This window comes from Saccopteryx leptura, chromosome 1 (assembly GCF_036850995.1).
Source record: "Saccopteryx leptura isolate mSacLep1 chromosome 1, mSacLep1_pri_phased_curated, whole genome shotgun sequence".
In the NCBI taxonomy this organism is placed as follows: domain Eukaryota; kingdom Metazoa; phylum Chordata; class Mammalia; order Chiroptera; family Emballonuridae; genus Saccopteryx; species Saccopteryx leptura.
The window spans coordinates 376,377,909-376,509,373 of record NC_089503.1 but is presented as its reverse complement, the minus strand read 5'-3'; the positions used below and the strand labels follow the sequence as shown (position 1 = coordinate 376,509,373).

The 131,465-nt window shown below is 51.9% G+C and overlaps 1 protein-coding gene across 1 annotated transcript; it reads left to right on the top strand.

Annotated features, from left to right (window-relative positions):
• Positions 1–19,650: 19,650 nt before the first annotated feature.
• VEGFA (vascular endothelial growth factor A) lies at positions 19,651–71,475 on the top strand. Its single transcript, XM_066360305.1, has 14 exons — positions 19,651–19,799; positions 20,677–20,747; positions 47,750–47,908; positions 50,735–50,786; positions 55,323–55,332; positions 55,434–55,508; positions 55,944–56,717; positions 59,698–59,746; positions 62,749–62,945; positions 63,690–63,766; positions 64,137–64,166; positions 65,968–66,039; positions 67,168–67,299; positions 69,527–71,475. The coding sequence occupies exons 1-14, from the start codon at positions 19,651–19,653 to the stop codon at positions 69,546–69,548; spliced, it is 1,869 nt and encodes a 622-aa protein (XP_066216402.1). The 3' UTR covers positions 69,549–71,475.
• The last annotated feature ends 59,990 nt before the right edge of the window (positions 71,476–131,465 follow it).

Genomic DNA, 131,465 nt, shown 5'->3' with positions numbered 1-131,465 from the left:
CCACCACTTCCATCACCACCACCACTACCACTGCCTCCATCACCTCCACCTCCATCACCATCACCTCCATCACCATTGCCTCCATCACCATCACCACCACCACCTCTATCACCACTATCACTACAACCACCATCTACATCACCATCACCTCCATCACCACCATCACCACCATCACTACAACCACCACCACCATCACCACCACTTACTTCTATCACCAACACCACCACCACTGCCTCCATCACTATCACCTCCATCACCATCGCCTCCATCACCATCACCTCCATCACCATCGCCTCCATCACCATCACCTCCATCACCATCGCCTCCATCACCATCACCTCCATCACCATCGCCTCCATCACCATCACCTCCATCACCATCACCACCACCACCATCACCTCCATCACCATCGCCTCCATCACCATCACCTCCATCACCATCGCCTCCATCACCACCACCACCACCACCACCTCTATCACCACCATTACTACAACCACCACCTCTATCACTATCATCACCACCACCACCACCACCACCTCTGTCACCACCTCCTCCATCACTGTCATCTCTATCACCATCACCTCCATCACCATCACTACCACCATCACTACAACCACCACCACCATCACCACCGCTTCTATCACCACCACCACTGCCTCCATCACCACCACCTCCATCACCATCGCCTCCATCACCATCGCCTCCATCACCATCGCCTCCATCACCACGAACACTACCACCTCTATCACCACCATCACTACAACTACCATCACTATCGCCTCCATCATCACCACCACCGCCATCACTACAACTACCACCACCACCACCGCTTCCATCACCACCACCACCACCTCCATCACCTCCACCTCTATCACCATCACCTCCATCACCATCGCCTCTATCACCACCATCACTACAACCACCATCTCCATCACCATCACCACCACCTCCATCACCGTCATCTCTATCACCATCACCTCCATCACCATCACCACCACCAAAACTACTCTCACAGCCAGAACTTCCATGTCTCTGTAACTACCTCCATCACTTCCTCTCTACCTCCACCTCCCACAATCGCCATCATCATGTGAAAAACTAGAGAGGTTAGGAGAGGTTAGAGGCAGGCAAGGTGACTCAGGGGAGATTTCCTGTGACAGGACAGCTGAGCAGAATTTAGCAGGAGAGGGATAGGGTTGGGATAGGTCTGGCCGACAGATACGATCAGTAGTAGAAGATTACCCTAAATTCTCCCTTGTTAAGAGCGGAGGTGAGCCTGCCTGGCTGGAGTAAACTCTTAGCCCGACCATCTGTCTTCGAAGGCGTGGGTTCAGGCGGGTGGAGGTTGCCTGGCTCATGATAATTTCTGGGGAATGCAGATTTTGGCGGGTCCCTGGCTGCTGGCCACCTGCTTGGCCTGGCCATGGCAGTGAGGTCATGAGAGTGGCTGTACTGGGAGTAGCGGGGGAGAAGGAGGGGGCCCACCCTGGGAGTGGGGAGGAAGGCCTCTCTCTGCAGGCTGACCCTACCAAAAATGGTGAAGTCAGCATGTCTTGACACTCTGTTTCCCCGGACTCCCCTTTCCTCTGCCTGCCTGGCTCTCTCTGCCATGGGCTGACTTTCTCTTTCCCGGAGACTCTGGGCTCATCAGTTCGGCCACCTGAGGAAATACAAGGACCAGCAGGCTCTGAGAACTGACTGTTGGAGCGGGATGTCCCAGTACCCCACTCAGTTGGGCAGCCCCTCCTTCCACAGGAGGGCAAGGGTGTATGTGTGTGTGCGGTGGAAGCAGTGGCGGAGGGCAGGGCGGCGGAATATTCCAGATGCTGCGGCCACAGCTGCTCCCCTCTGCCCTTCCCTGCAAGCCCAGCCACCTCCGCTGCTTTAGAGGACCTGACTGGCTGACTCTGGGAACAGCCTCTCTTAGTCCTTCCAAACCCCTAAGCCGCCCAAGTGCCAGGCTAATCCCACTCTCTGAGATCACACTTGAGAGCTTCGGCAAGTGGGAAACGATACTGTTGTGGGATGTGTTTATCTCTGCATCAGGCGTGAGAGCAGGGCAGACAAGCTGGCGACTGGGCAGGCTGAGGGGCCACTGAGTCCCATGCAGGGGATTGGAGGGTGGGGCCGGTGAGAGCACCAGGGAGGGACCCAGGCTTTCCCATGCGCTGGGAAGAGGGTGTGGAGGAGCGGCCTCCCAGTTGCCAATACAAATTGCTCCTCAGGGAATGGCCTTTTTCTGGGTTAGGAAAGACTTTGGCAGGACACAGAGACCTTTTGATAAATACTATGATACAATAGTGACGGACACAATAGATGACACAAGAGCGAGAGCTGGTTTTTACTGAGCGCTCCCTATATGTCAGGCCCTTTCTGAGCACTTCTGAGTCGTTAGTTTGTAGGGGTCAACTCATTTAACTCACCAATACCATCAAGATTTGTCTGATGGCTGTTATCTGTATGTGGCCGGAGGTTATCTTGTCGATGAGAAGCGGGCCTGGGATCTGAGCGCAGGGCGTCAGGCTTCAGAGCTCACGCCCTTCACTTCAGGGTGGGATGGGGGAGGAAGCCGAGAGTCTGCACTCCGAGCCTGCACATTGCTTCTTCTTCCCCAGGGTCCCCGCCCGGTGTGGTAAACAGCACGCAAAGGGGAGCCAGGAGCCTTGAGGTCTTGAGCATGCTTGTGGCTGTGGGCAAGTCCTTGCTCTACGGCCTCAGTTTTCTCATATGCTCTGTGTGGGCATTGGCCTGAGCCTGCTGCTGCCTGAAGACCCTTCCAGGTCCTATCTGGAGTTGAGCTACCCCAGCTTGGAGCTATGCATGCCTGTGGGGCCTCCCTGGGATCCGCCTGGCCTTGGGAATGCCTAGGGTGGGAGAAGACAATGACCGGAAGATTCCTGTATGTCTGGACAGCTCTTATGAGGCCGGCTTTGCTTCTGCTCTGTCAAGAGGAGCAGCAGTCACAGAGCAGAGACAAGAGCCACATGTGCTCGCTCACCCACAGACCCCTGTGTAGGTGTGGGGTGGGGACTGGGATCTGGCTCTCTCCAACCCCGGATCCTCCTGGCTCCTGCCCCACAGCAGTGGTAGGGACGGGGACAGACCCTTGGCTCTCACTGCCCTCCCATCCCACTCTGTCCTCCAGTTCTCCAAACACCCAGTAGGCAGCATCTCAAATTACCCTCCTCACCCCAACGAGCCCTTTCTTCCCTTTCAAACCACATCCCGACAGCTTGTCTATTTATCCATTAGGCATTTACAGAGTACCCGCCATGTGCCAGGCACCGTGCCAGGTGCAGGAAGACAGGCTTGATCCCTGCCATAAGGAGCTCACAGCCAGGTGGAGATTCACCCTACACCAGCATCTCGTTCTCTATTCTTTATACTTTATCACTTAGGCATACTCTCATGCCATTGGAGGGTCACAAAAAGTGGAGGACAGAGGAGGAGAGAGGGATTCTCTGGGGGTCTGGAGTTCAGAGAAGGTCTGGGGGCACCAGAGCCAAGTAATGGTTATGTAAACAAGATAAAAGTTTATTTGTATCTCTCACATAAGTGAAGCCCAGGGGTAGCTTGTGCAGGGCTGGTAGGGCATTTTCAAAGCCCTTGGGGACCCAGGCTACTATCTAAAGATGTTGCTCAAATACACAGCTTCCATTTCATAGTCCAAAATGGCTGCTCCAACTCCAGCCATTATGTCCACAGCCCCCTCAATGGGAAGGAGAAAAGAGGAGAGAGAAGGGCCTGCTCCTTCCTTTGAGGACACATCTATGTAGGGAACACACACCATTTCTTTGATATACCATGTCCAGAGCTTGGTTTTACACCTAGCAGCCAAGGAGGCTGGGGAGTTTGTCTTTATTCTGGGCAGCCATGGGCCTTGCCGCAGATCAGCAGCTCTATTATTATACTAAAGGAGAAGAGGGGATGGATAGAAGTCTAAGCCACGAGGAATTAGCTGGGTGAGAGATGGGGTGATAGAGATTAGAGCGCAGAGACAAGTTCAGTGTTGGACCCATTGAACTGAAAGGGCCTATGCCGTCCATGTAGAGAAACACATGGGTATACGGGTCTGGGTTCAGGAGAAAGGTGTACGTTGGGAATTATAGGTGTTTTAGTGGCAATTGCAGCCATGATTGTGGGAGGGAATGAGAAGGCCCAGGGAGCTGTGCAGAGTGAGAAGAGAAAACACCTAGGACACAACCCTCAGAATGCTGGGAAGACGTTCACCCTTATTTTGTGGCCTCCCGGTCTCTGGTTCCCTTTGGGGGCGTCTCTTCACCATCCTGTGGGGTGATAAATCAGACCATCCGCTCTTTCGCTCCAGATGGTGGAAAGTTCCCTAGAGACCTGTTCCAGAGACCCTCCCGCTCACTTCTGCGGGCGACCAGGCGACCTAAGCCCAGGTACTGGGCGGCCTGAGCATCTTCACACTGGCGTGGAAGAGTGCTTTGAAGTTCAACCAAGTAATTTTTGTTCCATTTGCAAACGATGTACTCCAGGCTCCCAGTTGATTCCCTTAGCTAGTTCCTCAATATTTTTCCAATAAAATGAAAAATTATTTTTGGCTTATAAATGCCAGAGTTGGTTTCTGTTACTTGCAAACAAAGAGGAGTCAGCAAAGGGAACTGAGCTGGACAGGACTTCAGAGGGGCCAGAGGAAAACTAGGCGAGTGAGGTTTCACAACACTCCGCAAAAGGGTATATCTTGCAAGAAGGAGAAGCCAGTGGTGTCAATTTTGATTTCAAAAATGTCCAGTATGTCTAAATAAGCAGAGGAGAAGAAGGCAAGGAGACACAGCTGTTAGCAATGATTAACAATGGTGGGGGGCAGGCTTTCATAGATCTCTTTCAAAGGAAGGAACTCACTCACTTAAGACAAGAACAACCAAAAAGTAATTTATTGGCTAGCTAGGGTCACTGAAAAGTCGAGGGGTGGACAGGTCTTTGGCACGGCGTGTGTAATGTCATCAGGACTGGTCTCCTCCACTCTCCTGTGTGGCTGTCTTCTCAGCCACCATCTCCCCAGGGAGCAATATTGGCAGGTCCTGACAGACGCATACCCGGTTAACAACTCCAGAGTAGAAACCCTTCTCTCCCAGCGGCTCCATTAAAAGGCTGGGATTGGCTCTCCTGGCCTGGTTTGGGTCATCTGTCCTTCCCGAACCAATCACTGCGGCCAGTGCGCTTTAATGCTTGAGTGGCCAGGCCTGAATCACATGTTTACACCTGGAGATGGGAGTGGGGTATAGTATCATCTCCATCCATTTTTTTTGTTGTTGTTGTTTTGTTTTTTGTTAGTAAGAGAGAGGAACAGATAGGGATAGACAGGAAGGGAGAGAGATGAGAAGCATTAATTCTTCACTGCGGCACCTTAGTCTCATATGTGCCTTGACTGGGGCTTCAGCCGAACCACTGACCCTTTGCTTGAATCAGTGACCTTGGACTCAAGCCAGTGACCTTGGGCTTCAAGCCAGCGACCTTTGGGCTCAAGCCAGAAACCTTGGGCTTCAAGCCAGTGACCTTGGGCTTCAAGCCAGCGACCTTTGGGCTCAAGCCAGCAAACTTGGGCTTCAAGCCAGTGACCATGGGGCATGTCTATGATCCCATGCTCAAGCCGGTGACCCCGTGCTCAAGCTGGTGAATCCATGCTCAAGCCAGCTAAGCCTGTACTCAAGCCAGCAATCTTGGGGTTTCAAACCTGGGTCTTCTGTATCCCAGGCTGATGCTCTACTCACTGTGCCACTGCCTGGTCAGGTTCTGTCCACCCTTTCACTGAGGGACTGGGTACTGCCTCCCAAAATCAAACACAATCATCAGAGGAGAAAATGAGCCTTGGGTATAAGCACCAAATCTGCAGCAGCAGCTTGCCCGGGGGAAGACTACAATTGGCTAAGTCTGGCTCACAGGGCCATCACTGGGGGTGTGGGACAAGGCTCACTGAAGCCCACTTCCCCAGAGCAGGTTTGAACTGAACAAAACTATACTGGAACATGCAGGTGGTCTTGGTGGTCGGTAGAAGCAAGGATAGGAAATTGGAGAGTGGATGAACTCTGCAGCCAGAGACCTGGATTTGAATCCAAGTTTTGCCATTTACTATTTCTAACCTGAACGCTGGATTAATTTATGAATGGTGCCAATCTCTTAGAATTTTTGTGGAAACAGGGTTTAGCTGTGTTCCTAGAAGACTGTAAGGGCTCTGTGAATATTTGCTGTTGTTATAGTGAACTTGGGGGTGTTCCATGCCCTTGCTGGGGAAGCAGGCAGCCTTCAGAACTCCCTCCCTTACGTCATCAAAACCTCCCCAGTTCAGGCCCCAGAATTCAGTAATGGCTCTGTCAAGGGCCAGAAGATTCCAACAGCAAGGATGGGGAAACGAAAGGGGTACCTGGTAGTTAGGTACGGCTGGGGTGCATTCTGATAGGGCTGGGTCAGGCAATTGGGGAAGGCACCGGAAGGTTGAGGACTGGGGAGGAGAAGGAGGGTGGGGAGGCTGACCCACACGAGAAAGGTGAGCTAAGGGGAGGGGTGATTTTGGGCAGAACCAGCAGGGGTCACTGCAGATCTAAGTAACCTCAGGGAGGCTGCAGGCCACCGAGGGCCCTCTCACATTCCTACCTGTCTTGGTAACTCTCACTGCTGGGATCCAGAGCTTAGGCCAGTTCTGGGCCAAAGGGTTGGGGTCCAGCTTGTACATTTGGAGGTGGCCTCCTCAGGCAGCTGTCCCCTGTGCCCTCCCGGGCCGGGGCAGTCCCTCCTCTGATGGAGGTCCTTCATGGCTGTGTGTGTGTGTGTGTGTGTGTGTGTGTGTGTGTGTGTGGCTTTCCCCGCCACTAGACTCTGAGCTCCCTCAGTCCCTAGAAAATGTCTCTTGAGATGCTTCCCTATAAAGAGCTCTGAGACCAAGCGCAGTTTCCCAGTCTCCTTCCTCCTCTCAGCGGGTCGTGGCCCAGATTAGCATGTTGGAAGCTCCGAGAAGCCCTGCAGTCAAGAAAACCTGTCAGACTGTTGTTCAGCTCAGGTTTCCTCTGCTTATCTGGGCCCTTCCACCACCCCTGCTCTGAGGGGAGCACTGATTTCAGGCCTGTCCTGGGAGTGGGCAGGCGCCCCAGGGCAAGTTCCTGCATCGAGCCCAACCCCCTGCCTCCAACCGCTCTTGCAAAGTAACACATAACACATGTTTGCTATAGAGAAACGAGGGCGGGGAAATCAGAAAATCAGAAGAGCAAAGATTACCTCTGCCACCTCCTGCTCCTTAGGCTCACTTCACAAAACTCTGGCTACTGTCCTCCCTCTTTCTAGGGAGAAGGAGGTGACGCTGTCTCCCCCCCCCACACCACCCCTCCAGGCACCTACATATCTATGGGGGGAAGCCCCATCAAACAGGGCCCGTTCAGAGGCGGTCTCATCCAACCCTCTGCCTCCACCCTGTGCAATTCTTGCCTCCTTTTCTTTTGGACGTTCCTCAGGTAAAGGAGGATGTTGGTGGTGTTCAGAGGGTAATCAGTGGGCATCTGGATCGCCGAGGTGGAAGAAGATCTTCCTTTAAAGGTGGGGAAACAGGCTCTGAGAAGGGGCTGGGACTTGTTGGGGTTTCACAACGAGCCAATGGTAGAGCTTTTGCAGGACCCAGGCTCCTGGCCGGGCGCCCTTCCCACCTCTCCCCGGCTCTGGAGGCCAGGAGGCCGTAGCGGGGCCTGTGCTGTCCGTGCAGGGCTGTGGTTTCCTCTGTGGGACTGCCGGGCCACCCGGGCCGTGCGGGTGCCGTGCGCGCGCACACCACAGTTGTGTAACAAGCTCCGGGGTGTGTGCATGCGCTCTGTAACCTGATGCAACAGGGAAGTTGCGGTCCCGTGAGCTGGGGTGTGGGCGCTTGGCTGGGGCCCAAACCACAGGAGTATTTGGCTTGTGGCTATGGAGGCCGGGCACGGGGGGTCGCAGGGCTGTCTACGTCAGGGCTTGTCCATCCCTGGTGCCCACATCCTGGTTCCTGTGGGGCCAGCTGATGCTGGTGAGGGGGGTTGTGGGGGGTCGGATCAGAGAGGATACCTTACCCCCATCCCCATCCTGTTTGCCAGAATGCCTGTTGGATGGGGGTGGGGGCAGGCGGGGCTTCCTCCTTGTGGTTCCATCTCTTCCATCCCAGTAATAAATGCCCCCCTCGCTCCCTACCTCAACAGTCCTGTAGCCGTCACCTCAGTTCCAGGTCATTCTGCACAGCAACACGTGTCTCTTGTTCCCTTGGCCCTCCTGAGTCCCTCAGCCCTGCCTTCCCCTCACCCCACAGGCTTTCCTGATCAATCCTTGCTCCCCCATGGGGGAGAAGCAGAATGGGGGAGAATATAAAGAGCCTCCACATTACAGCCAGGACACATTCTAATGGCCTGGCCCGCTGCCGTTTCTGAACAAGTGACGGAGAGTGATCTGTGTCCTTCCTCAGCCTCCGTGTGCTCATCTGAGAGATGGGCACAAAGATACTTCCATCACAGAGTTGTTGGAAGGGACCCCAGGATCTAGGAAGGAACCCCTTAATGGGAGCTCCCCTTTCTTTTCATCTCACATGGACCCAGTGTCTGGGTCTGCATCCGCCTGCATCTCCGTCACCTGACAGGGCAGTGGGCACTTTGGAGAGCCAGGGGCCCTGGAAGGAGATGAGCAGTGAAAGCAGCCACTCTTCTGCCCGCCTTGTGCTTGGGAAGGGTCTCAGCTGCCACCTGCAAACCTTCCGTCCCTTGTCCCTTGTCCTGGAGAGACGTGAGGCACGTGTGTTCCTTCTGCCCATCTCACCTGCTCCCGTCCCTCAGAGAGGAACAACCTTGGGGGCAGCTAGTGGGCGGCAGAGCTGGGGGAAGGGAGGAAGGGCGTTGGGGTCCACTGTCTTCCCTCCTTCCCCGGCTGGGCTGCGCCTGGCCCCCGGGGGCTCCTCCCCACTGCTCCCATAGTTCTTTGCATCTATATTGCTTTATCCTGCACTAACTGTCTAGTATTCTGAGTACCTGTTTATGCACTGTATTTCCTCATGTATAAGACACCCTTTTTCAAAAAATTTGTTGGTCTAAAAACTGGGTGCGTCTTATACAGCAGTTGTAGATTTTTTTACTTGCATTTCCCGCTTTTTCGCGCTTGTTTTTGAGCTCATTGTTGAAGGCAGTGATGCGTCATCAGACACAGATGAGGACAAGCTAATGGAGGGGAGTTTTGACAGTGATGAGGAGTTGTATGAATTTTATGATGAATAAAACTTGAGTTTAATAACTTTATGTAATTTTTTTTTTTTTTCAAATTTTGGGCCCTAAAATTGAGGTGCATCTCATACATGGGAGTGTCTTACCCGTGAGGAACTACAGTATTTCTTTATAAATGAACATATATTGCTTACTGTGTGCTGGGCTTTCCAGATAGTAACTCATACCCATTTCCTCCTCACAGCAGAGGCAGGTGCACTTGTCCTATGTAAGGAAACTGAAGCTCTAAGGAGGGAAGGGAGCTCACATCCGAACACCTTGTGTTGTCTAACCTCCATCACTACCGTATCACCCTCTTCTGTTTTCTTCGGAGCCTCGATCCTAGATAGTTGTCTGTTTATGTGTTTGCTTGCCCGTTGTCTGCTTCTCTGTCTACGCGGCAAGCTCCACGAGGGCAAGGACTTTATATTTCTTTTTTGCGTTTATTGAGTTTATTGGGGTGACACTGGTTCACAAAACCACGCAGGTTTCAAGCGTAGGACTCAACATGATCTGCACACTGCAGCGTGTGCCCGTGGCCCCAAGCTAAGTGTCTTTCTGTCCTCACTTCCCCCTGCGCTTTGCCCAGCAGGACTTTGTCTTTCTTATTCACATTCCCAAAGCTGTGACTGGTGCCTGGTACACGCCAGATGCTAAGTAAATATTCGTGGAAAGAGTGAACCACTGACGGACTCAATGGAGACTCCTTGAGGGTGTGCTCTGTGCGCTTGCGCTGGTTCGTGTCTGCTGCCCCCCACTGCCTAGTACAGGGCCTGGCCCAGACACCGTGCCTGGTAAACAATATGCTGATTGAATGAATGAATCAATGAATGAACAGATGGACGAGAGTCCAGAGGACCCAGTTGCTGCTGCTCTCCCTTCCAGACCCTAGGAACTAGTGGGAGATCTTCAGTCACAGGAAATATGGGGGAAGAACTTATTCTTCCTGGAGCTTGGCTTTGTTTTCCCTGTGTGATTTTGTGTGTGGGCACAGGGAACAACCCCCGGGGAAACGACTCCTTGAATAATTGCTCCGCATGCAAAGACAAGAGGGGACATAAACAGAGAGCGTGTATGCGGCTCAGAGGAGGCCCTTAGTGAGTGATGAGTAAATGAGTGAGCGGGTAAGTGAGCAAACGTGAGGGGGCTGAGTCAATCACACGGTGAACTCCTTGAAGGCAGACCCAGGTCATAATTTTTTTTTTTTGCAACCCCACTTCCCAGCACAGGTCCAGGTCAGAATTTAGTACATGTTTGTTGAGTGAATAAATGACTGAATAAGTTAGTACCAAGGGACATGAAAATGAGTAGAAAGGGTGGGCGTTGCAAAAGGCCCCAGAGCCTTAGTGACTCTCCCCAGGGATGCAGATGCCAGGGTCTTTTCCACAGGAGTCGGGGTCTGAGAAGGAAGGGACCTATTGGATGCCAGGATCCTGGCTTCCCCCTGTCACTCTCTCCAGGTGATCTGTCTGGGATAACTGTGTAGATACTAATAATTATTATAAAAAATAATAAGACCGTATATTTACTAAGCGCTGACTATGTTCCAGGCTCTGAGGTCTTTCCCTGTAATTTAATCCTTCCTTTCAGCAACCATATGAGGTAGGTGTACTCTTTCCCCCGTTTTGTAGAAGAGAAAACTGGGGCACAGAGAGGTTATATAAATTGTTCAAGATCACGCAACCAGACAGCGACTACACGGTCACTGCTCAGGCTCTCCTGGGGAGAGCAGTGGCTGCCGCCCGCGTGCCCAGTGAAGGGTGCTCTCCCGGGGAGAGCAGTGGCTGCCGCCCGCGTGCCCAGCGGAGGGCGCTCTCCCGGGGAGAGCGGTGGCTGCCGCCCGCGTGCCCAGCGGAGGGCGCTCTCTGGGTCTTATTCTGGTTGCACCACCTCTCCAGGCCTCAGTTTCTTCACCTGTAGAGTAAGGACGTACATTGTGATGTGCTAAGAGATGGAAGTTTGAGGACTTCGAAAGCTGTAAAGGGGCTACTGAGTTCTTTTAATGGGATTTTCCTCCTCCACATGACTGACTCACCATCATCTTCACTGTGACCGTGATCATAATCATCTCTAGACCTGGCTTCCTGCCATTGACATGGCAGACTAAGTCACAGCACTGGGGACCCCGGTGGGACAGGCACATCCATTTCCCATTCCCGGAGAACTGTTGTCTCATTTGGCCTCCGTGGATCTCACATTTCCATTTTTAGTCTCTGCCCTCTAAGTCTTTACTGAGCTCCAGCCTTATCTTCTCTTCCCTCAGTTATTGCAACACCCTCTTCCCAGCCTCTGGGCTTTACCCCACCCCATTAATTAATTTGCTTAATAATGTAAATCAAAAGCTGTCACTTTTCTGCCCTCAGGCCAAGAACTGACTCTAAACTTTTTTCGCTTTCTTTATGAAGTGAGAGACCCTCAGTAACGTGCCCTTGTCCGGCCAGCCCAGTGCCCTCCAGCCATGACGTTTTTCACACTTCTTTACCTTGGCCTGCGTTGTTTCCTCGGCTCCCTCCTCCCTCCGCCAGCACATCCTTCCCAACTTTGTTTCCACAGTGAATGTCCACCCATTCAGCTACTCTTCAGAAGAAAAGAAGGCGTGTTGCTTTTCCTGGTTCTAAGAGTGATGCATGCTCACTGTAGATAATTCAAACAATATGGAACGCACCAGAAAACAAGGGAATGTCACTGCTTCCCGTAGTGCTAACAGATGGAAATAACCATGGTTAAATGAAAGTACCATGAGTTTAATCATGAATGATTTTACTTATTTATTTATTTATTTATTTATTTATTTATTTATTTATTTATTTTTTGTATTTTTCTGAAGCTGGAAACGGGGAGAGACAGTCAGACAGACTCCCGCATGCGCCCGACCGGGATCCACCCGGCACGCCCACCAGGGGCGAAGTTCTGCCCATCAGGGGGCGATGCTCTGCCCCTCGGGGGCGTCGCTCTGCCGCGACCAGAGCCACTCTAGTGCCTGGGGCAGCGGCCAAGGAGCCATCCCCAGCGCCCGGGCCATCTTTGCTCCAATGGAGTTTTGGCTGCGGGAGGGGAAGAGAGAGACAGAGAGGAAGGAGGGGGGGTGGAGAAGCAAATGGGCGCTTCTCCTATGTGCCCTGGCCGGGAATCGAACCCGGGTCCCCCGCATGCCAGGCCGACGCTCTACCGCTGAGCCAACCGGCCAGGGCCTACTTTTTTATTTTTATTTATTTTTTATTTATTGATTTGAGAGAGAGAGGCAGGGGGAGAGAGAGAGACAGACAGAAACTTAGATCTGTTTCTGTATGTGCCCTGACCAGGTAGGGATCAAACCGTCAACCTCTGCATAATGGAATGATGCTCCAACCAACTGAGCTACCTAGCCAGGGCTCATGAATGTTTTTTTAATGCATATATAAATATATATATCTTTAAATATGTACACATATATACATATTTATAAGAATAAGATCATGCATGGAATTTGATAATTTACTTTTTGCTTTAAATAAAATATTTTGGACATCTTTTCCCATGACTGAGTAGTTTTACACAAGTAATTTTTTGTTCTTCAAAACTCAATTTCAATTCAAATGTTTACTGGAAGGCTCTTGTGGTTCTCTTTCTCCTCCAGTCTCCACTGACAGTGTCTTCTGAGGACTCATTATACCCCATACTTCTTTCTTTCTTCTTCATTTTTTTTTTTAGATTTTATTTATTGATTTTACAGAGAGAGGAGGGGGAAGAGAGAGAGAAGTATCAACTCATAGTTGCTTCACTTTAGTTGTTCATTGCTTGCTTGTTGTTGTATGTTGCCTTGACCAGGCAAGCCCAGGATTTCAAACCCATGACCTCAGCGTTCCAGGTAGAGGCTCTATCCACTGCACCACCACCGGCCAGGCTGCCATATACTTCTTTCTTTGAAACCTTTCCTACTTGTAAGGTCAGTATTTTATTTAAAAAACAAATGCATAAACAATAATTATAACTAATGGACACACAATGTATGAAGATACCATTTGTGACAATAACATAAAAGGGAAGGGATGGTGATGTAAAGAAGCAGTGCTTGTATATTAAAACTAAGTTGGTATTAAAACTAGGTTGTTATAAGTTTAAGATGTTAATTGTAATCTCAAGGTAACCACTAAGAACATACAGAAAAGGGGGAGAGGGGGTATCAAAATAGTATACTACAAAAAATCAACTAAATAATAAAAAAAAGACAGTAATGAAAGAATTGGGAAATAAAATAACATAAGACATACAGAAAACAGCTAAATACAGAAACAAGTCATTCCTTATAATAATCACAGTACATGTAAACTCTTCTATTAAAAGGCAAAGATTGGATTAAAAAACATGATATGCTGTCTACAGGAGGCTCACTTTAGAAATAAGAGCACAAAGGGATTATAAGGAAAAGGATGAAAAAAGTATATTATGCTAATATTAGCCAAAACAGAGCTGGGGTGGATATGTTATTATCATTAAAAAATGTACTATAAGTCAAAAAGTATTATAAGAGACAAAGAAAAACATTATATATGAATAAATGTTTCAGTTCAGCAAGAAGATACAGTATAACAATTACAAAACTATACACACCTAAAAACAGAGCCCCAAAACCTATGAAGCAAAAATTTACCTGATTGAAGGGAGAATTCTACAATAACAGTTTGGAGACTTCAATAATGGATAGAACAATTAGAAGATCAATAAAGACACAGGGGACTTGAACAACACCATGAATCAACTTGACCTAACAGATATATATATATATATATATATATATATATATATATATATAAAACTCCATTCAATAATAGCATAATACACATTCTTCTCAAGTGCACATGGACCATTCTCTAGGATAGACCATATGTTAGCCACAAAACAAGTCGTAATAAATTTTGAAATATTGAAATCGCATAAAGTATCTTTTCTGATCACAACGCGATGAAACTAGAAATCTGTACTAGAAGGAAAACTAAAATATTCACAGATATGTGGAAATCAAACAACATACTTTTATACTTTTAAATAATCATTGAGTCAAAGGAAAATTTAAAAATACATGGTGATGAATGAAATTAAAACACAACAGACCAAAGCTATGGGATGCAGAGAAAACAGTGCTCAGAGAGAAATTCATAGCTGTAAACACATTAAAAAAAAAAGATCTCAAATTAATAGCCTAAGTGTACACCTTAAGGAACTGGAAAAAGAAGAGCAGAGGAACCCTAAAGCTAACAGAAAATGGAACTACTAAATATTAGAATAGAGATAATGAAGAGAATACAAAAGCAATACAGAAAATAAACAAAACAATTCTTTGTAAAGATCAACAAAATGGGCAAAACTTTACCTAGATCAATAAAAAAAGAGAAAGAAGACACAAATGACTAAAGTCAGAAATGAAAGCGGGATATTACTACTGACCTTACAGAAATAAAAAGGATTATAACAATGTTATGAACAGTTATATGCCACAGATTGGATAACCTAGATGAAATGCACAAATGCCTAGAAACATGCAAACTTCCAAAACCAACTTAAGGAGAAGTTGAAAATCTGAATAGATCTATACAAATTAGAAAGGGTGAATTCATAACCAAACCTCCTCCAACAAAGAAAAGTCCAGGACCAGGACCTGGTGGCTTCCCTGGTGAATTCTACTGAACATCTCAAAAAGAATTAACACTGGCCTGACCTGTGGTGGCGCAGTGGATAAAGCGTTGACTTGGAAATGCTGAGGTCGCCGGTTCAAAACCCTGGGCTTGCCTGGTCAAGGCACATATGGGAGTTGATGCTTCCAGCTCCTCCCCCCCCCCTCCTTCTCTCTCTCTGTCTCTCCCTCTCCTCTCTAAAAAAAAAAAAAAAAAATGAATAAATAAATTAAAAAATCAAAAGAATTAACACTAATTTTTCTCAGACTTTTCCAAACATTCAAGGGGAGGGGGCATTTTGAGTTCATTCTATGAGGCCAGCCTTACTCTGATGCCAAAATAAACAAACAAACAAATAAACAAACAAACAACAACAAAACACTACCAGAAAACTACAGGCCAATATCCTTCATGCATACAAATGCAAAATGTCTCAACAAAAACTGTTAGCAAATCAAACTCAGCAGAATACTGAAAAGATTATGCACCATGACCAACTGAGACTTATCCTTGGAATGAAAGGATGGTTCAATACAGGAAAAATCAGTAAATATAATACACCACATTAACAGAAGGAAGGAGAGAAAGTCACACGATCATTTCAGTTCACGTGGAAAAAGAATTTGATAAAATACAAAAATTTCATGATAAAATGCTCAATAAAGCCCTGGCCAGGTGGCATGGTTGCTTAGAGTGTTGTGATTCGCGAAGGTTGCAGGTTTGAATCCAGGTTACGGCACACACACAAGTAGATTGATGTCTCTTTCTCTCAAATCAATCAATAATAAAATTTAAAAAACCCTGCACACTGTTATTCTCCCAGGTGTATCCTCTGTTTGGCTCAAATAAATTAAAAAAATAAAATAAAACACTCAATAAACTAGGAATAGAAGGGAACTTTCTCAATATAACAAAGGACATGTGTGCTAACCCACAGCTAACATCATAGTCAATGGTGAACGACAGAAAGCTTTCCTCCTACAGTCAGAAAGAAGACAGGATGCCTACTTTTTTTTTCACTGTTGTTCAACACAGTCATGGAAGTTCTAGCTAGAGCAACTAAGCAAGGAAAAGAAATAAAAGACAGCCAGTTGGAATGAAAGAAGTGAAACGATCTCTGTTGGCAGATGATGTGTCTTACCTTACCTTACACTATATATAAAAATTACCTAAAAATGGTTTAGTGACCTAATTTTAGAGCTAAAACTATAAAACTCTTAGAAGAAAACACAGGGGAAAATCTTCAAGACCTTGGATTAAGCAATGATTCCTTTCGTATGACACCATAAACACAGGCAGCAAAAGAAAAAAAAGATTCATTGGCCTTCATCAAAATTAAAAACTGCCACTGAACTGGACACTTAAAATAATTAAAATGGTAATTTTTATATTATGTATATTTTACCAGAATAAAAAAGTTAAAAAAACAACAACAATTAAACTAGAAAAAAAATACAGTGCCCTTTAATTTCAATTCAAATGTTTACTGTGCTGGAAGGCTCCCCTGTTTCTCTCTTTGCTCCCTTAACCCCCCGCCCCCCGACTGTGCCCCTTCTCTAAGGACTCATCATACCTTGTATATCTCTATTTAAAACCTTTCCCACTTACAAGGTCTTTATTTGTTTACAAGTTGGTCACAGGTTAGTGCTGTCTCCCACATGCCACCACGAGGTCCCTGCAGACAGTGTACACAGTGGTTAGGACCTCAAGCCCGGGGGAATGAGTTCACATCTTCATTTTGCCTCTGACCACTGTGTGACCACTGGCAATTCCTCAACCACTCCTGGCCTCTATATCCTATCTATAAGATGGGGGTGATGGTAGCAGCTACCTCATAGGGCTGTGGTGAAGGGTCAATGAGGTCATGTGCTCAATAGATGCTTAATAGATGTGCTTCATAGATGTTCGCTATTACTCTGTGGGCCTGGCAAAAGGCAGAGGGTTAGACAGTCTGTAAAATGAATGTTCCATAGCAATCCCTGCTCTCCTCCCTGCCATTCCTGGTGGACAGATAGAATCGACCTTTGTGCCTATATATCTGAATGTTCTAAAATGTGTGTACGCACCCCAGGACAGGAGGAGGAGGTAGCAAGCCCCTTGCCTCTCTTGTCTGGCCCTATCCTCCTGGGCCCTGACTTAATCCACCTCCCCCAACTCCATGAGCCTGTGTCCTGGCCCAGCCCTGTCTTCCCTCCCTGCTGGGCTAGGGCAAGGGAGATTAGACAAACCTCTCCCTCCCTGTCCTTGAGGTATTGTCCCCAGTGGCAGCAGGACCCTCACTCTTCTCTTCTTGGCTTCTGCCTGTTGGTAAAAGCGGGCCCCTGGGTGTGCCCAGGTCGGGGAGGATGGGAAGGGCTTAGATTTGGGGGTTAGCATCAGTCATTGCTGCCATCCAAATCAGGGCCCTTTCATCAGCCGGAAACAGCTGCACCCGGCTGCCCCAACAAGTCCGGACGGGGGTTCCCTGCCCCTCCCCAGCCTGTCCTTCTTGCCCCCCTTCCACAACTGACAGCCACTCTCACCCTTCCCCGGATACAGGGGACAGGCTGGGGCAAGCCAGGGACACACTCAGTTTCCCTTCCCTGCTGCCCCTCCCTGGGGTGACACCCACCTCCTCCCCTTCCTTCACCCCATCTGCCCTAAGTCCCCAGGACCTGACTGGGGTAGGGACTGGAGGAGTAGTCAGGAGAGGGGTCCACCGGAGGCTAACTGCTGTCTGCCTGAGCTCTGCAGGCTAGACGCTTCAGTCGGAGCTTTGGGACAGCAAGGGGGAGGGGGATCCCAGAACACAGAGCAGGGAAGGTGCTTGCGGTCACACAGGGGCTGAGTTAATACTAGAGGCCAAAGATTTGAATGGCTGCTTTTCTTCCCCTTGTCCTGCAGCCTCAGTTTCCATATCTGTGTTTGGAGGGATTGCCCAGAGATCTCCTGACTCCCCTCCGGCTCAGAGTCTTCCCTCTTTCCCACCCCATTTCTCCCTGCTGACGTGCCCAGGACTGCTGGTGGAGCTGACCAGCGTGGGCCAGGGGACGGGGGCTCTTTCAGCAGGCCCAGCCTCTGTTTTCAACAACACCACCCTCTCTTGTCAACAAAGGGAGCAGAAGCCGTTGCATGGGGAGTGTCCAGTTTGGGCAGTGGCCAGATTGGTTTTGCTGGGTTCACAGCTCAGTGCCTTGTCCACTGAACAGTCCTGCCTAGAGAGTGACAGACACCTGATCTATTTGACTTCTGCCAGTTTCTGATTGTTCTAGGCAAGTCCATGGTGTGGGGAGACTGCATATGGACCTGGAGCCAATGACCGGGGCAGGACCCATGGGGGTCAGAAGGTGGAGGAGGGCCCCTGAGCTAAACCCAGGACTGGCATCCAGTGGTCCAGACGTGGTGTTGCCCTGCCCCAGCCCCTCTGAGGGTCAGGACCTAAGCTGGAGTGAGGAAGGGTCCCTGAGGCCAGAGAAATACTTCCTTTCCCCCTCTGACTTCTGATTACACTGAAGGAGTAAGAGGACCCATGTCTTCTCTTTTGGCCAGCACGACCAGACAGAGTCTCGGAGGTGGTGGGCAGGGGAGGCAGGCTGCTGGAGCCCGGGAGTGCGCTTGGGGACCCCCGACACTTCTCCCAGCTCCGCCCTTTCACTGTGGGCTGCGTGACTTCAGTTGAGTCACTGGGACTTGGCCTTTGCTTTTGGACAATGGGTCCCAGCCAGGCCCTCCCTGTACTGCAGGTGGGTGTGGAATTCTCCCTAAAGAGTGGGTGGGTCTCTGGGACACGGTGGACCTCCAGCATTACCCATCCCTCACCCCAAGGCCTGAGGCACCTGCTGCCAAAAAGACAATGGTCGCTCAATCCTAGTCAAACACCTCCATTTCCAGAGAACATGTAGTCCTGCCCTTGGGGAGCTTACGTTCAGAGTCAGCCAGTCTGAACAGGGCAGGGCAGACAGAGGCCCAACTTAAACCCCAGGAGGAGGAAGGGGAGGAAGAAAGAGCCCCTTAAACATAGTGGCTGGCTGATGTGTCTGCCTCGTAAAACCACAGGCCTTCCCTGACCAGCCCTGGAGGCAGCCTTTGTTCTCCCATCTCTCTCTGCCCCTCCCTCACGGCCAGGTGAGTGTCTTCTGTCTCCCAGCAGGCTGGGGGCACCACGAGGACCTCACCGCTGCCATCCGAGGGCCTAGTGTGGTGTCTACCGCAGCTGGTAGAATCCAGTCCCTGCCTGCATCCCGCTCCCTGGACGTAGCCCCTGGGCTGGGCTTGAATACTTCAGCGGGAGGCTGGGGGAATGCTTCAAGGTCACTGGCAAGCCTGTGTTTGGAGGGATGTGGGGTCCAGAAGAAGAAGGGAAAGATCCTGATGGAGGGGGACATTCTGGTAGAAATTCTGAAGAGGGCAGAAGGCAGGTTGGGCGTCTAGGAGGTCCCCTGGAGCTGCAGACCCCTTTCTTTGCACCATCCTTCTAGCTTGACACTGAAGGCTACGGGGACGTAGTGTCCTCAGATAGAGACAGTCCTTTCCAGAGAACTCCCCCACATCCCTGCTTGCTCTCAGGCTGGCAGGGGAGTTGTGGTCCCGGAACTCTCACTTTTGGAGGAAGAACCAGAAACCTGAAGACTTACAAGTTCTGAGAGAGGCCTTGGGGCCGCAGGGAACAGAGGGGGGCCCAGCGGGACAGGGAAAGTCGTGGACAGCGGGTGGGTCTGAACGGTGGCGGTGGACTCTCTCTGCACAAGAAAGGAGAGGATAAATAACACATTTTTTTAGTGTGTCTGAGATACCGCATGGGCCAGTGGGTGCCACGTCCGCCACGGCCTTCAGCAGGGACACCTGTCTCCCGGCTGCGTGGAGGGGTCCGGCCGCCCTGCCCCCAGCAGGGCTCCGGGCTGCCAGTGCAGGCACAGACAGTGGCTGTGGTGAGCGGCCGGGCAGGGTGTGTGTGGAATGGGGGAGGAAGACTGGGCAGTGGCAGAGCCAAAGAGACAAGGGAACATTTTTCTGTGGGTTCCTGTCTCGTCCCCTCCCCGGACTCACCGCCACCAGGGGTCTGAGTCACTGGGAGAAGGGGATGGGACAGATCAAATTTTTCCACTCATCCTCTGTAATATGGCTCACCTGATCGGCCCCGCCCACCCGGAGGGAAATTCCAGCCTAAATCCTGTCCGGGATTCTCACTCTGGCCAGCCAGCTCTGCACTGGGGCTTGGGGAGCTTCTGGGGCCCAGGGACACCTCTGGGACTCCCTTCTGCATAAAGAAGAGAGAGGTTTACTAAGGGAGGGCTGGCGTGGGCACAGCTGGGACAATTGTGGGGCTGGGCACAGGGGCTGCAGGAATGTGAAACCTGAAGCTGGGGCCAGGGCAATATGTGTAAAATTTTTTCTTGAGCACCCTTGTTCAATCGACACCAATATAGACGGTCCCCGGCATGTGCTTGTGTGTGTGTGTGTGTGTGTGTGTGTGAGCATGTGTGTGCGTGCAGGCATGCCCTTCTCACCCAGCCGCTCCTGGTGAAGGGGCTGAAATTACAGAGCTGTTGCCAACATAAAGCCCATATTCTTTAGCTGATGTCCAAGGCCCTTTGTGTTCAGCCCTCAAGGCACCTTCCCATGGACTGGCACTCCAGCTGCTCCTTTTGGTGCCCTGGGCTCTCGTCCAGGTCCTCAAACTCAGATGCCTACCGGGGCCAGACAGGTAACTGGGGACAAGGGAAGTGGACGGGACTGAGGGGGGATGTGTGGTTCTCAGCTTCTCAATGGTTGCTGCATTTCTGGAATTTTAGACTCCAAAGCCCATGCTCCTCCACCCCCAGCCTCATTGTTTACCTTCTGGCTCTGGAGGTGGATTGCACCTTCGTCAAGGACTCTGTGCAGGCCAGTGCGGGTGGGCCAGACAGAACACGTCTAAGGACCGGATGTGGTCCGCAGGGTGCCAGTCTGTAACCTCCCCATCCAGCCAGAGTGCACCTTTCTTATATAAGTCCCTCCCATTCCTGACTCTCTGCCTTTGCTGAGGCTGTTCCTTTGCCTGGAATTCCCTCTGCCATCTCCTGGGGTCCAAATCCCACCCATCCTTCAAAGGTCAGCTCACAGGCCACCTCCCCCTTGAAGCTGCCATCACCTTGCTTTGCACTCCCTCCATCTTTCCTCTGTCTGTACATCTTTTATGACCCAACTCACTTCCTGCCTTATGTTAAGGCTGTTTATATATAGTCCTGCTGAATCACCTGTCAGGCTCCGCTTTGTGGTCAGTGAATCTGACTGCCTGGCACAGAGCAGCTGTTCAAGAAATAATTATTGAATAAACGTCAAATGTATAAATGTAAAAATTCCACCCATCCCTTTGAGTCGCAATTGGGCTTAGAGTCTGGCTCTGTCGTTTATTATAGCTGGGTGACTTAGGGCAAGCCAGTTCATGTGAGCATCAGTTTCTTCATCGGTAAAATGGGTATATTAATAGTGTCTATATCTGGCGATAGTATGAAGAATGAATGTGTTAATGCATAAAAATCACTGAGAAGTATGCCAAACACATCCAATAAATACAAGCCATTGTCATCATTATCATCACTATTATTGTTATTATTACAAAGCTCAGATGCTGCCTCCTCCATGAAACCTTCTCCAGTCCCTCAGCGGAAATTAATCTTTCCCTCCATTGAGTTCCCACTGTACTTGGTCTGCCTTGTGTTATAATTTTTTGTATTTTTCTGAAGCTGGAAACGGGGAGAGACAGTCAGACAGACTCCCGCATGCGCCCGACTGGGATCCACCCGGCACGCCCACCAGGGGCGACGCTCTGCCCACCAGGGGGTGATGCTCTGCCCCTCTGGGGCGTCGCTCTGCTATGACCAGAGCCACTCTAGCGCCTGGGGCAGCGGCCAAGGAGCCATCCCCAGCGCCCGGGCCATCTTTGTTCCAGTGGAGCCTTGGCTGCGGGAGGGGAAGAGAGAGACAGAGAGGAAGGAGGGGGGAGGGGTGGAGAAGCAAATGGGCGCTTCTCCTATGTGCCCTGGCCGGGAATCGAACCCAGGTCCCCCACACGCCAGGCCGACGCTCTACCGCTGAGCCAACTGGCCAGGGCTGCCTTGTGTTATAATTATTTTTATTTTTTTTTGTATTTTTCTGAAGCTGGAAATGGGGAGAGACAGTCAGACAGACTCCCGCATGCGCCTGACCGTAATCCACCCGGCACGTCCACCAGGGGCGGGATGCTCTGCCCACCAGGGGGCGATGCTCTGCCCCTCTGGGGCGTCGCTCTGTTGTGACGAGAGCCACTCTAGCGCCTGGGGCAGAGGCCAAGGAGCCATCCCCAGCGCCCGGGCCATCTTTGCTCCAGTGGAGCCTCGGCTGCGGGAGGGGAAGAGAGGGGCAGAGAGGAAGGAGAGGGGGAGGGGTGGAGAAGCAGATGGGCACTTCTCCTGTGTGCCCTGGCCGGGAATCGAACCCGGGACCTCTGCACGCCAGGCCGACGCTCTACCACTGAGCCAACTGGCCAGGGCCTGCCTTGTGTTATAATTAGTAGCCCATAATTAACTCTCCCATCAGATTGTCACCTGTTGGAGGGCAGGCCCATGCCTGACTGGTCTGTTTCTCAGTCATTCATGGAGCAGTTACTGAGGATGCCAACGGGCTGCAGATATGCCAGTGAGAAGCTATGTCCCACAGCACTTGGCACTATGCCTAGGTTCTTAGGATCACCTTCTTCCTGCTATCCGGTGTCCCCTTTTGCATCACAGGAAATGGAATGGGGTGGAGAAGTTGGGGCCCAGCAGAGCCCAAGCTCAGCTGACCACTAAAGGCAGCTCTATCCACAATGTGGCCCCACTTTGCTGGATGGGCACAGTTGGACTGGCACTCCGGCAGTGAGCAGTGAGCATGGACCAGCCTAAAGGCTGGTCTGTGAAGGTGTCAGGTCACCCCACTTGCCTGAGGTCCTCTAGGTCAGTGGTCCCCAACCCCCAGGCCGCGGACCGGTACCGGTCCGTGGGCCATTTGGTACCGGTCCGCAGAGAAAGAATAAATAACTTACATTATTTCCGTTTTATTTCTATTTAAGTCTGAACGATGTTTTATTTTTAAAAAATGACCAGATTCCCTCTGTTACATCCGTCTAAGACTCACTCTTGATGCTTGTCTTGGTCACGTGATACATTTATCCATCCCACCCTAAAGGCTGGTCCGTGAAAATATTTTCTGACATTAAACCGGTCCGTGGCCCAAAAAAGGATGGGGACCACTGGTCTAGGTGAGGACTGGGATGGTCCCGGCAAGGGAGGGACCATTCTGTGCCTGAGTCAGGTGGAGATGCCCACCACTCCCGGGCCAGCCCCCAGTTTCTGCGCCCCTGCGACCCCAGAGACGTTGCGCTCCAACTCAAGGATTCAGTCCTTACACGCCAGATACAGCCTGGAGAGAGATTGTGAGCCAGATGTTTCTCTAGAGCCAGACTCCTAAGTGTGACTTCCCGCAGGTTACTTGGCCCCTCTGGGCCTCAGGGTCCTCATAACAGGAAGTACATGAGTTAATACCTGTAGAGCTCTCAGCATGATTGTGGCTCGTTGGACCCCCTGTCTGGGTATGAGCCTCCCAGGCTGTAACATAAGGAGTGGCAGGTACCAATTTCCCAGGCTCCTCCCATCTCTGTGAACCTTTGTTGCTGGGATCCAGCCCCTGGAAGTGGGCCTTGACTTCTCTATCTCTGAGGGCCAGTTTCTCTTTGAGGAATGGAGGCTCACTATCCACTGAGGACCCAGGGATCTCAGCCCCAGTTCCCCCGTGCCAGCTTTGGTCTTGGGATGTGAGTTTTCAGTCTCTGTCCTAAATCCCGACATGCTCCTCTCTCATCACCTCTGTTTGCACGTGGGGCTTAGCTCAATGTCACTTGGAGCAGCAGTTCCGTTGTAAGACGAGCAGGAGGGATGGGCTTTGTCTTTAAGGCCCCCACAGCTGTGAGTGGGGACTCTGAGCATGTGTGGCCCCGGCAGACCCAGCTGAGAGTCCCGGTGGGCCATGGACGAGAGGGGCGGCCATTGTTTTGGCCTGCCACCTGCACCCCGGCAGGATTAATCAGTGGGTCTCCCAAGGCGGGGAGGGGAGAGGGGAGAATAGAGAGGATGGTGGTGGTGCTGAGAGAGGGGGCTTGGGAAATGCAGCCCAGGATCCTGGGCTTCCCCCCCATCCCCCCAGAAGGGATAAAAGCTCCCTTCCCTAAGCGTCTGTCCCTGGTGCTCATTAAAAACCCTAATCCTCCAGCCCCTGCTGCACATTCAGAGGCCTCCACCCCCAGGTCTGGTGGGGAGGGACAAGGGGGTTCTCTGACCCTTCCCCCACCAAAGGGGCTGGCCTGGGCAGCTGACCAAGTGGTCAGTGGGCATCTGGGGGCTACAAGGACCCCAAGATGAAGCTTCTGGGAAGTGAAAGTGGGAGAAGACAGGCCTCTGAGGGGAGAAGTCCTGGAAAAGAGGGAAAAGAGGAGGAGGTGGTGGCGATATTCTGACCAAGTGGGAGAGTCCCTGGCAAGAGACACTTCTCCCTTCCCCTTGCCCCTTGCCACCCTGGAGATCCCCCGCTGAGGGGTGCCTGGAGGGCAGGCACGGGCACCCAGCTCGGCACCCCCGCCTGATCACAGCGGGGAGGACTCAGGGGCCAGGCTCGGGCCCTCCGGCCTCAGTGTCCTCAGCTCTCCAGTGGGGTAGATCACTGCCTCCCTGGCTCTTGCCTCCCCTCCTGGGGCCAGCATGGGGGGAAGGGGCAGAGGGAAGGGTGGGGGGGTTTTGGGGGTGCACACTTTGGCAGGTAAGCCACAGCTAGTGCGGCAGGAGGCTGGCGCCAGCGCTAGCGCTAGCGATGGAGTCCTGGCCCCGATGGCCTGGTGCCCGCTGTGTTGTTTCCCTGGCGCAGGGCTTCCTGGTGAAGTGTGGAGCAACCCCGCTCCTTCCCCTTTCACCTCCATTCCTCCAGGGCTGCTTGCAGCTGCCTCCCAGGGCTCGTCTTTCTCTGCTGCCTAAAGGGGCTCGTTGGAGGCCCCAGGTTTTCCGTGCCCACCCATCCCACCTATCCCGTATGTCTACCTGGCTCCCTAGCCGAAGGTGCTGGGCTGGGGGCTGCTGGGAGCTCCGGGGACAGAAGCCAGCCGGTCTGTCAGACAGCTCCCAGGCTGGGGGCTGTGACACAACCTCCAGCCTCCAACCCTCCAAAAACAGGCTTGGAAACAGAAACAGGTGCTGTATAACATCCACTGTTGATTGAAAGGGGCAGGTGGTCAGTTACACAGACCATGGACACCATCAACTGTATTTCATCAAAAGCAAGGCCCACAATTCAATTACGTACCACTGAGAAGAAAGAACACGGCTAATTACACTATGACACAGTGCCTTCTTGTTAGTTAGTGGTTACAAGGTGCATTCTGATTTCAGAGATGTTCAAATGTGAAAAATGTGTGTCAGGGAACCAAAATAAAGTTAAAAACATTTCTCTTGGACATATTTTTTTTTTTTTTCCTGCATCTAATAGCATTTACTTAGAAGGGGTGTTCTGTGGTTGACAAGATTGGACATGTCACGTAATCAGCGTGGTGACTGGCACATTGTAAACAATCACTAAGTGTTAGTGATTATTGCTGTTGCCATTATGTGTACATAAATTTAATATGCGTGTGAAAGTGCTTTCTGCATTGCTGTGGAGGCTACGGTCTCTGAGAACACGAGTGGGTAAAGGCAGAGGAGCCAGGAGGGCTGAGGGGGCAGCCCGGAGGGGCCTTTTTCCATGGGTAAAATCCGCAGTGGGCCTCTGGTCCCCAGAGAGACCTCAGGGACTGAACCCAAAGACCGCATTTAGCAGTCTCTCTCAGAAGCACTGCCCCTCGCTCATAATCCCTACCGATCGATCAGTCAATATTTAATTGACTCACTCATTAAGATATTCACCCAGCACCTGTGCCCTGAGAGTTGCTGTGCTTGGTCCCCTCCTCCAGCATCCCCCACGCGGCTCCCCTGCCTGTTAGGAGCATCCTGGCTCCAGCTACTTGAACTGGCACATCAAAGGTGGATTGGCCCTGACCCCTCTTCAGGGACTTTTTCCCATGGATCAACTGGAGGGGTATTGGCTCCTCCACCTTTCTTACCATCCCCTACCCCCTCCAGGGCAGGGGAAGGGGCTTTCATGCCCCAGGTGCTCCTAGGCCTTGTGGAGGCTGTTCTCTCTGCAGCTCTGTACAAAGCCGCACTCCCTCCCCCTCGCTACAAAGAGGCTGCGAGCCCCTTCTCCAGGAAGCCTTCTCTGAGCATGCCTGCCCCCACTCCGCTCCTGTGCCCTGTAGTCAGTGCACTCAAGACATAGTCTGTGCCCTGAAAATCGTACCCTGCTGTGGGTCTGGGCTTCTTTCTTGTCTCGGTGTCCCAGCTCAGGTGGCCAGGCACCAGCTGGGTAGGAATAAGCCCACCTGGAATGGGTATTTCTAGGGCACTGCCAACCCTGACTATTAATTCTGAATTTTTACCTCCTAAATTCAGGTGGTATGCTCATGGAGTACCAGGCACTGTGACAAGCCCTGGGGTGGCCCTACCCTCAGAGCCCCTTCCCAGCTGCTGGGCTACAGCATTCTCCCTGCCTCATCACATTCCTCATGCCTCAAATCCTTGAACCCCATTCCCTCCTCTGGTGGGGATGGGTCCTGTGCCCCCATCAGATTGGGGCGTTCCCCTCGAAGCAGAGAGGCTGTGTGGAAGCTCTTTGGGAGACCCTTATCTCCCCTCAGCCACAGGACACTGGCTAAACCCTGTCCCCACGCAGGCCCTCGGTTGTTTATTGTTCAAGCGCAGACCTCAGGGGCCCAGGCCTTTCCCACACCCAAGGACTGAGCTGTCCCGTCCCCAGCTTTCCAAGAACAGGCTCCATCGAGTGCACACAGTTGTGAAATGATCCTGATGGGCTCTCCAAGAGATGAGGCCATTTGTGGACTGAGTGGGCTGCCGCTGACTGCCAAGTGTCAGGCTGGGGACCTACGCGAGCCAGGCGGCGGGGCTCAGGCCGCAGCCTCAGGAAGGCCCATCTGCTCCCTCACGCAGCCTCTAGGAGCAGCGAGCACAGGGGAGTGGGGAGCCAAGTGCTTTCAGGCCGCCCTCCCCTGTTCCTTCCTACTAGGGCTTGTCCAGAAGAGAGGACGCAGGGAGGAAAAGAGACCTTTCCAAGCTGGGGTACAAGACTGCTATGTAATCTGTGGGCCCAGTGCGCAATGGGAACGCAGGTCCCTTCTCTAAGAGCAGAGCTGAAGCTCAGCGTGGGGGCCCGTCGACACCCTGCTGGAGGCACCGTAGGAGTCCTGTGGCCAAACTCCACATTGCACTGAGGAGGGGTCTGTGACCTGAGGGGGCGGGATCTTGGCTGCTGCCGGCCCTGGAACAGAGCCTGGGACTCCTGCTTCCTGTCCAGAGATCATTCACTGCTCTAGGAAGGCCTTCTTTCTGTCCTGGGCCTTCTCACCCACTTTGTCCTGCTTGCATGCTTCTGGGCCTCCAGAAAGGTTCTCTGTTCCCCAAGCTCTCCTCTTCCAGGAAGCCTTCCTTCCCTGTTGAGACCAGTTTAACCACCTTATTAGTCTTGTGCTTCTTACCCCTTCCAGGCTCACTCACAGAGCTCTGCCCTTGAACTGCTGAGTCTTTGTTTACATGTTAGTATATGTCAGTGACAGGAAACAGCTTCCTTCCCTTGTCTGCTAGTCGTTGGGGGTCTCCCTCATCAGGGACAGGAAAAGCCCTTCAGACTGGGGGCTCCCTGGGTTTGGAAATCTTTCCTGGGGCCCCCCTCTAGGCTTGCCTCTGCACACTGGGGGCTCTCCTGGTGATGTTGCACCAGAGGCGTGATTATGTCCCTGTGTGGCACCCGGGTGGCTGTGTCTGTTGAGGGGTGTCTGCTTCTGGCTCCCCACCATTTTTCTTCTCCTTTCCTGACTAGTGGCAGCAGGCTCTGCGAGTGAAGCTGGTTGTGGGAGATGGAACCAGGGGCCAGGGAGGGGCATGAGGGCAGGCAGGAGGCAGGGTAGCCCCCCTCCCAGCAGGGCCCTCAAGGAGAGGGGGCAGTATGGCACGCCTTCCTGTATGGCCTCCCCTCAGGGTGTGAGGGAGGGAGGGTGGAGGGCTGGTCTTGGGCTGGGGTCAGGGTGGGGAGAGCAGCCACTCAGCTGAGGCTGGTCACTCACAGGCAGGGTTTGTGGCATTTGGGCCGGCAGGGGAGAAGGGAGGGAATGTGAGGAATATCCTGATTCAGCAGTCACCCCCCCCCCCCAGCTTGAGAGGCGTTGGGGGAGGACTGATTGCTGAGAACATGCAGATGGTGGAGGCCTGTCCACCCGGCCCTCCCCCCGCTCCACTCCGAGTCCCCCTGCGCTGTGTTGGGGAGGCGGCTGGGGATAGATAGGCGTCAGAATCGCTGGAGCTCCCCTCCGGTCAAAGATCCTGGGGAGGCCAGGAAGGAAGCGAGGGAGGGGGGCAGGGTGGGGGGTGCTTTTGACATTGTCGTAGCTAAGAGCATCGGTGACATGCGCAGGAACGTCCCAAACACGAAGAGGACTACTCCTTGTGGGGACAAGCTGGGGGACAGTAGAAGGAGAGAGCCTGGCTAGAGGATAATGTGGGGAGGGGGCGGGGCAGGAGGGAGGAGCAGGGAGGGTGTGAAGTGAACGGTAGCCTGAACCCCCAGCCCCGCCGAATGGGAGGCAGATGGAAGCCGGCTTTAGCGGGATCTAGAGCTCCTTCCCACAGCTTGACTGTAAGCTTCCATGGCATAGGGACCGTCGCATCACATCTCCTCATTACCTGACATCCCCTCCGCGTGCGCGGGGCTGGGCTCAGAGTAGGCGTCCTGCCTAAGCTTGATTTTGAATATGCGTCAATTATTTTTGAAGCGGCCTTGCAATATCAGTTACCCCGCATTACACTCACACCCAGTAACCCCGGCTATTTACATTTCTCCTTGTACCCCCCACCTGGGAGGTACACTTCCCAACGACTAGTGTTCACTTCCGCAAGGCTGGCATGCAAACCGCCGCTGCCGCCGCTGCCAGCGGCCCCTGGTGCGAGGGTGAGAGGGCGCTGCCCGCCCAGGGCAGGCAGAAGCGGTGTTCACCTGGCGAGGAGAGCGGGTGGCACCCTCACAAGGCAGGTTTCCCTCCTCCCTCTCGTGTTTACATTGCTGCCAGGCAGATACCGGCTCCGTGTAGCTCCAGGTTTGCAAGGATTCTGACTTAGGACATTAAAAATGGATTTAGGTTAAGATTTGCCAGCAGGCGATGCTAACTTGATTTGGGGACCACTTGTGTGTGGCAGCTGTTGGTTGCGTTGTCCAGATACCCAACCAGTTTAAGCTGGAAAATCTTTTTCTAACACCAAGAAACGTCAAAACGTCACAGAGCTCCAAAGGACAGACATTGTATGGTAGGTGTCCGTCATTTGAGAGAATCTTGGAAGGCAACAGCCGCGGTGAATTTAGAAATACAGCTGGCCTGCTGGATCCGTGGGTTTCCCATCTTCGACTCTCCCACTGCAGATGGAAAATATTAAAAAAAAAAGTTACGTTGGTGCTGGCATGTACTGCTTATTAGGTCTGTGACGACTGTGTCTGTACTGAACACATACAGACTTTTATATCCTTGTCATTATTCCCTAAACAATACAGTGTAACAACTGTTTACATAGCATTTTACATTGTATTAGGTATTATAAGTAATCTAGAGATGGTTTAAAATACAGGGGAGGATGTGTTGGGGCCATTTGCAAACACTACACCATTTTCTATAAGGGACTTGAGCATCCATGGATTTGCGTGTATGTTGGGGGGTCCTGGAACCAGTCCCTCCACAGATACTGAGGGATGGCTGTAATTTAAAATGAAATCATGCATCATTAATCTCCATAGTATCTAAACAAGTGCGAAGGAACAACAGCAAACGTATTCAGGAAAATATTCACTGGACTGAACAAAGATGTTCATGGCAGTATTATTTAAACGGAAAGAGCTGGGTTCCCTGGGGAAAAAGCTTCTGTAATCAGGTGGGTGATGTCACCATGTAATAGAACTGTATAGAACTGTAGGGGGAGGTGCATGCGGGAAATGGAAAGGGAGGACTTAGAACAGCGTGTTGCTTGTGAAAATTCGGTGGTCCTGTGTGTGTGTGTGTGTGGGGGGCTGCGCTGATGGTCTCAAATGGGTAGGTTCTGGGAAGCCCGTTCTGAGAGCAATTAAGTTAGTGTCAGGCCTTGAATTCTGGGTGGGGGTGGGGAGAGGTGAGCAAGGGCCAGACCACAGACTCCTGGGGGTGAGGCTAAGCCAAGGCTCCTTATTCTTAGGGAGGAGACTGCCTGGCTGGGTGCAGCGTGACGGTCCACTGGAAAATCCTTCCTTGCGCTAATCAAGATCCTTCTTGCTGGGGGGTTGACCCGTCCTTCTTTGTCCCTCCTCATTTTATATTTTATATGGTCGCACACTGTGCAGGGCAGCGCTACACTGAAGTGTAGATCTTCACTCTGCAGTTCCAGGGACCCTGTTTCCCAGACTTCGCATCTCGGCCTGAGGTCTGACGAATTCCAGAAGAGCTGTGGGGATTATGAAGCAGGATATATAAAATAATTAGAGCTGTCCAGAAAACCAGAGCAGGAGCAGAGGAGCTGGGGCGCACTCCCACCGCCCCTCCCCACTGTGGGCTCCTGCCTACCCCTTGAAGGGGCTGAGAGCGGTCAGCTCAGGCACTCTGTGCATTCACAGCATCCTCCGCTGGGTGCTTGTCCAAGAGCAACGTGCTGAGGGAGCACTTGTGAGCCATGGGGGCAGGGGTGGGGGCAGGGGTCAGGATGCTTTTTAATTTCTCATTAGCGATGACAGCTGTAGAACTCAAGCAATTAAGGAGGAAGACTCCCCCAGGATGCCAGAGGGCCGGTCCCCCCACCCAGCTGTGTAATCTTCCTCCCTTCCTCTTATTCCATTACCACTCCCCTCCACCCCATGCACACACGTGTGCTTGTGCATGCGTGCGTGCATACACACGTGCGCGCGCACACACACACACACACACACACACACACACACACACACAGAGGCTTCCCTTCTCGGGATCCAGGAAGTTGTGGGCTACAATTACGGGAGGAAAGGGTTGCAAAAGGGTCCCCTCCTCTGAGTTTCAGCAGGGGGAACAGGAAAGACACACTAGGGACATGCTGCCGAATCTAGAAGCGACTGTCTTTGACTTCCTCCCCTGGAGGTGGGCTGGACTGATGGAAGGAGGGTCTACTCTCTTTGGAGTTGGTATTAAGGATGAGGACATAAAAATGACTGAGGCCATAGGGGCTTCCCTGTGCTTCTAGACTAAGTGACCCCCCCAACCCAGCCTGACCTTTAGGGGTGCAGGAGAAGGGTTTCAGATGGGGAGGGCAGGGAGGAGCCTTTCTGTGATTCTGTTCAGATCTCTACCTCTGACATCTAACAGACTTCCTCTCCATCACCTATCTCCCTGGGCATTCCTTCCAGCAGCCCACTCTGAATGTTGCCCATTTTGTGGATTCTTGTTCTGTCCCTGGCTGGGGAGGGAGGGTACACGTACGTGTTCAATGCCATTCTTTTATTAGCATCAGTCCTGCTGCATGGACCCCACCACCACCATCACCGTTTTAGGATGCAGGAGCAAAGCTTTCTATCCCTGTTAACATATCTCCCTCCACCCAACAATTGACACTTGAAATCCCACCACAGTAACTTTTGCTTCTTTAAGGCTGTCTGTTTATTACATTGCAAATACCCCGGGGAAGGGAACCCCTTTATCATGAACAAAAGGTCCGACAGCTGATGTGATAAAGCAGTCATTGGAGTGGGGTCTTGCTGGCCAGGCTTCCCGGGACGGGGAGCGGCTGGGGGCAGCAGGTTTACAGAGAAGAGCAGATACGTGCCACAGCTCTCCGCTGCTTCTGAGTAAGACTTTAGGGTGTGGAAGAGGGGCAACCCAGGCTAGTCCTCTCTGGCCTGAAAGAAAAGGAGGCCTCCAAATTCTCATGGTCACGGCTTTATCATTAATAGCCTCATACAGCCTGGCCTGTGGTGGCGCAGTGGGTAAAGCATTGACCTGGAACGCTGAGGTCGCTGGTTTGAAATCCTGGGCTTGCCTGGTCAAGACACATACAGGAAGCAACTACTATGAGTTGATGCTTCCTGCTCCTCTCCCACCCCTTTCTCTCTCTCTCTGTAAAATCAATAGTTTTTTTTTTTTTTTTTTTTAACATAGCCTTATACAGACACGGAACCAGGGAACATCAATGATGCTATAAAGATGCTCAACACACAGCCCTTGCTCTCAAGATGGTTCGGGGCACCCAGCTCACTCAAGTGACCAATGAGGAGCTCATGGAGGTTTGAGAGGAAGGGTTTACAGTGCCAGGTGTTATCGGGAGGAGCAAGGAGAATTTGAGGCAGGGCAGAGGGGATGGTGAAGCTCTTTGAGAGCTAAAGAGGCCTCAGTTAGGCCGATAGTGGTGGAAACACAAAGGCGGGAACTTATGAGGAGGCATTCTGGAAAATGCATCTCTAGGACTCTGGCTATGGGGAGGATGGGAGAGGGAGGAACGGAGTGTGAGTCTAAGGTTCAGAGCCTGGGCGCACGGGCAAGGTGCTGTTACCGGCAGTGGAAGGGAAGGCCCGAGGAGCTGTGTTCAGATGGAAGGTGAGTCGTATCAGCAGGTTACATTTGGAATGGAGCCATTCCTCCCAGCAAAGGGCAAGACTGAAGGCAAGCCAAGCATATACAGCATGCAGCTTTTCCTGAAAGAACTGATACAAACATCAGCAGCCCTTCCAAGTGGTCAGCACAAGAGGCTAGACAATTTTCTCCAATAGCTTTGCTTGTGATCAAAAAACATTTTGCCCCTTTGTGGAATAGTCCTTGTGTAAGGACATGTGAACGGTTGGCTTTATGCCTTCTAGGAGTTTATTATCTAAATGGGGTGACATTAAAGTAAAAATTCATAAAAAGTGGTTATATGAATTTATGACTTCCCAATATACTGAGTATACTGTTCACAAAAATCAGGAGATATTTTATAGCTTTATATTCATTTTGAAATAGCCCCTAATTTTTGTGAGCAGCGTATATTAGTCATCCATTGCTGTATAGTAAATGACCACACACTTAGCACCTTGAAACAACATTTCTTTATTAGCCTGCAGTTCTGTGGGTCAGAAGCTTAGTATGACGTGGTTGAGTTCTCTCTCTCTCTCAGAGTATCAAAGGGCTGAAGTCAAGGTGTTGGTTGGACCGAGTTTTTATCTGGAGGCTCTGAAGGAAAAATCCACTTCCAAGCTCATTCTTATTGTTGGCAGGATTGAGCCCGTTGTGTCTGTAGCGCTGAGACTCTGTTCCCTGGCTGGCTGTCAGCCGGGGCTGCTGGCAGCGCCCGAAGGCTGCCTGTATTCCTTGCCACATGGTCCCCTCCATGTTGAATATCAACTCCTTCTTTAAATCTCTAACTTCCTCTTCTTTGACCAGCCAAAAAAAACTTTTCTTTTTTTTTTTCTTTCAATATTTTCTTTTGTTGTGGTAAAATACACACAACGTAAAACTTACCATCTCAACCATTTTTATTTGTTTTGTTTTTAATTTATTCATTTTTAGAGAGGAGAGTGAAAGGTAGGGGGAGGAGCAGGAAGCATCAACTCCTATATGTGCCTTGACCAGGCAAGCCCAGGGTTTCGAACCAGTGACCTCAGTGTTCCAGGTCAACACTTTATCCACTGCGCCACCATAGGTCAGGCTCAACCATTTTTAAGTGTACAGTTCAGCTGTGTTGAATCCATTCAACACATCGTGCAACCATCCGTCGCCAGAACTCTCTTCATCCTGTGAAACTGAGACTCAGTGCCCATTAAACACCAACTCCCATTCTCTCCTCCTCCCAGCCCCTAGCGACCACCATGACACTTGGTGTCTATAATTTCAACTACTCTAATACAAGTCAAAAGTGGAATCATGCGGTATTCGTCTTTGTACTGTATTATTGCACATAGCACAATGTCCTTAAGGTTAATAATCCACGTTGTGGGATTTCCTCCCATTTTAAGGCTGTATGATATCCATTCATTTGTCAGTGGACCCCTGGGTTGCTTCCACATTTTAGTTACTGTGAACAATGCTGCTACAAATAGAGGTGTACCCGCATTTCCTCAAGACCCTGCTTTTAATTCTTTCAGGTCAATGTCCAGAAGTGAAATTGCTGGATCATATGATAATTCTATTTTTAAGTTTTTGAGGAAACTACATACTGTTTTTCAAAGTGGTTGTACAATTTTATGGTCCTCCCAACAGCACATAAAAGTTCCAGTTTATCTATATATCCTTGTCAACACTTGTTATTTTCTGTTGTTTTTTTTTTAATTTTCTTTTTAGTGAGAGACAAAGAGAGAGACAGAGAGACAGGAAGGGAGACCAATGAGAAGCATCAACTCGTAGTTGTGTCACTTTGACTACTTTTCATATATACCTTGATGGGGTTAGGAGTGGGCTCAAGCCAAGCCAGTGACCCCTTGCTCAAGCCAGCAATCTTGGGCTCAAGCCAGCAACCTTGGGCTCAAGTCAGCGACCTTTGGGTTCAAGCCAGTGACACCATGCTCAAGCTGAATGAGTCTGCACTCAAGCTGGTGACCTCAGGGTTTCAAACCTGGTACCTCAACATCCAGGTTGATGCTCTATCCACTGAGCCACCACCAGTCAGGCTTCTCCTCCTCCTCCTCCTCCTCCTCCTCCTCCTCCTCCTCCTCCTTCTTCTTATAGCAGCCATCCTAACTGATGTGAAGTGGTAGCTCATCAGAGTTTTGATTTGCATTTCCCTAATGATTAGTGATATTGAATACCTTTTTATGTGCTTATTGGCCATTTATATATCTTCTTTAGAGAAATGTCCCTTCTAGTCTTTGCCCATTTTTGAATTAGGTTGTTTGTTCTTTGTTGTTGAGAAACTTTTTGTTGTTGTTCTACTTTTAAAGGGCTTGCATGATGAGTCAAGCTCATTGGGATAATCTCTCATTTGCAGAGTCAACTATAGATAACATAACGTAATCGCAGTGAAGTCTATCACAGTTACAGTCCTGGAATGACCACACTCACATCTTATCCAAGGGGAATACATTCTCAGACCCCCAGAGGATGCCTGAGACTGCAGATAGTACTGAATCCTATAAATTATGTGACTGTGGTCTCTTCCTCACTCTGTGATTACGGAGGCAGCTACTAAATGACTAACAGGAGGGTAGTGTATACAGTGTAGATATTGTGGACAAAGGGATGATTCACATCCCGGGCAGGATGGAGCTGGACGGCACAAGATTTCATCACGCTACTCAGAATGGCATGCAATTTAAAACCTATGAATTGTTTATTTCTAGAATTTTCCATCAAATATCTTTGGACCACAGTCGAGTGTGGGTAACTGAAACCACAGAAAGCAAAACCACGGATAAGGGGGGACTACTGTATACAGAGCATGTGCACAGAGGGGAATCCTGGGAGGCCATCTTAGAATTCTCCTTACCAGCCTCAATTAAATGTGAAGTTTCTATAGCAACTTCTCAGACTTTACATGTCCTGACCCCTAGCTACCTCTGTCCCCAGGCATTGAGACATCCCGACCTTTCCTCAAAAAGACAAGCATGTTCCAACTTCAGGGACATTGCACTTACTTCTCTCTCAGCCTGGAACACTCTTTCCCAGACATGCCCATGGCCTTCCTTCTTATTTCTTCCAGGTCTCTGTTTAGATACGGCCCTTTGCTGACCACATCTGAACTAGACATAGTCCCACCCAGCCTGCTCTGTCTCTAGCTCCTCACCTTGCTTTGTTTTCCTGCCTAGTATTTATTATCCCCTGACATATTATATATGTATATGTCTATTTATTTATTGCCTGCGTTCTCCAAATAGAAGTGAGGATATTAACTTTGTTCGTTCACTCTTCTATTTCCAGTGCCTCGAAGAGTGCCTAACACTTCTCAGTGAATACCTGGAATGAATTTACCACATATGTTTTCATGCCTACGGAGAGCTTTTGAAATGGAAAGGTTATTCTAGAGCACAAAGTAAATAAAAAATAGTTCCTGTATTTTTTTGTTTTGTACTCTAAATGTTCAATGAATTAAAAAACATGTAACTAGAGCAAATGAAACACAAAGTAAGCAGAAGAAAGGAACTAATAAATATCAGAGAAAATTAATAAAATAGAAAACAGAAAAACCTTAGATATCAATAAAACCAAAAGCTGTTATTTTCAAGAAGATCAATTAAATTGATAAACCTCTAGCCAGACTGAGCAGAAAAAAAAGAGAGAAGACACAAATCACCAGTATCAGGAAGAAAAGTGGTGATTTTACTGTAGACTATACAAATATTAAATGGATAATAAAAAAACATTATGAACAATTTGACTGCACTAATTTCTACAACTTAGAAGAAATAAACAAATTTCTTGAAAGACACAAACTATAGAAGTTTACTCAAGAAGAAATAGGTAGCTGTAACTGGATGGTTCAGGTGGTTAGAGCATTGTCCCAAAGCACAGGAGTTGCAGGTTTGATCCCCGATCAGGGCACATGCAGAGGCAGAGGCAATGGTGGGATTCAGCTGGTTTGCACCGGTTTGGCAGAACTGATACCTAACTTTTTGTTGAGTTTGGCTAACCGGTTGTTAAAATGGCACTTGTAATCAGGGTTCTCTTTAAGGTGGGCACCTGGGCAGCCGCCCAATGTACAAATCACAAATTTACATTTCTTACTCTTTTTTTTTTTTTTGTATTTTTCTGAAGCTGGAAACGGGGAGAGACAGTCAGACAGACTCCCGCATGCGCCCGACCGGGATCCACCCGGCACGCCCTCCAGGGGCGACGCTCTGCCCACCATGGGGTGTCGCTCTGCCACATCCAGAGCCACTCTAACGCCTGGGGCAGAGGCCAAGGAGCCATCCCCAGCGCCCGGGCCATCTTTTGCTCCAATGGAGCCTTGGCTGCGGGAGGGGAAGAGAGAGACAGAGAGGAAGGAAGGGGGGGTGGAGAAGCAAATGGGTGCTTCTCCTATGTGCCCTGGCCGGGAATCGAACCCGGGTCCCCCACACGCCAGGCCGACGCTCTACCGCTGAGCCAACCAGCCAGGGCCTTCTTACTCTTTTTTAATGTTCATCTGAGCAACAGTGTATTCTGAGTGCCCATAGTCATGTTCATTCCGTCCATAGGTGAAAAACATTGCAAGTGAGGGCGCCAATCAAGAAACAATATCAAAATATCTTAAATGACAGTTTTATTGTTTTTTGTCAAGTATTATGGAATATTTTTTGTTAATATTTAAAAACTCTTCCTTATAACATAATCTAGTTTTGTGTATCTCTTTTATTGTTCTTATTTAAGTAGTAAATGGATGAAACAATAAACTACCTTTCGGTATATATTTTTTTATACTTAAAATGGTCATTTGGGCAGAGAACCGTTCATTAAATTATTAGAATTCCACCACTGGGCAGATTGATGTTCCTGTCTCTTTCTCTCTGTTCCTCTCTCACTAAAATCAATAAATAAAATAAAATAAAATACTTAAAAAAAGAAGAAATATGTAACCTGAATAGACCTATATCTATTTTTAATAAGTAGGATTTGTAGTTAAAAGACTTTCTACAAAGAAAACTCCAGTCCCAAAAACTTTACCGATAAGACATGCCAAATACTTATGGAAGAAATAATACCAATTCCACACAAACTTTTCTAGAAAATTATAGGGTAGGAAATATTTTCCAACTCATTCTATGAGACCAAAATCAGACCAAGATATTACGAGAAAATTATAGACCAATATCCCTCAGGAGCACTGATGCAGAAATTCTAAACAAAGTTTTCATAAGTTGAATCTAACTCTATTTCATCTTCATTTCTATCTATATGATAATACAGTGTGTCCGTAAAGTCATGGTACATTTTTGACTGGTCACAGGAAAGCAACAAAAGATGACAGAAATGTGAAATCTGCACCAAATAAAAGGAAAACTCTCCTAGTCTCATACCTATTCAGTGCAGTTCGATGTGGGCTCATGCACAGATTTTTTAGGGCTCCTTAAGTAGCTATCCCGTATAGCCTCTACAGACTCGTCACTGACTGATGGCCTACCAGAACGGGGTTTCTTTCAACTGCTATCCCACTGAGTAATGTTATTCCTATGTGGTGGTGCTTCGTTATAAACGCGCCAATATTCATGTTGCACTTTGGTCACGGATTTGAATTTAGCGAGCCACAGAACACACTGAACTTTCCTCTGTATTGTCCACATCTCGACTGGCATGGCCGTGGGTTGCTCCTCTGTATACACGGTGTTATAGCATCATCTGTGCATGCGCACATGCTGCCACATCATCCTACAGAAACTGGGAGGGTTTTCCTTTTATTTGGTGCAGATTTCACATTTCTATTGTCTTTTGTTGCTTTCCTGTGACCGGTCAAAAGTGCACCATGGCTTTATGGACACACTGTACATCATGATCAAGTGGCTTTTAGCTTAGGAATATAAAGTTAGTAACATTAAAAAATCACTCAACAGCCTGACCTGTGGTGGCGCAGTGGATAAAGCCTTGACCTGGAACGCTGAGGTCGCCAGTTCGAAACCCAGGGCTTGCTTGGTCAAGGCACATATGGGAGTTGATGCTTCCTGCTCCTCCCTACCTTCTTTCTCTCTCTCTCTCTCTTCTCTGAAATGAATAAATAAAATAAAAATAATTAAAAAAATCACTCAACACAATTCATCATATTATCAAATTAAAAGAAAAAGCAATTATGTTGATAGATGAACATAAAAAGCATTTGTCAAAAAAGGATATTGACAAAATCCAATATTCATTCCAGATCAGAGAATCTCAGCAAACCAGGAATAGAAAGAAACTTTCACAGTCTGATAATGAGCCTCTCCGTAAAACTTATGATGGTGAAAGATTGAACGTTTTTCTTTTAAAATTAAGAATAAGACAAGGATGGGGCCTAGCCAGTTACCGAGTCAGTGAGAATGTTGTCCTGAAACCAACGAGGTTGCGGGGTTGATCCCGGTCAGGGCACACATGGGAACCAGCCAACGAGTGCACGACTGAGTGGAACAACAAACGAATGCTTTCCTTCCCCCTCCCTTCTCTCTCCCTTCCTCTCTCTGTCTCTCTAAAAATTAATCAATCAATCAATAAAAAATGAAGCACAGGCCAGATAGCTTGGTTGGTTGGAGAGTCGTCCGGAGTGTGGAGGTTACCAACGTAGTCCCCATCGGGGCACATATGGGAATAGCTCAATGATTCCCCCATTTCTACTGACACATGTTTGATTTCCATGACTTCTCTTGTTCTCTTTATAGAAAATACTATCCTATTTATGTTTCATTTTTCAATATTTTTCCTTGTCATTCTCTGGATATAATAACAATGTGGTGTTATTTTTAAGCTCTCTTCTTGCTACACTGTCTCGGCTTCCTCCAAGGCACTTCTTGTTTTGGTCTCTGTCTTTTGTGTTAGAAGGTTTCTTCATATGTCTCATAAGTCTTGTTTTTTTTTTTTTTTTTTTTAAGTATGGAGATCTGAAAAGCTGGTTGGACGCTCTGAGTGTGTGTGAGCCTGTGCGGTTTGTCATCTGTGGGCTTCCCACTCGGGTGAACTGGCCGGGCTAGCTCGTGTGAAGCCTCTGATGTAGTAGTGTCGTTGGGCCTCTTCTTCCTTGCAGGTTGGTCAGATTCCACAGAGATGCATCCTCCGGTTTCTAGCTCGGAGGACAAAAGCCAGTATTCTGGGATTTCAGCAGGTAAGAGGACGCAGGTCTCAGCATCCTCCATGTGAACCTTTTCAGTAAGATACTTCTGCCTTTAGTGTCCTGGGGTTCCCCTGTCAGAGACCCCTTCTTACCCCTCACCAGGGAATAAGCCTCTACCCTTTATGCCTGGCTGTGTGGGGAAGGGGAAGCGCTGAGGATTTGATTGCTTTTGAAAACCACTTTCTACCAGTGTTCTTTATTTACTCAATCCCCCTCCCCCTCGCTTCCAGAGGTAATGGTGCCACGGATTGGACTACGGAGCCTGTGGGGGATTCTGGGTGTAGGTTGGGTGGTTATGGCTTTCCCCACCTTCTGCTCCATGTTCTTTACTGCTCCACCTGCTTTCTAGCTTCCAGTGGGGTGTTGTTGTTACCTCCGCTCCCATCCTTCCCGCCCTTGTGGGTGTATACTTTAAGAAATCAAAATGAGAGAAAAACTTAGAAAGCCTTTAACTTTGCTTTAATGGAGTTTCAGGACAAAGCAAAAGCGCATGCAGGTGTTCAGGCTGCCATTTTTCCCCGGAAATGGTTTAATCCATTATTAGAGGCTTTTATTACTACCAATTCCATGAGTCATGTAAGCTCTGCTCAGGAGCTGACCTGCACATTCCACGAGGAAAGAATTGTGTCCATCAGCTTTAGTATGGTATTTCTCTCCCAGCACAGGCCCGGGTATATCAGTAAGTATTCACTAAATTTATGAGTCGACAAATGAGCTGCCTTTAGGGCTTTTATTATTTAAAAAAAATTCCTCAATATATACAGATGACCAACAGACATATGGAAAGATGCTCAATGTCACTAATTATTAGAGAAATGCAAATGAAAGCCACCATGACTTACCGCTTCACACCTGTCAGAATGGCTATCGTCAATAAATCAACAAGCACAAGTGTTGGTGAGGATGCGGAGAAAGGGAGCCCTTGTGCACTGTTGGTGGGATTGCAAGTTGGTGCAGCCACTGTGGGAAACAGTATGGAGATTCTTCAAAAAAATTAAAACTAGAACTATCTTATGACCCAGCAATTCCATGTCTGGGTATTTATTCAAAGAAATCCAAAACACGAATTTGAAAAGATAAATGCATCCTTATTTTCATTGCAGCATTATTTACAATAGCCAAGATAGAGATACAACTTAAGTTTTCATCGATAGATGACTGGATAAAAAAGATGTGGAATATACACACAATAGGATGAACTCTTGCCATGTGTGACAACATGGATGGACCTTCCTAGGTCCATCTTAGCGTAATTAGTTTGACAGAGGAAGACAAATACTATACGATTTCACCTATATGTGGAATCTTAAAAAACAAATCAAACAAACAGAACAGAAACAAACTCATAGACACGGAGAATAAACTGATGTTTGTCAGATGGGAGGAGAGTTGGGGGACTGGGTGAAAAAGGTGAAGGGATGAAGAAGTACAAATTGGCAGTTATAAAATAGTCACAGGGATGTAAAGTACAGCATAGGAAATAAAATAATACTGTAATAACTATGTATGGTGCCAGGTGGGTACTAGACTTGGTAAGTTACATAAATGTCTAACCACTATTCTGTACACCTGAAACTTATATAATGTTGAATGGCAACTATAATAAAAAAATTTTTTTAAAGAAAAATAAAATTTCCTCAATGATGTCAAGACTTCATCCTTGGGAACTGAATAGTATGTGGAAAGAACCAAACGTTATTTAATGCCAAGACACGTGACCTAGAAGCGTGAGTGAATTGAGCAGGTAATGACAACACCTTTTTTTTTTTTTGATCCCAAACAAGGTGTGGCATCAAGTTATGAGATTGATTTCCTTGTTTATTGCACAGTGAAGTCGGAGGTCAATTCACAAAAAGAAGTCCAAAAGTGTTTAGAGCAAACTTTGTTTGCCTAGGTGTGTAGGGCCCACTTTTTGGATGTATGAGGTTTCGCAGGTAATTTGGAAGCAAACGGAATATGGTTTGGGTTACAGGACATTTTGTCTTTCATATAAGAAAAGAGAAAGTTGAACTGGATGAGCTCCCACTACTCTTTCTGCCACGAAGTTCGATCGATTCTAAGTCTTTGTGGGGCATGAGGTGTGACTGCAGGGGTGACAGAGTGCAGAAGGCGACTCTAGGGAACACGCACCCTAGTGGGCAGGAGGGGAGGGGTGCTGTGAATGGCAGCTTGCTTCCCTGCAGCCAGAGTGGGGTTAGGCATCTGGGCACCTCTACCTGGCTTGAAATGACAACACCAACAACCCCAAACATTTATTATGGACTCACTCCATGCCAGCACCATGCTTTACACACACAGCCTCCTTGCCATAGCCCTGTAGAGTCACTAGTGTTATTATCCCCATTTTCTGGGTAAGGAAACTGAGTCACAGGGAGATGAATGTAGTGTAGACATTCAAAGTCAGTTCAACCCCAGAATGACAAAAGAAAGATGGCAAAGGAGGCCAGGGGGGAGACCATTCCCCATGGCCAAATTTTATTATAACAGCTGACGACTGATGGCAGTGTGTGTGAAAATCAGTTGGCAAAGGCTTTTCCGGTGGTTCCTCCATGTACGATTGCTGATTGACCAAAGTTGTCCATTTCATTATCAAAACGTTGCTAAAATTGTTGATCAACAGAAGGAGAGAATATAGGTTTCTCTTATAGGCAGTTAAAATAGAGCTGGAATCGACTGGAACATTCTGGTGATTGAGCGATCAAGGTAAACAATTTTTCTGACTCACTATGAGATGTGTATTTTTCCGACCTCTGCTACCGATTATGCGAAAGCCCTCGTGAGGCAAGACCACCCACTTCTTTCTGCAGTGACTGCGGTGCTCTTGCTGCACCCTGAACACGCTGCGATGGGACCTGACCTCCAGTGGGTTCTGATTGGAAACCCCAAAAGCATTTAACTAGAGTTTTGGTATCACCTTGCATTACTGTTGTTTCTTTTGTTGAGTGCAAAAAGGAAATTCTGGGTTTTGGTTCATTCTTTTACTCAACCCAGAATGTAGGCTTTGGAGCCAGCCAGCCAGTTTAAATCCCAGCTCTGTTTTTCATTTGCTGTATAACCTTGGGCAAGTTAAAGTGTCCAAGCTGTAGTTTTACAGTTACAATCTACGTCACAGGGTTGTTGTGGGGATTGATGTGATAACGGAAGGCACATTGTAGGAATGCCATCAAAGGCAGTATCTACCATTTTACCCTCATTATTCACAAAGAGGCTACAAGTGGATATGTATACCGAGAGGCTTGCATTATTACTTTTTAGATTGGGGTGGAGGGTGATACAGGTCACTGAAAAATACAGTCCCTACTATGTCAGTGTGCTTAGATCTCTCTCTCTCTCTCTCTCTCTCTCTCTCTCTCTCTCTCTGCATCCACAAAGTTAAATGCATGGAAGAGTAGAAGTACAGACAAATGCTGTAGGGGTTTGCGGGGAGACCACTGAGGAGGTATGGTCCAGGAAGTCTTGTTTTAGGGTTGGCATCCTCATGGCTGTGGGGGCGTAGACCAGGATAAAGCACTGTGTGTGTTTGGGGCTGCCCTAAGACCTGTCTGGCAGAAGGAGGATGCCTGTGTGGGGAGGCAGTGGGCAGGAAGGCTTCAGAGTAAGCTGGGGCCACACACAACAATAATATTATTAATAGTGGGAATACCAACCACTGCTTATTCAGAGTTTATTATGTGCAGGCCAGGTACTTACACTATATTCTTTCCTTATATTACGTAATGTCATCCTCATGGCAACCCTGTGAGGCAGGCGTTATCGTCACAAATTTGCAAGGACATGGAGGCTCAGAGACGTTGGGGAACTTACCCAAGGACACAGAACAAGAAACTGGCAGACCCACAATTTGGATGCACAAATATATGCACAGATACTGACACAGACAGACACACACAGGGGCCCAAGCTCAGGTGACAGACAGTTACGTCCCTCCTTTTCCTTTGTTCCCCTCCCCTCTAGCTGAGTGAGGGGTTACTTCTCTCTCCTTTGAAGGGTCCAGGGTGAAAAAGTGACCCCGCTGCTCATCTACCGCACCTGTGCCTCAAATATTCCTGTGGCTCGAGTCCCGGGACAGGCAGCGAGAAGGCAGGGCTGGGACAAGGACCAGGGGAGTGAGGTGACAGACTGCAGCATTTAAGGAGGCACTCACTCTCAGGGCCAACCCTGCACTTGAGACTAAACATCTCCTTAAATTTTGTGCCCTGGCCACTGCATTTGCCTCATACTAGTTTAGTTGTGACCCTGCATGGGGGGTGGGGTGGGGGTGCAGCTTTGCTGTGTGGACCAAGAAACTTCTTATTCCAAAGTCTGGCAGAAATTCCCAGGGTTAGGCCACCGGTCTTCGTTCTGTCCCCAATTGAACTGGGTGGGTAGGGTTTGGTCTCAGATACTCTTTCCATTATTTAAATGCTCCCTTCTTGTCCCTGCAAACTCCAAGCAGCCCCTCTCCAGGTCTGGCCCACACTCCTCTGTGCCTAGGTGGCTGACCTTGGCTGCTCAGCCTGGTGCCCCTCCTCCCGCAGTAGGGGGTGGGGGCAGCTGGTTGGTCCCAGGGGCCTATGCGGAGAGCCCCAGGGGTTGGGAAGTCCAACACTGCTCTCCCTCGCCCTCTAGAGGCTTGGTGTGGCACTGGGTGAGGCACCCAGGAGGGGTCCTGATTGAGGAGGGGGCTGGGGGCTTCCAAGCATGTCTGGAAGGTATCTAGAGTCAGACAACTGCTTCATCTGAAACCTGCTGATGGAAAGTGCCCAGCAAGGTGGTGCTGTTGGCTCAGACAGAAAGGGGTTCAAGGCCCCCCAGCTCCGTCTGGGTGGGTGAGGGAGGTTCTCCCTCCTGTGGGACAGAGCGGGGGCTCCCTAGCCTGCACCCTGCCAGCCCAACTGGACAGCCCCCTTCACTTCTCACCTTCCCCTCGGGCCGTTCCAAGGAGGCTGGAGGCTGCCCCTGCCAGCGCTGCGTGGGAGGGGTAACTGTGATTCTGTCTTTGGACAGCCACGCGTCTCCAGAGTGGGCCCCAGGTGGCTTTGCGAGGACAGAGCCCGAGAAGATGGTGTGAGAAATCTTTGGCTCGTGGTTGGGTAGGATGGACAGAGAAGGGGGTGGAGGAGGATGTGGAGAGAGTCTGGGAGGGTTGACAGAGTGACAGAGGTGTAGAGTCACTTAATAACCCTTTCCAGGCTGGAATATGGGGCGCTGGGAGTGGGCCCACCCAACTCCCTTGTAATACATAACTCATTTGCATAGCAGCTTATCTGCTCACCTGGCCTCCGTCGGGGTACTCTGACCTCACCTCGCGTTGTTCATGATTTATTTGGCTGTGGCATTTAGGGGGCTTGGGCCAACTCTGTTGCTCATTCTTCTTCTGCCTCGGTCCTCACTGCAGCAAAGCGAAGGTGGCTAAGGGAAAGGGACTTCCTAGCCGGGCGGGTTTTCAGCCTCAGCTCCCTGAGGAGGCCGGAGATTCCTGGGTTTTGGACAATGGTGGTGGTGGTGGTGGTGGTGGGGACTATGGAATGAGTTATAGAATTGTCCTACCTGTCCAAGTGCCAGGCCAGGAGCAAAGCAAAGGCAGACCGTCTCCTAGAGCCTTGCGAGCTGTCCCCAGGTGAGGGTAAGGGGCAGTCAGAGGGAAAGCAGGACTGTTGAGTGTCTTGGGGGAAGGACAGCCTTGTCCTCCTCACAGCCTGCCCTCCGGGCACCCCCAGCCTCCCCCTCCCCAGTGCCTGCTGGGCGTCCTTTCTGCTTCTCAAGCAGTAGCTCTGGGCTCTCCTGCCCCAGCCGACGTCACAGTGCAGGCAGAGGTTCTGCCCCAGAGAGGTCCTGTTGTGCCTGGAGTGTGCCTCGGGGTTTCCAGGGAAGGGATCCCAGGGCCGGGGTGCCCTCTTACCCCACCAGGGAACGGGCTTTCCCTCCATCTCCCAGAAACACTTGCTCTGCCACTTGACAGCCTTCTCATTCCATTCCCCGGCTGCCCTGCTCTCGGCCCCACCACACCCCTGACAAATTCCTTACCCCACTTCAGCTCCCAGATCAGAGGCACAGGCACCCCACCCACCTCCGCTTCCAAACACGAGGCGGAGGGGGGGGGTCCAGGAGCTGACACCCTTTCTCGCCCTCTCCTCCTTGCTCTCTTCCTCCTCTCCCCTTCTCTCCCACTCCTTGACATTTCATCTAGGCCAGGAGCAGGACTAGAAGTCTCTAGGTAAACATCCGGCTGCTCTCATCCCGTGAATTCCCCAGAGATGGTGAGTTTGGTAGGCTTCTGCTTATCTAACTTAAATCCTTCTTGCTACAACCCCAGCTGTTCTGGCTGATGACAACAAGCCAATGCAGCTGTTTATCAGACAATGGATGGAAGAGTATGCTGCCCCCCCCCACACCTGCACCCCAGTAATCTTTATAGCATCTCTGAGTGCTGGTCCCGAGGGGCCCCCTGGCCCTCCCTCTCTCTCCTTTAGTCAGCCAGGCCACGGGCCGAGTGTCCACAGCTCCCACCCTTACCGCTTCCTCCCCTCCCCTCCAGCCGTGGACTGGGGGCCCTAACCAGCTTCAGAAACCAGTCCACCCTTCACTCAATGGAGAAGACACTGAGGGCCGAGATGGGCAGTGCCCTATTCCACGTCACACAGCAAGGCAGTGACGGTTCCTGGCTTTCGAACTTAGGTTCCTGACTTCCAGCCCTGGCCCCCCATGTGGACCCCCGAGGAGCTGCTCAGGAAGCAGCAGCGCTTAATGCCAGGGCTTAGGGACACTCCCTGTGCGAGAGGCTCGCGGGTGACCGCTCGGGCAGTCTAGGCAGAAGGGCGCTCTGGGGACGTCCAGCGCCCCCTCAGCCCCGATCCTCGGCTTGCTTGGAACATCTGGATTTCTGGGAACACAGCTCTCTTCTCTGTGGGGCCTCCTCATTCATGGGTGTGTGTGGGTGGTGGTGGTTGTGCGTGTGCATGTGCGTGTGGTTTATTAGCTCCTGTGACCTTCATCCCAGAGACCCGAGGAGTGATGGAGAGGAAATTGGCGGATGGAAGGGGGAGGGGGCCCGGCCATGCAGCGGGCAGGCCAGCCCCTCCCCCCCTGCCCCGGGGCCATGGTGAGTCCGGTGCAGGCAGACTCACTGGGCCTGCCTCTGTCCTCTTTAAAGCCTCCGCTCGGGCAGGGTTTGGGGGCGGGGGTGGGTGCCCCTCGCTGCACTCATTGCTCTCTCCAGCACTGCCACCCCAGCTCCCCTAGCACCCATCTCCTCAGAAGTCGCCCTTCTGCAGGCTCTTCCCTAGTCTCTGGAAGGCCAGTGGGAACTGGGGAGATGTGAAGACCATCTCTTCCCCTAGCTTGTCCCCCGCTGCCCAGCCTAGCCCCCACTAGTGAGTGGGACGTGGGGAGCAGTCGCCTCCCAGGGAGCCCCGGTTTCTGACAGGCACGGAGAAGCGCCCAGCCAACAGGACAGGACAGGACAGGAGTTCGTCTGGGACAGTGGGGGCTGGCGGAGAGGAGGGGGAGAGAAGCAGGAGAGGCTGCGTAGAAATACTGAGGGAAAAGAGAGAAGGAGTGACAGCAAAGTGCTTTCTTTCACTGCTCATAACCATCTGTGATCGGGGCACTCGGGGTTGGAACCCCAGCCCAGGGCTGGGTTGGCCATGTCCACCGTTGTTTTAGCAGTGGCTGGAACCTTTGAGTTCCTTGCTATGGTGGGTGTGGGCTACACTCACGTATGGGGAATGGGGGGGGGGGGTGTCCTGACCTGGTCTTCCCAGGAGCGAGAAGATATGGAGGCAGGTAGACCAGGGCCTCGGACAGGCCTCATTCTCAGCTGGGAACCGCACATTCCAGCCGAGAGTGGAGAGTGGACTGGGCAGATGCTCAGCTGGTACAGCCCAGCACGGCCACCTAATTGGTAAACAGCTGCTGTTCCAGCCCCTGAGTCCTCTGTATGCCTCTCTGACCACCCCTGTCCCTTCCTGGGTCCCTGGGACCTCCCCAGCTCGATGTGAACTGTGCCAGGGCCGTAACAGTGTTAAACACTATTTTAGCCGCCACCCTCCGTTGGGCTTAGGTGTCTCAGAGCTGGGCTTAGGTGTCTCAGAGCTGGGCTTAGGTGTCTCAGAGCTGGGGCTACCCAGGGCCCGGTATTGGGACTTGGGGAAGCTGGCAGCGGGCACAGCTCGGAGTGTGCCCTACCTTTCCCGATGCTTCCAGCTGGTTCTGGGAGGAGGTGGGTCTGAGTGGGCTGGCCTGTGGGGAGATGTAGCCAGGACCATCTTTCCAGGGGACCCTAGAAGGACATGGTTCACACTAGCCCCCCCCCCCCACGTGGGAAGGAGGAGCAAACAATGGAGCCCTAGGCCCAGCAGCTGACCTGCTCCAGCCACACACGGGCCACAGTGCTAGGTCCCTTCCTGGGCACAGCCTGGCTCCCCCAACTAGCTAGTCAACCCTTGGGGGCAGAAGGCCTATGTATCCCCAAAGTGCCTGATTCAGTCCTGGACCCCGAGGAAGTGATTAAGTGGCCCTTGGAGGGGTGGAAAGGGCACCAAGCTATGAATCAAGAAGTGTGAGTGTAGGGGTCGCCCCAGTGTAGCCGTATGAATGGCTCAGGACCGCTCTGGGCCTCATGGTGCTCATCCGCCCAGCGAAGGGATTCACAAACTTCTTCTTTAAGCAGCAGAGCCTTTTCTTCAGATGAAATTCCCATGAACCTCCACAATCAGTGAGGCAGATAAAACTGGGTGTGCTTTGCCAGCCTACTCCCACCCCTCCCCAATCTGCCCCACCTCTGAGGACCCCCAAGACCCCCAAGATCATGGTCTGATGTTCTCCTCACACGGTTGCCTGTCACTGATTAGCTCGAAGACATTAGGCCAGGCTGCTCCTGGGAGCTGAGGGAGGTCTTCCCCACTCCCCATGGCCCACTGTGCCCTTCTGGGTCTGGGAAGGCAGGCAGGAAGGTGGGGGTGACCCCTCCCTTCCAGGGTGCCAATCATTAACTGGTGTTTATCTTTGTGAACTGTCCTGGAGGGCCCGGGGCATGGGCCAGGCTTCCGGGCAAGGCCCAAGGGGTCACCAGAAAAGGAGGGAAAGGACCCTTCCTGCTAAGAAGTGGAGGGGGGGGGGCATGTTGGGTCCCTGCTTCTTTCTTCCCCCAGGATTTTCCTGAAGAAACCTACAATGCAGCCAACTCAGTGACAACCTGGTGACACAGTTGCTCCAAAGAAAAGCTAAAGCGGGAACCAGGCCAACCCCCCAACCCCCAGTCAACTTTGGCACGCATTGTGTGATTTTTTTTTTTAAATAGGAGTATTGGATAAAACCCATTTCCTTATTTCTTTCTGTTTGACTTTTGCCAAATGATAGTGGGTTTGCATTCCCTGAAAGTTTGCTTTCACAGGGAGGTAAGGACAGAAGAAAGGAAAGGGAACTAACATGATGTGACATCTGCTCTCGGGAAGCCAGGAGAGTGGCTTGGATTCACCGTCTCTAGTGCTCAGTATCCAAAGGGGACTGGTTCCAGGACATGCACACGCATACACACACTCACACACTCACACACTCACACACACACACACACACACACACACACACACACACACACACCCCGGATACCAAAATCCTCCATGTTAAACCCCTGCAGGTATGGAGGGCAGACTGTATCTCTCTCTGTACAACCTTAGGAGGTGGGCACCACGACCCCCATTTTAGAGATGTGATTGAGGCTCAGACAGATGAAGTGACTTGTGCCAAGTCACAGCGGATGGACCTGGTGAACCAAGATTGAGCCCAGTCCATCTGGCTTTTCCCACTGCGTGCTATGCCGGCGGCGGCTGGGGCAGGAGCCGGTGGGGGCTTCTCACAGCGGGGGTTCACCAAGCCAGTGTTTTTTCACAAAAAGACAGAGGTTCTGGCCTCTCAGGTAAGAGAGGAAGCGGTTCCTCACCTGCTGGAATTCGGAGGGTTCCGGAACCACATCTGCCTGCACCACTAGGTCCTGTGCTTCAGATTTCAGCACCGGCGCCGGACTTCTCCGAGTCAAGCGTTGTCCTCTCTAGGTGCCTTCAAGAACACACAGTCCCTGAAAGATGCCCCTGACCTCAGCTGGAGCGTTTGACGGAGCTGTTACAGAGGCTTACAGTTCAGGGGACGTCACCTCACCCTCTCACCTAAGAAGAGCCTGAGGTTCAAAAGCGGGTACTGACTTGGCCAAGGTCACACACACCACACGCAGCAGACCTGACCTCCCCTTCCCAGGCTGTCTTCGGGTCTCCACACACCTGCAGCAGGCAGACCGGAAAGCTCTGGGCCCTGCTGGGGATAAGGGGAGAGAGCAAAGCTTGAGGAAAGTTCTTTCTGCTTTGTGCCCTGTCCCAGCCGAGTGGCCCTGTTCTTGTCACAGGCCAGTGTCCTCCTCCTCTCACTCCTCAGGCAAACAGCAGTAGTGCTAGGCCTACCTGTAGTGTCTGCTTGTTTGTTTAAAGTCTCTGGCAGATAAGCCCTGGCCGGTTGGCTCAGTGATAGAGCGTCGGCCTGGTGTGCAGCAGTCCCGGGTTCGATTTCCAGCCAGGGCACACAGAAGAAGCGACCATCTGCTTCTCCACCCCTCCCCCTTTCCTTCCTCTCTGTCTCTTTCTTCCCCTCCCGCAGCCAAGGCTCCACTGGAGCAAAGTTGGCCCTGACGCTGAGGATGGCTCTATGGCCTCTGCCTCAGGTGCTAGAATGGCTCTGGTTGCAACAGAGCAACGCCCCAGATGGGCAGAGCATCGCCCCCTGGTGGGCATGCCGGGTGGATCCCGGTCGGGCGCATGTGGGAGTCTGTCTGACTGCCTCCCCATTTCCAACTTCAGAAAAAAAACAACAACCCATTAACATTAATAAAAATGTATATATATAAAAAAAGTTCTTTAAAGTCTCTGGCAGAGATATGCTGTCCCAAAGGGCGGGGAAACCAGTGTGGAGCTCACCCCCTGAGGGAGTGTCATTATCCCTATGGGCTTTGGCTGGGGATGTTCTGAAAAAGCCCCAATCCCCAATCCCCTTCCCTGCCTAGCCTCCAAGTCTCTGCCACCAGAGGAGCGGCTGGAGAACTGCGTGGGCCATCGGTACCCTCCAGACTGCCTGCCCCTCTCCTGCCTGTTCTCAATCCCTACTCCACTTAGCTGATGACTCAAGTGCCACCTCCTCCAGGAAGCCTTTCCCTACTCCCAGCAATTACATGCCCCCTTTAGAGAGTTTCTGTTTTCAGTTTATTTTTTGGTTCACCTCCACATAGGAAGCCCTTTCCACACTATTGAGGTCCCAGCCCAAAACAGGGCTCATGGACTGAGTTTAATACTTGCCCATGTAATACATGCCTCTTACCATCTCCCGCAGAAAGCTCCTCCGGACGCCCACTGCAGCCAGTTTGACTGCTCTGCCTCAGAGCCTTCCTCCCACTCTGTGCCTCTCTTCCATCTTTACCTTCTGGGATAACTCTGTGCACAGCTGTCTGCGTGCAGCAACTCTCCCAGGCAGGTACTTTCGCTCCTGTGTTACAGACCAGAGGAACTGTAGATCAGAAAGGTTGAGTAACTTGCTTGAGGTCACACAGTTAAAAAGTGGTAGAGCCAGGAGTACCACTTTGGTCCATTTGGATCCAATGCCCCTGCGCTTTCCACTGCCCTACTTAGGTGTCCCTGGATCTTCTATAATGTCAGCACAGTGCCTTGGTGCCTGGTAGGCTTGGAAAAGATTCAAAAGTTGGAATGAAGCTCAGCTCCCAGGCTGGGGCCAGGTTGGGAGGGAGAGTGTATCTTCAGGACCTTAGCTGCCACCTTGTACCGTCACCTTCTTCCCTGCTGAGAGATCCCTCCAAGACTGGGCAGGGGTGTGGACAGGAGCAGCCATGCAGGATGGGGGTCTGACTTTGAGGGTTAGCAAAGACAGGGCTATCAGGAAGTGGACACGCTCAGGGCTGTCAGAGAGAAGCCATCCAGGGAGACAGCCTGGTGTTAGGGAATTAAACTGAGGCCCAGGAAGGAGAGGCACACATGTGTCTGCTGGGGCAGGAGGTGGTGTGGGTAGGTGTCTTCCCCCAGACAGTGACCCTGGCCCCTTTCCTGTTTGTTCCCCATCCCGCTTCCTTCTTTTTTCCTGATTGGATTCTCGAGTTAACCTTTCTGGCTTCCTTTGCTCCCATCTTGTTACCAATTGGCATCCCTACCTGAGTCAAACCTCGAGATCCAGAGCCAGATGCAGGTATGAAGCTGGCACTGGAAAAGAGCTCCTTCTTCCTGGCTTTCACTCTGCTGCAAAGACCAAGTGAGAGAGAGAAAGACTGACCCACAACCAGAGAGAATTGAGAGGAACCAACCCAATTCTCTCTCCTTCAATTTAACTTGTTTTGTTTGTTTGTTTTTTAGGTAAAGAGAGAAAGAGAGAGAGAGAAAGGGATAGACAGAAAGGGAGAGAGATAAGCATCAACTCATAGTTGTGGCACTTTAGTTGTTCATTGCTTTTTCATATGTACCTTGACCGGGGGATCCAGCAGAGCCAGTGACCCCCTTGCTCAAGCCAGCGATCTCAAACCTAGGTGCTCAGCATCCCAGGCTGATGCTCTATCCACTGCACCACTGCCTGGTCAGGCCAATTCAACTCATTTGTATTTCTGCCCTTGCTGGGGATCAGATCTGTGTCCTAGGGGTCGGGAATTGAATGAGGGAGGCCTCTCTCCCATCACAGAGAAACCACTTGGAGAAATGTTTAGACAACAACAAAGGGGCCCTGTCCCTTTATCCACTGGCTTGGAGTTAACTGCCCATGCCCACACAGGCAGAGCTTCCCTGAATCAGAGGTGACAGGACCTCAGGACAAAGTACAGCTATTGTGCCTTGGGCCCGATCACTGCTTCCTTTGTTTGGGGCCACATCTGGCTCCCGGCCACTTTTCATGCTCTTCTCCACCACGCCCTTGCCCCTGTCTCCCTCTCCCCCTCACCTGGAACACCTCTGCCTCCCCCCTGTCTCCTTCTGAACTGCACAGAGCCTCATGCTGGGGCCTCCCCAGCTCTGTATGTGTTTGAGGTTGTCCCTCGAGGGGACCCAGCATGACCCCTGTTTGGGCAGCTCTCTTCTCCGTGCCCCATCCCACACCATGTTGTTGGATGGTCCTGGGTCCCTTTGTGCCCTTGGGTTCTCTGACGGGACAGTCTTCCCTGACATTCCCTGGCCTGAAGCCACTTACAGAGAGAGTATAGGTAGAATTAAATTTGTGGATTAAGTCAGGAAGAGAAGGTGCTATAGAGACAAGGTGTGGTCTTACGATCGCTGATTTGTATTCTTTGTTCCAGTTTTTGAAGACCCCGGTACACTGAACTTTCAGTGACAACGTGGTCATTGGCTGGGTCCATGATTTGAGTATTAATGTGAAAACTGGTGATACTGCATTGGGGGATGGCCCAACCAGAGCCAACCCCCCTCCTCTGAGTCACTACCAGGTTGTGTGTCTGAAATAGATGGTGGATTTCCCCCCACCCTGCACCGCCCAGTTGGTCAAGAGCGTGCAAAATCCCTCAGGCCAGTTTGCAATTCCGCTCCTCTCTTTCCTCTGCTTCCCTGGGCAGAGCTCACAGAGGAACCCTCAAACAGGTCATTGGAGCACCCATCCCTGAATGCCACCAAGAGGGAAGCGGAAGGGTTGGCTAGGTTGGCCACACCTCCTTGGAGCTCCTTCATTCTCTTCCTGACTTCAAGGTCCTGTATTAAGCCCTCCCCTTCAGGCCTCTCCAGGGGCTGAGGAAGGCTGAGATGAGAAGGATTATGGAAATGATGCTATTGGGAGGCTCTGTCCTGGGTGCTGCCCACCTCAGGGTAGGGATGCGGGACGGAGGCTCGGCCAAGGTTCCTCTTCCTCGTTCTCCAAAGGCGCGAGAGGTGGACCAGTTTGGGCGAGGAGAAAGTTTATCAGCTTACCTTTCATACCCATGCAGCAGCTTGAAGCATGGAGCCTAGGTGAGGAGGCCTGCCTGGGAGGGGGCCCTGAGCCAGCTAATAAATGTTTACTAAAAAGTAAACTATAAAAAGACCTTGTCCTTGCTGCTGGGAAGCCTGCCAGGTGGTGGAGACAGGACGGGAGGCATGAATGATGGAAAGGGCAGGGTAGGGTGGGGGAGCCAGCCCCTCTGCTCACAGGGCCTCAGGACACCATCCTGTGGAATTGGGGTACTAAAGGGGGAACAGCACTCCAAACAAACCACAGGATCATGTGCGGAGGTGGGGGGGGGGGGCTGGCTCATTTTCGTCAACTTGAGGGAAGTTGTTCATTCCCAGTCTCTTTCAGCCCAGCTTCCATCCTCAGCTCAAGCCTTGACAGAGGCTACGTCAGCTCTTGGCCAGGTCTGGCCAGACCTAGATAAATAACGAGACTGGTTGGTTCCTCTCTTCCCACAGGTAAAAGAGCCCCCTTTGTTCCCTAGGGGAGCCTGGGAGCTGTTGGGTTAAAGACCAATCAGGAATTTTTCCAGGCTGGTTCCTATATGCAAGGTTGGGATGGGGAGGGGGTTCTTGGGGAGCACTTAGGGAAGACATGGGGAGTTGGGATAGAGTGGAGCTTTGAAGGAAGGGAGCAGAGGATAGGGGAAGAGAGAGGAGAGAGGCCACCAACTGGGAGAAGTAGGCAAGGGATCCTGGGAGTCTGGGGGTGCCAAGGACAAGTCCCCAGTTCTGTTCAGAAGAGGAGCTCTGAGCCTGAGTTGGGTCTGATGGAAGCCTTGGCCCCCAGCCTGGTGGGAGCTCTGGGCAGCTGGCCCACAGACGTTCCTTAGTGCTGGTAAGTAGGTTTGAATCATCACTCAGGCCCTGGCCTCCGTCCGCCCCACCAGCCCCCTGGCCTTAGTTCCCTGGCAACATCTGGGTGGGGGGAGCAGAAACAAGGGCCTCTGTCTGCCCAGCTGCCTCTCCCTTTGGGCTCTGCCAGACTCCAGAGTGCATACGTGGTTTCCAACAGGTCCTGTTCCTTCTGAGCTACTGACTAACCCCAGAATTACACGCTTTCCGTTCTCAACCCCACAAACTTAGTGCCAAATACTTCTCCCCAGGGAAGCCTCCCTGGACACTTCCCAAAGGACCCCAGTCACCCCAGCCTGCTGGCTGCAGCTCATTGATGAGGGCTTCAGATGGGCACATTGTCCAGATGGATACACCGGGTCCCCTGTACCTGTTACTGGGCTCTCTGCACATGGGACCGTTCCAGTACAAAAAATGCCAGTCTCTGGGAGGTCAGAAATTAGGGGTATCAGGGATAATCCCCTTTCACCTTCATCCTGAAGCCCATTCCCTCTTGAGCCAGGGCTGGGGTTTGCAGACGTTAGTCACTAGGGGGCGCTCGGCCACCACAGGGAAGCTGTCTGAACTTGGTAGAGTGCGTGAGTGAGGACGCGTGATAGTGTTAGTGTGTGTGCGTGTGGGGAGGAGGAGCTGAGAGTGTTGAAGGCGGAGGGGAGGACAGGGGTCACCCCAGGATTCCATATCTGTGTTTTCCTATCCTCACTCGTTCCTGTCCGATCCACCCATCCTCAAGCCCCCACCAATATTCCCAGCAAAGGTGGAGAATAGCTTTCTAGTCCTGTTCGCACATAACCTCACTTTCCTGTTCCCTCCCAGCAAATACCGCGTGAGAGGCTCAGGGCAAAGGGGGGCGGGTGAGTAATTTTCAGGCAGAGAACCTTGATCGGGGTCGTGATTTCCCTAACCTGGGGTGTATGGGGTGCTTAGACTTCACTAGGGTTCCCCAGGCGAAGGCAGAGCCGAGGGGCCGAGCCCAACTCGGAGCGGCTGGAGTTCGAAGGGGTATGTCTCCGCCTCGGGGGCGTGCCAGAGGCGGGGTCGGGCCGCGGGGGCGGAGCCAGGCTTCTTTTTTAGGCGGCTGGTAGCTGTGAGAAGCGCAGAGGCTTGGGGCAGCCAGGCTGTGGGGAGGCCGCAGCGCGGGGGGCGAGTGGAGCCGGCGGCAGCGGCGCTCGGTCTGAAGACGCGGCGGCGAGACAGACGAACCAGCGGAGTCACCAGCCAGGGGTCTCCGCTCTGGAATTTGATATTCATTTATCCAGGGTTTACCCTCTTCCTTTTTTTCTTAAACATTTTAAAGAACCGTATTCTTTCCCGTTTTTAATTTATTTTTGCTTCCTATTCCCCGCTTAAATCGGGCCGATCGTTTGGGGAGATTGCTCTTTTACTCCCCCAAATCACTCTGGATTTTGGAAATCAGCAGAAAGAAGAAAGAGGTAGCAAGAGCTCCGAAGAGAAGTCGAGGAAGAGAGACCGGGTCAGAGAGCGCGCGCGGGCGAGCGTGCAACGAGAGGGACAGGGGGTAAAGTGAGTGACCTGCTTTTGGGGGTGACCGCCAGAGTGCAGCGTGAGCCCTCCCTCTCGGGATCCCGCATCAGAACAGCAGCGCTGACCGACAGACAGACAGACACCGCCCCCCGCCCCAGCGCCCACCTCCTGCGCGGCCGGCGGCCGACGGTGGACGCGGCTGCGAGCCGCGGGCAGGAGCCGGAGCCCGCGCTCGGAGGCGGGGTGGAGGGGGTCGGGGTTCGCGGCGTTGCACTGAAACTTTTCGTCCAACTTCTGGGCTGTTCTCGCTCCGGAGGAGCCGTGGTCCGCGCCGGGAGAGCCGAGCCGAGCGGAACCGGGAGAAGTGCTAGCTCGGGCCGGGAGGAGCCTCAGTCCGAGGAAGGGGAGGAGGAAGAAGAGAAGGAAGAAGAGAGGGGGCCGCGGTGGCGACTGGGCGCTCGGAAGCCGGGCTCATGGACGGGTGAGGCGTCTGTGTGCGCAGACAGTGTTCCAGCCGCGCGCGCGCCCCAGGCCCTGGCCCGGGCCTCGGCTGGGGAAGGAAGAGGAGCCCGCCTAGGCGACGTAGAGAGCGGGCCGCCCCGCAGTCCAAGCCGGAGAGGGAGCGCGAGCCGCGCCGGCCCCGGCCGGGCCTCCGAAACCATGAACTTTCTGCTCTCTTGGGTGCATTGGAGCCTTGCCTTGCTGCTCTACCTCCACCATGCCAAGGTAAGCGTCCGTACCCGCCTGGCGCGGCGGGCAGCTGCGAGCGCCTCTCCCGGCTGGCGACGTGCGTGCGAGCGCGCGCGTGGGGGTTCCGTGCCCCACGCGGGTCCTTGGGCACCGGGCGCGCGGCTTCCCCCTCTATCGTCGTACGTGTAGGGGGAGGGGGCGCGCGCTAGGTGGGAGGGCACCAGGATAGAGTCTCACCGCCCACGCGGGCCCTGCCCACCCACCAGTCACCGCACGTACGATCTGGGCCGACCAGCGGAGGGCGGGAGCCGCTGGAGGAGGCCGAGGGGGCTGGGCTTGCGCTGCTGCCGGCTGCTGAAGTTTGCTCCCGGCCGCTGGTCCCCGATGAACTGGAAGTCCGGGCAGCGGGGGCGGGAGCCGGAGCCCAGCGGGGGGGGGGGGGGGCTTGTGCTCGGACCTTGGACCGAAGGAGGTCTGAGAGCGTGGAGGGGGCAGGGCGCAGGCGCGGGAGGGGGCTTGCTGTCACTGCCGCACGATATCTTCGGCCCTCTCCCCGAGTTTAGGAAAAGTTTTGGGGTGGATTGCTGCGGAGACCCCCCCCCCCCCCCACGGCTCCGCCGGGCCACCTGTGCGGCGCCACCCCCACCCGTCCCCGCTCGCGTCCCGCTCGGTGCCCGCCCTCCCCCGCCCGGCAGGGCGCGCGCGGCGCGGAGCCGATTACATCAGCCCGGGCCTGGCCGGCCGCGTGTTCCCGGAGCTGCCGCGGCCGGAGCGGGGAGTCCCGGGCGGCTAGCAGCGCCCCTCCCCCCGCCGGCCCTCGGCGGGAAGGTGACCTCTCGAGGTAGCCCCAGCGGGAGGACCTGGAGAGCCACCCTGTCCCTTCTGGCCGTCCCCAGCCCCTAACCTCTCCTGTGCTAGGAGGAATTTCCTGACGCCCCTTCCCCGTTTCCTCCCTAGCATGGAGAGAAGCCCCTGCCCACCCCTTTATTTTTTATTCTCCTTTGCTGAGAAGACCCATCTAACCTCTCTTCAGCCCTGGAATCCAGGGGAAGGATGATCTCTGTCAGAGGTCAGGGTGCCAGGGCCCACCCTGGTGCTTTGTCGAGACTACCTAAGGTCCGGACTTGGTGACAGTCAGCTTCCCTCCCTTCCCCCACACTTCGAGTGAGCTGCGCTTTAGCTTTTATGAGGGTGGGTCAAGGGAGGGTTTAAAGAGTGTGGACACCCTGCTTTACACTGTTTGGGAAAATGGTTTGAAATTTGCTGTGACATAGGCAGTGTGGGACCAGCTCTCCCTGAACCTTTGGAAGTAGCTCCTGCCAGCCTTGCAAACACACTTTGTCCTAGTGAAATGAGACGTTGGAGCAGGAGCAGGTGGTTTTTTGGAACTTTGAACTTGCCCACCCAACTTGATTCTCAAAGCCACCTAAGAGGTCATTTTTCCATCCCCTTCTTAGACCTTCCCTCAGCCTGAGTCCCTTTGGAGGAAGACAGAGGGAAGGAAATGGGCTGGGGTCCCCCAGACCCTGGCACAAAGGCCTTGGCTCCAGGCCTCCAAGTAGGGGGAAGGGGGAGGAGTGGCGGACTGGCCACAGTGTGACCTTCAGAGGCCCCCAGAGAAGGGCACCTGGCCCCTCCCCGCACAGAACCGCTCCTCCCTGAGCCTCGGAGTGGGTGTGAAGGTTCTGTCCCCTTTCCTAGTTGGGGCCCAGGAGGAGTGGAGGGCATAGGGAGAATGTGGGCAGAGGGAAGCCAGGGTGTTCTCCCGGGAACGGGGAGACTGGGAGGGGGGGGCCCTGAGGGAGCTGTAGTTGGAGTCTATGCAGCTGGGAGTCTGGAAACTGTTATCTGACCTTGGCCCTGGGGGCAAGGCTGGGGGGAACTGGGGTGCACTGGAGGTGTGTGAGAAGGAGAGAGAACCAGACAGACTGTGAGACTCCCTCTCAGAGGGGCTGCAGTTCTGTTCAGGACCTGCTCTGAAAAGGGGCTGATGGGGTGGGTAGTTGGTGAGAATTGGAGACCCTCTGGAAGGACTGGGAGAAACGACTGCCCAGTGCTGTCATGTCCACATGGCTGGGCTTGTTGACCTTCATAGCTTCTGGGGAGGGGAAGAATGATCTGTTGGGGGTGGTGCAGGATGGGGGAGGCCTCAGGCCCAGGTAGTGCAGAGGGCCCCCTAGGGGCTGGACAGTGCTAAGGCACAAAAGGCTTCCCTGGTTGCATTTGAGGAAGGTGCCCAGGTGAGAGGAACTTGGGGACCCCCTCTGTCTGGGAGGGAGGAGGAACCAGGGAGCAAGGTAGGAGTGCTAAACCGGAGGTGTTGGAGATATATTCGGGCCCTGGTGAGATTTGTGCATGGGGAGAAATGGGGCTCCCCTCCGCCAGGGCTTTCTCCCAGGTTTGACCCTCCAGGCCACCTGTGGGTTTGCTGAATATTCCTGAAGACAGGAGTCTGGATGGGGGAGGGTGGTTGGTGCCCTTCGGTCCTCTGCACCCCCTCCCTTCCCAGCACCAGCTCACCCTGGTATTTGTCATGTCAGCAGGAGAAGGTCACCATGTTGTTTTTCTTGCCCCCAGTCCTTCCTTCCTGTCTCAGTCCCAATTTGTCCTATTTGACCTTACTACTTACCTGTGGCTTTGGACCAGGGAGTCAGGGGGGCTGAGAGGATTCGCTTCCCTTAGCTCAACAATGGGCCGGTGAGAACGCGAGAGCGAACTGTGGGGAAGGGGTGGGGAGCTGGACATTCTGGTGTTTTCCTACTGCAGTTTGAGCCTCCCACCCTCCAGTGTGTGGTCAGTCTTTCTCTTCTTTGGCTTCACAATTGGAGCAGCCCAGGGGCGATGGGTGGGCTCTGTGCTGTGGGGAGCCCCTGGTGGTGCCCAGTTCTACTCAGGAGCCTTGGAGAAGCCAGAGGCTGTGGGCTGGGAGGGCCAGGAGGGGGAAGCAGGGGCAGGGTGGCTGGGCCTGTGTCCCCCTGCCCTGTGATCATGTCTCACTCTTTTGTTTTGTTCTCAGTGGTCCCAGGCTGCGCCCATGGCGGAAGGAGAACAGAAAACTCACCAAGGTGAGTCTTTCTCTTGGATGGAGTCCCCTGACTCCTCAGGGGTTGGGTGGGAAGTCCTGGTTCCTTCTTTTGTGGTTTGTGATGGGGGGGAGGGGGGTGTCGTGAAAGGAGAAGATTAACCCTTCATTCTGAAGGACTCTCCCTTTCCTCTTCAGGCCTCTGCTAGGGGTAGGACTTGTGGCCTTTTTCTTCTGCTCTTTCCAGTCAAGTTTTCTTTGGAGAGGGAGCTTTGAACACAGACCAGGACGACAGACAATGTTCAAGGATCCCAGATGTCTGTCTGTCTTCCCCTGCCCTCCAGGGAGGATGAATATTCCCCTGTCACTTCTAACCCAGCCTGTCCCACCTGTGGGGCCTGTGTGGAGGCGGCTGTCACCCTAGCCGTCCAGAGAACTGGCTGTGTATGAGCTGGAGGTACAGAGGGCCCATCCTCATGGGACCCCTACCTGTCTGTATTCCCTCGGGGTGAAGAGAGAAAGCGCTAAGCCTCCCCTGCCCTCGGGGTGAAGCAGGATCGGGTGCTGTGAACTTCCCTCCTGGTCCAGCAGGGGGCTGGCTGTAGCTCTAGCGCCCAGCCCCACCCTGCCCAAGCCCAGCCAGCCAGCCTTTTGTTCCAGGAGGTTTGGCGTAGGGAGCCTCCCATTCCTCTAGGGATGTTCAGGTTGTCCCCACCACTGAAGGGAGCTTCTGATCCAGCCTGAGGGAGGCGGGCCCGATGCTGCTCCCCCAGTTTCCCACCTCTGGGGAGGGAGGTCCCTGGGGTCCTCCTCTAGTCGAGTTCCCCTGACTTGAATCAGGTAGGTGCAGGGTAGGGGCCAAGGGCTATGTTTGCACTCCCGGGCTCTGGTGATGCCCAGCCGGTTCTGCCTCCTTCCTGGCCCAGGAACCCTTTCCTTGGCCCAGGGCCTGGCTTCCTGGCCGCCCCAAGGCCTGTGCCACTGACAGGCTACCTGCTCCCAGCGGTCCCTGTGGCCTGGGAGAGGCAAGACAAATGGTCTTTGTCTGTTGGGGAAAAGGTGTCTTCGAGAAATAAGGAAAAGCACGGAAGCCTGATGTTGGCGTGTACGTACGTGTGTCCACACCCTGTGCAAAAACAGGACAGCTTTCTTTGGAGACAATGGCTCGGGTGCTAAGGGTGCTGGTGAAGCTGCCCCCTTTCTGACCCATAGGCCTTAGGGATCGCAGGAAGCTTTTCCAAGGAATTCTCAGCCAGGGTCTTTTTACCCTCAGCTGTCAGCTGCCATGGCCCAGGCCAGACTCTTCTGCTAGCTTGTCCTGCATGGGACCTGTGGCCCTGAAACCCGGGCCTCTTTCCTGTCCCCAACCATGAGAAAGTGTCAGGTCAAGACTTCTCGATTAGTCATCTTCTTCAGCTCCTTTGTCTTGTTTAGACTCTTTATGACCGCGCTTTACCCTAACCGTTTTGAGATGGAGAATTCTGTGCCCATTGCCTGGATTGGGGAAGTGGACATCGGGCAAGGCCTGGGTCTGGCTTGCAGGCCCTTACTGTTGTCCTTTCTGTCTTCACACCTGTGGCCTCCCCCTACCCACTCCCCTCGCCACTTGCCAAGTTCTCCTCCACCCACCTATGGTGTGGGCAGCTCCCAGGCCCCTCCTCCTCTGCCCCTCTGGGGGGGAGGCTCCAAATTTTCTGTAACCTACCTGGGCTGAGAAAAGGGGGCTGGACCCCACATTTCACCCTCTGTTTTGGTTTCTCTAAAGATCAGCCCAGCCCACTTACTTAGAGGCGCAGAGAGGGAGGGGCTGGCTGAAGTCACACCAAGCCCTGCTGCAGCCCTGCCTCCTGCTGCCTGGGTGCTGCTCTTCCCTCCTGGGTCTGTGTCGGGGAAACTTACTTCAGGGGCCGATCGCTGTGTGTGTGTGTGTGGGGGGGTGGGGGGGTGGGGCACGGTAGGGAGTGGCAGGCTGGGCCACAATTTGGAGTAGTCATTCCAGAGTCCTGAGTTTATTTATTCTCAAGGGCCCGCCCCTGTGGCCCAGAATTACCCCTTCATGCTTCGATGCACTCCAGGCCCCGCCGCCAGCCTGGGAAGCTGTCTCTGCCCTGGTCTCCCTCCAGATCGGCTTCTAGAAGTGCTTCGAGGCTGCAGGAGCAGCACCGCTTTTTTCCATGATGCAAGCAGTTTGCCCTCTTGGGCGGGGTTATCGGCGGCTGGCAGAGCCTGCACAGTGTGCCCGCCCACTGCCACCTGCTAATTCCGGGCAGCCTCAGCCCTGTGCTGGTGCCCACGGCCTCTCAACCTGCGTCCGGGGAGGGGTCTGACAGTGGCAAGGTGCTCCTGGCAACTCCTCCTTGGTTTTCACGTGGCGTGGGCTAGGGAAGGCTTTGATGACTGAGCTGATATTAACTCTCCCAGTAATTAGCGGTGTGTCCTTGGGGCAAGTTACCCAGCCTCTCTGAGCCTCCAGTTCCACATTTGTTCAAATGGAGGTTCTAGTAGAGGATTGTTTGAGAGGACAAGTGTGGTCTACTGCCCACAGTGCCCAGCATGTTAGTAAGTGCTCATTGCGTGATGGTTGGTAGGTCCGTAGGGTGGGTATAGCAGCGGCTGTGGGTAGGTTGTATGGACATGGAGAGGTTAGCTAAGCTGATTATTTCTTTTGCTCACAGGATGCTCAGAGCACCCCCAGCGGGTGTACTCCTGCTCAGACTGCCCTCTGGCATCAGGGTTGACCCAGGAATTGGCTGTCGTAGTGAGGCAGGGGGATCAGATATGGCAGGCCATCTCTCTGGGATCCTGACAGCATCCTGTGATCTTTGGCATAAGAACAGGCCTTCGTCAGTGTTGATTTAGAAAGCTTAGGGAAGGACTTCAACCACAACTGGAGGGACTGAAATTAGACTTATGGAAGGACTGGCCTGATAGGGGGGTCCCTCTCACAGAAACCCCACGGAGTGGCCTTCCAAAGCTCGCTGGAGATAGGGGTTGGCCATCTTTTGTGTGACCTGCTGGGCTCACGTGTCACCCCCTCCTGCGCAGTGGTGAAGTTCATGGACGTCTACCAGCGCAGCTACTGCCGTCCCATCGAGACCCTGGTGGACATCTTCCAGGAGTACCCCGATGAGATCGAGTACATCTTCAAGCCATCGTGTGTGCCCCTGATGCGGTGCGGGGGCTGCTGCACTGACGAGAGCCTGGAGTGTGTCCCCACCGAGGAGTTCAACATCACCATGCAGGTGGGTCCTGGGCGGAGTGGGCGCAGGGGCGTTGGAGAGGGCAGCCAGGCTCGCCCTGTCCGGCCCCTGCCGCTGAGTCGGTCAGAGGAGGTGTGTGTGTGTGTGTGGGGGGGGGCGGGTATTGCCTCTTTGGGGAAAAAGATGTCTGTATTTCCTAGTCCAGGTCCCCAGCAAGCCCCAGCCACCTTTCTTGCTCCCTGACCTTTGTCCCCTGGGTTCAGGAGGTGGGTGACACCTGTGACAGTAGCCTGTCACACCCTCCCTCCCTCTTGGGTGCTGTTTGGGAATCCGGATGAACATGGTTTGGGGAGAGTGTCAAAGCCAGTTGTCTGGTGCTGCCTGCTGACAGTCCCTGTCAGCCTGGATAGGGTGCGAGGGAGGCGCTCTGAGACCCCGGGGCGAGGGGCCCTTGCGTTGCTACCAGGGGTCAGGGTGAAGCCTAGGGTGATGAGAGGAGGGAGGGATGGGGAGTGGTGAGAACTTCGGACCTGAATTCCCAGCCTGGCCAACCCTTGCAGCCATGTCTACCCTCAAGAGGAGCAGGGGCTCCTTGAGGTCAGCAGGGTTGGGGGAGATGGGGTGAGCCTGAGGCTCTTCCTGGTAGAGCCACCGGGCCCCCTACCTCCGCCACCCATCCCTGCTCTGTAGAGCCTCTTGGTGCTGAGTGGCAGGAGCCACAGGGGTATTCCCATCTGGGTATGGCTGGCTGGGTCACTAACCTCTGTGATATGCTTCCTTCTCTAGATTATGCGGATCAGAATTCACAAAGTCCAGCACATAGGAGAGATGAGCTTTCTACAGCACAGTAAATGTGAATGCAGGTGAGGATGGAGTCGCGGCTCGTCTGTCCGGCAGATGGCCGCCTGCCCTCTGTCGGGGTTAAGCACTTTCCACTTGGTAGCTTGTTTCCATCTTCCAACTGTGTAACCTCTGGGCATTTCCATTTGCCTTTAGAGTGCCTTGGTTTCCACATCTGTAAAATGGGCACCATACTAGTATATCCCTTCTAGCATTGTTATAAGAACTAAGTGAGTTGCATGTAAAGAGATTAAAACCGTGTCAATGTATCATAAATATCATGTTCAGTCTTGTTTTTTGGTATCAGTATTGTTGTGACCACCATCATCACTTACCATCACCGTCTGAACGCCCTCTCTGCTTTGTTCTTTTCTCTTTCTCTGCCCTCTGCAGACCAAAGAAAGACAGAGCGAGGCAAGAAAAGTAAGTAGCCATGACTGTCGTTCTCCTTCTCCTCGCCTGGTTTCCTTGGTTTGGGGCTCTTGGCTTCTTCTGTCAGATGGGGTCTGATGGCTTCACCGGGCCTGGGAGTTGGTCTCATGAGAACACACGGGGGTGGCAGTGGGGGGTGGGGGGCAAACTCGAGGGTTATCGCTCGAGACTTAGTGACAAAGCCCAGCCTGGAGCCTGGCGCTCCCGTTGGGAGAGGTGCTGTGCTTCCGCGCGTCTTGGCCCTCCCTGGCCGGGACTCGTGCTTTCGGTGTGTTGAGGGGCAGTGTGGACGCTGGCTCCCGGCTGGCTCTAGAGGGGGAGTGGGTGGCGGCGAGGCCGGCTCCTGGGCGCCAGAGGACGCGGCCTGTGTGGTGGCTGCTGCATTGGCTTGGGGCCGGCTGGGCGCTCTCTGGGTGCACGCCCTCCTACAGGAGCGAAGCAGGCCGGAGACAACCAGCCCTTTTGGCCAGGGAGAGAGAGGCGACTAAATGTGGGTCATTTTCTGAGGGCGAGAGCAAGGTCAGGGGGCAGTGAGCCTCCAGGCAGGCCGAGCCGCTGGCCTGGAGGTGAGTCTGCAGGAGGAGAGAGCGAGCAAGCGAGCGGGGCCACCTGTGCTCTTCCCTCCCCCCGCCCCACCCTCCCACCCAACTGCCCATGTTTTCCGAGAGCATGGAGGCCCTTAGGCCTCAACCCTTTGCCCCTCTTCCCTGAGTCCCCAACTTCCAGGATTGCTGTGGCTCCGAGGGAGAGAGAGGAAGAAGGAGAATACACCTGTGTGTGTGAGAGAGAAAGAGACCTTCCTCCTTCTAGCACTTTCTCCCAACAGGAGGGGACGGATCCCCCTCTCTGTGGTCCCTTTCCCCTTTCTTCCCCTGTGGCATATACTCTAGGGGCCTCTCCTGGGTCTGGCAAGTGAGGAAGATGCTGTTTCCCTCGATGGGGACAAGCTTCCGCCTGCCCCTCCTGCCCAATCCCCAAATGCCTGCTTTGCCCACGGGGAGAGTGGCGGCTCGCCCCGAGCTCGAGCTCGGACGGGAGCCTGGTGAGATGGCGTAGCAGGCTTTGACAGGCTGGGGAGCGCTTCCCTGCCCAGTGACGCACAGGCCTCTGCTCCCCAGCCCCCACCCCACCCCCCTGCCAGCCGGCCTGGGGCTCTGAGGACACCTAGCCCCAGCCCTCCGCCCAGGTGAGGCCTTGGTTCTGTGCTGGCCGCGGGTGGAGCTGCTCCCCCACATCACAGAGGCAGGGCCCCCGGAGGGACCCTTTTACTGTTGCACTTGGAAATGAAGACAGAAAGTGCCTGAGCACAGCCAGCATCGCTCCCCCAATCAAATCAAGTCTCTGACCACCTCCCCAAATTCCGGCCGGCGTTTCATAGCCCCCCTGACCTTCAGGGTCAGACTTGTACAGGCTTGCTGGGCCAAGAGCCTGTCTCTGGTGCTTTGCCCCCCTGCCTGGGACTAGGAGCCACCATGAGCATGGAGTTTTATTGGGGCCTGGGCCCTTCACCCAGCCTCTGTTTTCTACCCAAAACCTTGCATGGGGCTGGGCTTGCCACCCCAGGGTGGCCGAAGGGACAGGAGGAGCCACCCAGTGCCTGCCGTCCTGACCTGACCCGCCCCGCCCCACCCCGACCTGACCTGACCCGAGTGTGCGTGCAAGCTCTTTCCTGGAGCCTGCCTGCCTCCCGTCCCCTGAGCGGCCCCTGCGTGTCCTGTCCCCTGCCTCCTCACTGCTTCTTTTCTTCTCCTCTGCCCTTCCTCCTCTCTGGCTCTGTTTTTTTATTTTCCAGAAAATCAGTTCGAGGAAAGGGAAAGGGGCAAAAAAGAAAGCGCAAGAAATCCCGGTATAAATCCTGGAACTTGTACGTGGTGCCGCTGCTGTCTCCTTCTCTGGAGCCTCCCCAGGGGCCCCGATCTAACTCCTGCTCATAAGGACCCCTTAACCCTCCTCTCCCGCTCCCTCCCTCCCTGGCTCTTACCCTCCCTCCCCTCTGCCCCAGTCTCTTTCTCACTCTCATTCCACTAATTGGCACCAATGGGTAGATTTGGTGGTGGCATTGCTGGTCCAAGGTTGGGGGGTGGGGTGGGTGGGCAGAGTGGGCCTGGAGGAATCAGGGAGGGGGCTCTGGCTTGGCTGGGCACTGCCTTTCTCTCACCCACTGGGCACTGCTAGCGGGCCCATGTTGGCATGGGTGCTGGGCACTGGTGCCTGCTCGCCCAACTGGTTTCCACTGCTCTAGGCTTCTGTGTTCGTCTGGAAGCGGAGGGTGGTGAGGAGGGCAGACGTGGTGTGAGGAATGGGCTGTAATGACATGAGGTAGCTGCTTGTTGGCTGAAGGAGAGGTTGGGTGGGGTCGAGCACCACCTGGCACCCCCTCTCATGGACTTGGAGCTTCTGAGGGGGACCCCCCTCATTCCAGCCCAGCACATGGTACCCAGAGAAGCCTCCCTGTAGGACAGCTGCTTCCTCTGGATTGGAGACTGTGGTCAGCCTTGCTTTGGGCCCGTTGACTGCCAGTGGCCCGGCCTGTGGACACTGGTTCTGGGCTCAGCCTGTTGTCACACCTTATTTTAGCCCACCTTTGCTGGCGGGGCCTGGGCACGAGCCCTCACGTAGGAGAAGGTGGCCCCGATTGCTGTCCCCAGGTGTGCTGTTGTGAGGGCAGCAGCCGCTGGGGCCCTGGGGCCTGAGACTCGCACTGGTCCCTGTGGGACGACACTGCCCTTCCCGCAGCCCTCTCCTTGCACTCTCTGCCCCTCTGTGTCCGCCTCCTCCTGTGGGCAGGCTTCCTAGCCAGTGCTGCCTCTTGCCACCGCGCTCTCTGTCTTCCACTGTAGCTCTCGGACCCTTCCAGGGCCTGGAAGGGTGTGGGGCCCATGAGCCGGGTGGGGGCCCTGCTGCACACATGTCAGGGGGTGTTGCATGTGTTTTTTTTCTCTCTCTCTGCTGACGCTCTAGCTTAGATGTCTTTCCTTTTGCCTTTTTGCAGTCCCTGTGGGCCTTGCTCAGAGCGGAGAAAGCATTTGTTTGTACAAGATCCGCAGACGTGTAAATGTTCCTGCAAAAACACAGACTCGCGTTGCAAGGCGAGGCAGCTTGAGTTAAACGAACGTACTTGCAGGTTGGTTCCCAGAGCGAGTCAGAGAGGTGCTTCACACAAAGATGGAGAGAGAGAGAGAAAGAGAGAGAGAGAGAGAGAGAGCGCGCGAGAGAGCGGGTACCCGAGAGGGGCCGGCTGCTTGCTTGGCTTCTAGCTGCCTGCCTGGTGACTACTACTACCTTCTTGCCTCGCGAAGCCCCTGCGGTGGTGGCAGGCGCTGGCCCGGCCCGGCAGGGCCCCTGCTGAGGTTCCCCTGGTTGCCTGAGTGGGTAGACTGGTGTGGCTTATGTGATGGTGTGGACGCAAGCTGAGTGTTGTGTCCCGTGGTCCTGCTCGTGGTGGCTGCTGGTGGTGGCTGCTGGTCCTGACGTTGTGATGACCACTTTTGCTATTGAGGCCCCTTCCTGGTGCGGAGGACGCCGCTGTCTGTAAACCGCAAACACTGTCTTGGGGGCCACCCCCTTTCCAGTCTGCACCTCTAGGCTTCCCTAGGCTCCCCACCCCTCCCGTGTCTCTCCACAGGGGGCAGGCCCGAGTCCCTCCTCACACAGGGCTCTGCAGGGCATGGCCGAGTGTTGGGTTAGGGTGGGTAGGAGATTTAACACCTGGGGACAAAGGATTTTTTTAGTACTCCAGTCATCACAGTATGAACCCTTAACAGCCCATGCATCCCACGTGCCCCCAGGATGGGTAGAGGGAGGGAAGATGCCTCCTTTCCTAACAGACTAGGAACTGGCTCCTCACACCTGGGCCTGGGTTTGACTCATCTGTGTGGGTCCCCCAACAAGGCATCTCTACCTCTGTTCCTTGTCCACCGTGGGGACCAAGGAGGTGTCATGTGTGTGAGTGAACACATGCGCACGTTCAGGGGGTGAGGTCAGGAGCACAGGGCCTTGACAGGTGGCTGGCACTCTTGATGCCTCACCTGGCGTTTATATCAGTCCGGCCTGAGCTCAGGCAGGGAGCCCTCTGGGCCAGTGGAAGCCTCACCCAGGGAGGGGGGCTTTTAGGGGGATTCCCCAGGCAGCGCCAGGTACCCCCTGGCTCATCCAGATGCTTCATTAACAGAGTCTGTGGAGTGTGGCTACCTCGTCCTCGACCCCCCCCCCCATTCCTGTGGCCTGTGGATGTTCAGGGGACACTGGGGACCAAGTCTTGGGGGTGTTGCCGTGGGTGCTCTGTCTGTCTGGGCAGTGTTTGTGATGGGGCTCAGCCTAACTCCAGGAATGGACAAGGGGTCTCCACACCCCCTGGGGGCCTTCAGGGCAGCATAGGGACTGCAGAGAGCGTGGGATGGGGATGTTTGAAGTTACCCCAGCTTCCAGAGACCTTCCCAGCCCTTGGCCTGGCTGTACAGGGCAATTCAGTACCCCACCTAGAGGCTTAGGATCCTCATTCTCAGATCTCAGAAGGGCAGGGCCTGCTCCGACCCCTCCTCACACTGGGAGAGGGGGGGGGGTCGTAAAAGACAAACAGCCCGGGGCAGGGGCAAGACGGAGAGAGTTCCTGGAGTCCCCTTTGCTTCAGTGTGAGTAGTCCAGCCACCCATCGTCTCTCCCCCACCCTAAGTTAAACAGCATACTAGAAAGAAGGGGCCACCGGTCCCCCGGGCCTGCCGTTGCCTGTGAGCTCCCGAAAGATGAGGCCTGTAGCCGAGGCCAGGAGGGAGAGCGTGGCAAAGGGAGCTGTGTCCCCCACATTCCTGAGGTCCCAGACCTTGCCGGCTCTCCCTCCCTTGGGAGCCAGGGTTTCTCGGGGCCAGCATCTCCCCTCGGCTGGCTGTCCCCTGCTGGGCCTCTGCACGGCCCTTTCCCTCGCTCACACCGCTCTCTCCTTTTTCTCCCCCCAAACCAGCCCCATGAGTCTGAGCTCAAACACCTCCTTCTGTGGGGACCCTTTCTTGATTAATATGGTCCAACTCTGGTCATCCATTAAGCTCTTAAATGTCAAGTAGGAACTGTTCTTTAGTATATGTGTTTTTGTTGCTTGTGATGAGATGTTTCCGTGTCACTGTTTTGTCTCAACTAGACTGTAAGCTTCAGAGGGCAAAGAGGGAGCCCTGGGCACAGCTGCTGCTCACAGGGGCCCCCTCCGCCGGGGGCTGGCCCTCGCCCTCGCCCTGGGGCTCCCCGAGGCAGGACCATGTCTTCACTGTCTTCTCCGTGGCCAGGAAGGGAGGCTGCCCGCCTCACCGCCAGCTCCCGTCACCTGGCCCTAACCCCCGGCCTCTGTTTTCCGTTCTCCGCAGATGTGACAAGCCGAGGCGGTGAGCCGGGCTGGAGGAAGGAACCTCCCTCAGGGTTTCGGGAACCAGACCTCTCACCAGGAAAGATGGATACAGAATGACTGAGACAGAAACCATGCCGCTGCCACCACACCACCGTCACCATCGACAGAACAATCCTTAATCCAGAAACCTGAAATGAAGGAAGAGGAGACTGCGCAGAGCACTTTGGGTCCGGAGGGCGAGACTCCGGCGGAAGCATTCCCGGGCGGGTGACCAAGCACGGTCCCTCTTGGAATTGGATCGCCATTTTATTTTTCTTGCTGCTAAATCACCGAGCCCGGTAGAGAGTTTTATTTCTGGGATTCCTGTAGACACACCCACCCACATACATATGTTTATATATATATATATATATTATATATATAAAAATAAATATATATATTTTATATATATAAAATATATATATTCTTTTTTTTTTTTAAATTAACATTGCTAATGTTATTGGTGTCTTCACTGGATGTATTTGACTGCTGTGGACTTGAGCGGGGAGGAGAAGGTCCCCACCCAGATCCCGACAAGGAAGAAGACGGGAAGAGAGTCTCGGGCGCGGCCTTCTTTGTCCTTCTTCTTCGGGAGGCCAGGGCCCCCTCCCCTGCCTGGGAACATGCAAGGCCAGGGCATGGGGGCACATCTGGCCTGCTTCTGGGAACACTGACAAACCCAGCCCTGGTTCCGAGCCTCTGCCCCAAATCAGACGGACAGAAAGACAGACGACAGGTGTGGGGAGGACGACGCTGGCTCTGACCAGGATTTGGGGAGCCTCAGGACCCTGCTGTGCTTTTGGGGATCCCCTCCATGTGCTGCACGTGCCTGTTGCCCCCAGGGGCACTGCCTGGAAGATTCGGGAGCCTGGGCAGCCTTCACCTACTCTCACCTGCCTCTGAGATGATGCCCAGCAGGCCACCGACAGAGGTCTTGGCACAGAGAAGAGAGAGACGTTCATTGGTGGAAGAAGAGCAGCCCAGTGACAGCGTGTCGTCTGCGGGAAGGGCCTCTGGCCCCCGGCCGTGTCCCTGCTCCCCTTCCCGGGCGCAGCCCGGGGCCTGAGGTCCTCAGACCATTGAAACCACTAGTTCTGTCCCCCAGGAGACCTGGCTCTGTGTGTGAGTGGTTAGCCCTCCTCCGCCCCCCCACCCGACCCTTCCTGCGGCACAGAGAGACAGGGCAGGATCCACGTGCCCACCCTAGAGGCAGAGAAAAGAGAAAAGTGTTTTATATACGGTACTTATTTAATATCTCTTTTTAATTAGAAATTAAAACAGTTAATTTAATTAAAGAGTAGGGTTTTTTCAGTATTCTTGGTTAATATTTAATTTGAACTATTTATGAGATGTATCCCTCTCTCGCTCTCTCTCGCTCTCTCTTATTTGTATTGGTCTTTGTGTATAAGATTCATGTTTCCAATCTCTCTTCCCGGATCGGTGACAGTCACTAGCTTGTCCTGAACCGATATTTAATTTTGCTAACACTCGGCTCTGCCCTACCCTTTCCCCTGGCTCCCCACCACACATTCCTTTGAAATAAGGTTTCAATATACATCTACATACTATATATATATTTGGCAACTTGTGTTTGTATATATATATATATGTTTATGTATATATGTGATTCTGATAAAATAGACATTGCTATTCTGTTTTTTTATATGTAAAAACAAAACAAGAAAAAATAGAGAATTCTACATACTAAATCTCTCTCCTTTTTTAATTTTAATATTTGTTATCATTTATTTATTGGTGCTACTGTTTATCCATAATAATTGTGGGGGAAAAGATATTAACATCACATCTTTGTCCCTAGTGCAGTTTTTCGAGATATTCCGTAGTACATATTTATTTTTAAACAGCAACAAAGAAATACAGATATATCTTAAAAAAAAAAAAAAAGCATTTTGTATTAAAGAATTTAATTCTGACCTCAAAGCTCCTCCTGGTTTCTCCTTCTCCATTGAATCTTTGTTCCAGACTTCCTCCTGCCCCCTCTCCCTCCTCCCTTGGGGCACATGGCATTTATCTTAGGCCTGGGGAAGGGGTCCCAGGTGTGTGTGTAAAATACGGGGCCGCCTACCTCATTATGCTGGGGGCCAGAGTCCTTCGGTTCTGTCTGGACTGGTCCTGGGGAACCTGTCCAACCTCTGCCATGATATGGCCAGGGCTGGGGGGCTCTGGGAACGGGGTGGGGAGGGGAAGACAGTCTTGGGACAGGAGCCAAGGGCCCTGCTCTACATAATGCTACCTTTAGGAGTCACGTGGCCCTGGCCCTGTCCTTTGGTCAAGAAAGGAACTGGCCATGTGTCTGAGCTTGCTCCCCACGGGAAAGGGGCGGTCTGTGTTTGGCCGTGGGGCCTGGCTGACTGCCCTCGGCTGGTGTCGGGAAGGGGGTGCACACCGCCGGCCTGGACCCCAGCATATACTTTAGTTTTACTTAGTGAGTTGCCCCCGAGTGGTCTCCTCTCCTTCAGTCCTGGGGAAGGAAGCTGCCTGGGTCTTTGGCATTATCAGTGATGCTTCCAAGCGCACTTCCTCCAGCCTCTTTTTTCCTACAAATGGTATTTTTGGGCCAGCCACCACGCTGGGGCAAAGGGATGCTGTTAGGACAAAGACAATTCCAACCCTCGCAGATCTGGCAAGGAGACACCCGTGAACAGAAAAATACATAATATGTGTGTGTGTAGGGGGGCGTCTGACCTGGCTTGGGGTGTCCTAGGGGTGGCAGGGACTGGGGATCTTCCTATGATGTTCTCTCGAGGTTGCCCCTTAAAGAACAGGTAGAAGGAGACAGAACAGGGAGGGGAGGGTGGAAGGGCTGAAGTGAGCATCCCAGGTGGGAGAGGATGTGAGCTACGGCTTGGCCGGGGCCCTCGGGCAGCAAGTGGGTGAGGGGTGGAGGCTGGAGAGACAGCGGGGTTAGCTTTTGGGGCGCCTGCATTACTGGCGCCTCACCAGAGCTCACAACCTGAGCAGCATCTGAGCTTTTACACAGGGAGCGTCCCAGCAGCATGGCCGGCAGGGAGACAAATGAGAGGCGGTTGCCGTCCTCCAGGGGAGATGCCCAGGGCGGTGATGGTGGTGGTGGTGGGGACTTCCCCGACTGTTGGGGGGGGGGAGCATGGTCTGCCTCTTCTGGCTACCCTGTGAGGAAGTCGAGGCAAGGTCCTTGCCCTCGTCGGAGCTTTTGGTCAAGTAAGCACTTGTTTTCCAGGCGGTTTTCACCTGCAGGTTCTTCCACTGATTAACCCTGGATCCCCCGTGAGTGCGTGGGGGTGGGGAAGGGGCATCCAGAGTAGACATTTTCCCTGAGTCTCTCAGCAGGCCTCCCGGATTGCCCTCTCACCTCCCTTTAACCTGTTATAACGTGAGCCCAGTCATGTCACCTTTTGGCTCCAAATGTTGCGGAGACTATTTTATACTCAGAGAAAAAGCCAAAGTCTGTATGATGGCCTTAGAAGGCCCCGCACCGTCCAGGCTGTCTCTGCCTCCCTACTCATGACTTCTGACCCCCCTGGTCACTGGGCTCCAGCCACGCTGCCTTCTCTGTGCCTCAAACAGCAGGCAAGCTGCCGCCTCGGGGCACTGGCCATTTCCTCTTCCTGGGTCACTCTTCCCTCAGACGGGACAGACCTTCAGGTGTCGTCCCCTTGACTTGAGGCGAGGCCATCGACAGGCTTCCTCACTCTGTACCGGAACCCGCCTGCTTACCACCCCTTATGTTCCCAAAGCACAGACCACCTTCTGACGATCTAGAACAGAGCGGTCCAGTAGAACTACCACATGAACCCCAAATGTAACTGTTTCCTAGGAACCAGATTTCAAAAGGTGAAAAGAAATAGAATGGATTGGAATAATGTATTTTACTTAACCACCACATACCTGAAACATCACTCCAAAATCTCATCAATTTGAAAATCAACGAGAGGTTTAACACTTTCAAATTAAACCTTGGAATCCACTGTGCATTTTATTCTTTTTTTATTTTTTGCATTTTATTTTTATCACACATCTCCCTTGGGAGCAGCCATGGTTCCAATACTCAAGATACACAGGTGGCCAGGGGCCACCATCTTGGATAGTGTAGCTCTAAAATTTACTTCCCCTTCGGTCTGTATCCCCCACCAGCCCCACTAGGTGCAGCCAACATGAAGGCAGAAGTTTTAGTCTGTTTTGTTCATTGTTTTGTCTCCAGCTCCTAGAACAGCACCTGGAACATAGTACCTGTTCAATAAACATTTGTAAAACTGAGACCCAGTAACTGAAGGTTTTGCCCAAGGACTGAGGATGTAGATGAGGGTGGTTGATGAGGACTGAGGATGTAGATGAGGACTGTGGATATAGATGAGGATGTAGATGAGGACTGTGGATGTAGATGAGGACTGTGGATGCAGATGAGGATGTAGATGAGGACTGTGGATATAGATGAGGACTGAGGATGTAGATGAGGGTGGTTGATGAGGACTGAGGATGTAGATGAGGACTGTGGATGTAGATGAGGACTGAGGATGTAGATGAGGACTGAGGATGTAGATGAGGACTGTGATGTAGATGAGGACTGAGGATGTAGATGAGGACTGTGGATGTAGATGAGGATGTAAATGAGGACTGTGGATGTAGATGAGGACTGTGGATGCAGATGAGGATGTAGATGAGGACTGTGGATGTAGATGAGGACTGAGGATGTAGATGAGGGTGGTTGATGAGGACTGAGGATGTAGATGAGGACTGTGATGTAGATGAGGACTGAGGATGTAGATGAGGACTGTGGATATAGATGAGGATGTAGATGAGGACTGTGGATGTAGATGAAGATGTAGATGAGGACTGTGGATATAGATGAGGATGTAGATGAGGACTGAGGATGTAGATGAGGACTGTGGATATAGATGAGGATGTAGATGAGGACTGAGGATGTAGATGAGGATGTAGATGAGGACTGTGATGTAGATGAGGACTGTGGATATAGATGAGGATGTAGATGAGGACTGTGGATGTAGATGAAGATGTAGATGAAAACTGTGGATATAGATGAGGATGTAGATGAGGACTGAGGATGTAGATGAGGATGTAGATGAGGACTGTGGATGTAGATGAGGACTGAGGATGTAGATGAGGACTGTGGATGTAGATGAGGATGTAAATGAGGACTGAGGATGTAGATGAGGACTGTGGATGCAGATGAGGATGTAGATGAGGACTGAGGATGTAGATGAGGTCTGAGGATGTAGATGAGGACTGTGATGTAGATGAGGACTGTGGATGTAGATGAAGATGTAGATGAAAACTGTGGATATAGATGAGGATGTAGATGAGGACTGAGGATGTAGATGAGGACTGTGGATGTAGATGAGGACTGTTGGATGTAGATGAGGATGTAGATGAGGACTGTGATGTAGATGAGGACTGTGATGTAGATGAGGACTGTGATGTAGATGAGAACTGAGGATGTAGATGAGGACTGTGGATGTAGATGAGGACTGTGGATATAGATGAGGATGTAGATGAGGACTGAGGATGTAGATGAGGATGTAGATGAGGACTGTGATGTAGATGAGGACTGTGATGTAGATGAGGACTGTGATGTAGATGAGAACTGAGGATGTAGATGAGGACTGTGGATGTAGATGGGGGACTGTGGATATAGATGAGGATGTAGATGAGGACTGTGGATGTAGATGAGGACTGAGGATGTAGATGGGGACTGTGGATATAGATGAGGATGTAGATGAGGACTGTGGATGTAGATGAGGACTGTGGATGTAGATGGGGACTGTGGATATAGATGAGGATGTAGATGAGGACTGAGGATGTAGATGAGGACTGTGGATGTAGATGAGGATGTAGATGAGGACTGTGGATGTAGTGAGGACTGTGGATATAGATGAGGATGTAGATGAGGACTGAGGATGTAGATGAGGACTGTGGATGTAGATGAGGACTGTGATGTAGATGAGGATGTAGATGAGGACTGTGGGTGTAGATGAGAATGATTGATGAGGACCGAGGATGTAGATGAAGACTATGGATGCTGGTGAGGGTGGTTGTTGGGGGGGGATATGACTGAAGGGACTCGAGGGATTTCAGAAAGGCAGGGATTTGAGCGGGGCAGGGGAAGTAGACGGGGCCTCAGCAGTGGTGGTGTGTGTTAGGTACACAGAAACGCCTCTTCATCAGCCCAGGCACTGTCTCCTCCTCTTAGCAACCCTGGAGATGGAGCTCATTATTTCGCTTGGCAGAGGAGAAGCAGGAGGCTCAGAGAGGGTAAATAACTTGCCCAAAAGTTTACGTACAGCCGGTAAATGGCCAAGCCAGAATTTAAACCAGCTTTGCTGACTCCAATTCTAGTGCTCTTTCCACCACACCACCGTTGCCCCAGGCTAGGGCAGAGCATCAACAAATAAAAATGAATCGTCTAGACTCAATACAAACAGGCAGAAGAAAAGGGGAACAGGGGAGGATGTGGTGGTGGCCTAGCCCAGGGCTGAAATCCAGACTTCCCCACGTGTGGTGAGGCAAGGCAAGGGAGGCAAGAGCTGTCTCCAGGGGCCAGGATCGTCAGTGGAAAATCCGAAACCCAAGTTCGAAAGAGATTGCAACATGTGGCCTAGGAAGAGAGAAATCGTCTTTAAATAGATTACGGAGAAAAGAAGGATAAAATGATCATGTCGCTTCCCCCCATTGTACATGACCTGCTCAGACACCTCCCTGCAGCATGCCCCAAGGACCACTCAGGCCCCGAGAAGACCCCGTCAAGCCCCCATGCCTCTGTTCCCTGTGAGATTCACATCCTCCCTCCTGGTCTGGCCACCATTCTCCCTGGAGAGTCACAGTGCTCCTTTTCAGCTCTGGCCACTCTGACGCCCTTTCCCTTTTTCCTAAGGAGTGACCTGCCCTGGTCATGGCCCCCGAAGGCCTTTGGGGTACTTGCTTCTCCACAGAACCTGCCAGTCTTCTCTCCTCCCTCCCATGGAGAGTTTGGGTGGATCCACGGAGACCGTGGAGATTCTGGATCTGTCTCGGGTGTTAGGACCATGGTGGTGGCCTGGGTGCCAATACAGCTGCCGACAGTTCTTCCCACCGCTGTGCCTGCACGCTGCTCCTCCCTTCAAATAGGGTCTACTTTTCCTCCTTTGAGCCTGGGCTGGCCTGGGACTTGCTTTGGCTAAGAGGACGTGGAAGTAGAGATTCTGGGGTTTTCAGGACTAGGTCTTAAAGGACATTGCGGTTTCTGTTTTTCCCCTTTTGGAAGGCAGCCGCCATGCCATAAGGAAGTCCAACTACCCTGGTGGTGAGAGAGGCCAGGTAGAGAGAAAGAGAGCTCTAATAGAGACAGCTACCAGCCTACGCTGAGGCTCCAGACACGTGAATAAGGTCCTTTTGGATTCTCCAGACCCAGGTGAGCCATTCTAGCCAACAACACGTAAAGCAGAGAGAAGCCATCTCCTACCCATGAGTAGAGAGAGAGTTGTGAGCAAATATATGGGCTATCGTTGTTTCAAGCTATGAAGTTTTGGGCTGGTCATAACTGAGCCATCCAACTGAAAAGTCAATTTTTTGGTGTTAGGACCTTTGTCCCATCCCGTTTATGTTTTACTGGTGTGCATGATGGTCTCAGGGAGTCAAGGGAGTTTTAAGGATATCAGGATATAGTTATAAAAAACCCAGAGACCAGGGGCCTGCCCTGGTGGGAAGAGTCAGGGCAAGGATGAAGGCAGGACAAAATATTGTCCAAATTGCTAGACTGAGGAGAGTAACAATTTTGTTGAAGCCTCGCCGAGAGAACGTGAATCTTACCTTTAGCACGAGGGAGAGAGATGGAAGGATGAGAAGAACTAGCAGAGAAGAACAAGGGATTTGGAGGAAAATGCTACGGACTCTTTTTCTTTGTTTTAATTTAGAAATTAAATTTAATGGGTGACAGTGATCAGTAAGGGCACATAGGTTTCAGGTGAACATCTCCATAGCATTTGAACTGTTGAATGCGTCATGTGCTCATCACCCAGAGTCAAATCATTTACTATCACCGTGTATTCGCCCCTCTTTACTGCCCCCCGCCCTCCCTCCGTCGGACTCAATCTCATCCCTTCCCTTCCTTCCTTCCTCCCACCCTCTGGTATGGAATGTCAGACGCAGGTACTAGGTATGCCCTGGTATAAAGTGACCACCTCAGTTCCGAGGGGGGGGTTTCAGCCTGCGTCAGTCTGGAGACCGGGGGTGACCGAGCCAGCCCCGCTGAGGCCCACCAGTATGGAATGTCGGACGCAGGTACTAGGTATGCCCTGGTATAAAGTGACCTCAGTTCCGAGGGGGGGTTTCAGCCTGCGTCAGTCTGGAGACCAGGGGTGACCGAGCCAGCCCCGCTGAGGCCCACCAGTATGGAATGTCGGACGCAGGTACTAGGTATGCCCTGGTATAAAGTGACCTCAGTTCCGAGGGGGGGTTTCAGCCTCCTCACGTCAGTCTGGAGACCAGGGGTGACCGAGCCAGCCCCGCTGAGGCCCACTGGTATGGAATGTCGGACGCAGGTACTAGGTATGCCCTGGTATAAAGTGACCACCTCAGTTCCGAGGGGGGGTTTCAGCCTGCGTCAGTCTGGAGACCGGGGGTGACCGAGCCAGCCCCGCTGAGACCCACCAGGCTGGCTTCAGAGCTGTTGGGAGGGAGACAGTTAGGCTGCATACGCAGGACGCTGTCGATAGGGAAACGGGACGGGGAAGGGCAGGGATGGAATCAGTAAATATTTATATTTATAATCTGCCCGGGAAGGGAAAATGCAGGGCGAAGACAGGGCCTGGCTGAGCATGGGCAGAGCAGGGGGCAGAAGTGACTCAGAAAGGGGAAGAGTGATTCAAAGGAAAGGGCCGTCAGGCATTGGTGCCCAGGAGAGGAATGCTGGCGCTGGGCTTCCTCGGAGGAGAGGTCTCCGCAGGCTGGGATTTGAAACATGTCTGACCAGGCTGCATTTGTCTTTGGGTTGGATAGGTGGGGGGCTAGTCTGTTCATGAAGGAAGCGTAAGTGCTGACCTCTGGGGGCTCCCAGTCTGAGGAGGCTGACAGGGCTGTTGCCCTCATAGGGTTTCTAGTCTGAGGGGGGAGGCAGGCCGCCGCTGCCATCAGACATTTCCTTGCTCACTCAGAGGGAAACCATTCATCTGGCTGTGGTAGATGTTTGGAATCACTGCATACTGGTCCTGATGAGCCCTTTTGGGACCTGCAACCCCATCCTCTCTCTTCTCTCAGCACACATGCTAGTCCCCAGGGGGCTTCTCTTTCCATTGTTAGGGACCCGGCATGGCTCACCAGTCTGCACCCGGATGTCTCCCCACACATGCCCTGATGGACCCTGAGTCTGGCCCCAAGTAGGGCAGATGCCAACACATGCCCCCCACTGGGGTCCCCCTGTGTCCTCCACTGCAGAGGGATCTCAGAACCCCATCTGTCACTTCCTCAGGCTCCCTGCCGGAAGACCGTGTGTCTGTTCTTCACCCTTTCTGCAGCTGGGCCAGCCATCCTGGGCCCGGATGTGCCCCAGGAGATGGGGAGACAGCCCGCAGGCCCCGGCCTATAGAGGCCTCTCCTCAAGCGTCCTGCCTGGTGCCAACTGGGGGTGTCCTAAGCCTCACCAAGACTGTGACAGGTCTAGGTTGGAATCCTGGGTCTGCCACCAGCCAGATGACGTCTCTGGGCTTCAACGTCCTCATCTTTGAAACAGGGACACTCGTTACCTGCACTGTCAGCTTGAGGGGATGAAGGGATGACACGTGGAGGTCCCTAGCGCAGTGGCAGGTGCAGGGTGAGCTCAGAAATACTCATTACAGTGATGCTGTTATTTCTAGTCCCCAGGACAAGCATTTCTCTTCTCTGAGCTCCCACTTGAGTCTAATTTGGCTAGGTTTTATCCTCCTCCCTTTTTCACTTTTAAAATTAAAATATTGTGACTGGGTTTTACACCCATCTCTGCAGGTCTTACTTTCCCACTGAAAAGTGAGGCAAGCCAGGACAGGACAGCTTCCGCCCTGGAGCCGGGAGTGGGGAGGAAGGGTTGGAAGGGAGGACGGTGCGGAGAGCGCCCCTTCTGGTCAGGGATGACACCCTGTGGCTCTGGGTTCACGGTGAGTATTTGTGGAATTAATGAACAAACGAACAGGACCCAAACACAAGGCCAGTCTTCTGTGCCTGCCCCCTCAAAACACCCTGGGAGTCTCTGTGAGAGAGAGGAGGTCTGGCGTCCATCCTTATACACACAGTGGGGCTCCAGGCAGAAAACTTTGGGGCCCGGGGCAGGGCCGCCTGGGCCAGCTGTTCTCAGGTTATTCCAGCTCACATTTGAAGGGCCTACAATGAAACCCCCCAAGACTAAGCTGCTGCCATTCAGGGCTTTATGGAGAAAGGTTAGTGGTGCAGGGATGGGGTTGTGGGGGCGGGGGGAGGACCTCCGGGGCTGAGGTATGGGAGAGGAAAGCTTTCCTGGGGAGCTGCAGTCCCCTGGGGAGGCAGCAGGAATATGGCTTCTGCAGAAATCTTCAGGGAGGGTGTTTGCACATCTGTTTGCTTTTGGCTTCCAGAGGAATTACTACCTCCAGCCCAGGTCTCTCTGCTTCACCCGCCAGTATCCTCCCAGCAATTCCTCCCTTGCTCCTCTCCAGCCAGCCAGAGACGAGACACAGGCTGGGCCTGGATTTAGGACCTGCTGGGTCCCTGGGGCTGGGAACTGTGGGAGGAGACAGACACCCTAGAGGCATCCTCTCACCCGGAGCAGGACACCAGGTCACAGGCTTTCTTCTGCATGAGCACATCCACACAGGGTCGCACACACACAAGTGTGACAGGGGTCACCACTCCCAGTCACGGGGCGGCCGCCTGGTTGGGTAAGGGTTCCTGGGGCACGGGCTGGAGGCCCAGCTGAGGGAGCTGGCTTCTCGAGAAGAGCCCCCGTGGGACCGGGGGGTGGGGGACTGACCTGGCTGTCGTCCCATGACCCCAAGCTGCCCCTCCGGGAGCTGCTGACTGTTCAGCAATAAACACCTCATGGCTATTAATATAACCGTCTCTCTGGCAGCCACAGAATTGATACTACTGGGTCACTTCTGGCCCAGTCTAGCCTGACTGCCTGGGTTCAAATCCCAGTTGTTCATTCTGAGTCCCCGATGGCCCAAGCCAAACCTAAACACAGCCCCAACCCAGACAGCTTCTAAACTGTGTCTTAGGACAAAATTACCTTTTTTTTGAGCCTCAGTTGCCATCTGTTTAACAGGTGCCATGACACTTGAGGCTCAGATAAACGTGGGTGGGTTTAGGGCGGTGACTGGCATATGGTAAGTGTCCCAGGAAGGTCAGCTATTGTCTCTGTTGTGACTGGGTACAGGTTGGTAAGAACAGGGATTTGGGATCAGAAAGAGCTGGATTCTGTCTTAGACATCAGTAGCTTCCTGGCTCCGTGACCCTGGGAAAGTTGCTTGACCTGTCTTGGTCTCTTTGTCTTGATCTCTAACATGGGCGGGGTAACACCTACCTCCCAGGTGTGAATATGGATTAAATTAGATAATGAATATAAAGCAATTGTCACTGAAGAGGGCTCCATAAATAGAGTACTTTTGGAACGGATGGGTGAATGGTGGTCATACCACTGTCAGGGTCTCCAAGGTCAGGGACCGGTTCCCTCTCAGCAGCCCGGGTGCTCCCTGGGGATAGGGGTGCAGCTTCCTTGAGACCGACCTACAGAACCCACAAAGAGTTCAGCATTTTAGGTGGTTTATTCTCTTGGTTGGTGAGGAATGTGGCAAGAAGCAGTGCAGAAACCCGCAAGGCAAGACAGAAACAGCTTTTCCTGTCCGCTTAGTAATGGAGTGCAGACAAGGCGGGGACCCAGCACGCAGCCCCCTCCTGACCCTGCCGAAGGGAACGTTTCTCTGCCCACAAAAGCTCTACAGCTCAGGGAATGCCCTCCTGGTGAGGCCAGTGGGGTCACCCACCCTTCTGCTGGCTGCAGCCCTCCCAGCACACCCCCGACACTGCCCGACTCCAGCGGTCACGCTAAGAGCCAAAACTGTGGGTGTGTACGGTGAGGGGGTGCAGGGAGGGACGAGAGTGGAAGAGACAGGAGGGTGGGGGGAGAGCTCAGCTCAGGGCAGAACGCTCCCCTGGAGCCCATGACTTCAGGGAAACTGCCCCCAGATGCTGGTGCTTTGCCAGGCCCGGCCGTTGGCATTTGCCTAACAGGAAGTTTCTCCGAAGATTGTCTTATCTTGACGGGCCTGGTGTGCCCGCCGAGAAGGCGCAGAGGAAGCCATTCACTCTCTTACCCATCACCATCCTATGCCCACTCCAGAGGTTGTTTATCCCGAGCCTGCCCTGGGCCGACCACACTTCCTGGGGGGCGGGGAGGCGGCCGCCCAAACTGGAGGTGTCTGTGGGCCTGAGGACTGCGTTCTGGAGGCTGAAGGGGTCCCAGGGACTCTCATTTCTGACCCCTCCCTGGTCAGTGCCTGGTGCTTGGCCATGGGGGTTTCTCCTGCTGTCTGTAAGTCTGTGTGGGCCTCAGGTCCCCTGGTCAGCCTAACCCTTCTGGATCTGAGGAGGGAATGTCCTGGAGGTAGGGTTGCCCGATGTGGCTACAACCCCCCCACAGAATTACCCAGGTGAATTTTCATTGCTACCTGACATTCAAATGTAACAGGGCAGCTTGTTAGTTAATTTGGCAACCCTACCCGGAGGGTAGCCCCAGGGACAGCTGGACCTCACTCTCAGATGATTCGTGCAGGGCTTTGATGCTTTCCTCTTCCTTCTTGCTTTGATGGTGAGGTTCCCAGCTGAGGGCACTGTCGCCAGGCCCCTGTCCTGGATACATCCGGGCACTGCGGCGGAAGTGTAAACAGGTTAGGTGCTTTCAGGTCTCCCCTCCTGAAACTAGGGACTCTCTGAGAGTATGGGCTTTGTGTCTCTCCGCTCAGACTGGGAGACTCTCTTTCCCTTCTCTTCACGGTTGGGACCATTCCCTGGAGGAACTGGACGCTGACCCCCAAGCCTGACCTTTTCCATAGGCTTGATATGGTTCTTAGAGCCGTGATTGCTGGGAGAGCCTGCTGGCCAGCAACATTCATCTCATCTTTTCTGACGTCAGCCAGTGATATCTCCCCTTGCCTGGATTTTGAGCGCAATTATATCAAGAAGGCCCCAGGCTTTGCGCACCTGCTCTGGAAGTTATTTGGGAAGCCACCTGAGCTCTGTCACTGTGGCTTTGGGTAGGCCCTGGTTCCCCTCTGGGCCTCAGTGTTCCCATCTGTACAATGGCACTGTATCTCGCTGGCTGACCTAGGAACAATGTTTTCCCATTGGCAAATGATGGTTGGTGTGTCAGTGGGTCACGAAGTCAGTCTCGTGGTTTGCAACTGACATTTTGCTTTTCTTAAATGTGAAAGAAGATAGGATAGAAAATATTCAGAGGCTTGCACGTAGTAAGGGGAAGTATTGTTTCACAAAACTGTTGGGGTATGTGTGTGCACGTGTCCAAGGGTCACAACATAGGATGCATTTTTTCCCGTGGGTTATGGTAAAACAAAAATGTCAGAAGGACAGTATTGCCTGACCTGTGGTGGCGCAGTGGATAAAGTGTTGACCTGGAAGTGCTGAGGTTGCCGGTTCAAAACCCTGGGCTCGCCTGATCAAGGCACATATGGGAGTTGATGCTTCCAGCTCCTCCCCCCTTCTCTCTCTTCCCTAAAACGAACGAATAAATAAATAATTGAATAAAATGAAAAAATTAAAAAAAAAAAAAAAAGAAGGACAGTATCTTAGAAGCTGTGACAGAAGAGTGCGGGGCAGCTGAAGACCCGGAAGTGGGCACCTGCCGCTTCTCCAGCTCCTGGGTGCCATCCCTGCCAGCTGCCGCCCTCTCTGGTGCCCTTCTTCGCTCTCCTAGGCCTTTTCTTCCCGCCCCGCCTCAGTAGGGCTGGGGCCCTCCCGAGAGGCCAGGTCCCTCCTAGCTGGGGGCCTCCAGGGCCAGTCTGGTTCCCGGGCCATTCCGACAGAAGGTGCCTGTATCCTCAGCCTGCCCGGCCCCTGTCTCTGCCCCACAGTCACAGTGTGTTGGGAAACCGAAGCTCTGGCCAAGTGGAGAAACACTGCTCCCTCCCTCCCTTTCCCAACTGCCCTCCACCCTGCCAGGGCTGCTGCTCAGTAACCCCTTCCTGGGGCGTGGGGAAGGCGGCCCCTGCAGGGCCGTGGGTCTGGGGGTGGGGGAGGTGATGACAGACAGAGCGTGAGGGGTTGGGGGGCCCCTGCTGTGTTACTCGTCACCACCCTGTCCTTCCTCTGGGGGAGTAGGGTCCACGTGTGGCCCACTCTCCCCTCCTGGAAGGATTTGGAGATAAAACAGAGAGAAGATGCAAAGGACCCGGTAGACTGTTACAATACCTCTTCCCTCTGTCTCCGTGGGCAACGTCATCCTGTGGCCCCACTCACATGGGGTAGGAGAGGCGGATAGGGCCATGGGCCCTGGGGCTGGGTCAGGCTCACCCCGAGAGAAGAGGATTTATTTATTTGGTTTAGAAAAAAAAAAAAAAGAGCTCTTGATCTGTGGACTCTCAGTCCAAGGGAGACATGGTCCCGTCCTTGGGGAGCCCCCGTCTGAGTGAGACAAAGCCCTGCCTTAGGAAGCTCCAATCTGAGGGGAGCCTTGTGGAAATCCACCCTCTGGCCCTTCCCCTGGGGTGATGGCCCTGCAGTGGGGGCCTGGAGGCCCTGAACCGGCTGGTTTGGGGAAGATCTGCAAAGACAGCACCACTCCTTTCTCTGCAGTGCTTGCCTGTGGCCTTAGGTGTGCTGTGATCTGGGACCTCCGAGGCTGGAGTCCTCCTCCACCTGCCCGCCATCACCCGCCTAGCTCTCCCTTCTCTGACTGACCGCTGGTCTGAAATCACTGCATTAAAGTCCTCCCTCAGATTAAAGTCTAGAAAGGATCTTGGATGCCTGACCTGTGGTGGCGTAGTGAATAAAGCATTGACCTGAAATGCTGAGGTCACCAGTTTAAAACCCCAGGCTTGCCTGACCAGGTGGTGGCGCAGTGGATAGAGCATCGGACTAAGATGCTGAGGACCCAGGTTCAAGACCCCGAGGTTGCCAGCTTGAGCGCGGGCTCATCTGGTTTGAGCAAAGCTCACCAGCTTGAACCCAAGGTCGCTGGCTCGAGCAAGGGGTTACTCAGTCTGCTGTAGCCCCATGGTCAAGGCACATATGAGAAAGCAATCAATGAACAACTAAAGTGCCACAATGAAAAACTGATGATTGATGCTTCTCATCTCTCTCTGTTCCTGTCTGTCTGTCCCTATCTATCCCTCTCGCTGACTCTCTCTCTATATCTGTAAAAAAAAAAAAAAAAAAAGAACACATATATATGTATAGAGTCTACTGGAAAGTTCTGTTCGTTTCTATTACAACAAGTTTCGACACGTAAGCACATGTTTATTTGGTGCATGTGTGCCTCTCTATTTTTATCACTTAATGTATACATACTGACGTAGCAAATTAACTAAAACAAAGTTGATTCACGTTAGTCTTATGTGTGAAGCCATAGTGTACCCATGGCTACTGATAAAGTTCATTTAAGCCACTGTATTTGACACGAATTTCAACAAGGAAGAAATGCTACAGAAGCATGTAGAAATTTATTGAAAGTGTTTGGTGAAGGTACAGTTTCTGATAGGACATTCAGAAGATGGTTCGAAATTTTTTGAAGGGCAAAAAATTCAAAAATGAAGAAGATATCAAACAAGCACTGGTTCAATTTTTCACATCAAAAAATAAAAAATTTTTCAAAAATGGGATATACAAATTGCCTTCACGCTGGCAAGAAAGCATTAATAATAATGGCAATTATATTATTTAATAAAGTTTATTGACGGTAAGAAAAATTTGTATTTTGTTTTATTCCAAAAACTGACAGAACTTTCTGGTAGACCTTATATATATATAAATATATATGATGTAAAATAAATAAATAAATAAATAAATAAATAAAACCCCAGGCTTGCCTGTTCAAGGCACATATGACAAGCAAGCAATGAACAACTAAAGCGAAGCAACTATGAGTTGATACTTCTCATTCTCCCACCCATAAAATTCTTAAGGAAGGAAGGAAAGAAAGGAAAGGAAAGGGAAGGGAAGGGAAGGGAAGGGGAGGGGAGGGGAGGGGAGGGAAGAAAGAAAGAAAGAAAGAAAGAAAGAAAGAAAGAAAGAAAGAAAGAAAGAAAGAAAGAAAGAAAGAAAGAAAGAAGAATCTTGGAGAGCTGTGAGTCCCAGATCAGAGCAGGAAACTGAGGCCTATAAAGGGGAGGAATCCTCCCTGAGGTCAGACCCTGCGGCTCTGGGCTAGATGGAGACTCTCAGGAATGTGGGGCCACCCAGCACATGTGTGAGTAGAAAGGCACTATGAGGGGTGTGTGTGTGTGTGTGTGTGTGTGTGTGTGTGTGTGTGTGAAGGGGGAGGGATCTGGAACAAGCCACTCTGGGTCCTCTGTGAGCAGATGTGTGTCCACATGAGTGTCCTCTGCAAGGGGTCTGGCTATTTCTCTGTCCCGGTACATGGGGTGCGGAGTGGGAGGGGCCTGGAGTACGGAGACCAGACAGGTCCTGTTCCATCCCCATAGGGAGTCCGCCCAGCCCAGCCAAGGGCAGAGGGCGGTGAGTCACATATGACTCAGGGGCTGGAGGCCACAGCTCCAAGTGGCACGTGATAACCAAGACTGAGCCTGTTAGTGGACAGGCAGGTGACCCAGAAGGCTGACACTGCGAGTCTCCTTTCCTAGAGGACAGGCGGGCTCCTCGTCACAGCCTTGGGGCCCGGGCCTCAGTGGCAGGGCTGACGAGGCAGCCGAACCTCCCTGTGTTTCTTTCCTCCATGCCTGTGATCGGTGGCTAGTTGAGTGGTCCTCCGTGGGCTGTCCCCTCTCCCCCAGAGGTGTGGGTTAGGGTCACTCTCACTGGGCAAGAGTTTTCCCCAGCCCTCCCTTGGAGCCAGCGTCCACCAGCACAATGGTCTGCCCCTGTCCTTAGAGCACAGTGTGTGACCACAGACACCCCTGTCTTCTTTGCCTGAGGCAGAGAGCACTAAAGCGTTGACCTGCTGCTTGACTCCAAGGCCACAGCTGCAGGATGAGAAAGCCTGAGGTGTGGACAGTGTCCCGGGCTGGAATCTTACTGTGTGCCCTCGAGCTGCCCTGTTTCCTGGGGCTTCAGTCCTACCCTCTGTCCTGCGAGGGGCTGGATAGGAAAGCTTGGGGTTCCTTTTAGCTTCTCTCCCATCGAGGCAGAGGGAAGACACCCTCTCTTTCCTCTGTGCTTGAGGTGGGGGACTGGGGACAGTCTGAGGAGAGGAAGTCCTGGTGTGGCAGGGTATGTATGCCCCAGGGTCCCTGGGCACCTGAGCAGCCAGGAGCTGACACTCGTCTGCCACTTCTCTCCTGCCAAGGGCCTGCTGCAGTGTTTCCTTCCTCTTTTTACAACTGTTTTCCAAGAACCATGGGAAGGGAGAGGCCCTCACCTCCATGGGGTTAGGTTAAAGACAGAAAGAGATGTGATAAAGGGGGGAGACGAGCAAAGAGGAGGGCCAATAAGAGGGCGGGAGAAGGGAGGGAAGGCGGGACGGAGGATGAGGGGGCAGAAAAGAGATGTGGGGGGAGGGGAGAGGGGTGCCTTTAGACAGCAGAAGGCTTTTCCCTGTAAGGAAAAGGAGGGAGGATGTAGGGGTGTCTGTTCTCTCTCCTCAGCGCCCAGCTTAGCAGTTCCTTCTAAGATAGACCTCCTTGACCTCATCACCTAAAGTAGCCACCTCCTCCCTTGTCACTTTCTGCCATTACACCCTTTAATGAGGAGAGGGTGTGTCAGATCAAGTCACTTTCCGGCTCAGACCCCTGCAATGGCTTCCTGGTTTCCTCAGACTGAAAAGCCCACGTCCCCACCTTGACTCCCAAGGTTCTACACGACTCCTTCCCAGTCTGGTTGCCTCTCTGACTCCAGGTCTCACGCCTTTAACCCACCAACCTCCTTGCCTTTTTTTTTTTTTTTTTTTTTTTTTTTTTTTAACAAATCAGGCATGGCCCGGGGCTTTTGCATGACCTTCTCCTCTGCTTAGAATATTACCCAGATATCTGCGGGGCTCACTCTCTCACCTTCAGGCTTTTGTTTAGATACCTCTTCTAAATGAGGCCTGTCTTGAACATCTTCCTTAAAATGGGAATATTCTTCTCACACTCTCGTCTCTCTTACCCTGCTCTATCCTTTGTCTAAACACCGATCACTTTCAAATGTTCTCACAGCATAAAGTGCATTTATTTCTTATGTGCGTTGTGTACTGTCTGTCTCCCTTCACTAGAAGTTAAGTTCCACAGGAGCAGGTCTCAGTCTCTTTTGTTCACTGATACATCTTAGGTCTCTGAAATAGCACCCAACACATAGTAGGTGCTCAGTTTGTTGGGTTAGTGACTAGCACCTAATCACTGTTGGAAAGATCTTTTCTCTCTCTCTCTGCCTCTACTACTTACCTACTCTCCATTCACCCATTCACCTCTCTGGTTCTAATCTGACTCCCCAGCCAGAATAACAGTTCTACGAGGGCTGGGCCTTGTCCAGCTGTTCACTGCTGCGCTCCCAGCACCTGTTTGGCTCGGAGTAAACAATTCGTAAGTGTTTGTCAGCTGGATGGAAGGGACCTGAGACAGAGACCAGGGAGAGTAGGAAGGCAAAACAGCAACAAAGAACAGGCTTGTTAAGGGGGAGAGGGATTCGTGAGGAAGAGGATGGGAGGGTGTCCACTGGTCATTCCAAGGTCCCTTATAATAGGCAAGAGATGTGCTATTCCAGGTGTGTTACATACACACATATATACCCACACATGCCCACATACATACACATACACATACACACCGTCCACATGATCACATATCAGCATACAGAGAAGAGAGGGAAGGAGGCTGGAAACTGCACTGCCAAGTTGATGGTGGCATCAGGCTCCCTCGTGGAGGGCTTCTGAGGAGGTGGTCTGGTGCTAGCCCAGCACAGGTGGAGGAACACCTGACATTCTCTGCAGAAGTCAATAGGGACTGCATGGAATGGGGGAGAAAGAAGAAGGATGCGGCAGAGGTCAGCAGAGGCCTGGGAGAGGGGCGGGACCGAGCCTGAGCCTGAGATGGGGTGCTCAAGGCCCCCAGGGCTGGGCTGGAGGTCCAGGTGGCCTCACAGGACACACAGTGAAGGAAGGGATGGGTTAGCCAGCCAGAATCCCTAGCCGAAGGAATTTGCGGGTCCCTCTCTGGTATCGGCACAGAGGAGGTGGTCAGCAGCCCCCCCGTAACCCAGGAGGCTCCCAGCCTAACGCCATTTCCCTGCGGATGCGGCACCGAGAGTGTCATTTTGTATGTGATTCTAGCTGATCCTTTTCTTTTTCCCCAATAAAAAGAAAGTCTTGACTTTAAAAAAAGAACCACGCCAAAATCCATGATCACTATTCACACAACATGGAAACGAATGAGAGAGTGAGCAAGAGTTACGGAACCGCACGCACTGGGCACAAGGCCTCCCTACCAGCCTGGTGGCCCTGCCCAGACACTCTCGCCTTTCCCCAGAGGGAGAGGCCTGGCTCTTGGCCGCACGGTGTGGAAAACCCAGAAGGAAAGCAATTTTGAAATTCTACTCGTGATTGAGACATTGCTGGCCATTTTGGCCATTTCCAGAGCGTGGCCTCTGCTCCCCGCACCTGGTGTCACAACCTTTTTTGAATTCCTTCGGAGGCTCTATCTCTTGCTGTGATATGGACACAATGCTATTATAGCACATTCACGTGAAACAGGTTTTGTAGGCCAAGAACATTGAGCTTTTTTCCTGATACACCACTTGTAACCCTTGGCTTCCCTTGCAACCTGTTACTTTCCTGTACCTGTAATCAGGTGTCCCCAAACTACGGCCCGTGGGCCGCAATGCGGTCCCCTGAGGCCATTTATCCAGTCCCCACTGCACTTCTGGAAGGGGCACCTCTTTCATTGGTGGTCAGTGAGAGGACCACTGTATTTGGCAGCCCTCCAATGGTCTGAGGGACAGTGAACTGGCCCCCTGTTAAAAAGTTTGGAGACCCCTGCTGTAAGTGGTACCGGCCTTGGTGGCTCAGGCCCGAAGCCTGGCATGCGTATTGGATCAGCATGTCGGTTCTGTCGCCTCATCCAAATCTGTCAGCAACTCCGGAGCCTGTTCAACTTCAACAATATTTCCATCCCTGGCTCCCCTCGAGCCCCTCCAGTTCTTGCCCCGGGATTCAGCAGCCGGGATGAGCTTTGACACGATGACAACCTGCGTGACACGCAGGGCCATCCTGCGCCTGCTTCCGCCCTCGCCACGCGTGACATGAAGCCTGCCCTCCTCACCTGCCCCCTGACCACCCTTTCCGCCTCACCGAGGGCCCTTCTCACCCCCTGCACAGGCTGATCTTTTCACTCCTGAACATATCAGTCTCATGTCTGCTTTAGGGACTTTGCCCTTGTTGTTTCTTCCTTCTAGAACATTCTGGCTCCACACCTTTGCATGGATGCCTCCTCTTTACCTTTTGGGGCTTAGCTCCAAAAGGCCTGCTTTGAGTACCGCCGCCCCCCACCCTATCAATTCTCAATTCTATCACTAAGCTGTTAGAGCAGGGGTCCCCAAACTATGGCCCGGGGGCCACATATGGCCCCCTGAGGCCATATATCCAGCCCCTGCCGCACTTCTGGAAGGGGCACCTCTTTCATTGGTGGTCGGTGAGAGGAGCATAGTTCCCATTGAAATACTGCTCAGTTTGTTGGTTTAAATTTACATGTTCTTTATTTTAAATATTGTATTTGTTCCTGTTTTGTTTTTTTACTTTAAAATAAGATATGTGCAGTGTGCATAGGGATTTGTTCATAGTTTTTTTTTTATAGTCCGGCCCTCCAATGGTCTGAGGGACAGTGAACTGGCCCCCTGTGTAAAAAGTTTGGGACCCCTGTGTTAGAGTATCACTCTATTTCCATCATACTATTTATCTCTAGCTAAATTAATTTCATTTGTTGACTTGTTTATTGTCTTTCTCGCTCTCTAAGATTCCAGGAGAGCAGGACTCTTGTCTGGGCAACTTACCACTATACGCCCAGGTCTAATGTTTGGGGTTCAATACATATTTGTTGAATGAATAGACGAATGAATGAATGCTCCAGCTCTACCTTTGCTGAACTACAGATTTTGCAACCTCTCTTACACAATCAAGAGCTTGGTAACCTGTTTGTACTCTCATTCCAAGGATTTCAGGCTCCCGAGGACCTAGGTCAATCAAGTAACAGCTCATCTATTCTTGGAGGCCCACCCCTGCCAGAGGGCACAGAGCAATCAGCAGAACCGGGGACTGAGCTGGTTAATGCAGCCTAGCTCCTGTGCTGATTATCTGGTGACTTCAAGCAAGTACGTATAGCTTTTGCTCATCTGGAGAGAGGAATGTTCAGATGGTTGCTAAGATTGTGTTTGACTTTCAAGGACCAGAATGAAATGAACCAGGTCAGGAGGTTTAGTGGTTTGAGAGGGAATGGGGGGGGGGGGGGCAAGGGAGAGGGTGGTGAGCAGTTTGGAGGGGGCTTTCTTTTCAGGACCTTGAAGCTTGGCTTTGGAGGATGCTTTGGGTGAGACCTGCTCCTCAGAAGTTCAGGATTTGCCCCTTGTCATTTTCTGCATCCCTGGGACTGTGATTATAAGCTGAGAAATGTGATAGTCCTTCCCTCTTTTTCTTCTCTGTCATAGAGCAAGGACTCCAACCTGGAACGAATGAACCCCCTGAAATTGCCCGCACAGACTTGGGATGTGCAGATGGATATATTTTTAGGAGAGAAAGTCTTTGCTTTCACTGCTTTCTCCAAGGGGCCGGTGCCCCCTAAAGTTTAGGAATTCGTATTTAGAGGACCATGCTGAGCTAACAAGAGGAATGATCAGAGAAGGAAAAGGAGGAGAGGGTACCCAACACCCTTATTGTTTTCATGTCTTATCTCAACCTCAGTGTCCTCATCAGTATAATTAGAAGTTTGGGAGACCTCTGGTAACATCCAGCATTTAGAATAATAATGCCTAACGTTATTTCATGCACACAATCTCATTTACTCTTTCCAAAAGCCCCGTGAAAGTGTTTCCTGTCAGTACCCCGTTACTTTAGATGACAAAGCCACGGTGGTGAGGTTTGGTGACTTGTCCAAGGTCACACAGCCTGTGAGTGGCAGAGTGGGCCCAAAACCTGGCTGCTGGCTGAGAAATTCCAGGGCTTCCCTTGTACTGCTCAGCAGGGTTGTGCACAGGGAAGTCTCTAGGTTTTCCAACTGGCCAGTCTGGGCCAAGGCAAGTGAAGAGAAGGGAGAAGGGGAAGCCGTGGTGGGAGGAAGAGATCATACCCAGGTGGAAATCCTCAGCTTCTTCTAGCAAATCCAGGAGGCTTCCTGGAGAAGGGGGCATTTGGAGAGCTGGAGAGCTGCAGTGTGGAGTGGAGGAGGGGAGGAATTCCTGGGGAGCCCAAAGCATCCTTTCTGGTGGGTTCTAGGTATTTATAGCCTCTTCAGATGACTGGAATGCAGGTGTGTGTTCCCTATCGGACTTTGGGCTCTGCTACGGGCCTCAGGCCGGGGAGACTTTTTGGAATGTGCCCCTTGCCTTCCAGGGCCACCTTTGGCCTCACCTGCTGTTTACCCTCCTCTTCCTCCCCCTCTGCCCCCCTTGACAGCCTGAGCCAGTGCCAGGAAATTGTTGGTCAAAGGTGAGGTCACCAAGAACGTGGAGAAACAACAGGTCCTCATTAACCTTGTTTACCTGACAGGTACCTGTGGCCTTATTTGGTTCCTCGGCCCCTGTTCAATACCCGAGTCTCCTGCACCCTTAGACTTTCAGATCCACTGGGCAGATTTTGGTGGGGATTTCTTCCAGACTGACCCTCCCACGAGGCTCTCCGCTCCTCCAGTTTCTGGTACATGGTCCATATATCTATTCGGTGACATCTCAGACTTTGTGGTATGTGAGTGTAGATGTTGGCTTTCCAGTGAGGCTCCGTAAGCCTCTCACGGGAGGGCTGTGTTTATTTACCACTGTATTCTCAGGGCCTGGCATTTAACAATGTCTGTTTCAATGGATGGATGGATAGATAAATGAGACTAATGTGCTGGTTCTATAGCTCAGAACTTACCTCCTCTAGGAAACCCCCTAGGACTACTTCCACCTGTTCTTAGCACGCTCCCATCCCTGGGCTTGCTCTCTCAGTCCTCTCATGAGCTATCCTCGCTGCTACACTCAGATTGTGTCAGGTAGGTATGCTCAACCACAAGTGAGCTCCGCAAAGTCAGAGACCATGCGTTCTAATTCTCCCAGGTGGCTCTCTGACACCCACCACAGTGCCCTGCACACTGCAGGCCCTTCATGGCTACTCACCAAGAAATTGGACTGTGGGATTTAGGCCAAAAAGGAGTCAGGAAGAAAGATTATTTCTCAAGGTCACCCAGCTTTTTGGTGAAAGAGCTTGGGTCTTTCCTGGCCCAAGGACTGCCCCCCCCCCAAGCCCTGCCTTTGCTGGGCTGGTGCCTGCACATCACCCTCAGACCTGGGGCCCTTCCTGTGTGCCCTGCTGGCATTTTTAAACCATCAATGTTCATTCATTTATTCAGTCAGAAGATGTTGCCCAACCCTTGAACATTCCAGGCGTCGTGCTTGCGCTGGCTCTCAGAATTGGAGGTGGTACGGTTTCTGGCCTGAAGGAGGTACAGACCATTTAGGGTGGCGGGGCATTTCCCAGAGTGTCGCACAATCAGCAGAAGCATCCCTGAGGTGAGCACCTGAGGCCCTTCAAAGATTTGTACACAGACATTCATTTGGTGTAAGCCATTTTTTTTTTTTTGTATTTTTCTGAAGTTGGAAACGGGGAGGCAGTCAGACAGACTCTGCATACGCCCGACCGGGATCCACCCAGCATGCCCACCAGGGGGCGATGCTCTGCCCATCTGGGGCGTCGCTCTGTTGCATCCAGAGCCATTCTAGCTCCTGAGGCAGAGGCCATGGAGCCATCCTCAGCGCCCGGGCCAACTTTGCTCCAGTGGAGCCTCGGCTGCGGGAGGGGAAGAGAGAGGCAGAGAGGAAGGAGAGGGGGAGGGGTGGAGAAGCAGATGGGCGCCTCTCCTGTGTGCTCTGGCTGGGAATCGAACCTGGGACTCCTGCACGCCAGGCCGACGCTCTACCACTGAGCCAACCGGCCAGGGCCTGGTGTAAGCCATTTAAGAGAGCTTTGCTCTTCTGTGTTAGCCCACGATCTGCTTGTGGCCTCCTGTGGTCCATCATCGCCACCCAGGGCCACAGAGCCACTGACGCCATCAGGCAATGAGAAGGCCCGTCACCTGCAGGCAGAGGAGGCTCAGAGAAGGGCCGGGACGCTCCCAAGGCCTCACAGTAACTCAGGGCAGAGCTGGGTCCAGAACTCGAGTCTGTCAGGACTCTGATCTCTCCCACAGACTCCCACCTCCCCTTGCCAGGCTGGTACCTTTGCTGGCCCAGCACCTTGGGCTCTGGGCTGGGTGCTGGGCACAGAGGGATGGCTCTTACCAGGGGTCCCCTTCCTGCACAGTGACAGATGGGCACTCAAAAGGTGGCCGAGGCTAAGAAACCTGTTGGAAGGAGGTGGGGGATGAACAAAGCCTTGTGATTCGGGCAGAAGGATGCCCTTCCAAGAGCGTGGGACTCCTGCAGAACTGTGTGCACTGCAGAGTTCGTCATTCACGGCCAGGGCAAGCCTATCGGAGCAGAGATTGGGGAAGGGGCCAGCAGAAGGCTGTCTCCGGGTTGGACCTGCCTGGGCAGGCTCTCACACAGCTCCCAGGCCTTGTTTTCTCCAGCAGCTTCAGGGCACAAAGTCCAGTGGGGTGATTTTGTCATCTCTTCCCAGGGCAGCCTTAAAGGGCCAGCACCTTCTCCTGGGACAAATGGTTACCTTTTGGGTGGCACATACACCCAGATGTCAGTGTGTGTGAGGATGGGCAGGAGGTGGGGGTTGAGAAGTGGCCCGGGGCAGGACTGGGCAGAGACCAGAGGAGGACAGTGGCTCCTTTGACTCTGTTCTCTCAGGGGCTGCCCTCTCTCCTGGTTGGCCTAGGGCCAGGAGGAGGGACTTGTGTCTTTAAGGGCAAACAGCCCAGGGAACTTATGAGCCCAAAAGGCAGGGTAAAGTCCAGGGTGCTGTCCCCAGCTCTGACAGAGGAGCAGTTGGGGAGACAAAAAAACATGCCAGGCTTAGGTTAGGATTCCCACAGTAGGGGTGTGTGTGTGTGTGTGTGTGTGTGTGTGTGTGTGTGTCTTCTAACCAAATGAGAGGGAGGAGCATGTCTAGGAAAAGCAAGCTCCTCAGGAGGTCTAGGCAAGCCCTGCGGCCCTGCCCCTAACCCCCTGACACACTCATGTCCCATAGACTTGGAAAGTGCCGCATGTCACCCCATCCCGACCCTGCAAACCCCAAGTCCTTCTGTTCTCCATCTCTGTCCCCGCCCCCCACCTTGGAGAACAGAGTGATAAGTAATAATGACAACAAGAGTCACTTTTTGTTGGGAATCTGGGGATAGCACATAGATTCACTTGTACTCCTTATGAGAGCCTCGGAGAAGGGGACAGATTTCACCCCCATTTTTACCAGAGTGGAAATGTAAGCCCTGAGAGCTTACGTAACCTCTCAAGATCATACACAGAGCAAGGGGCAGAGCAGAACTCAACCCCTGGTCTGTGTTGCGTCCAAGTTCTGTGCTTTCTTGCCCCTGTGGGTGATGGGCTATTTCCCCAGAAGATTGGCTCAGTCAGGCCTCCAGGAAGCTTTTGAGATTTATCCATGCAACCCTCTCCCCCCCAAGTCCACGAGAATCTAGTCTTCCTGAGCTCAGCCAGGCCAGATTCATCTGTCACTGCCTTGGGCTCGGTGGCTGCAAGTATCTGTGGCTTTTCTGCGGCTGTGGGGGCTCCCATAATACCAGGGCAGGGGCTCGGAGAGGCTTACTTAGTAGGATGGGCCTGGAGGAGGCAGAGGGAGAGACAAGATGACCCTCACAAAGGAGCCCACTGTGGAAGGGGTTGTCGCTACTTTGGGAAGGCTATATTTCAAGCTCAGTCTCCTTGCTGCTTCTGATTCTCCGAGCTCTTCATAAACACCATTTTCATTCACTCAGGGGTTCAGATACTTCCGCCAGATTCCTGACAGTGGCGTGTAACTGTTATCATCTGTCTCAAATACCAGATGCTCATGGTTTATCCTTCCCCAAGCCCTTTGCACACATGATTTCCTATGGGGTTGGCAGAGCAGGTTTTGTTAATCTTCCTAGGCAGATGAGGAAACCGAGCCCTGTCCAGAACACAGAGGCCGGCTCTGATCTCACCCACGCTCTTCCTGCTGCCACGTTCTCTGTTCGCTCTGCCCTGTCCCTGCCCCAGTGAAACATTCTCACCTCAGCCTAGCTGGCTTTGGAGTTACACTTTGCCCCAAGTTCTTCTTACTTCATTCTTCTTTATTGTGGTCAGATACACATTACACAAAATTTACTGTCTTAACCATTTTAAAGTGTGCCACTCAGTGGTATAAAGTACATTCATCTTGTTGCATAACTATTATCTATCACCATTCATTTTTTTATCCTGTCCAACTGAAACTCAGTTTCCATTAAACAACAACTCTTCATGACTCCTCCCGCCCTGCCCTTGACAATCACCATTCTACTTTCTGTCTCTGTGATTTTGATTACTCTAAATGTCTCACATAAGTGGGATCATGCAGTGCTTGTCTTTCTGTGACTGGATTATTTGACAGCGTTACGTCTTCAAGGTGCATCCACGTGGTTGCACGTTGCAGAATTTCCTTCCATTTTAGGGCTGAATGATAGCCCATTGTATGGCCACATCGCAGTTTGCTTTTATCCATTCATTTGTCAACGGACACTTGGGTTGCTTCCACATTTTAGCTATTGTGCACAATGCTACTATGAACACGGGCGTATAAATATCTCCTCAAGACCCTGCTTTCGATTCTTTTGGCTATATTCCCAAAAGTAGGCTTGCTGGATCAGATGGTAAGTACTATTGTTAATTTTTTCGAGGAACCGTCTTGCTGGTTTCAGAATAGCTGCACCATTTTATGTTCCCATCAATGGTGCACAAGGGCTCCAGGTTCTCTGAACCCTTGACAACACTTGTGATTTTCTGCTTGTTTCTTTTCTTTTTTGGATAGCACCAGTCCTAATGGTGTGAGCTAGTATTTTAGAGTAGTTTTGATCTGCATTTCCTTAATGATTAGTGATGTTGAGTTACTTTTCATGTGCTTATTGGCCATTTGTATATCTTTTTTGGAGAAATGTCTATTCAAGTCCTTTGTCCATTTTTGAATTGTTTTCATTGTTGAATTTTAGGAGTTGTTTATATATTTTGGATTTTGTTTTGTTTTGTTTTGTTTTTTAGAGAGAGAGAGAGGAAGAAAAGAGACATGAGAAGCCTCAACATGCAGTTGCTTTACTTTAGTTGTTTATAGATTACTTCTCATAGGTGTCTTAATCTGGGGGCTCAAGCTGAGCCAGTGACCCCTTGTTCAAGCTAGCCACCTTCAGCTCAAGCCAGTGACATTGGGCTGTAAGTCAGCAACCTTGAGCTCAAGCCAGTGACCTTGAGTTTCAAGCTAGTGACCTTTGGGCTCAAGCCAGTGATCTTGGGATCATGTCGATGATCCTGTGCTCAAACTGGTGAATCTGTGCTCAAGCTGGCGACCTCAGATTTTTGAGCTGGGACCCTCAGTGTCCCAGGTTGATCCTCTATTCATTGAGCCATCATGGGTCAGGCTATATATATTCTGGATATTAATCCCTTATCAGATATATAGCTTGTAAACATCTTCTCTAATTCTGTGGGTTGCCTTTTGACTCTGTTAATAGTGTTTTGTAAAAAAATTATAACTATTAAATTTTTTTTTCATTAAGTTTATTAGGGTGACATTGGTTAATAGGCTTATATAAGCTTTAGGTGTTTAATTCTATAATACATCATCTGTATATTGCATTGCGTGTTCACTACCCAAAGTTTAGTCTCCTTTCATCACCATGTATTTAACCCACTTTACCCTCTTCTACCTCCCCCACTCTGCCTTCTTCTCCTTCTGGTAATCACCATACTGTTTTCTGCGTCGATGAGGTGTTTTGTGTGTGTGTGCGTATGACTGTGTCTATGAATTTTCACTTGTTTGTCTTGTTTGTTCATTTGTTGCTTTAAGGTTTATGTGCCACATAAGTGAATCTATGGTTCTTGACTTTTTCTGTCTGACTTTTTTCACTTAGTATGATATTCTCAAGGTCCACCCATGTTGTCACAAATGACAGTATTTCAAGTATTTCATCATTTTTTATGGCCGGGTAGTATTCCATTGTAAGTATGTACCACATCTTTATCCAACCATCTATCACAGGACAGATTGTGCTTAAGGAATTTTAAATTTCAATGAATGCCCATAGTTCCTGGTGCTCTCCCTGTGGCTCTTTCACCTGGTTTCCAGAGTGTCATGTACCTATGCACCTCCTGACTTGCCTCCAAGGGTTGATGGCCTGTTGACCTGGCTGACCTCACCCACTTGCCAGAGCGCTCCCGAGGGGCCAGGCCCTGGCCTGATTGAGGTCTGTATTCCCAGCACCAGCACAGGGCCTGCCTGCAGTGGGTGCTCAGGGTGGGTTTGCTGAACGGCTGAAGATGACCTAAGTGGATAACAGATGAATCAGGCTGGAGGTGGGGTGGTGGGAGAGAAGAGGGGCTCTCAGCGCCGTGGAGAATGGGGGCAGGACAGCCTGCCGCTGCCACCAGGGTGGGGAGAGTACGATGGCAAGGAGCACAGACTCTGGAGCCAGAGTGCCCAGTTCAAATCCTCTTTTATTGGTTGTGTGGCCTTGGGCAAGTCACATAACCCTTCTGCGTCTCATTTTCTTTGCCGTCTTTGAAACAGGAGTGATGATGGCACCTCACTTAAAAGGTTGGTTATGCATACGATTCATGAAAACCCTAAGAACAGGGCTTCGTAGGAGTGAACAGTACTCACGTGCTGGCTGTTATCACTTCATTATCGTTTCGGCCCTTTGAAGACAGAAAACACGTTCCTTGCATCTTTGTGGCCTCAGCACCTTGATGCAGACCTGGCCTTTAGTCAATATTTGGTTATTGAATTAAATGGTCTTTTGTCCAGTAGGTTGTCCTTTCTCGGTCTCTCCGTAGTCTCTCCCGCTGCAGCTTCCTGCCACTTTTAGTCCTGTTCCCCATTGTCGGGCTGCACATTTGGGTCTTGGCCTCCAGCCCGCCTGCCCTGCAGCGACAGGCCTCTAGGAAGGTGCACTGCTGGCTCTTGACCCTGCATAGAGGCATCCCAGGGCTGGGCAGGCTGGGGTGGCAGGGCAGGAGGGTAGGAGCTGGGCAAGGGTGGGGCAAGGGCGGCCACTCCTCATTTTCTTTCTCCTCTGTTTCTCCTTGCCTCAGAACCGTGGAGTCTCAGGGCTGTTCTGGTGCTGCTGAAGGGCCTGGATCAGCCTGTGACTGCTCTCCGCTCAGCTCGCCGCCTGCCTGGTTCTCTCTTAGAACCAGGGGGCCAGAGAGAAGAGAAAACACTTAGGTCTTCTGAAAGGGTGCTGGCCTTGTCTTTCCAGAGGCTCTCTGACACAACTCTTGACTACCTCCTTGGCACCAAGAGCAGCCAGGAGCCAAGCCCTGGAGCGAGGGTGGAGGGACATCTCTAAGCCTTCCCAGGGCCCAGGGGCAGCACGCAAGATTCCTCTGAGGGCTGCCTCACTGCCCTCCATTCACCTGGCACTGCTGCCATGACCTGCTGTGTCCCAGGGATGCCAGGCTGACATGTACCTGGGAACTCAGCTGTGCCCTCTGCCCAGGGGTCAATCCTCCCTGGATTCCTTATGTCACGAGTTCCCCTGATGTCACCTCAGATCCTATGACTTGCCCCGCCCCACTTCAGAGGGACCTTGTCCCTGAAGACTCATGGTAGATGGGTCAGGTGCCGGTGAATGATGGGGAGGCTTTGAGTCTGGCTTGGGGCCAGGGGTGGGGGTCCCACTTTGCCCTGCATGGCTGGCTCTGGGTATAAGAGCAGTGAGTCACACCTTTGCTGTCCAGAAAGGGAGCAGGGCACTGGAACTGGGTATGTGTGGTTGTGTGTGTGGGGGGGTTGGAGCCTGAGCCCACACCCCAGATGTCCCCTTCTCCTCAGAAGCCCAGTTCTGTGTCTCCACGCCTGTGGGCTGGGCTGGTGTAGGAGTGTGTGGTTTAGGTTCAGGGATATAAGGATGGGGACAGCATGGAACGAGGGTTGAGCGTGTGCTTGCGTGTGTCCATGTGCAGTGAGTGGGATCTGGGGTGGGGACGGGACGGGCACCAAGTGTGATGCTAGGCTTGGGGGCTGAGTGGCAGTCATAGTAGAGAGTGACCACAAAATTACAAGGTACCTCTATCCCTATTTTAATTTGACGTCAGCCTCTGTTGGGGCATGTTGAAGGTGCCAAATAATTTTTTTTTTTTTTTTTTTTTTGGTATAAGTGAAAGGGAAAGCATTCTTGAGAAAACAGCATTTAAAAGAGACCTGGATGATGAGGAGGCATTAACCAGGCCACGAAGGGGTAAAGACTGTTCTAGGTGGCAGGCATAGTATGTACAAAGATCCTGAGGCAGGAAGGGCAGAGTGCATTCTGAGGAGCTGACTGGCAGCTAGTATAGCTGAAGTGCTTGTGCGTGCGTGCGTGCGTGAGTGTGTGTGTGTGTGTATGTGTGCGTGTGTAGGGCTTTCTCAGCTTTTTGAAGGCATTTGAAAAGTTGCTGAAAAATTTCAAGCAAAGGAATGACCTGATTGGATTTGTGTTTTTTTTTTAAATTTTATTTTAATGGGGTGACATTGATAAATCAGGGTACATATGTTCAGAGAAAACATCTCCAGATTATTTTGACATTTGATTATGTTGCATACCCCTCACCCAAAGTCAAATTGTCTTCCGTCACCTTCTATCTGGTTTTCAAATTTGTGTTTTTAAAAACACCCCTCTTGGTGCTGGAGGAGGCTGGGCTCTGGAGTGGGTGCGGACTGAATGCGGCAGGGCTAGGTAGGGACCTGGGGCTCTGGAGTGGGTGCGGACTGAATGCGGCAGGGCTAGGTAGGGACCTGGGGCCAGCCTGCAGAGGCGCTGTGGCCGCGGCTTGGGTTGGGGCTGTCGCTGTGGCGATGGGACTCCTAGGACAGAACCAGGAGGCTTCTCAGCAGTAGACTTGGCAGGGTTGCACTCACAGGCTGGGGTAGATGGAGTTGGGCGGTGAGGGGCAGGGGACGGCTGCAGTGCTTCTAAGATTTCTGGCTGGCTAATTAACTGGCTGGTGAATTGCGTGCTCACCGTGGACTGGGGGCTTTGCTAACCACCTCACACTCCCAGTCAATCTTCACTGTCCTCTGAGGCAGGTCAGGTGGTAATCGGCGCAGAAACAGACTCAGAGTGATAAGATCTCTGCTACAGGGTTTACACTTGGCTCGGTGAAGTCCTCCTATCGAATACCACAAAGGCGTGTAGCTGGCTGGTTAGAACAGATATCAAAAAATAATAAGGCCTATACAGTGTAAATATTTTCTTTTAACTGGGGACCGCTGGATGTGTCTAACATTTGCCAGCCTTTCGAGGTACGGCTGAGGCCTTCCCCTGCCAGGCCCTCCTGCGTCCTGAAAGGTCCTTCTTGCGTAAACCGCCCATAGCGCTCTGTCTTCTCTGGGTTCTAGTTTTGGTTTATTTAAAGTGGAGTAAGAATTCCATATCTTTTAAGAACCAACCAAGGACAGGAGCCTTCCGGGATTTTTAGACTTGTCTCCCCCAAACCTGGCTTGCCAGTACAAATCTGTCTCTTTCACATCTAACTGAAATGGCAATTTTTTTTTTCCCAGCAGTTTGCTATTACCAAATTCTTCCAAAGCATTCAACTTAGAGTTAGAAAAAGAAAGGAAGAAAGAAACAAAGAAAACCCTTTCTTTTCAGTCATATTTCATTTTTTTTCCCTGTTGTATTTAATTAAATTACGTAATTACAATAACAAGTGCAACTGGCAAACAGGTTTGGGGACAAACACAATGGCTCTTGGGACACATGTGGTTTGGCTGGTGGGAGCAGAGATGGGCGGGCACGTTGGAGAGCCCTGGGGGGCTAGCTGCAGCGTCCCATGCGGCAGGGCCCCGGTCTGCTGGCTTCGCAGAGGGAGCAAGGGTTATCCAGCGAGGCCCTCGGCCAGGTCGGTCACCGGATCAGAATGTGGGCAAGGTGGGAGACTATGCCGGGGTGATACTTTCTGTTACTTTTTATCAGAAGACAAATTCCGTGTTTGGTATTTAGTGCACATGTTTGGTGACCTCGATAATCGATACGACATGTTGTTGTCAGTGGTTTAAGTGCTCAGGTTTAAAAGGTATACTTTGTACCTTAAATAATCAGGTCTATTAATAGCGAGGCGGCCTGGGAAAGGTGGTGTGGTTGGGAGTGGCTTGGCCCAGCGCCCTCTTTGTTGCTGAGGTGTCTGTGCTCGGCTGTGCTGGGGTCCAGCCTGAAGGCCAAGTGTTTGTCTTTGGGGGAACTTCTATTCATAAAAAGAGTGAAGGTGAGACTCCTGAAACAGGAGTGCTCTGGATCCGGAGGCCGCCGGCAAGGAGCGACTGTCCGGTTGAGGCTAGCAGGGTGCGTGTCCCGTTCTCCGTGCACGAGGCAGCAGGGGCACAGGAATGGTGTCTTTTGATGCACAGTGTCCACCCGGCCCAGGGCAGGACACAGTGGGTGGGGACCTCGTCTGTGAGGACTTGCCGGGCATTTGACTAGTTCTCTTCTGGTGTTGGGGACCATGACATCTCTCTGAGGGTTGAGGGGAGTGAACAGAGGAAGAAGAATTGGTTGGCAAATTAGACTGGCAGGGTGGCGGTGATAGGGAGAAGCAGGGATAAAAGTGAGCCTTGTCCCCTTATTCACAATAGCTAGGGAAGGGAAGTTGGTTCAGTTCAGTGAACCATCGTTTTGTGAGTCATTGTGCTAGGCTCTGCAAACACCAAGAGGAATAAGACACCGTTCCTGCCCTCAAGGAGCATGTTATCTAGTTAGGGAGACAAATTCCGACAAGAACATTTTCATATAATATGCTCTGTCAGTTTGGAATGCATTTGGTCTCAAGTTGACAGACTAATAAATGGACGGTGGCTTAAGCAACAGAGATGCTTATCAGTCTCACACAGCGAGAAGCCTGGAGTCAGGGGGCTCCCGGTGGGTGAAAGGACTCAACGACGTAACTGCAAATGTAAGCTTTTTCTATCTTTCTGCTCTGCCATCCTCATCATGCTAACTTTTTGTCCACATGTTTTATATGCCTCACAGTTGCAAGTTGGCAGCTGTGATATTTCCTACAATTATACTCAAGGCAGAAAAGAAAAAGTTTAAGAAGAAAATGACATTGTATTTTTTCCTTCTGTTTTTTCAGAAGCCTCTTCAGAAAATGACTTCTCATGTCTCACTGGCCAGAACAGAGACAGAATGCTGCAAGGGAGGCGGGAAAGTGAGGGTCAGACAGCTGGGAGCAGGTTCTCACGATAGCTTAGGAGAACCTTGATTCATCCCCTGGACCTGGATACATTACCACTCGAAAAGGACGGGGTTCATGGGGCAACGAGGAAGGAGTGGGGAGAAATTGCCGTTAGGTAGAATGCCACGTGTGGGAAGAGCTAGATTAGGCCCAGGACACACACACAAAAAAACCCAGAGGAGCAGAGTTAGCACTACCTGGGGGTTCCGGGAAGGCGTCCTTACAGAGGTCCTGAGTGAGGGCGTGAGCACCCCTATGAAGAACAGTTGGAAGGTGATGCTAGGTAGAAGGAAAAGCAGGAGCAGAAGCACAGAGATGTGAAATTAGATAGTCTGTCCAGGGATGCGAGCATAATTAGATATTGCTTGCTTGCTTGATTGATTTAAAAAATTTTAGTTTTCATTTGTTGTGCTGACATGGTTTCAAGGGTCCCACTCAGTATAGCGCAATGAGCTATTTAGTTAAAGGGATGAAGTTAGCAGGCGAGCAAGAGGTGGGTGGTGCAGGTGAAGAGGTGACAAGAAAGCAGACAATGATGGGCTTTGCAAGTCGTGCTGCAGCCTGTAAGGTCTTGCAAGGCTTTCAGCGGCGGAGGGGCCCGGTGAGCTGTGCATTGTGGAGAGATCACTCAGTGCTGGTGCAGAGGACAGACGGAACGGGAGAGGCTGGGAGAAGCTCAGACTGAAGGAGGGAGGGGAAGGTTCCTTCTACCATCCAGCAGAGAGCGGCTGAGGGCCTGTCCAAAGTCAGCCAGCCAGCACTTCAGTGACAAGAGGGGCAAGGTTCCAAGGCACGACTCTCTGGGAGGGGAAGATGTCTCAAGAGGGCTGGGAAGCTCCCCAAATGTACATTAGACTATGCAATCACGCACAGGGTAGTTTGTGTCCCTGGGATGAAGAAAGAGGGGAGGTGGCCAAGGAGATGAGTGGGCGGGCTGGGAGCTCTCTGCCAGATCCCTGGTTTAAGAAGGCCTGAACAGAGAATGGAAGACAGGAGACAGGGTTTTGGCCTGCAAAGGTAGCACCTGGAAGACAGAAGTAGGCAGAAGCGTGTGAAAGACACTAGAGGCAACCCCAGCTTGTGAAGCCGGGCTCAGAGCCTGTGGACGCTGAGGAGGAAGAGGCTGTGCTGGGCTTGATGGCGTAACCCTGGTGAGGAAAGGGTGGTGCCTCTCTGCTGGAGACATGGAGACTGGCCGGCAGGCCCAGAGCGTGGGTACAGCGGGAAAGAGGAGCTGGGGGGGGGGGGAGCTGGAGGCAGGATGAACCCCTCCCTACCAGCTGCTCCTGGTGTCTGCAGGGCACGTCTCCTCATAAAACATTTCATGCACAAAGGAAGCTTGTGAACAAGACCGTTGGGTCCACTTGGTCCCCCCCGAGGAAGCTTGGAGCCTGGGCGCCTGGTAAAGGAAAAATGTGGTTCTGAGTTTCAAAAAGAGGGCAGTCTCGGCCAGGATCCATGCAGATTGTGAAAGGCATAGTTTGTGAGTGCTTAAAAGGAAGGGGGGTCACCAGGAGCCAAGATGGGCTCATCATGACCAGTATGTCAAGACAATTCAAAGCTAGAACATTGAGAAATGGAGAAGAAACACCCACGGAATGAAATTCCAAAGTACCAAAGGGCTTACAGGGAAAAGTCTCCCTGTCATTCCTGACCCCCAGCCTCTCAGTTCCCCTCCTCAAAAGCAACCAGGGTTACCATTGTTCATTCGTATAAACTATCTGTCTGTCTACCTATTCTTTTAAAAAAAAAAGGCAAATTGTACCATATTTCAGTTGCCATTTTTTAATCTAACTTTCTTCTCCTCTAACAATATGTAGTGGGAAATTTTTACACAACAGGGTACATGGAACTGCCTTATTCAAGTTTTTTTTTTTTTTTTAATTAAATTGAATGGGGTGACATTGATCAATAAGAGTACATAGGTTCCAGGTAAACGTTTCTATTAGCATTTGCACTGTTGGTTGTGTTGTGTGCCCACCACCCAAAGTCCAGCTGTTACCGCCGCCCGTTCTTCAGTGCCCTGGGGGCCCCGTGGGGCGGGCGCCCTGCCGTTTCCTCAGTCAGCCCCCCAGCCCCGTCTCCAGCCCGTCTCTCTCATCAGCATTTCCACAGTGAACAACCTTACATGTGTATTTCTTCTTGCGTGTTTGATATACATGATATGTAAGTGTTTCTATAGGCTATTCAGAGGTAGAATTGTTGAGCTAAAGAGTTCATGCATGTTTAATTTTGATAGATAGCATCAAACTCCTTAGAAGTTGTGCCAATTTTTGTTTTCATTTCAAATGTCTGTTTCCCTATATTTTGGATAACAGTGTGTTTTCTTTCTAACTTTCAGGTCTTACTGGTGCTAGATGATCAGATAGAAGAAAACCTTGGGGTTTTTGTTTTTTTTTTATTTTTCCATTGATTTGAGAGCAAGAGAGAAAGAGAAGTATCAACTCATTTCACTTAGTCGTTCCATTTAGTTGTGCACTCATTTTGTACGTGCCCTGACTGGGGGTCAAATCTGTGACCTCTGGTGAACTGGGTTGATGCTTTATCTACTACACCACCTGGCCAGGGCCAACCCTAGTTTTAATATGCATTTTTCTTAATAAGATTCCCGTCTAATAGATTTCCTGACCCTGAGGCGATTGCAGACTGGAAGATGCAGAAATTGTGTGAGATGTGAGAACTTGACCGAGTCCTTGATGAAGTCTCTCAGGTACTTCAACGGTCTAGATGGAGAAATACTGCTGGGATCCTGATGTGCTTTTTCTGGCTCAGTGGCTGGATAAATGGTCATCTACTCGTTTAATAAATGTTCACGGAGTGCCTAGTATTTGCCAGGCATTCCTCTAGGCACTAGAATACACCGATGAACAAAACAGAATAACAACACAACACCGACTTCCTTTCCGGAGCTCTGTCCTATAGGAGGAGGCAGATAATCAATGAACAAATAAGTAAATTATGGAGGATATATCGAAGGCTATAACCCAACAGTATTGTTTTAATGAATCCACACTGGTCAGGAACAAGAGAGTTTCCAGTGGGTGCCGTGGGCCAGGGCTCTGTCATTTGTCCTGTTTTGCTCATTCAACAGTATTGATTGAGCAGCTACTATGTGCCAGGAGCTGTTGTAAGAGCTAGGGACACAGCTGTGAACAAAACAGACAAAAACCCCTAACCTCCAAGATTGTGCATTCTAGTGATAGGAGGCGGACCATAACAAAATAAGTAAGAAAAGTAGTATTTGATATGTTAGAAAGAAAAAATGTGCTATTGAGAAAACTTAAGCAGGAAAGGATGAGAGTTGTGATTCCACGTGGGTGGTCAGGGAATGGCTCACTGAGAAGGTGGCATTTGAGCAGAGACCTGAAGGAAGGAGGGAGGGAGGAGCTTGAGGCCAACTGGAAGGGATGGCAGTGGCAAAGGCTAGGAGGCTGTAGCGTGCTGTGCTTGGGGTGTTGGAGGAGCGGCAAGGCAGAGCCTGCGAGGGAGGGGGCAAGGGGAGGAGGCAGGGCAGAGAGGGAAATGGAACTGGATCGTGTTGGACACCCTGGGGGCCTTTGTGAGCGTTTCAGACTTTACTCTGAGTGAGGCTGGAACCACTGGAGGGTCTGTGCAGAGGAAGGTTAGGATTGGAATTAAGTTTTAAGAGCGTGATTCTGGCTTCCGTGTTGAGAAAAGCCTGGGGGTGGTGGGGGGAGGGAGGCGAGGCAAGGGCAGAGCAGGGAAACTGTAGTAATCCCGAGAGCAAGGGAAAAAGTCATGAGGCTCTTGCAAAATTCCAAGCAAGAAACGATAGTGGCTTGAAGCAGATTGGAAGTGACAGAGGAAGGGTTGGATTTTTGATACATTTTGAAGATAGAGCCAACAGGATTTGCTGACAGACTGGACATGGGCTGTGAAAGAGAGGAGTTAAGGGAGGGCAAGGTTTTTGGACTGAGCAGCTGGAAGGATGGAGGTGACACGACTGTAGACCCTGGGGCGGTGCAGCCCCTGGTGGACACTTTGGCTGGGAGTGGGAGACCGGAAGGTCGCCTTTGGAATGCTGAGTTGGAGAAGCTCATCAAATGTCCAGGTGGATGAGAATGTGCAATTGGACGTGTGAATCTGGGATTCAGAGGAGAAGCCTGGGCTGGAGATTTAACTTTGGGAGTCATCACTTTATAAATAATATTTAAAGCCTATCATCCGGATGAGATCACCAAGGGAGTGAATGAAGAGGAGGAAGGGGAGAGGTGCAAGCACTAGCCAGGGGCATTCCAACGTGACAGAGCTGGGGAGCTAGAAAGAACCAGGGAAGGGCATTGAGGAGTGGCCAGGGCAGTTAGGAGGAGAACCAGGAGAGTGTGATGGCTTGAAAATCAAGTGAAAAAAAGGTTTCGATAAGAGGGATAACCTACTGTACCAAGTGGTCCTCAGAGGCCAACTGGGATGAGGACTGATGCGTGGCCGCAGGAGTGACCAGAGCACGGTGCGGGACTGGTTCACGGTGGGGGTGAAATCCAGCCTGCTGCGAGCTCTAACTTAGAGGCGGGCCTAGACCATAATGTTAACCCCCCCTGGGAGGAAAAGTGAACCACCTGTGAGGGAATCAGGACCCCGAGGGCCATGACAGGTGGCCTAGGGGGATACAGTGGTATAAGACGGCATTGGCCGGGCCCTACCTTGGGCTCCCAAACACCAGCTGTCTAAGTGGGAGGGGCAGAGGGACTTAGTACAGAAGACTTGGAGGCTTGTTGACAACTCCTGGTGTGTCAGCAGTGACGCGTAGTGATCTGAAGAGCAAAGCAATTACAGGCCAGGTTAATGGGCATATCTTATCCAGAACGAGGAGGGTGACTGACCTGCTGGGCTCAGCAGCTCAAGGCACACGAGGAGAGCTGGGTTCAGCTGGGGGAAGGGAGGTGGGGACAGATACGGCGAGGCTGCGCAGGGCTGAGGACCTGGAAACGAGGCTTCATGAGAAATGAGTAAAGAGCTAGGATGTCAGGAGTGGAGGAGTAGACGTGGGGGTCTTCCGTGCCAGCAGAAACTCTCCTAGGAAGGGTCTGTGTGTCTAAAAATGGTGAAACGAGGCTGAGTGAGTGGAGGCTGCCGGACTTGGTGTTACGGCTTTTCCTGCGTTTATTTATGGCTTCTCCCTGAAATTTTGTAATTGGTGAGCATTCCAAGCCGTTTCTGACCCACGTGTGTCCCAGGACTTGCTGAATGCTGGAATCTCAAGTCCCGGAAAAATGATGCCACTTCTTAAGACCCCCCCTGAATGAGAGGAGCACCTTCTAATCTGGTCATCAGTCCGGTGGAGGAGGTTTATCATGGTGGCCACAGGGCTGGAGGCTTGGCCCAAGGCATGGATGACTGGCTTCCACTTTGCCACCTCTGTCTCCTCCCAGATGTCTAGGCACTCAGGCAAAATTAGGACAGCGTAGAGACCTGGCTTCTGTCCTCAGAGGACCCCCAGTCTGATGGCAGGAAGTAGGGCAAGCTCTAGGGGCTGGCGGAGGTGGTGAGACTGTATCTTGGGTCCCGCAGGAGACAAAGGGCACAGCTTCCAGGCAGCAGGTCCAGTAGAACTATTTATAACGGGGACCGCGTCTATATTTTAAAGTTTTCTATTAGCCACATTAAAAAGGGAAACGAACAGGTGAAATTAACTTTAATGACATATTTTATATACTTATATATATTTATCTAGCCTAACAGATCCAAAAATATCATCATTTCAGCATTTTTTTTCCTGCAAAGTGTTCACAGTCTGTGTGCATTCTACACTTCCAGCTCCTCTTGACTGGGCCAGCCACTTGTGTGCTGGACAGGGAGGTCTCAGTTGTCTGTCCCACTGTTCTGGAGGAAGCCTGAGCTGCCAGTGGGTGTCCGGGGACTTGACCCCCGCAATCTGTGGTGCTCTGGTGCCTGCCAGGCGGTGGCAGGGGCTCCAGGAGACCCTGGGGGGGTGTGACCTGGTGACCTGTTGAGTGTGGTGTTCCCATGCCCCGGCTCTGTGTCTAGGTGGGAAGGTGGCCCTTGCCATGTGTGCCCACTGTTTTCAGACACGGTAAACATTAACAAAGCAGTGGGGGCTGGGCCCCCTGGGAGGCCTGGGCTCCCCCAGGGGTGGGGAGGAACGGAGATAATGCTGTGTACCTTAGATAGAGCTTTAAACTTGGCCTCTATCGGGGCCGAGCTGCCCTGGAAACACAGGCTTGACTTCTCTTCCCAGGACCAGGACGCTGCCAGCAGAGCCTCGGAGCCCGCAGACCTCCGAAGCGCCCCTCACCTCTGCAACGGCGGGGTCTCACCCCACTTCTCAGACTCTGCCTCACATCGCAGCCTCTTCGCTCCAGGAGCCCTTCGCTCCGGGTCCACCTGCCAACAAGCCCAGCTGGGCCCAATGGAAGGGTGTAGGGAACAGATTGAGGTCCCATCATTTCTTCGTCAAAAGAACCCCAAACCAATAAGCACTTACGTAAAGATTCCTTGCTGCCTGACCAGGTGGTGGCACAGTGGATAGAGCGTCGGACTGGGATGCGGAAGGACCCAGGTTCGAGACCCCGAGGTCGCCAGCTTGAGCGCGGGCTTATCTGGCTTGAGCAAAGAGCTCACCAGCTTGACCCAAGGTTGCTGGCTCCAGCGGGGGTTTACTCGGTCTGCTGAAGGCCCACGGTCAAGGCACATGTGAGAGAGCAATCAATGAACAACTAAGAAGTCGCAACGCGCAACGAAAAACTGATGATTGATGCTTCTCATCTCTTTCCGTTCCTGTCTGTCTGTCCCTGTCTATCTCTGCCTCTGTTAAAAAAAAAAAAAAAAAAAAAAAAAAGATTCCTTGCTGTATGCTGGGTGATCACAGCCTGCCTCCTGCCGCACAGCAAGCAGGGGCCCAGGGTGTCCCCTCACCCAGGACACAGGAGGACACAGGTGTCAGGGTCACACAAGTCCATCACAGCTGCGATACAAACGGGCTTTTGCTTGGACAAGTTCTAGCAACAAGGAAGTTCCCTCAGGGGAGAGGAAAGCAAGAATGCTTACTTGATTTACATAAACAAAAGCCTATTTGCATAAACAAGCGCCAGAAGGACCTGAAGGAGCAGTGTTAAGTGATTACATATGGCTAAGAAGGAGGTTGGGGGTGAGAATTTCCAAGGTGCATCCTTATGTATTACCTTGATATTAAAACCATCTGGATATATTGTCTAATTTTAAAAACAAGTGAGATGAATTTTTTTTTTAGATTTTGTTTTTATTGATTTTACAGAGGGTAGGAGGAGCAAGAAGTATCAACTTATAGTTGCTTCACTTTAGTTGTTCATTGCTTTCTTGTCGTATGTGCCTTGACTGGGCAAGCCCAGGGCTTCGAACTGGTGACCTCAGCATTCCAGGCTGATGGTTTATCCACTGCGCCACCACCGGCCAAATGTGAGATGAAATTTTAACTGTCCATCCTGCCCTCCTGGTAAATGAAGATATGTTTCTCAGCGAAGATGAGCTCAATGACCAAACTGAATTTTTTTCTATATCCAGAATGTGTGTGGGCTTTATTCCCCATAAAGAAAGTTTAAATGATAAAAAGAAGAAAAAGTGAGTTCTTATTGGTCATGGCTTGAAAGTGGTTTTCTTTAGATATTTTTAAAATTTATTTTAGTGAGGATGAGGAGAAAGAAAAACTTTGATTTGTTGTTCCACGTATGTATTCATTGGTTGATTTCTTGTATGTGCTTCGCTAGGCATTGAACCTAGTGTACAGGTGTATCAGGACAACATTCTAACCAACTGAAGCATCAACTCGTAGTTATGGCACCTGAGTTGTTCGTTGATCGCTTTCTTATGCATGCCTTGACAGGGGGATCCAGCTGAGCCAATGACCCCTTGCTCAAGCCAGTGAGTGATCTTGGGCCCAAGCCAGCGACCTTGGGCTCAAGCCAGTGACCATTGGGCTTCAAGCCAGTGACCTTTGGGCTTCAAGCCAGTGACCTGTGGGCTCAAGCTGGTGACCTCAGGATTTCAAACCTGGGTCCTCAGCATCCCAGGTTGATGCTCTATCCACTGCGCCATCGTCTGGCCAGGCTTAAGTGGTTTTCTCTAACTTCTATCCTTGACTTCTAGTCCCTGTTCTAAAAACTTCCAGTATGATGAGGAAAACAACCTCAGTCTGAGGGGGAGGACATGACCTTGCCCTTGGGGAGCCCCAGTCTGAGGGGGGACACAGCCCCGTCCTCGGGGAGCCCCAGTCTGAGGGGGGACACAGCCCCGTCCTCGGGGAGCCCCAGTCTGAGGGGGGACACAGCCCCGTCCTCGGGGAGCCCCAGTCTGAGGGGGGACACAGCCCCATCCTCGGGGAGCCCCAGTCTGAGGGGGGACACAGCCCCATCCTCGGGGAGCCCCAGTCTGAGGGGGGACACAGCCCCGTCCTCGGGGAGCCCCAGTCTGAGGGAGACACGGCTCTGTCCTGGGGGAGCCCCAGTCTGAGGGAGGGCATGACCCTGCCCTTGGGGAGCCCCAGTCTGAGGGGGGACACAGCCCCGTCCTCGGGGAGCCCCAGTCTGAGGGGGGACACAGCCCCGTCCTCGGGGAGCCCCAGTCTGAGGGAGACACGGCTCTGTCCTGGGGGAGCCCCAGTCTGAGGGGGGACACAGCCCTATTCTCGGGGAGCCCCAGTCTGAGGGGGACACGGCTCTGTCCTGGGGGAGCCCCAGTCTGAGGGGGACACGGCTCTGTCCTGAGGGAGCCCCAGTCTGAGGGGGACACTGCTCTGTCCTGGGGGAGCCCCAGTCTGAGGGGGACACGGCTCTGTCCTGGGGGAGCCCCAGTCTGAGGGGGACACGGCTCTGTCCTGGGGGAGCCCCAGTTTGAGGGGGACACGGCTCTGTCCTGAAGGAGCCCCAGTCTGAGGGAGAGACACGCCATGCCCTCATTCTCAAGCCCCGTTCCTCCTGACCAGGTGGTAGAAATGGAGGGATTCCTCTGTTCTGAAGCACCCACTTCTGTCCTGGGCCTGGCTCTCTCTTTCCATCCAAGGAAACCTCTTTAGTTCCCAGCTGGCTCCGTATGTCAACACTTGATTCATTTCCTCTTAGTGTTCGTCCCTGGTCCCCAGAATGTGTCTGTGTGGCCTTCCTTGCCTTCTGTCTCTCCCAGGGCCAGATATGCAAGCCCTGAGGGCATGGGGGAACTCGGCGCTGCCTTGAGAAGCCCCCTGGCCCTCCAAAGACTCAGACTTTATATCCCCCACTCAGCCGAGGCCTGGGCAGGGCCGGGCCGGGCCAGTGTGCTGGTGTGTGTGAGACTTGGGCGGGCTGCCCCTTGCCCGAGCAGCATGTGGACACTGAGAGCTGAGGGGAGGGCCCAGGAGGCTGTTCCCTGCTAGAGGGTTGCATTCAGTGAGTCTGATCTGCAGATAAGCGGGAGGATGAGAGGCCTGAGTGTTCCGAGTTCCGGAGGTCATAACCTGGGAAGGCCAGGGTGAGCCAAGGTGCGCTGGCCAGGGCTCACGCAGGCTGCGCTTCCTGAGGAGCGGAAGGTGCTGCCCTGGGCAGAACTGGAGGGGCCCATCCCTACACTCCGCATCCTTGATGGGTGGCCTGGCTGGTAGGCCATGGACTGCAGGGATGCCCCCCTCCTCCGCCCCCAGCCCGGAGTGCTCCCCCTGCCCCGTCTCAGCTCGCATTTCCTCTTCTGCTCCTGCTGACAGAGGGGTCCTAAAGGTCTGGCTGGGCCGTGGATGCTGGGACTGGGAGTGGGCACAGTGATGACAGCTGGTTGGGAGATGCGGGGGAAGCAGCGGAGTAAACCCCTTCTTGAATACCCCTCTGTGAGCTCCCCCACCCTCGTGCCTTCCTGTCCCCATCCCTAACCTCCTCCGACCTGGCTGTGCCACCGAGGGGACCCTGGCGGCCTGCAGAGTTGGAGGCAGCAGTCACTGTGTTGAGTACAGAAACGGAGTCTGAGATTCCTCACACTTCAGAGATGGAGAGGGAGGGATCTTGAAGATCGTCCAGTCTGACCCCCTCACTGGACAAGTAGAGTAAGCGAGGCCCAGAGAGGCTTTCCCCAAACATGCCGGAGAAGCCACGGAAGAGAGGGCTCGGCGACTGCGGCCTGGGACGCGATTTGCTGGGCCAGTGTGGGAAAATGTCGGGTTTAGGGTGAGTGGGGGGGGGGGGGGGGAGACGGAGAAAGATATCCAATGGGGACAGGGGCTTGGAATATTTGCCCAAAGTATTAGGCCTGTAGGAAGAGAAAACAAAGTGTTTGAAATTCTTGGAAGACAAGACCTCAGGTAACCCCAAGGATCAGCAGTCAGCTTGCTAGGAATGTCCACCAGTCAGCAGTACCTTTGACTCAGCACCCTTGCTCTGTAGCCTAGAGCAATCTTGAGTAAGACACTCTCTCTCGGGGGCCTCAGTCTCCCCATATGGAAAAGGAGGAGGGTACCCAGACTTCTCTCAGGACTTCCTGTCTCTATGTTTCTACATCCATAGACAGAATTACCGCACTCAACATCTTTGAGACACTTTTCTCTATTTGTTCTTTACTTTCCCTGTGCCTCAGTTTCTGCATCTGTAAAATGGGAATAAAATATAATACCTATCTCCTAAGGTTACTGTGAGGATTTAATGAGTTAATACCTGTAAAGTATCTAATACAATGCCTGGCACACAGAAAGCTCTTAATCAATGTTACTTAACATGATCATTATCAAGAATTAGGAGGGCCTGCAGGGAGTTTGTTTTTTAATGAGGAAGCTGGGACAAAGGCCTCCAGGGGGCACCTTAAGGGTGGCCTGGTTACGGGGAGGCCCACCTCCTATTCCAGGTGCCACACACATCTGGGCCTGGGTTGCAGCCTTGGGGCCCAGAGAGAGTCAGTGCCCCCCTGACCCCAAGCCAGAGGCACCCAGCCAGGAGGGTGGCTGGAGATAGGGGAACAGCGAGAGGCATCCTGTGGAGGGCTCTCCAGAGGCTGCCCTGCTCAGAGTCAATATTTGTTCAGCTCTTGGGCTGGCTCGGTCCATCGCTGCCTCTGGCCCCTCACATTCCAGCCATCGCACCGCTATCTCAGGAACGCACTCTCTCAGGAACGTGGGGACCACGCCCGGCATCAGCGGTGGTTTGCCCTGGTCTGCTGCCTCGGCCACCCCTGTGTCCAGGAGGGAACAGATGCATGGAGGGTGCAGGCCAGGTGGGGGCCCTTGGCCCTGCTCCACCTGCTTCCCCGTGATGAAACCCTGTCCTTGACAGACGCAGTCAATGAGGGAGGGGGCAGGACCTCACCAGTTCATAAGCAAATAGGTATTTTTCAAGCACGAATCATGTCTAGGACCTCATTTCAAGGGGAAAAGATCCTCAGGGGACCCCAGTATTAACTATAATCAGGTTTGCTTAGATATATGTTGCCATACTGCTAGGTATAGAACACCCTTCACAGCTTATACACAACACCAAAACCAAAATCCACTTGCAACCTGAATACAAAGAAAGCAATACAAGTGATCAGTTTCAAATGGAGGGCACACACTTTAGTGTGATGGCTCCTGCTGAAACTGAATCACGTGCAGGGCAAACAGTGCCGGGAGCCCCAGAATCCAGGGTTCTGTTCCTTTGAAGGGGTCCTGGGCATGATTTGCTCTTACGTGGACCCAGTGCCTCATTTACATGTTAAGTCTTCCCTCTGCTCTCTCCTCCTTGGCCCTAACCAGGTCAGGGGCAAAGGGCTCCCACTCTTTTCCTGAAGTTAGTTTATGAGGAGACCTTGGGAGGTGAGGGTGGTGACTTGGGGACAGGATTAATTCCAGCCAGGCTTTAGCCGTGCCTTCTCCTGGTCTGTGACAGTGTCTGGAGCTCTTGGCCTTCACCTATTATCTCATTTGCTCCTCATTCCAAAGTGGAGAAGTGGACAGGGCAAATTCATTTTACAGCTCTTGAGTTTTTACCCTGTCTCTGCAAGGGATAGCATAAATTTTAAAATGTCTTTTTTCTTATGTCCTCCTATTTCTCCATAAGAAGTAGTATCTTTTACACGTGGTTCTGTTCCTTGCCGCTTCACTTGGATGATGGTGCATAAAGATGCATAAAGAATGCCTTGGTCCTTTTTCACAGCTGCATAATATTCCATTGTATGGATAATCTGCCATGTATTCAACCAGGGCTTTGTCGAGTTAGATGATTTCCATCTTTAGCTTTTACAGACAATGCTACAGTGAATAATAAATTTGTACATGTGCCGTTTCACATGTTCTAGGTATATCTGTAACATCAATGCCCAGATGTGGAAATTGCTGGCCAAAGGGTGTATGCATCTGTAATCTTGGTACATACTGCTGAATTGTTCATTGCATATTGCAACGATTAAATTCCCATCAGCAGTAGATGAGTATGACTATTTCCCCACAGCCTGGCCGACAAAGTGTGCTATCAATTTATTATTGTTGTTATTATTTGGATTTTTGCCAATCTGATAGGTGAAAAGTTGCATCTTATTATAGTCCTAATTTGGACATGCTTTTATTTATAAGGTGTCTGGCTGGGACACAACATATCAGTGTTCCACTGGGGAGGGAAGGACTTCCCCGGGCCAGGCCGTCGGGGCAGGGTCCATGTTCCTGACTTCATTTGCTTTAACCTGTGGACAGCTGGCCCAGGAAGAGACTCAAGAGCAGGACCCACCCAAGTCATCTCCCAAAGTGATGGTGCCTGGAAAAGCTATATCAGCTTATCTCTGCATCGAGGTGGGTAGGTGGAGCCTTGGCTATATCAAGAGTTTAGAGCGCTCTCCGGGACATGGCCAGGTCAGTGAGGAGTTTTTCCTGAGGTTCAATGACTTCGACCAAAGGCCATGCTGTTCTTCCAGGCCAGTCCTCTCTGGATGGGAGAGTCACAAGACTAGAGGCTAAGCCCCTTTCGGTCTCACTGCAATCACAGTATCCATTGTCCCTGGAGAGGGAGAAAACAAGGTTTAGTTCATGGTTTGTTCGTTGTGAATCCTTCTTGCTCCAGGTGATTACGCTTTCCTGAGACGCATTCCTCAAGGAGCGGCCGGAGACAACCTGACCCTAAACCTGTGGGCCTGGCATCGCTGAGCCTGGGAAGTGCAGAGAAGGGCCGGCAGAGGATCCTTTCCCCACCGGGAACTGCCCGAGTGTTCACACGCCGGGTTCCTTCCCTCCGCCTGAATTGTCCCAGCCTTTACAACAGCATGTTGGCCAGCTGAGACCCCAGGGCAGCTTAGCTTGAGATTTGAGGGTCAGCACCCCAGGTGCCCTAAGCTGGAGGATCTCAGGCAGAAGGCAGTCAGACTTAGAACATAAAACACCGCAGCTGAAGGGATAGTTCCTTCATTGTACAGCTGGGGAAACTGACTCATAGCTAAGATAAGCCTCCCCGGAGGCTCCCCAACTAACAGATGGCAGAGCCAGGCTGGGTACGAGGTACCTAGACCCCTAAGCCAGCCCTCTATAGGCTCAGTCCTAAGGGGTAGGGGCTTAGCTTGCTGCCGCGGAACAAGCCCATATGCCCTTTCCAGCTGAGTGGCGTGCCCAAGATGGAGGTCGCTGCTGCTGCTGCCACCACCCCGGGAGGCTGCCAGCTCAACCAGACCCCAGCAGCCAGGCTGGATGAGGGGATTTATAGGGCCCACTGTCGGCAGGCCCAGATTCGTTTCCTGCCTGCTTTTAATTATACTTAATGTTCAGCCAAGGAACAGAGAATCCCTGGCTCCCTCCTTCTGCCTCCCTCCCTTCTCCAGACACGGGGAGAGGGGGCAGGTGGAGGCCTCGGCCTTCCCACAAGTCTGCCTGATTCCTTTGCCTGTCTTGGGAAAGCTCTTAATGAGGACTGGGGGCAGGGGAGGGGCTGCTTCCCTGCCAGTGCAGGGAATTTCAGAGAGCCCCTCCCCCTAGGCGCGAGCACCAGCTCTGGCTGCCAAGGTTCCAGACTCGGAGAAAGAGGAACCCGGGAACTGGTCATAGAAAGGGAAAACCCCTGGGAGCAGGGGTAGGAAGTGTCAGTCAGAGCTTCCTCCTCGCCCTCTGGGTTGGTCAGCTCCTCCCCAGCCTCCCCACCTTCTCTGGCTGGGAATTCCATCTCCCCTGCTGTCTGCCTGTTCCACCTTGCCCATCCTCAATGGCCAACTCAGTCCACCTCCTAAGAAATCTTTGGCTACTGCTCCAGCCTCGTGAATTTCCCCCTCTTTGAAACCCCCATGGCACAGAAGTTGCTCAATAGACCCCTATTACTTAGAATTTGTTATGCACCTAAGAGATGTCACTGTCTCAGGCTTGGTTCCCTCGAAATGAGAATGTTAACACTAGTAGAAGATTGGGGAAATGGTCCCATGAAACACTGGGATCCCATGAAACACTCTAGCCACAGTCTGGCCCCTGTCATCCCATCCTCTCCTGACCCTTCTGTCCAGGGCGTGGGGCAGTGAGGCAGGAAAAGGAAGGAAGCTCATGAAATGTGAGTTATGTAGCAGGTGACTGCTGAGGGCAACCAGGGCTGAGTCATGCTGGGGACCCCTGGGGAGCTGTATAGACCAGTTGCCTAAAGTTACCACAGATGAGGCAAGAAGCTGGGGCATCATCCCCCCCCCCCACACACACAAATCTTGTCATTGGTTGAGGGATCCTGGGGCAGAGGTGGGGTGGTGCCAACTCCCTGGCACCCTTGGCCTGCCCTGCACCCAAGAAGGCTCAAAATGTCCAAATGGAGAGCGCTGAGAGGATATGGGTGTCTGCATATTCTGGTATCTGGGGATAAAAAGCAAACATAGCGACTCTCCGTCCTGTGGACATTCGCAGTCTAGTGAGGGCGTGAAGGCTGGAACGCATCATCAGTGCAAAGCGGTAAGTTCCGGAATGGAGGTTTCCATACTGGGTTGTGGGTGCTTAGAAATGGGACATTTGACCAGCTTGGGAATCAGGGCTGCTGTCCTGGAGAAGAGCAGAGAGATGGAATTTGGAAGGATGAGTGGTTGTTAGTGTGGAGGAAGAAGGCAGGGCATTCCAGGCCCGAGGAAGACCATGGGCGGAGTCAGGCCATCCGGTGGGGAGCGCTCTGAGTCTGGTGTCAGCTGCCACCATCTGTACCCCAGCTCTGCCACCATCTGTACCCCAGCAGAAGGGTCAGCTCAAGTTCAAACCAATTTCGAGATAGCAACTCATCTTAACATTAACCTGGGAGACTTGGCTGGTGTTGAACTTGCAAACACAAAAAGATTTGCTCAGTGAATTAGCTTAGTTAGAAATGTGTTTGTTGCCCGTGGCCTTTAAGTGGTTTGGAAAATGGGGTGGGCGAGACTGGTCCTCTGATACTTGAAGGCGTCGGAACTCTATTCCTATTTATCTTTTCTTCCATCCTATGAAAATGTCTATTTTTGTGTGTATTTTTTAGATAATGTGCATAATCTATTAGTATGGTAATACATATAAATACATATAAATAAATACATATATGTATATTGGGGAACAAGTCATATAGACTTTTTTATCAACAGAGGTATATGATTGAAAGAATCGGGAGCCTACTGAAGTGAATGATGGCCTGCTTGAGATGTGTTGTCACACACAGGAAGATGGTTCAAAAACCTCCTCCTCCCACCAGCCTTTCCACCTGTCTCTGGTGGCATCATCAATCCCTTGTCAATACCAGTATGAACATGGGCCCTTTGAGGCCTGGACTTGGCCTGGGAGAGTTCATTGTTTGTGGCTGCAGACTAGACATCTCCCTTCTAGAGCCCATTCACTTGCCCAGGGGCTTGTGCCCTCTCTGGTAGAAGGCACCTTGGGTTGGAGCTGTCTCTGTGGTAACAAGATCCAGGCCATCGCTTGCTGTTTCTGTTCCTGGGGTCCCTCTCCTCGGGCCTGAGGTTTCCAGGCCTGGCCCGGGCCCCATGTGCTCACACTTTCTGGCTGATACACAGCCTCTCTAGCCACAGTCTAGCCCCTGTTACCCCATCCTCTCCTGGCCCCTCTGTCCAAGCTACGTTCAGTCACTGATTACCTTAGTCATCTTTCCATCCATGCTTGTTGAGCTAATGGGGAAGGCAAACAGAGATCTCAGCTAACGTGGAAAATCCCTGCTGATGAGGCTGCAGGCCATGCCTAGGTTTTGGGGGGGGGATTAGACTCTCCCCTGGGAGGCTGCAGGGATGGACCCCAATGCTGAACAGTTTCCATTGTTTGATCAGGAGGTGGTGGGCAGCTTTCCTAGCTGGCACCCTGTCCCCACACTGGAGGTTAATCTTATCAAACATGAAGCAAGGCTCGGCTCAGAGTGGGGGGCTGGGAGGGGGGCCTTGCTCAGGCCTGGGGCTGTCTCCTGGTGGGACTCCCAGCTCTGGGCCCCCCGGGACACCCAGCTGGCCCAGTTGGCTGAATAGGAGGATGCGGACTGGGCTGCATGCTCTCTCATACCTGAGGCCTGTTAATAATTACCCCTGGGTAGGGCAAGGCCCCAGAAGACATTACTAATGAGCCTGCTAAATGACAGCTGGACCCTTTCCTCCTCACCTGCTGGGAAAATAAGATCTGGCCAAGGAATTTGTTAACCTTCCTTGGGCTGGGAGCTCCCTGAGGACTCTCTCTCCTCAGATGGGGCTCCCTGAGTCCTTTGAGTCTTCTCCATTGTCAATACTAGACTTCTGTACCTGTTGTCGAATCCAGAATTCCTGCCCTGACCAGGTCTCTCATCACCCATGGAATGCTGCTCTGCCTGGTACTGGTTATACAGAGCTGTCTAGTAGAAAGATGGTAGAGGCCTGGCCGGTTGGCTCAGCAGTACAGTGTCAGTCTCATGTGTGGAAGTCTCATGTTCAATTCCCAGTCAGGGCACACAGAAGAAGCAACCATCTGCTTCTCCACCCCTCCCCCTCCCTCTCCTCTCTCCCTCTCATTTCTCTCTCTCTCTCTCTCTCTTGTCCTCCCACAGCCATGGCTCAATTGGAGCGAGTTGGCCCCAGGCACTGAGGATGGCTCTATGACCTTGCCTCAGGTGCTAAAATAGCTTGGTTGCTGAGCAACAGAGCAATGGACCCAGATGGGCAGAGCATCGCCCCATAGTGGGCTTGCTGAGTGGATCCCAGTCGGAGTACATGTGGGAGTCTGTCCATCTACCTTCCTGCTTTTTATTTAAGAAAAAAAAAATGGTAGAAACATTCTGGATCTGCACTGTTGAGTACAGTAGCCACTAGCCACGTGTGGCTACTGAGCACTTACACTGGGCATCCAAGTTACTGTATTGGCAAACCCTAATTTAAACTTAATTTAAACTTAAATAGCTGCATGTGGCTAGTGACTACCATACTCCTCAGTACAGGTTGATAAATTTTCATGAGGGGCAACCTGAATGGGTGGCCAGCAAATTTATGCCAAGCAACCCTCTAAAGGGCCAAGCCATTGGTGAGTCAGAGCTCATGTTCTCACTTTGAAGGGACCCAAGGTCATTCTCCTTGGAGATGGCTCCAGGGAGGCTGGGTGGGTTTCCTCTCCCATTTTCAACCCCCCCCCCCCCGGCAGCTGGGGATGGGGGCAGAGGAGCAGGGAGCCAGCCATAAAATACCTGTTCTTAATGAGGGTCTCTCGGAGCCGGGCAGCCTCCCTCCACAGGGCACGGGGCTGTCTCGGCCTGAATAAGGGAGATTTATGGAAAATCCCCTCACACAACAGGCGGATTTTCCAAGCCTCATTGGCTGCTCTGGTTTGAGCCTTCATTAAGGGGGAAAGGGGACAATGGAGGAGGTGGGGATGAGGGCCCGAGAGCATTCAGCTCTCTATCATTCCGCACTGGGAACTCCATCCACGCCTGGCCCCCCAGCCCCCTTCCTCGAGGAGAGGTCACACTTTCTCTCCTTTTAATAATAATAATAAAAGGGCCCTAATATCCAGCAAAGTCAGACTCCGCCTTTGAGGAGCATCTTTCTTGCATTTGAAAGATTTCCAGAAGAGGCATTCCGGGGTGTCGCTTGACCACCCCCTAAGCCTTGCAATGCACAGTCTGGAAGTTCTCCCTTCCCGGTGACCTCATTTCATCCCGCTTTAGGCCCAACGCAGTAGGATTGCTCTCCCCTCGAGATCTGCGGTGACATTTCAAAGTGGCAAGGTCAAGTGTGTGATTTCCCAATAAACAAACCTTGAGTGAAGGAAGAAACCACGGCTGGACAGGGGAGACCCTAGTCCAGGGCCTAGACATTCTCAGGCCCATGCCCCTTGCTGTGCATTCCGAGAGCCGTGAGCCCCCCAAAGTGGGTAGTGACGGAGCTAGAGCCCCCCCCCACACTTCGGGACAGTGCCTGCCTATGACAGAGGGCCTCTGATGGGACATCTCCATTCAATACTCGGGGACCCTGCCTGAGGAGAGAGCAATCTTTAAGCCGAAGGAATGGATTTCTAATAGTGAACCATCACACCTTGTTCCACACATGTTTTGTTTTTTGTTAGTTTGTTGTTGTTGTTGTTGTTTAACCTAAAACCCTTTCTGGAAAGTTCTCTCTAAGTGTGGCGGCGGAGAACAGGGGATGTGTCTTACAGTCAGTGCACCTCGCAGGGTGGCGAGGCTGGAGGAAGAGAAGGGAGGCACTCACAGGAGCGTGAACAGCTAGGATGAAGGCGTAGGAGAGCCACGACAGGATCCTGGAGGGAGCCCTTGTCCTGTGCTGGGGACACGAGGCATCATTCGCAAGTACAAAGTAGACAAGTACGGCCAGTTCCCGATGACGCTGAGGTGTCCAAGACCGGGGAGGCGGCTGGCCTTGTTGGGGGAACTGGCTGGAGCAGAAGGTGTTTGTGGATTTCCCTCTCCTGGGGGCAGCCGGAGTAAGCTGAGTTGACGGTGGCTCAGAACTCTATAAACACACTTGGCGAGTGTGTGCTTATCTGAGTGCCTGTGTAGACAAGCTTCCCCTGACCTCTGACCTGCACTTCCTGGGACCCCAGGGCGGGCTGGCCCTGACCTTCCTCACCTGGTAAGGAGGCTCCGGCTGGGGGGCTGTGTGCTCTCTTTGGGGGCTTGGACAGTGTGGGAACCTGGGGGCTCTGTAGACTTCCCCGGGAGGTGGGGCTCAGGGGGATGCGGGAGGACAGGTGTGGGGAGGGGAAGAGAGTCCCAGCCTGGGGCAGCGGGAGCAAGGAGGCGTGTGTGTCCCTGCTCGGACAGCCGGGAAGGGTGCGCCTCGTGCGTCTCGGGCACACGAGGAGAAAAGGAGGGCAGTGGGAGGACTGGCTGGAGACTGTCTGGCTTTGGGGAAGCCTTGCCGCCTGCCCTGACAATAGGGGAGTATGGGAGATCTTTCTGAATACACTCAGTTGTGTCCTTGGTGGTGTGACTGGGTTGCCGGAGCCCTCCACGTTCTGCCTAGTGCCAAATGTGTGTGGGACAGTAGGCAGGGTTAGGGACAGCCTGTGGTCTCAACGAGGGGTCAGTGGTGGTCAGGGTTGGAGGGCAAGCTGCGGATAGGGTGGAGCGAGCTTGTGGTTGAGATAAAGGGTCAGTTGTGGTGATGACTGGCCGTGGGTCAGCGGCCAGGGCGAGGGGTCAGATACCGCCTGGGAATTGTTTTCTCTGGGTTATGCTAACAGGTCTGGAAGAGGCTAACCTTGTCTCCTCTGGAAGAGGCTGGCCTTGTCCTCAGAGGCCAGAGCATTGGTGTGAGAACTCCAAAGACCTGGGTTTTAGCCCCGGTTCTGCTAACGCCGCTGTCTGGGCGTTGGCAAGTTGCCTCAGTTTCCTGAACGTCAGTCTTCCCTCTGTAGGAAAGTACAGGCAGACCTCGTTTTATTGCTCTTTGTTTACTGCGCTTCACAGAAGTTGCACTTTTTATAGATTGAACGTAAGACTCTCTACCGGCAAAGATCATGACTCGTTTTATTGCAATAATCGATGTACTGCAGTGGACTGGAACTGAACCCCAATATCTCCGAGGTGTGCCTGTAACAATACTCCCCAGCTTAGTGTGTGAGCTCTTTGTTACCGCGTGTCTTCTTATGAAATATGAGCTAAATAATCATTAATAGCACCCCAGTCTCTACCCCTCGCTCCAGTGGTCAGGCAGTTGGGCTGGGGGCAGGGTGCTTAAAGCCGTGATCCCCAAACTTGGCTGCTCATTGGAACCATCTGGACACCTGACGCCCAGCTCTCCCTCCAGCCCTCCCACATTCTGAACTAATTGGTATGCGGGTGACCTGGGCATCGGGAGTTTTAAAAGCTCCTCGGGTAATTCTGGTGTGTAACCAAGTCTGGAAAGCTCTGAGTAAAAGCCCGCCCTAAGGAACAAACTAAGGAGTGTGAGCTTTTACGCAGCCACCTACCTGAGCTGAAGATCAACCAACCAGTTGGCTCCAAGCTCTGTCTCTGGGGCGGGGTGGGGCGGGGTGGGGGGTCCGACTAAAGGAGACAAGATGGGGACAGCAAGAGACTCAGGAAGCACGTTCTTACCTCTCCACACCTCTGTCTCTTCATCTGTCAGGCGGGGTTAAAATGATACCTGGCAGAGGTTGTTGTGGGGTTCAAGCAGAATAAAACACACCATAAGTCCTAATAATTGGCACCAGCCAACCAAGAAATGTTGAGTGAATGTTGGGGATGTGGGTGTGGAGCAAAGCGGAGTCCCTGGAATCTCACTTCAGATCTCTCTCCACCAGAAATTCCTGATGATAGTCTGGAGCCAGGGGGACGGACACCATGGCCCGGGGTGAACCCGAAATCTTTTGGTTCTGAGTAGGAGGCCCTTTGTGTGTGTGTGTGTGGGGGGTCCCTTGTTTTAAGTATTGTCTCCCTAAATACATCCATATTAGTTTGACCATGTGTTTCATTTTGGGTTTCAAAAACTACCATCCCCATAGTAAGATGTAGGGTGGGTGGGGGATGGGAAGACGGGGCTTCTGCCCCTTCTGGCTCTCTGCAGGGGTGGAGTGAGTTGTTATGGAGGATCTGGAAACTTCAGCTCAGGCTTCGAAGCAACTCCTGGCCAGGCTTCCAGAGTCTCGGTCCTCAGGGGAAAGTGGAGCTTCTCTTGTCAAGGCTTGTGTGTCTTTAAGACTTGGAGAAGAAATAGTTGGGGGTGGGGGACCTGACAGGAAAATTCCAACCAGTAGGTTCCTCCGAAATGGAAGTGACATCTAGTGGTTTGAAAAAGAACTGCCAAGCCGGCCCCCCAGGCCCAGGTTGGCCCCTGGGGTCCCTTCCCAAGCCCCTAGCCCCAACTTCTCCTGGGCCACAGCCTGGCTAGAGGGGTCTCCAGTCCCAGCACTGGCTCTCCGTAGCATGGCGGCCCTCCTGGTTCAAAGCCAGCGTGGAACCCCTACCCAGGCCCAGGCACCTGCCTCGTGCTGCACAAGCCAGGCCTGGGGCAGTGAGGAGGGGCCCAGCAGGGTGTCCCCTTCCCAGGCTGTCCGGGCCACCGTGCAGGGGCCCCAGGTGAACTGGGCTCTTCGGGCCTCCTGTCCCTGGACTGTGAGGAACCCTGCCCTGGTTTCAGCCCCACAGAAGTCCTGCGCAGGCCACAGTGCTGAATCATCAGAATCCTGCAGCCGCGCTGCTGTTATGCAATGGCCCCACGGGCTGGCGGGTGCCGGCCACAGGCCTCAGCCTCCCTTCCAGGCGGGCAAAGGGCCTCAGGGAGTGCGGCACCCAGACTGGGGGGGTGTGTAAAATGAGGGCCTGTGGAGAGCTGTGGCCTTGAAGCCAAAGGGGATGGTGGGAGGAGGGGGACAGTACCCAATCTACTGCTTTTCCCAGTCCCTGAATGAGGAACCCAAATCTGAGAGGGGGCACGGCCTTGTGCTAGGGGAGGCCCGGTCTGAGGGGCAACATGGCCCTGTTCTCAGGGAGCTTCAGTCCAGTCTGAGGGGGGACACGGCCCCATCCTTGGGGAGCCCCAGTCTGAGGGAGACACGGCCCCGTTCTCAGGAGCCCCGGTCTGAAGGAGGACAGCTTTGCCTTGACGAAAATCTCAAATGAAATTGGGAGAAGAAAGAATTGTGCACACGTGAAAGGGACCGATGACCCTTGCAAAGCACTAGAAGAATCAGGGCAGGTTTTATAGGACAGCAGAGCCCCAGGGGCTGGGCTTGGAAGGGGACAAGTGATAGACTCTGGGATTCAGTGGCAAGTGCTCAGGGCAGGCAATGCAAAGGGTGGTCCTCCGCCACCACCGTGTGTTTCCACGTGGGTCCCCCCCCTCACTCCCTCCTCATGTTGGGCTCACAGGGTGAGAGACCTCAGCCCGTCTCAGGAACCAAGAGCAGTGGCACCAGGGCCTGGGCAGGTAACCAATGGGATGAGGAAGAACTGGGAGGGCTTGCTGGCACTGCTCAGACACCTGGCACACCTCTGTTTAATCCCCACCTGCTGTGGTCCTCCTTCTGTGGAGAAAAGCTCCTGGGAGGCTGCAGCCTTGTGAGCTGTGTCAACCCTGCTCCTGTCCTGCTCCATCCCGAGTGAAGCTTGGCTGCCTCTGGCCTCGTCTCTGTAACTCTGAGAGTTTCCTTAGGCCCCTTCCCCAAAACCCTAGCTCGAGGTACGCCCTGCTGGGCGAGGAAGCATCTGTCACAGGGGGCGATTGTTTCTAAGGTCGACTTTGTAGAAAAACTATGCAGTTGACTCCCTTCTGAGAGATTTGAGCAACTAACATCTTATACTCTCCAGTATTAGAAAATACTTGTTTAACTTTATTTTGTTCATTTTTATTTCAAAAAGGTACTCATTGGCCTGACCAGTGGTGGCACGGTGGATAGAGCATTGGCCTGGGACGCTGAGGACCCAGGTTTGAACCCCAAGCTTGCTGGCTTGAGTATGGGGGTCGCTGGCTTGAGCAGGGGATCATCAACATGACCCCATGGTCGCTGGCTTGAGCCCAAAGGTTACTGGCTTGAACAAGAGGTCACTGGCTCTGCTGGAGCCCCCCCCCTCCCATACCGGTCAAGTCACATATGAGAAGCAACCAATGAACAACCAAAATGCTGTATCTACGAGTTGATGCTTCTCATCTCTCTACCTTCCTGTCTCCCTGTCTTTCCCTTGGAGAAAAAAAAAAGGCACTATATGAACATAGTCAAAAATTTCAAGCACAGTAACGGTTAGTGAATCTAGGTGAAGGATATAGGCAGTTCTATCTTATTCTTGCAACTTTTCTGTAAGTTTGAAATTACTTTAAAAGAAAATAAAAATTTAAAAACAAATTCAAACAAAATTCGTTCACCTTTTCCTCCAGCTATTACTTTGTTGCCTTTCTTGGAGGAGCCCCGAGTGAGCAGTTTCTTGTGCATCCTTCCAAAGATAGTCGGAAATACATATAGCACACTGTCCCCCACTTCACTCTCTCGCTTAATGCATCTGGAAACCATTTGTCAGGGGTACACATTGAGCTGCCTGCCTTTTCTTATGGCCCCAGTGTATTCCATTGAACAGGTGATCTAATTTTTCATTTGGAAGATACTGTATATTGTTAAGAGCAGTGGTGGGATTCAGCCAGTTCGCATCGGTTCAACAGAACCGATACCTTTTTTGTTGAGTTTGGTGAACGGGTTGTTAAAGTGGCACTTGGCATTGGCGTTCTCTCTAAGGTGGGCGCCTGGGCAGCCGCCCAATGTGGAAATCACAAATTTACATTCCTTATTCTTTTTTTTAACATTCTTTTGTGCAACGGCATATTCTAAGCGCCCGTAGTCATGTTTGTTCCGTCCATAGGTGAAAAAGATTGCAAGTGAGGACGCCAATCAAGAAGCAATATGGCAATATCTTAAATAACAGTTTTATTGTTTTTTTCAGGTATTATTTAATATTTTTTCATTAATATTTTTAAACTCTTTTTTAATAACATGATCTAGTTTTGTGTACTACTTTTATTGTTCTTATTTAAGAATTAAATACATGAAATAATAAACTACCTTTCTTTATACTTAAAACAGTCACTAGGGCAGAGAACCGGTTGTTAAATGATATTAAATCCCACCACTGGTTAAGAGCATAGACTTTGGAGACAATGCTAGGGTTTAGATTCCCACTCCGCTACAAACCAGCTGTTTAGTGTTGAGCTAGTTACTTAATCTCTTTATGATTCAGTTTCCTCATTTGTGGACCAAGATTAATAGGCACCTACCTCCGAGTGTTCTGTGTGGATTAAATGAGATAGTACTTACAATGGGTTTAGGACACTGCCTGGTGAGCAGTAAGCACTCAATAAATGTTAGCCACTCCTCCCCAGATGATTTTGCCAGACCCCTTCTAAGAGAGCGGGGCTGTTTCCAGGCGTTTATTATTATAAACAACGCCGCGAACGAATATCCTTGTCCACACGTCACTTGGTACTTGGGGGAGTGTATCCATAGGAAAAATGCCAGGGAGTAGAGTTGCTGGGTCAAGGGCCATGTGCATTTTTAATTTTGAAAAATACTGCCGCACTGCTCCCCGTGGGGGTGGCCCCCGTTGCCCGGCCACGAGCTGTGTTTGAGCCTGTTTCTCCGCGGCCTGGCCAACTCAGTTGTTTCACTTGGACACAGCGTTTCTGAAATTTCTTTGAGCACAGAACCTGTATGGAGCTTCTTGAGGGGATCACTTGGCCTTCGAGCCCCTCCCTCCCTCCCTCCCTCCCTCCCTCCCCAAGTCTATCAGGGTATTTGCTGGGAGAAAGTCTCCTCAAGTTGACTGCCAAGGCCCCGACACGCTTCATTCATTTTGCGCACTTTTTAATTATGCTGCTCACAAGTCTATACATTGCTGATGGCTGTTTTTTCTCGTCCTGTTAGCACAGCAACACTGTTGGTTAAATCTGACAATACCTTAGAATGTGCTCGTTGTCACCATTTTGTTCCTGAGCCAGGAACGCACAATTTCCGATTCCATTTTAAACACCTTATCACACAGATGGAGGCACACAGACAATGCCGGTGCCCGGTTTCTATGATCGTGGGGAAGCTTGACCGGTCTGCCTTGGAATCAGACCTCCTGTTATGGATAACGTTATCCACCAACCCTTCTTCCTTCTCCTCGTGGAAAATTGGGAGTTGATTATAAACAGAAAGAGAGAAGGACTCGGCATCGACGGACCTGTCATCTGAACACTGACACACCTCACCAACACACAAAACATACCTAAAGGCCGACTGTTCCTTTTACGAGAGGAGGTCCTGCCGAGTTGATTTTAGTAAATTTTTATTAAAACCCCTTTAGACACTTACGACAAGGCAGAGGCTTGTTTGAGGATGGCGGCTTCGGGCAGGAGAGCAGGCCTGCTCTGTCTCTCACTGATCCTCATTGTTCTCACCCACAGTTTGCACGCACCTTGATCTCACACAGGCCCAGGCTGGAACGCGCCTCTGTGATTCACTCTGGTTTAGGGTGGCATGCCAAACTTTCTAGGACTTTTGTGGGCTCCCTGGGGTAGGCTGGCATCAAAGCCTCTGACGCCTCTTTCCCTCCAATGACCTTGCCAACCTGACAAATGCCAAGGACTTTGCCTCCGCTACATCTGGTGTGGAGACCATCTCAGGCTGCTCAGAGGCAGGGGGCCAACTGCCTGCACCCCCAGGAGCCCCCCAAGGTCAGGTTTAAGATGAGGGTGTCCTTGAGTGAAGGTCAAATAGGTTTCTTTTTTTTTCAATTGTTTCAAAAACTTATTTTTATCTAATCAAAACACACATGTAGAAACGTACATAGATCACAAATATTTTGCTTGATAATTTTTTACATGCAATTTATGAGTTTTACATGTACCTAATCATCCAGATCAAGAAATAGAACGTGGCCTTGGCTGGTGGCTCAGTGGATAGAGTGTTGACGTGGTGTCTGGATGTCCCAGGTTTGGTCCCCGGTCAGGGAACACAGTAGAAGCGACCATCTGCTCCTCTACCCCTCCCCTCCCCCTTCTCTCTCTTTCTCTCCCTCCCTCTCTCTTTCTCTCTCTCTTTCTCCTTCTTCCCCTCAGGCTCTAAAAATAGTTCAGTACTCAAGCATTGGCCCTAGATGGGGTTGCTAAGTGGATCCCGGTCAGGGGGCATGCGAGAATCTACCTATCTTCCCTCCTCTCACTTAAAAGAAAAGAAATAGAATGTGCCAGCTTCCTACAACCCTTACCCGATATCTCCCCTCGCTGTCACCCTTACCCTCACCCTTGACAGCCAGTATTGCCTGACTTTGGAATATTATATAAATGGAATCACACCACATGAATTCCATTGTGTCTGATTTCTTTTGCTCAACATTGTGAAATTCCCATGTTATGAATTCACCATGTGGTATGTGTGGTTCATTCATTCTCATTGCTGTTTCTCTTCCACTGATAAGCATTGGGTTGTTTCCAGTTTAGGGCTATGGTGAATATGCTGTAAACATTCTTATCTATGCCTGTGGTATATAAGTGTACACACTGCTGTTATGTACCTAGGAGAGGAATTTCTGTGTCTTGGGGTAGACACTGCCAACTTTCCAAAGGGGTTGTAGCAATTTCTGCTCCCAGCTGCAGTATATGCGAGTTCCAGTTTCTCCACATCTTCATCCACACAACTGTCGGTGGTTTTTAGTTTACCATCCGGTGGTCAGAGTGACCTTTCTAAACCTCATCCTTCGATCACTTTCCTGCTTCCAGATATTTAAAATTTCCCCAACATTTTATTCTGAAAACTTTTAAACATTCAGGAAAGCTGAAAATACTGTACAGTAAGCACCCATATCCACACCATCGCATGATCTAATCCAGCGGTGGGATTCAAATAATTTAACAACCGGTTCTCTGCCCTAATGACTGTTTTAAGTATAAAACACCAATATACCAAAAGGTAGTTTGTTATTTCATGCATTTAATACTTAAATAAGAACGGTAAAAGAGGTACACAAAACTAGATTATGTTATAAAAAAGTTTAAGAATATTAATGAAAAAATATTCAATAATACCTGACAAAAACCCACAAAACTGTTATTTAAGCTATATCCATATTGCTTCTTGATTGGCGCCCTCACTCGCAATTTTTCTCTCCTATGGACGGAATGAACATGACTACGGGCGCTTAGAATATGCTGTTGCGCAGATGAACATTAAAAAAGAGTAAGGAATGTAAATTTCCAATTTCCACGTTGGGTGGCTGCCCAGACGCCCACCCTAGAGAGATCCCCGATGACAAGTGCCATTTTAACAACCTGTTTGCGAACTCAACAAAAAATTAGGTGTCGGTTCTGCCGAACGGATACGAACCAGCTGAATCCCCACCATTGATCTAACCACATAATCAAGATTTTATAACCTTTGTTTCACATGTCTAACCATCCATCCATCCATCCATCCATCCCTCCATCCACCCACCCACCCTCCTGCTATCTTCTGTTTTTACTTGTCATACTTCTGTATGAAAGTAAAGTCTGCATACCATCACATTCACCCATTTTAAGTATACAATCGGCCCTCGCCATATCATGGTTCACTTTTTGCGGTCTCACTGTATCACAGATTTTTAAATTGTATATATCTAATTTTGTATCACGGATTTTTCGCTATATTGTGGGATTTTGTGCTATATGGGTATTTTTTATATATTTATTATTTTAATTATTTGGGGGGTAAAATAAGCAAAATAAGTGTGGGAAAGGTTAATAACAGTGCGGGAAAGGTTTATAAGAGTGTGTAGAGAGGGTTTATAAAGCCTTAAAAATATATAAATAATAAAATAAATATAAGGTCTCTACTTTGCGAATTTTCTCCTGTCACGGGGGGGGGGGGGGGGGGTGGTTCTGGAACCTAACCCCCACGACAGACAAGGGACCACTGTACACGTAATGGTTTAAGTAAATTTAGACAGTTATGCAACCCTCAGCACCATATAGTTTTGATACCCTTCTGTCACCTACAAAAATATTCGAAAATACTCAATAATTCACAGAGTTGCCCCGTGTCATTTGTAGTCGGTCTCTGCTCTGGTGCCCCGTCTTGAGCAACTGCTGATCTAGCTGCTTTCTCTCTGTGTAGTTTTTAACCTTTCACAGAAATTTCACGCAGTGTGTTGTTTTCTTCTGTCTGGCTCCCTTCATTGAGCTTAACGCTTCTGAGAGTCATCCGTACAGCATGTACCCAGTAGCGCCTTTCTTTGTGGAGTAGTATTCTGACGCGTGGGTATCCCACAATTTGTTTACCCTCTTTGTTGTCCCCATCTGGTTTTAATGACAGGATCACCGTGGGGCATAAGAAGATCTGACTCACATATAGAGTGGTCTATTTATGAGAAGAAGAAGAAGAAGAAGAAGAAGAAGAAGAAGAAGAAGAAGAAGAAGAAGAAGAAGAA

Excerpts from the sequence above, each read along its gene's own strand:
- VEGFA (XM_066360305.1), top strand. The coding sequence starts at position 19,651 with ATGGGCCAGTGGGTGCCACGTCCGCCACGGCCTTCAGCAGGGACACCT. Across the intron at positions 19,800-20,676 it reads GTGGTGAGCGGCCGGGCAGG|CCTCATTGTTTACCTTCTGG; the intron begins GTGTGTGTGGAA and ends CTCCACCCCCAG. Across the intron at positions 59,747-62,748 it reads AGAACAGAAAACTCACCAAG|TGGTGAAGTTCATGGACGTC; the intron begins GTGAGTCTTTCT and ends CCTCCTGCGCAG.